This window comes from Leiobunum rupestre, chromosome 10 (assembly GCF_980474605.1).
Source record: "Leiobunum rupestre chromosome 10, qqLeiRupe1.1.hap1, whole genome shotgun sequence".
Lineage (NCBI taxonomy): Eukaryota > Metazoa > Arthropoda > Arachnida > Opiliones > Sclerosomatidae > Leiobunum > Leiobunum rupestre.
Genome location: NC_143393.1, coordinates 52,508,224 through 52,652,402, shown reverse-complemented (window position 1 = coordinate 52,652,402; position 144,179 = coordinate 52,508,224). Strand labels below are relative to the sequence as shown.

At 34.8% G+C, this 144,179-nt stretch overlaps 1 long non-coding RNA gene across 1 annotated transcript; it reads right to left on the bottom strand.

Annotated features, from left to right (window-relative positions):
• Positions 1-37,220: 37,220 nt before the first annotated feature.
• On the bottom strand, positions 37,221-116,641 carry LOC149926186 (uncharacterized). The gene is made up of 3 exons (XR_016477037.1): positions 116,612-116,641; positions 75,681-75,731; positions 37,221-37,289 (listed from the first exon to the last, which is right to left on the bottom strand). It is a non-coding gene; the product is annotated as an uncharacterized LOC149926186 (long non-coding RNA).
• Positions 116,642-144,179: the final 27,538 nt, after the last annotated feature.

Genomic DNA, 144,179 nt, shown 5'->3' with positions numbered 1-144,179 from the left:
TTATGTTTACTTATTTTAAAAACCTGTACTACTTGGGAATTCCTTCAAATATAATAAAAGCGAATAATAATATTAATTTAACTTATTCTAAAATCAAAAGATTCGATTAAAAAATGTGATTTCATCCTTTTGAGTATGAATGAAGTGAAGCCAATATTTTTTGGAATTGGGATTGCCCGTGGAGATATGAAACATTGTTTTCACTTATCTGGAAAACCTACAAACCTAGTTGATTGGCTAAATAAATGCAAGCCTTACTCATTTATTGTGATATTTCTTAGACAAACCATACAGTGAAGTAACAATATTTCACTCTTTTATATTTTGACTATATTGTTAAATATACGCTCTTCACTTACGTTAACGTAGATATGCCCAAAAACCTGCTTTATACCTGGTCGCTTAAAAAATTATCAATTTCAAATAATGTAGTTGAACTGGACATAACAAATTTGTATCTCTACTCTGCCAAATCTATAAGAACAAGCGTTGCCAACCGAACTATAAATATAGTACATTTAGATAATATTACCTTTCGATTTTATCCGTATTATAATTTCAATCGCGTACTATATAATACGATTTTTGCGATAATTTTACTTTAATTCCGATGTTTGTGCGATAATTTTACTTTAATTCCGATGTTTGTGCGATAATTTTACTTTAATTCCGATGTTTGTGCGATAATTTTACTTTAATTCCGATGTTTGTGCGATAATTTTACTTTAATTCCGATGTGTGTGCGATAATTTTACTTTAATTCCGATGTTTGTGCGATAATTTAAGAAATTTTAGAAAGAACCTCTCTGTTATATTACTCCTAGTAGGTTAAGAATGGACATATTTTAATCCTTGGAGTGTTTGGTTTGTACCATCTTAGACTCGGCAATACAGCCGACTAATCAAGCGTGTTGTTCGAACGCAATAGGCCGTAGAACTTGGAAGTGGGTGACACAATAAATATGTGAGTACGGCCAACTATCATCAAGTGCTACCATGACAAAGCGAGTAATCAAAGTTGGTCGTATTTTTTTACTATAATTTTCTAGACAATTCGATTATTTTTGGGAGTTGGCAACGCTGCTAAGGCCACGTTCGTGTAGAAGACAGTCCTTAATCGACGTTAACTTGTTGAGGTTAACGGTTATAGTTAATGGAGGGAGCTGTGGGCTCGCTGGGCATGAAGGGCTTGCATTGAAACCCGGCCACCTGAAGTAATGGCTTTAAAAAGTCGCTCGATGACTTAGGCCTAAGGTTGTGCCTTGGGTATTAGCTTAGCTGATTATTATTATTATTAGAAAATTTAAACTTTTCAGCATATTCGTCTTTATTTCCGCACTTTCCAACATCCATTCGTCCTTAGAGTAGAATGTGGGTCGAACAAAGAAGAACTTGGCATAGTTCTACAAGACGACGAATCTGGATTTCGAGGAATGGAGCCAGCGCTGTAAGTTCGATAATCGGAGCACGTCAGTGAGTGATGAGAATGCCTCCGATGTTGGTCAATGGAGAGAGGAGAAAAGCTAGACTGGACGAGAGTTTTAAGGCAGCGTGCTTCTTCTCGAGGGGGGAAGTGTCGCCCCCTGGTGGTCATCGTCTCGACGGAGTGACCCACTTCGGTAGCGGGGGAAAATTCACTTATTGATTAAGGATTTGCCAGGACAGAACGTGGTCAGCGGCTCAGGCGTGGATAACCGGCTTTGGGCCGAGCTGAGAAGACTCACCTTTTATCTTGCGGGGAATGTAGGACCCCCGTTTTTCTCTTACTTTCCAAGAAACCGAACCGGGTTTGAAATAACTTTGCTCTTAACTATCCACGTCATCGTTCAAGCCATTTGATCGACTTAGGACCAAAGGCTTAGGAATGTTCCTCTCAATACTTTACAGAGAAATCATCGATTTATTCTTTATAAATTCAAGATGTACAAGATGATTGGAGATTTGTTCAAATTTTAATTTAATGTTTAAAATATAGTTATTATATCGGGAGGATTGTTTATACTTAAATAACCGGGACATCTTGCTTAGTGTTCGGCAGTCGATTAAATTTATCCATGAATAAAATAAGGTCGGCGATATTTAAATAATATTTATTTAAATAACCAATAGTTGAATAAAAATTGTAAAATGTTTGAATAATCGAAACTGAATAAGCCTATTATTTAAATAAAACAAACAATTATTTAAATAAATACCACTTTTATTCAAATAAATGCTTGGTTGAGTAAAAAACATAATTAAATAAGTTAAAATGATATTCTTTTTACCAACGTTTTTTAAATAAATCGGAAAATTTGTGGATAATGAATAAACAATTCCGAACACTAATCTTGCTTAGGCTGAATTCGTGATTTTGGAACTAATATTCGACCAGATTTTGAGATTTTCAAGTAGAGTTCAAGATTTTAAAAATCATTTTTCTCTAGAGTGTACGGGATTTATACCAATTTCAGATTAACACCACCCTCTTAAGCATTGTAACCCGGCCATCTAAATTAATGGCATTAAATATCGCTGGCTGACTTGGGTTTAAGGTGGTGCTTTGGGTATTAGCCTAGCTGATTATAACTATTATTATTATTATCATTTTGTTTAATGAATAAATATTTGAGTAACATTTTCATATACTTTGAAAAAATTTAGGTTTTCTGTTTAGATAAAGAGTTTGCAATCCTTTTAGACTGACATCCATATCTAGAACTTCAAAAATAAAGCGGAGATTGTTTCACAGAACGTACATTTTAAGGGTGTTGTTGTAAGGAATTTTTCTAGGAAATAGTGCTAGAAATAACGTGATTATAATAGGCGAAACTATAAAGCAAATTTGGTCTTAGCCAACTTGTTAAATTGGGAAAACAAAATCACGTGACTTCCATATTACAGCCAACTTCGATTCGGTAACTCGTGCTCATAGTTGGCCGTGCGACGTTAAAGAAAAAAAATATTCCTTCCAAATACTGCAGACAGCTAATTAACTTCCACCTTTCTATTACAAGATCTTTTAAATAATAAAAATAATAATTAAATAGTTTATATGAATCTATCAAGATTTAAAGGGAATATAACCTCAAGACTTTTTTAAGGTTTTTTTATGTTAACAATTTGACGGGAAATCACTAACCAGTGCCAAAAATATCTGAAGCCATAGGAGGGAGCGGGAAATGAACCAAGTGTTGGTGTGCCACACCAAAAAACCCGAGGTTATATTCCCTTTAAAGCACCATTGGCAAAATAAAATGAATAATTGTTCGTATTTCTTACGATAGATGGCGCTTCACAAAGTCACGTGACTACCATATTTTCAGCCCCCCTAGGCTTTATAGTTTCGCCTATTGGCCACATACGCTATCACGAGGTACCCAGATTCTTAGTGACGTAGCCGAAGTTACGTACGAAACAAATTCGAAAACCAACGGCATACAAAAGATTTATTAATCTATTTTTAACGTGGAAAAAATCTAAACTCCATTTGGAAATCCTGCTTGTATAACTTTCTGAACCCGGATGTATGTAATAATATTTCAAACAGACACGATGTTTTTGGATACCGTAGGCAAATAAGCTTATCGGCAAAACGACCAAGAGCTGTTGGATTAGCTTTCGCTTCGATCGTCCAGGAAAGATAGATAAAACCCGAAATAAGTTACCAGACGAATATTCGCGGCGCCCGGGGCTTTTTTTGCAAAAACACGAGGCTTGCATAAAAACGCTATAAAGGACGTTGAATGAGTGATATTCAAGGCACTCTCTTGTCAGCGGCTAGATGATGAGGTAGGCTGTTTTGCCAAAGAAGACTCGCTTCCGGAATCCGTCCTTTTGCTATCCTCCTGTAGCGTGTCTTCCATATTATCTTTCAAAGCCAAAGAGTTAAACTCTAAGACGTATTACGCAACCACCGAGATGCCACGAGACGTGGACCGATAACACGAAAAGGGATTGACGCCTATAGTTCAATCAACACGGTAGAGGCCTAGCTACGTAATTTCAAAAGCCTTTTTCCTGTATTTGTCAACTTTTATTAAACCTCAAAATTAATTTATTTAAAAATAATTCTGGCATTGAAAGAATATATTTTTCCTGTATTTGTCAAACTTTCATTAAACCTCAAAATTGATTTATTTAAAAATAATTCTATCATTGAAAGAATATATTTTTCCTGTATTTGTAGAGCTTGCATTAAACCTCAACATTCTTTAGAATTAAAAATAATTCTGGCGTTGAAAGAATATTCGTTAAGTTCTGAAATGAATGTTGGATTATTGACAAGAGGAGCCTGGTTCGATCCCAGTTTGTGGCACTGGGTGAAAACAAGGAACTACTCCTTCCGCGTTGAGTTTGCAAGTTCTCTCCCCACTGGTTAAAAGGGATTTCCCCCAAGTTCTTCGGTTTCCTCTTTCCATAAACATTTGTAGAGGTTAACGGTAATAGTAAATGCATGGAGCTGTTTGCTCGCGTGGCGTGAAGGGCTTGCCACCACCCTCCTACGCATTGTAACCCGGCCACCTGTTTAAAGGCATTATAAGTCGCTCGATGACTTGGGCCTAGGCCCTAGGGTGGTGCCTTGGTTATTAGCCTAGCTGATTATTATTGTCTTATAGATTATTATTTGTATATTATTCTGATAATATTTCATATTTTTTCCGTTTCTCATAAATTTCAAAGCACGTAAATTTCCAGATTTTGTCCTTGAGCGGCTATGCATATTATATTTTGTTTTTAAAGTTATCGAGACGATTTTAAAAAGAGATTCCAAATTTCATGGAAATGGCTAGTAGGCCACACTTTGAAGCTCTCTGGCGCCCTTTTAACTCATCGTAGGACAATGGCGGGAAAACAGGCATACTTCTCAACTCACCCCGTACAACTCCCTACAAGTTTTGCATAACCTTTTGAAACCCCCTGTATATATATGTATATATATATACATATATATATATATATATAGGTTTTTGGCGATGGACTGCTTCTTGTCCCGTAGATAGAAGCGAGGATAAAACCAATAACTCAATATCCAGGCTCACAATGGACAATATTGGAAGTATGGTAGCCGCGTGAATAGCGCGAGGATGGCCGGGAGATGGCGATAGAGGAATATTCAATCGCTCGCAGCTTGCGCGCCATCTACGTTCGACTATTGAAGGCGGGAGGAACGTCTTCGAAAGCTTTCAATTGAAAGAGATTTCCGCGATGGGCCTTGGTCTTCCCCGGGTGGCTGAGGGAGGCTAAGAGGCGGGCTGAGAGGGTCGCGCCAGGAGACAATGCAAATCAATAGAATCGACGTATTGCACACGACAGCTTTAATTAAAGAAAGGGAAAAATGATGAATCTCCGCGAATTATATTTCATTCGATTCAGCCCAAATATCATCGCGTTGGGATGCGCTACTTATACAGGGTGTCTCCAATGTCATCGCTCAGGACTAGATATTTTTTCGCGTGGTATTTCTCTCAAAGGTTAAAACGACCAACAGTGTTCCGGGGTGGGAAATTCAGGTCTGGACAAAAGTGAATTTAGAAGCAAATTTGGCCAAAAGTGGCGAATAAATGTTTTTACCACATAAAATTATAAAATGATAATAAAAAGATTTGGGCTACTTAAGGCAAATATTTATGCATAGGAATGGTCGGGCTTTGAATTAAGTGGGGTGGCGGAGTGGTTAGCACTTACGCCTCGCGGCAATAGGAACCGGGTTCGATCCCAACTTGTGGCACTGTGTGAAAACCTGGAACAACTCCTTCCGTGTTGAGTTTGCAAGTTCTTTCCCCACTGTTTTAAGGGGTTTTCCCGCGAGCTCTTCGGTTTCCCCTTCCATGAAAACTTGTCTAGATTGTACTTATAGGAACCTTGGTCTAGATTAACTGTAATAGTGGGTGTAGGGAGCTGTTGGCTCGCGTGGCACGCAGGGCTTGCCACCACCATCCTACGCATTGTAACCCGGCCACTTGAATTAATGGCTTTAAAAGCGCTTGATGATTTAGGCATAAGGTGATGCCTTGGGTGATTAACCTTGCTGATTATTATTAAAATAGTCTGCTAATTGTTTTGGAATAAATAATTCTAACATTGTAAATTTAGTGCAAACTGAGACATTTTTACAATAAACGTATTAAAAATTTAATTTCAATTACTTTTTTAAGCTTTGAAATGCAATTTTTCTTTATTAGCCAATATTTTCCACTATTTTCCACCTAGTAGCAACAAACACAAGGAGAACGCAGCCAGCCTTTAAACACGCTAACGCATCGTTGTGTACAAATTTCATTGGACGAGCCATTACGCTGAACGTTTTACGGGCGGGGGAAGATAATTTCCGAATTTTCCCCTTTCGACGGCAGCAGGCGCTAAAGCGTCTAACCTATGAGAAATGTACACAAGAAAATCCACAACTTTTGACGGGTTGCGTTCTCCTTGTGTGGGCTGCGGTGTTTGTTGCTACTAGTTGCCACTGGCCTGGTCTTTTATCCAAGCGGTAACATGAGCCTATGGACGATGAAAAATGTAATTCTACCCTTTAAAAATATTAAGCTGTTAGTTTTTTTATAGTTTTTTTTAATTAGGCTTGGAGTGAGCTACCTGTAGGTAGGTTTTCCATATATATGTATAAAATGGCGCTGATAATATATTAATTCAGATTTTAAGATGCCTTAAATGCATTTAATAGTTATTATTAATTATTAAAAGTGAAAAATATATTTATTTCGAATAGATCCTTTTTATTTTAATTGTTTGATTTCATTGAATTTAATTAATGTTTACTTTTCAAACCAGTTCTTTAAATCAGTAAAGTAAACTTATACATAAATGATTCTTAATTAATTGCAACTACCACTTGTTAATTGGTTTGCTACGAATTGGCATTTTAGAATAAATAAACCTTACATATTAAATTTAATACCATTTTCATAAGTTAGATTTATTTTTGGCAATGATGTTTTAAACACTCTTTGGTAATCGAGAGGCATATAATTCTGTTAGAGGTTGTCCTAATAATCAAGTTTAAATTTTAATCACGATTTATTTATTTTTAATCTTTTAATAGCCAAAATTTCAGATTTAATTTGAAGGGAATATATCTGATCTTCGGTTAAAATGTCACTGAAAATTAGTATTTTATTGATCGAGTATTTAGGTGAAATCTAAGATTCGTTATTTTTTGTGTATCAGTTTTCTAATTATTTTCATTTCTTTTCTAATGTTTTTTAAATTTGTAAAATTTTAAAATTTATTTCCTATCTTAAAAAGTTCCGAAAATTTCTAAAATTTACCTTGATATTTTTACTGTAGCACTAACCAGCGGTTGGTAATTATGATTTATCGGCTAATGTTTTTAAATTTGTAAAATTTTAAAATTTATTTCCTATCTTAAAAAATTCCGAAAATTTCTAAAATTTACCTTGATATTTTTACTGTAGCACTAACCAGCGGTTGGTAATTATGATTTATCGGCCAATGTTTTTAAATTTGAAAAATTTTAATATTTAATAGAGCGTTCTATAAAATCGGTGTGGTGTGCTTTCCCCCTTTAAAGTTCGGAAGGGGTGAAGGTTTGGGCGGTTTTTCGTGTGAGAGAAAAATATTTATCCGGCAAACCCGTAAGAAATTGAGAGCAGACGATTTTTAGGAGTATCGTAGTTGCTAGCCTAAGCTTCACTAATTCCGCGCCATTTTTCTTATCTTAAATGATTTTTGTAATAAATGTATGATGACCAATAAGCAAAATAATAGTCCAAAATCCCCGGGTTTAAAAAGAAACTTAGATCATGAAAATATTCCCGACCCCAAACATACTTTAACACCTAGGGTCCCTCCTACAACTCTTAAAAGGTACGCCTCTAAAATATTCATATAAAGACAGGACATCAGCCGAATTATCTTAAACCAAATAATAACAAAAGGGTTAGTCCAGCTGAACTAGCTCTATAGTCTGTATGAAAAGTTTGGCCGGTTTTGGGCCGATTTTATAGAACGCTCTATTCCTAACTTGATAATTTACGAAAATTTATAAATTTGCCCTTAATAGTTTCTTGTTCCTTAAAGTTTCCGAGAAAAAGCCTTCGACCAATCATATGAGGACACCCTGTACAAGGAGCTTACAGGAGCTTATTTTAAAGCAAAAATTGGATTTCAATAGCGGCCCAATCTTTTCCTATTTTGGAGTTTTTTTGGAACGTTTCAGCCCTATCGCCGCGATTGATTAAAGTTTTTAATATTTGTCTTTTTTTGGCGATATAAATTTCGATTTGTTGATATTCATAAAGTCGCGATCGCATCTGTCTTAAACGCGTGCCAAATGACAGAAGCTGATCGTCGAAACGAAGCTACTACCTACTTCCGGTTTGATCCCAGTTTGTATTTATTTCAAGAGATAGAGCTCTAGACGTGCAAGCTACTCTTTAAACGGTCCTTGTAAAACGCAATAAAATTCGTGTTAGGCCTAACCGATAATGTTTTCGTCTTAGGCCTAAACACTAATATTTGCGTTATCTCCCCACTGGTTAAAGGGGTTTTCCCTCTAGTTTTTAGGTTTCCTCTTTCCATTCCTCTAACTTTGTGCCAATTTAAATATCTATTGACAGCTAGTCTCACCATTTAAGCAAGAGGAGCCGGGTTCGATTCCAGCTTGTGGCACTGGGTTAAAATAAGGAACTACTCCTTCCGCGTTGAGTTTGCAAGTTCTCTCTCCACCACTTACTATTTGTTCGACAAGTATTTTGAAAAAAGACCGAGATTTGATTTCTGAAAATTGGGACTTCATTTATTTCCAAGGATATTAAATTCAAATCGATGTATTCCGATATAGTAGTTACAAATTTCATAAGTAACATAATAACAATAATTATTTCAATTTGTAAAAATTATCACTGAACTTATTTTCAGAGCTATGGCGCCATCTAGCTTTTAAATTGTGCCATACTTAATTTCATTATGTTGTTTATGAAAATGGCGTTATTGAAAACGGACTTATGGTGACCTATTAGAAGTAGCTTAAAAATAGTGCCATACTTAATTTTATTAAGTTTCTTATGAAAATGGCGATATTGAAAATGGACTTTTGGTGACCTATAGCTTAAAAATTTGGCCATGCTTAATTTTATTATGTTACTTATGAAAATGGCGCTATTGAAAATGGACTTTTGGCTGGCTATTAGAAGTAGCTTAAAAATTGTGCCAGATCAAGTAAGCGAGCGGTTAAAGAAAGCATTAGGAAACATATCTCTATTGAAAGATCCAAAGTCGATTGGGGCGATGGCAACGGGACTAAATTTAATAGTCGACGTTCGCTGAAGAATCGCTGAATAAGACGGCGGCAGTCAATGGGACGTCGCTGAAGCGGCAGAAACTCCGCTTTGGCCAAAGTCCCCCGAGCGTATCTCTCCTTCTCTATCAGTCGATTCCCTCGTCGTATTTGGGTCACTTAATGACTGCTTTCACTGGCCGGCGCTTGACCAACGGCTGTCGCCCTCCGGCCAGTAATCATGACATACACAGTCTAATCGGCGGCGGGATACTAGTCCCTGCGAGCGCCCGATACACTGCCCCCCCGCTCCGTAATGTTGTTGATGATTTAGGTCTCCAAACACTCGGTAATTGGCCCCAGGGCGCCGCCCCCAGCCCCGTTCTAGGGACACTCGCTCTTTCGGTGCCGACTTCTTGTCGAAATGTTTCCTTACGAAGCCCGTATTATCGGATTAATAAGAACGATCAATGGGCGCTGGAGGACGCGGTTGGAAGGATGTTATTCTGATGGAATCACTGCGAAACTATTTTCATCTTAGAATACGAGTTAGGATTTAATGACAAAGAGACAATGTAAGTAATAATAATAATAATCAGCTAGGCTAATATCATAGAAGCCCATGAAAGATTAATTTGTCAAAAACATTTTCGGTAGCCATGGCAAATCGAATGGGTAGTGCAAAAATACGGAATATTTTCCGGAAAAAAAGCGTCGGTCATTTTCCGGAAAATTTTCCGATTTACAACTCTAGTTTTTTTAACTAACACAATAATTCGCATCTCGTTTTAATAGTCTTATAAACAAATTATCGTTAAAATTGCTAATAAAGCTTTTATTTCGAATTGACGAATTTTCAGTTGAAAGGTATTGTCCAAAATGTTGGGAACAGGTTTCAGAATAAATCGATTTTTTTCCTTTCTGTTATTCAATAGAAACGTATCTTTTAAAACTTGGACGGAAAAATAAAAGAAGTACTTAGAATAAAACATCCAAAACTTCTGGCGTAAAATGTTATTGTAGCAAGAAGAAACAAAAAAAAAACAAACATTCGTTATTTATTCCGTACTGTGAAAGTCGAAATACTAAAAGTTTTGATTCCGCAATGTCAGGCCAGTGCTGCGGGGGAAAAAGGGGGGACTAGGTTATTGAAAATTCGGCACCCCCTTCCTTTGTTGAATTATGGCTCTTCTTTTTGATACCCCGACAGAGATTCCGACTTTTGAGGCTTTCGGAAAACGCATAATCCATGCACGTGTAATACTTTACGAGTACAGGGTGTTTCCATGCCATTCCGTATTAGGTACTGTCGCTACAAGGAGTAGGAGGAACCAGCTTTTGACTTTGTAAAGTCGTGCGTTTCATCACTGAAGTAAAAAATATGATACTTCGTAAGGTTTACCCCATTTCGCCCAAAATAGTTCTCCCAATTCCAATTTCTCCCAATCCCATTTCTCCCAATCCCATTTCTCCCAATTCCCATTTCTCCCAATCCTATTTGTCCCAATCCCATTTGTCCCAAAATAGTTATCCCAAATCCCATTTGTCCCAAAATTACACTTGGTATAAACATGAATCTTAGTTTTATTTTAATATGCAAGTACATCAAATTTTGCCCATTTCATTTTACATCGAATCCCCATTTTATCGCTTCGAGGAATTCTTCTGGGGTTTTGGATCCTAACCTAATCTAACTAACCTAACCTAACCTAACCTAAGGCCAAGTCAATTCACATATTCACAAAACGGTAAACTTACTTTGTTTACCGATTCCAAATAATGATTGGGAGAAAGGGGAATCCATATTTTTGGGAATATTGATCGTTGGGAGAAATGGGAATCAATTTGTTTGGGAAACTTGATCGTTGGGAAAAATGGGAATACATATTTTTGGGTTAAATGAACTCCGGTTCGGAGAAATGGAATTGGGACCAATGGGACACCATGTTTTTGGGAGAACTAATAAATTTGGGAGAAGGTAAAATTGGGTTAAATGGGAACATACCCTTCGTAATGCTAGGTTTATCAACATCTGCTCTTTTAAGGAAATATATTTTTTATTTTTAAAACTCAAATGATTTTATGTTACTTAGGGAAAATATTCGTCATTTTTGGTGACATCAAATAATTATATCTGGAGAAACTAATTCTATAATAACATGTAGCCCCTAGAATTTTAAAAGGAGCCCTGGGGTTTAATTTAGTCCGATTTGAGAATCACTGGAATATAGAGCTTGGAATTGTACGCTGTATTTGGATTTGTTTTCAGATCGAATGGTCGAATATTTGACAATAGAATAAAACAATATTTAGTATTTTCAAACAGTGTCAAATAGTGGTTAATGTTGGTAACATTCACAACAAGGTTCAATTAACACATGAGTCATTATAAATGTAGAAAAGTATGAGAATACTGTTAAAAGTATGTGCTTGGATTCGACTGTCAATATAGTAATATATTTAAATGCTAAAATACAATTTTAAATTTACTTTAAAGTGACTAAACGTGTTTCAACTGATCAGTTTTAAAAAAATGTCGAATATTTATTGCAAAATAATTAATAAATTAAAGGTATTTATACCAGACAGAATTATAACATAAACAGACGAAGCCAGCCCCGGAAAACGTATAGGTAGAGCTTAATCTGTCAAATAGATGTATCTTTTAAAATAAAATTAATTAATTGATAGAAAAAATGTAACAAGATAAAACGTTTTGACACAGTCTTTAAAAACATTAATTGTGAGTAAAACAAATTTGAAATCGTAGACAGTAAGAAACAGTGTCGTTAGAGCTACATTTAAACTAGGTAGTTTCTAGTAAAAGAAAGTTTAAAACTCCAACTTGATCCAAATTCCCTGATAGAGCAATTTGATCCTCCCTGTATATAAATATATATATATATATATATATATATATATATATATATATATATATATATATAAACGCAGGCCTCCTGGTCCATCCGAATAGTATTCGGCTAAAAGCTTGTTGCATAAAAGGGTAAATGGGATAAATGGTCGCCGAAAATGCTTTCAAAGGAATTGAATGTTATATTTGCCAGAGCAACTGCAAGTTTCTGCTTCGCTTTTCAGAATGTGAAAGTTGGAAAAACAAATTTCGGCCGTTTACTAAAATTCGCTCACTATACGCCTTTTTAAAATTTATTTCGAGGAAGACGGCCCTACCACCTGGCGGGGCATTTCTCGTTAAAATTTGCTCAGCTCGCGAGCCGCTCGCGGTCACAATTTACTTCACTTTCTAGTGAGCGCTTCTAATCAGGAAACTACATTAAGGTCTTGAACATGATTTCAAGATTTGGCCTACTATTTAACTATTTATTTCGCATTTACGATTATTGTTCAACTGGATTTTGGTATTATTAAACTGATTTCGAGATTATTAAACTGATTTCGAGAGAATTAAACTGATTCTGTAATTATTTAACTAATTTCGGGATTATTTAACTGATTTCCAAATTATTAAACTGATTTACAAATTATTAAACTGATTTACAAATTATTAAACTGATTTACAAATTATTAAACTGATTTACAAATTATTAAACTGATTTACAAATTATTAAACTGATTTACAAATTATTAAACTGATTAATAAATTATTAAACTGATTTCGAGATTATTATACTGATTCTGTTATTATTAAATCTGGTTTCGATATTATTAAATCTGATTCATATATTTTTTTATCTGATTTCTATATTATTGAATCTGATTTATACATTTTTTATTCTGGTGTATATATTTTTAAATCTGATTTACATATTTTTAAATCTGATTTATATATTCTTAAATCTGATTTCGAGATTAATAAATGAGATATCGATGCTATTTAATCTATTTTCTATATTATTATTTTCAGTTTTCGGTGCTCTAACGAATGTTTCAGATCTCAGTTCAATATCGCTCATTCATAATCAGTCAGATCAGATCAAATGATATCAGATTACGATAATGGAAATTATTACTTTTTTCTGACACCTTATGAAAACTCACGTTACAACGATAAGCTCATATTCGTGTGGACTACAGATGCTCAATCACCAAGTGTTCTTTTGTGGGTTTCAATTTTCCATCACAGCACCCGTGAAATACTAAAAAGATATCTCTTCTGCTCATTCAAGCGCGGTGGCGGGGTGGATAGCACTCGCGCCTCGCGGAAAGTAGAGATGGGTTCGATCCCAGTTAGTGACACTGGGTGAGAACTCGGAACCAGTCCTTCCACAACAACATGCTGAGGAAGTCTATAGGGAGCTGTTGAATGGCGTGGCTTGAAGGACTCAAGCGACCACCCTCCTAAGCATTGTAACCTGTCCACCTGAATTAGTGGCTTTAAAAGTAGCTTGATGACATGGGTATTAGTTTAGCTGGTTATTATTATCATTATAATTAGCTTACCAAGTTCGTTCTCTCGCTCAAAACGCTGCAGCTCGCTTCAAAACGAGAGGAAAGCGCCCACCACCTGAAACCATTTCCCGGCCAGTTTCAAAGTGTGTACATCCCGAAAGAAGCTATATGGGATTCAAAGTCGAGCGACTCCTTGGGGCAATAAATGTTGGGACGAAGGGATACTTGGTTGATATTTGGATAAATAAATAAGGTTTAATGGCGTGTCGCCGCGGGCTCGACCTGGCCTACGTGATCTTTCGACACCGCCCACACCGCCCTTCTTTTCAAAAATACACCATTTACGTAAACTAAAATTTCGGCCACATCTGATTTATAGAGAATGATAACTTTATAAATTTCGCAGTAATACAAAACCAAGGGCTAAACGTGAAACCCATTGCTTTACAAACCAGTGGCGTCGCTAGGGTGTTTTAGGCGGCGCTTGAGCCACCTGTCAAATTTCTGAAGCGCCACCTAAACTTTCTGAGAAGAGCCACCTAAAATTCAAAATTTTTCCAATTCACTTGTCGAAAAGTTTCTTCGAACTTAAAAATGGGCATCAAAAATTTAATTTTTCATAGTCGGCCTCAATATTTCAACTTTAAAAACCTTTTTGGGAGCTCCCCCCCTCCCCCATATCACTCACTATAGGATGCCCCTGACCAGTGCTAATGGCTTAAGCGCCACCAGTTTTGAAATCCTGGTGACGCCACTGTTACAAACTACCAACCAATATTTAAATTTCTAGAGAAAACAGCGTTATAAACTTAAACTTCAGTCTTCCGATTTTATCCTGTAACCATGGTAACTTAGATTAATAATAATAATCCGCTAGGCTAATACACAAGGTACCACCTTAGGCCCAAGTAATCGAGCGGATTTTAATGCCTTTAAACCGGTGTTACAACGCGTAGGAGGGTGGTGACTAGCCCTTCATGCCACGCGAGCCAACAGCTCCCTACACTTACTATTACCGTGAACCTATACAAGTTTTTATGGGAAGGGGAAAACCCCTTTAACCAGTGGGGATAGAACTTGCAAAGTAAACGCAGAAAGAGTGGTTCCGAGTTTTCATCGAACCCAGCTCCTCTAGCTGCGAGGCGAAAGTGCTTAGCACTCCGCCACCCCACAATGTTTTTGGCTTCTTCCGCTGGATGGCTCTGCGGGTAGGGCCTTCGTATTGAAATAAAATGGCGCAGATTGTATAGCGTTTCAGAGTGACCCCGAAACTGATTTAACACATAACTATCACCATACCTCTTATGTAAACATCTTAATGAAGTCTTATTTATGTGTAATTATGTTTCATATGAATTTAATGATAAATGAGGAAGAACTAAAGAAAACATGCACTGTCAATCTCAATTTTTGGGGCTAAACGTAATACTTTGGTGACGTTCATGACTTACGTAACACGTTTAAAAAGTTTAAAACGGCGATTTTAACCTTTAAATTGTTAATCTCGAAAATCTTACAGTAATAAATTCAATGGCCATCTTTTCAACTTAAAATTTGAACAAATGTTCCACAAATATTTTAATATCAGAACTGAAATTTCGGAGTATTTTTAGAATTAATTAAACTACTTAATTTTATATGTAAAATAATAATTATTATGGTTGAAGCTGCTATTATGATAGGTGCTGAACGAAGTATTTCGCTTGGTTTTTCACGACATTAGCCTGATTTTTTAAAAAAGCCAACTACAAACGTTTCTCAAGTTGGTATTCGCTTGATAGACCCAATCGCTTTCATTTTTAAAAATTTGCAAAATCGCTATTAAAAATATTTGTTACGATTTGTTTCTGATAAGTTACAAAATTTCTGAATGGCTACCATATTTCGTTTACACGAAAGTCAACTGACGGGGGTTTCTTATAAATTTAAGATCATATTCATACTAAAACCAATCTCTAGTTTAGGGTTATTGAGAAGATTTGTAGTCAACAGCTCGTAGCACTCCATGTTAGACTGACAAAAAGTAATTACTAATGACATAAGTAACGTAATAACGTAAATATGGCACTTCAATTCAATAATTTATCATTATTTTGACCAGGTAAATGCAATTTTTTTACAGTTGAAAGCATCCCATAAGCCTTGACAACGTGACCAGATACTTCCAAAAAAACTTATATTTTCCCAATTTGTGTCTGTCTTTTTTTTTATAAATCTTTTAGTTTCAGCAAATGACCCCAGGTAGCGAACCCCGCTGTAGCGAATTTACGGTGAAATATTAATATTTAAATTTTAAGGACGTTTTGATAAGTAGGTTTAGAATGGCGCGGAATTTTGTTTTTATCAAAATTGGTTTTCGTTGGCGCAAAACTTGGAATTTAAATTTCTGAGCTTTTGCAATTGGGGGAATGCCATATTGAATTTTCATCTGGGAGAAAAAAGTTTCCGTTATCAGAAAAGGAAGAAATCGGGAACAGGTAAAGGCTCCCAAAGTCGCTGGTTGAACTCATATACAGGGTGTCTTTGAAATATATTTCAAATACTATCAGAAGTCTATGAAGGTAATCAATAATATTTTAGCTTTTCCCAGCTCGGAACATAAACGCTAAAAAGCAAGCCAGGAAACCCCTAACGGATTTTGTGTAAGTCACGAAAATTGACTCGCTTGAGTCATGGATAGTAGATTTTAGAGGATCGTTAAAAAGCCTGGTTTTTAGCCCCCGTAAACCAATCACACTAAGGGAGTCGGCCAAGGTTATTTTAAAAAAACAAGTACCGCTAAGAGTGGACGATACTGTTCGAAAAAAGAAAAAAGATAAACACGAAGTACATTTTTACGCCAAAAGGTATTTTTTCACGTTTTTATAGATTAAATATGATCTACTAAATATCAGTTGATAATTTTTATTGAAGTAAAAAACCAAAATTAAAAATTACTAAAATATAAAGCGCAAAAAATTACGTAACAATATCAACCGCGTTAGATTGCCATTTTGAAATTTTAAGAACACGTGGTACAAACGACCTTGCAAGACTCCCTCGGAGTCTCTCGAGCTGATTGATACGCGGGGATAAATAAAATGCACTGTGGAAGGGTATCGAAAACCTGTCCTTTTAATTTACTGTCCATGCTTGAGTTTACTTTCAGCTACAAAAATTTAAAAATGTAAAATAAAAAAATATAGTTGGATTATAGATCAATCTTAAAGATTAAGTTTCGCCAATTGGTTAAAAATAATTCCTTTGTTAAATTTTAGCTTAACAGTAACTGCAACAGATGGCACTTTGGACGTAACAATTTACAAGAATGTTTGATTATTAAATAAACCTTACCGGTATGATTCTAGGAGCAAAAATACCGCTAAGAGAAATAAAATTTTATAAAATTTTAATGCAAATTAAAGGACCACACCAGTGTTTGAAAAATATTGGTTTAAAAGTAGCTCCTCCTCTCCGTCCAATAATATACAGATATTTCATCATAAATTTTCAAAGCCTGTGTATCCCTTTGAAATTTTAAAACTTAATTTTTTACAATGTTTCGAATCAAATTCCCTGGTCGAGTGAACACCCTGTGTATCAGGGCCCTTATATCGGCGCGGCCCATAGGCAATTTCCTGACGTCCGCTGGTGATAGCTGGCGATGTACAGTAATAATTTATGTACCCTTATTCGTCCTCGTAAAAGCGACGCAGACCGACGAATAAGGTGAAATATTAAAGGCTTTTCCCGAGGCAATTTTAGTTCGGAATAAAAATATGCGCACTCGCTAGGCCTCGGCCGGACGCATTTACAATTCCGAATTTTAAAAGATATAGTCTTGAATTTTTATAGCAAGGGGTTTTTCTCTGTCGTCGTTTTCCGTCACCAGAGCGCGCTGCTGTAAACACGCTTTTCCTGAGAACGCGCCAATATTCGAAAGATGGTATTTCGAACGAATAGTTTCGCCTTGTAATCGAGGTGGCGGGCATTGTAGGTCACGAGTAGAATACGTCGAACTCAGAATTAAGCAATAATAATTCAGCTTTGCACCGTTTGAATATACGCGTGATCAGTACCTACGTATCGCTACGTTAATACTACACTTTGGGCTTTATCGTGGCGACATCTACCGGAGGCCTTTCAACCGTGACTAGAGAATTAGTAATTTATAAATTTCACATATAAGACAGGTAAGTAGTTAAATAGACCATGTCCATTGAATATACCGATAATAATAATTATCAGCTAGGCTGAAGTCACCGAGTGACTTTTAATGCCGTTAATTCGCTTTAGTCCCATTCGACCGAAATCCCATTCGACCGAAGGCGGTTTTTGAGGTGTCCCATTCGACCGAATTCCGCCGAAACGTGCGGTTTTTATGTGTCCCATTCGACCGAACGCTGCTATATAAATTGGCTTTTGCTATGTTTTCAATTTAGTTACTGAAGTCGTTTGCAATGGAGCGGATAGCTAATAAAGGAGGGTATTTATACATCAATAATAATTATTTATTCCGTCTTAATAAAAAGAAAGTAACTGAACCAAAACTGAAATAGTAAACTTAACCAACTCTAACCTAACCTAACTTAACCTAACCTAACCTAAACATGGATCTTCGATAGTACATACCTTATAAATAAAATACCAAATCACCCCGCCAATTGGGCTACATTTTAAAATTCTTTCGGTCGAATGGGATTCGGTCGAATGGGATTTCGGTCGAATGGGAATAAACGTTTAATTCAGCTGGCCGGTACTTCATATTGGGCTCTATGAATTATAAAATATTTGCAATTGACAAATACTTCTGTGACGTCATTGCAATTTTAAGAAAAATTCACGATATAATTTTAAAATCCACTGAAAATTGTGATTTTCTTCGTCAGGACAAGCTTTGTGATAGTGGGACATAAGACTAAGTAACAGACGACGTTATGACGCGGAGGAAGCAGGCCCGTCTTAAAACTTTTTTCGGGCCCTGGGCTAAATTATTTCTTAATACCTTTGCAACCCCAACGGTCAGCCTTTGTATGTCCGTTGTCTAAATTCAACTTTACAATAATCAAACCAAAACTTTTAATTTCAAAAGTATAAGATTTTTACTGACAGTGACTATTAAATGAGCATAAATAATATTTAACCAACTGAAACCTTATCCCTATAGTAGAAGCTGTATTGCTGGTTTTTCCGGGGCCCAAAACTGGCTGGGGGCCCTGGGCTGTAGCCCATTTAGCCCATGCCTTAAGACGGCCCTGAGAGGAAGTGACTCTTCGCGAGATAGTGGAGAGACATTTTCACACCCCTCACTTTGGGAGTCACACTATTTCTTTAAAAACTTCGAGAAATAAACCGGATCACAGTGAGCGTGGGATTTTAAAAAGGATTTAGGATTGGTAGGAATGATCCGCACCTCGATTCCAGTGACGCTACCCGTGGCAATAACCAATAAAAAGGTAGTTTATAGCCAACCTTTATTACCAACCCTTGGCTACCGGTATATTATAATAAGTAAGCCTGGTACACTGTCGCCACGCGAACGCAGCCGGACCCTGCGCATCGTGGGCCGTTATGGCGTTGTATAAATTTCTACATATATTTCTATAGTTGGGAATGACACCTTTGGGAGTCATCGCGCTCGGCGTCTGAGACCAGCCAGCTCCGCAGACTCAATAAATAAGTCAAGAAGGGCCGAACTCGAGCATTCCCTGCTCAACCCTGGTCGCCCTGCACTCTAGGCAAACCCGCGTAAAGCCGCGAGACGTATAACGTAATGCAGACTTTTAACACGGTCGTATTTTCCACGTAGAAGGGGAAAGCAACCGCTGGTGGTCATTTTCGCGAAAATCACGGCTCACCTCAACAGTAGCTCACGCTCACCTCAAATAATTGTCGTATTATTGGATTAACGATAGCTTATCTCTTCTCGCTCAGCTCAATTTACACCAAACTAGTACAAGAAGTACTACACGGGGTGGAAGAGCTTGTTGCCATCTGTCGGGGAATATTAGAATCGTGATTTGAAATGTTTTTTTCTTTATCCAATATTAAATAGCTTCTCGTTATTTTTAATTAAGCATTTAATAAGAGACGACTTTTGACCTCAAATATTCATAATAAGAGACGACTTTTGACCTCAAATATTCAAACTAAGTTCGGAATTTTGTCTTTACGTTGAGAAGTGAAGATGCTAGGCTAGCTAGCTAAGCTAATGCCCAATAAGTTACCTTAGGCCCAAGTCATCTAGCGACTTTTAATGCCTTTAATTCAGATGACAGGGTTACGATGCGTAGGAGGGTAGTGGCAAGCCCTTCGTGACACGCGAGCCAACAGCTCCCTACACTAACTATTACCTTTAACCTTAATAACTCACAGGGAGAGTACCCGAGGTGTTTATTGCCGATTGGTTCAAAGTCGGTCGTAATGTAGACCTATATGAGTTACGAAATTAACCAAAAGGAGACGTTGCACTACCCATTCGATTTGCCCTGGCAATTGAAAATGTTTTTGACCACTTAAAACAAATAAAAACTCCATTTAAAAAGGCTTGGGATTTTCTCGGTTTCACGAAATTTTTTAAAACATTTGAAAATCACGAAATGGGTAATTTGGACCACAATTAGGTAAATTTCATCAAGTTTGGGTAAATTGGAACATTTTTGGGTAAAATAAGGAAAAAATCTTATTTTTGTTTTAGGTTGCCATAGCAAATCGAATGGGTAGTGCAACGTCTCCTTTTGAGAAATTTCATATCTTATATAGGTCTACACAAGGAGAACGCAGCTAGCCTTTAAACACGCTATCGAAGGGTTGTGTACGAATTTCAAGGGACGAGCGTCACGAGCCTTTACGCTGAACGTTTTACGGGCGGGTGGGAAGACAATTTCCGAATTTTCCCCTTCCGATGGCAGCAGGCGCTAAAGCGTCTAGCCAATGAAAAACGTACGCAAGAAATTCCACGACTTTTGACGGGTTGCGTTATCCTTGTGTGGGGTGTTGTGTTTGTTGCTCCTAGGTGCCACAAACTGTGATTGAGCCCGGCTCTTCTTGCTGCGAGGCCAAAGTGCTAACCCACAAATATCTGGCAAAAATGTACATGTCCCCCTGTCTACGCCACAGCGAAATAGATGAGTGTGCCCACCAACGGAGTTTGAAACTGCCTCAACTTTCATAAAGAGGTACGTAGCGCTTCGGTTAACGTCGGGGCCTTCTCTTAAATGACAAAAGTCGAGGGAATAAAACTATAATCGCGAGGCCTGGCTTGAATGCAGCCACGGTACAGCCAACCTTCCGTGATTCAGTGAAAGAGTTCCCACCACAAACAGCAAGGCCAAATCCACCCGTAAAATAAAAGCGATGCGGGGAAGCTGCCAACAAAGGATACTTTTGAAACGGAAATTTAGCTTCGGAATAACTTCGTTACATATCAACACATTCGCTATTCTCTTCTGAAGGCAAAAACATAGAAACTCGAAAATTGACGTTTTTGACGAAGGCTATATTACTGTTTAGAGTTCGGGGAAAAGGATAAATTAACCGCTCAAATTTCAATTAATCATACAAATTTCGATTAACTATTTATTTATGGATAATATTCACGACTATTATACGATTTAACATGCACGAATAAGTTTTTATTCGGATAATTTTCGGATATGGATATAAAAGAAATGAACGGAATTACTAGTATAATTTTTTGAAATGTGGTTCAAATAGGGCTTCTAACGATGATCTGAATAAGGCAATCTGATTACTATTTATCATATAAGATATATCGCCGATAAAAAACCTGAATTCACTGGCTACCTGTTCCTTTTTTTATATGACCTGCGAAAATCTAGTTTTGTTATCTCGTTTCGGTAACCGACGAGGCCACAGATATAGAAAGCAGTTATTTTATCTGCTAAGCGCGTAGATATCTGTCTATATGATGTCTACTTTCCGACATCAAGTTGAATGTTTTTTATCCTTTTAAATTTTTGTATAGCAACAAAAAAAATGGCTTAGTTCCACGAAGTCAATATAAAGATATACTATAAAGGTATATCCGCCGTTATCGCGGGTTAAAGATACAATTTAAAAAACAGATCAATCCGTGAAAGTCATATAGGCTTGTCAGACAAGCGCAAAAGCGTATCCGCGTACTGCCGTTAGAGTAAAAAATCTGTTATCCGCTAAAGGTATCGGATTAAAAATAATCCAGTTCATCTGTGAAAGCATCAGACACCAGATCAGCGTTAGAAGCCCTAGGTTCAAATACGAAGGAATGAGTGAGCAAATAAGTAAAATAAAATTTTCTTATAGGTAGGTATGTAAAAGTTCGAAGCCAAGAATTTAAAATATTTATAATAATTATTAATTTTAAAGAGCCTTTAACCTACATGTTGAATATATTAAATACAAAATATTAGGTATTTATAAGATTTTCTATAGTAAAAATTAAAAGTATAAAATTTCATGATGATAATTATAAATTTAATTTAAAAAAGATTACACATTTAGTACTAACGTCTTTAAATTTACAGTATATTTACGTTCATCTTCCAGTAATAAGATTTTTTCGCTACAAATCTGAATGGTCCTATTTTTACAATAGTTAAAATTTTAAATTTTTGTTAAGAAATCCCAATAGGCCTTTCTATAAAGTAACGTTGGCCTTCTGGTTTTAATGTTGCTGCTGCGTCACGGGTGACGTATCGATGACGTTCCACTACATAAGAGTAAATTGGACGAGGCACCCGGTTTTTAGGCATAAATTGAACTGAACTTCTACGTGTTTCGTGACGAATGAGCTATATTAAAACAAGTTCAGCAAGCGTAGCTTATTTTATAGAAAAGCCTATTACCATAATTTTCTAAATAAAACATAATTTTTTCAATTTTTGGAAAAAAAGCTAAATTACTAAATTTAATTAATTTCTAAAAAAAAATACATTTCTAAAATTTCTCAATCATCCTATTTCCAATTACCTTATTTTCTCAAAACCCATAATCCAAATAACATTTTTTTGGCAAAAATAAAAGTTACAACATTTTCGCCCTGACGCGTATATGACGAGTTGGTCTCTTTCTTTGTAGTTTCGGCTCATCTTCCATTCTCGGGCTCTCCACGCCGCGGCGGCACACGAGCAGAAAAATCTCTTTGTTATCGAGTTTAGCGAACTTGTAGAGTGAGGGAAGGGACGTAATACCCCTTTGTCTTTGGCCATTCTGCCCCCCGCGGCGAGAAAAGCACCTACTTTTAATACTTTATTTACGTTCTTTCTTCCCGACAACTTCCTCCTCAACGCCTGCTCCCCCCCTCTCCCTATTTCTCGAGTTTAACTTGTAGGGAATGTTTTGGGTAGAAAGGACTCTGCGTGGGCATTTCACTAAATGCAAGGCTCACCTCAGATGTCGGTCACGCTCACTTCTAATCATTGTCTCTAGCGATAATGCTCTCTAGCCCTAGACGCACACCTAGTCTCGATCTTGGGCTCAACTTAAACGTTTTCCTTAAGCTCGGTCTCAAATTGAGCTCGGGCTCACCGAATGAGACCGACACCATTCTAGTCAATAGGCTCCACAAATATAGGATGGCAAGGCCCAAGTTACAGATCCAAATTTATTTTAATATTATCAATCTCGTTAGTGGTATAAAACGAAACTAAAAATTGCAGAAACCAACGAATAATCGAATTTTGTAGCAAATACCATAAAACATTTTTAGTACTTTGTGTTCTAAGTTTGGTGGAAATTATTCACACTTTGTGTTTTAATTTTGGTGTAAACTCTTAGCACTTGGTGTAGTTTTAGTAAGTGTATGGAGCTGTTGGCTTGTGTGGCATGAAGGGCTTGCCACCACCCTCCTACGCATTGTAACCCTGCCACCTGTTTAAGGCATTATAAATCACAAGATGACTTGGGTCTAAGGTGGTGCCTTGGGTATTAGACTAGCTGATTATAATTATTATACATCCTTCAATCCATATCTCACCCCAGTGTATAAATTATCAAACATAAAAGAAAACATTTTCTTTGGCATCTTGATCATTAACAGCTAAATGAAGAATTTTCTCTCAGAAAACGTACCGCTCATAACTCAATACCGCTCGGAAACGAGACGAGCGTGACCACTTCTGATCTCGTCGGCTCTTCCTCTTTACTTTGTTGTAAGGAAGCCGGAATAACGATTTATACGAGTTTCCGTTTGTATCTCCCTCTCGCGTATTTTAATTTAAATAATAACTTGACACGTGAAGAGCGGAATTGTACGGAATCTCGCGCTCACTTTCGTAGCGGTCTCGCTGTCTTCCTAAGCAAGATTTAGACCGAAAGAACTAATTAAACTTTTAGGAAACTTGGCGAACAAAAAGGAGAATCCGTATACAGCGGAATTATTAATTTATGGGCCTTCGCCAAGGGTCACAAAGTCCCTGGCTCGGTCTGACCCGCAAAGCCCTTTGATTTGAGAAATTATGTCATCTTTCTCACGGGAAACTTTGTTACGAGATTTTTGTTCGGGAGGACGTCAAGATGACTTTCTTAGATTCGCAGCGCGACTCCTAAATTGCACTTACAATCGCCTAGGAAATGTTTTAATTAATAAGCCTATCTCGAAGCTAGACGTGGTAGCCTTTGATCAACCCTTTGAAGTTTCTTGTTATAATTAAAATTAATGGCTCTCCTTACGTGGTCAATAGAGCTTCAAAGGGATCGACTTGCTTAACAGATTTTTTATGACGATTTTACTTATCATTTATTGAAATTAAAATCGTTATAGAAATATTTGCATATGGAAACTGGAGAAATTTTAAGGTAATATAAAATCATCCTTGAAACAGTGGCGTAAATAGCGCCCCCGAGATCTAGGGGGCCCCCAAACGTTTATGATTAAAATCGGTGGTATTTAAAAGGGCCTCGAGTCGTTTTTCGCAGGAGGGGGGGGGGGCGAGTTCCAAGTTACGCCACTGACTTGAAACCTTCGAAACAAAGGTCCTACGTGAACAATATATCACGCATAAAGTGTGTCACCGAATCACATTTTCGAGTTTCCATATTAACACTTTCGCCATATTGAAAGCTGTTAGACAGATTAAGCTACCCCTCGAAAACGTGTCAGAGAAACTTGTAGGCAATGATGCCAGATTGAGGGAAATTTCCCTCATCTAGGGAAATTTTAACACCTAAAAACGGTAACAAGGGAAATTCGATGGAAAAAAATAATTATATTCAAAGCTAACATAAAAAATAGCACACTTTCATTAAATTGATTTATTATGAAAGGGTAAATTTATATAATCATAAGTATTTTGTCAGATTCGCTTTAGCTGGCAACCCTGCAATTTTTTATGGCAATTTGGAAAGTCGTCTGCTGAATAACCACCCCAGTTCAATCTGTAACGAGCGGATAGTGACCCGACAAAGTCCTGAAGACGTCAATACTTTTTGGCTAACGTAAGACTGATGATGAAAAAGAAAAAAGTTGAAATGCAAAACAGTACTCACTTTTTAAAATGAAATAACGGTTTACAGACATGTAAACTAATGTTTGGTGCCTGACGGCGCCACGCACTCACTTCGTCAATCCTATATTAATCCGGCCCTCCAGCTCTTCAATTTCGGTTTCCAAAGATCCTATTTTGAACTTTAACTCAACAAAATCTGTCGGGTTGACGATACTTGATGCGTAAGGCTTTGTGCTGTCCTCTAGGTTTCGTTATAGATGGCCCATAGCTTTTTTTAGTACGGGGCTGGGGGTGCGAAGCGAGTGCGTGGCGCCAAAACTTAGTTTACATGTCTGTAAACCGTTATTTCATTTTAAAAAGTTAGTACTGTTTTCCATTTCAACCTTTTTCTTTTTCGTCATCAGTCCTACGTTATCCAAAAAGTATTGTTGTCTTTCAGGACCTTGTCGGGTTGCTATCCGCCCTTAATCTGTATACTGGTAAAATTGTTCCTAGTTTTTATTCCATGCGAGATGAAAATAAAATAATTAATTTCTTCAGGACATTTTTTATTTATTCTCTACAATTTACACTCCTACGAGTTCCCCCCGAGATGCACGTTCCTAGGAATTAGGGTGTCATAATAATCATGATTGAATGATAATCAAAATTAAATCACGATTTAATCAACGCAACTTCTACTGTTTCCCAAATCTCTTCATCATCGCTTAGTTCCTGCACTTTAGGCTTAGGCGACTGTTTTGTCTTTCCCATTTCCATTTCTCGAGTTATTTCGGAGGTGATTTTACCGAGGATTTGACAACCCTTTCCTATTATTTCCGAATCGAACCGTTCGGAATATGATAAATACTCGAGCGGTATAAATATAACAAGAGACAGACTAAGAATCCGCACGATAACTCCGGATGTAGAAAAGTAAAACTAAGACTTAAGACCTTTTCACACGAGCCAACTTTTCCAATCAAAATGCTGCGTCAGCAAAAATGGATCAGTGATCCATTTAATTTAGTGGATCAACTCATCGAACTTTTATTCACACGAACCAACTAGTTGACTTAACTCAAGTTTACTCATCTAGTTGGCTCGTGTGAAAATTAATGGCCTTAAGTCAGATAGTTCTGACGGATAAATAGCTGTTTTGATTTATATTTGGTAAACCAGGGTATACGAAGAAACCATAAGTGGCTGGACAGTACTGCACCAACTTAAAAAATCCCATAGGACTATATTCCAGTCTTTCTACTTCGTTGTCGTGTATCCTGCTTTTTCAAAAAAAAATCAAATAAATCATCTTTTGAAATAGTTTTCAGGGTTGGACATAAGGCACTAGTCACGGCATTTGACTACTAAAATTAATCGAAATCTGGGGCTCCCTAGACAATTTGACTAGTGAAAGATTTACCTAAATATTCATAAATAAATAATAATAAATTGATCATTCTGCAATCCCATTTTAATTAAAAAAATTACATCATGTAACTCAAGTGTTAATTCTGACGGGTAAAGCAAAATGTTGGCTGTCCTAATTGCTTTTATAACCCCAGATTTACCCCCACTAGTCAGTGACTGCTGTCAGCTGAATTAAATTAAGATAGGAGGTTCAATAGTCAGGCTGACTACTAAAAAAAAATATCCTTGTGTCCCACCCTGGTGGTTTTCTCGTGTGAACTACTTTGGAAGAAACAAGCAACGAAATCGTTTTTATAGCTAGTTTTAAACGCAGTATTAAATCGATTTACTCGATAGTGTGACCGTGGCTTTTCACCGCCGGACGGACAGCAGATGCGCCTACTATATCTGCGAAACAAATTTAAGATAATAAAAGGGAATAATGCAATTTAAGAGGGAAAACGGATTTTCGCGGGGGAAATGAGGGAAAAGTGTTCTTTGCACGGGAAAAAAAGGGATTTTTTTAGCTTTTCTGATAAAATTGCCTATTCTAGTCTACTCTAAATGTATATTTAGTCCATGGATATGTTATGAGTCACAGGTGTAAAAAATATTTTCAAATATCCACTTGCGACTTTTGAGGATATATTTTTGTAAAATTATTCAAATGTAATTTTGTAAAAAATAAAACCTTATATTTGGAATTATTTTCACAAATAAACTGAATATTTATATAAATTAGTACTAAAAGCTCCAAAATATAGCGAGGGATAAAAATGGGAATTATCAATCCAAAAATGGGATAAAAGGGATTTTTCGTTAAATGAAATTATCGCCAGGGGGGAATTTTAGAAATCAAATGTGGAAGCCCTGCTGCTAGGATAAATTACTAAAGACAAAAGCGACATACGGGACACGGTGAGGGGAAATCAAATTTATTCATTTAAGAAATCTTAGAAATTTATGTATTTCATATAAATATAATATTTTTTTTTAATTATTTAAACTACAGTATTACGATTTAATCATTCTAATTTTGATTTAATCATATCAATCACGGTTTAATCATTTTTATCACGATTTAATCGTTTTAATCATGATTTTATCATTTTAATCGTGATTTTATCATTTTAATCATAATTAATAATTTTAATCATGATTTAATCATTTTAATCATGATTTAATCATTTTAATCATGATTTAATCTATTTAATCTGGATTTAATCTATTTAATCTGGATTTAATATATTTAATATAGATTTAATCTATTTCATCTGGATTTAATCTATTTCATCTGGATTTAATCTATTTCATCTGGATTTAATCTATTTAATCTGGAGTTAATCTATTTAATATGGATTTAATCTCTTTAATCATTTTAATCGTGATTTAATATAGTTAATCATTTTAGTCATAATTCAATCATTTCAATCATGATTTAATCATTTTAATCATTTTAATCATGGACTAATCCGATTTACTCTTTTGAGAGTGTCCTAATAATCATGATTGTGACCTGCCCCTCGGTTTCCCCGACAATTTGCCTGGCCATTAACTTGAGGAAGCGCTACGTTCTGTGGCCCTTCAAAACGACTTGTGGGCCCCCAAGTAAATCAAAACGTAACCAGTGATGGATCCAAAAAAAAACCAAAGAGACCCGGTAAAGTATCGCCATCTATCGAAGCCGCAGAGCGAAATATTTTCATTCTTATCACCGATAAGAAGCTACGGCGATAAACATAATATAGGTGTTTCACTTTCATATTTTAAATTAACTTGCTTTAATCAAAACGATATGTATGAAAATTCACGATTAAATATTTAACGCTAAGCCTCGGGCATAAGACGGTTAAATTCGAGAGACTAGCGGCTGCCCCAACGCAAATATACGGCAGTTATTTAGCGACCGTTCGTAAGCTTTGGAAATCTCAACCTATCGGATATAATACACTCTAGTTGTACCAGCTACCGAAAGTAACATCTATCGTACCTTCCAGGTAGTACACTAGAGGCGCTACTTGCTTTAATTGCGGGTTTGCTCAGTAATTTTTTAAAAGATCGTATCGATAAATATCAAGCATTAGTTCTATTGAGCGACACACGATGGCGCTACGAGCGGGAGACTTATCACCCTGCTACGTCTACATCTAACGCGAGTTAAAGATAATACGTATTTCGATGCCATGTATAAGAGGGAATAGGTTTCGAAGCAATCCTATCTTCTCAATGGTAGATCTTTCAGTAGTCAAACCTTCGAAGTGAGTGAAGAGACATTTCGTAGCCAGGGGCAGACGACAAAGACCTCACTTTATTACACCGCATAGTTTTGTCCCAAACTCTCCGGGTATATAGCTCTGTCCCTTTCTATATCTTTCTCAAGTCCTGGGCAATTTCACCTAATGTAAGCTCACTTCACGTCAGACTCAGTTGAAATGGAGAACCCAACACTGTCTCGCTAAACCACTGACATTCTACTACACGTACTTATAATACTACAATGGGTAGCGTGGTCTTTATATACTCGATATCTTTGACCACTGACATTCTACTACACGTATTTATAATACTACAATGGGTAGCGTGGTCTTTATATACTCGATATCTTTCTCAAGTGCTGGGCTATTTCACCTAATGTAAGCTTACCCCAAAATCGGCTTAGACTCAGTTGAAATGGAGAACCCAACACTGTCTCGCTAAACCACTGACATTCTACTACACGTATTTATAATACTACAATGGGTATCCGTGGTATTTATATACTCGATATCTTTCTCAAGTGTTGGGCAATTTCACCTAATGTAAGCTCACCTCACAATCGGCTCACACTCAGTTGAATTGTAGATCCCGACACTGTCTCGCTAAACCACTGTCATTCTTCTACACGTATTTATAATACTACAATGGGTAGTGGTGTCCTTATATACTCGATATCTTTCTCAAGTGCTGGGCAATTTCACCTAATGTAAGCTCACCTCACAATCGGCTCAGACTCAATTGAAGGGAGATCACAACACTGTCTCGCTAAACCACTGACATTCTTCTACACGTATTTATAATACTACAATGGGTAGCGTGGTCTTTATATACTCGATATCTTTCTCAAGTGCTGGGCAATTTCAACTAATGTAAGCTCACCTCACAATCGGCTCAGACTCAATTGAAGGGAGATCACAACACTGTCTCGCTAAACCACTGACATTCTTCTACACGTATTTATAATACTACAATGGGTAGCGTGGTCTTTATATACTCGATATCTTTCTCAAGTGCTGGGCAATTTCACCTAATGTAAGCTCACCTCACAATCGGCTCAGACTCAATTGAAGGGAGATCACAACACTGTCTCGCTAAACCACCTTCATTCTTCTACGTGTATTTATAAGTCTACAAGGAGAGAAAGAGAGAGAGAGGGGGGTGGTACAGTGGGTAGAGGGGGAAATAGCGTGGGAGAACGCGAGAGCGAGTTCCTTAGAAATTCGAGACGCAAAAAAGGAAGAAAATTCCTCAGTGGAATCCGCGAGTTCCAATTTATTCCATCGAAAGTTATTAATATTCGTATGTACACCGGTGGTAGCTGGCATTCATTCCAGCGGGGGGAGTGGGCGGGGGGAGATTCTAGGAATGCTAATGCAGCCCGACGCGACGCCCAACGGAAAAGAGTCTTTTCATTTACATATTCCTCCAGTGCCTGAAAACAAAACGAAGGTGTATAATTAACGGTAACCATGACGACCGAGCCTGAACGGAAAAGCGACGGAAGGAAGTATAATAATGAATAAAAAATATATAAGAGCTAATTTGCGCCAAACGAGGGTTGCGTTATCGAGTTGAAGCTTGGTTATTTTTACCAGTTCACGATACAGGGTTTAAAATGTGAAATATTTAGCAGAATTCCCATTTGGATAACGGGAATTACCTGTGCAGTAACAAGGCTCCCTGCCCCCGAAGATCAGTTTAAGCAAGTTATTTTCAAAATTGGTTTGAACGTTAATTGGGAAAAATTGGTCATTTTCGGCAGAGACGTAGCGAGGGGGGGGGGGGGCAGGGGGACATAGGCCCCGGGCGCCGATGGCTAGGGGCGCCAAAGTATTACATGTAAAATGGATTTGTTGAATTATATATTAATCTCATTTTTCTTGAAACTTGAAAAGTACACTTTTTTTTAATAAAACAAAATAATGTGTTTTCCAGAGGCACCGTGGGGGAGGGGAGGGGGGCAATATGGGTGTTTTATCCCGGGTGCCAAATATTCCGCTACGCCCCTGATTTTCGGCTGCTATGAGCAAGACAAAAACTAATTGAAAACCCATTGTTGAGTCTTAACTAACTTACAGCTAGGAGAAACCAACACAGCACCCCACACAAGGAGAGCGCAACCCGTCAAAAGTCGTGCATCTTCTAGGGTACATTATTCATTGGTTAGACGCTTTAGAGCCTGCTGCCGTCGAAAGGGGAAAATTCGGAAATTGTCTTCCCCCCGCCCGTAATACGTTCAGCGTAAAGGTTCGTCCAATGAAATTAGAACACAACCCTTCGTTAGCGTGTTTAAAGGCTAGCTGCGTTCTCCTTGTGTTTGTTGCTCCTAACTTACAGTATCCTGAAACTGTAATTATTTTACAAAATTGTATAAAAATCAACTTAAATTTTTGTCATTCCATAATTCCCCTAGTGGTAGCCCCACTGGTGGGGTACTCTACTTTTTATGTCACCCTAGAGCCCAAAAAATTACTTACGGACCCCCATTTACTACGGTCAAAAACTACTAACTGAACTCCATTTTTAATTGTATTTTTTTGTCATGTCCTGTATGAAAAGAAATGCAGTATCCTGTACAAGAGCGGGAATGAAAAGAGTCGTTTTCCGCCGAGGTAGATTCGAAATAACGTTATTCCCAACGGAGCCTCCACGAGTGTTACGCGAAAAGGGAAGCCGAACCGAAGGAGATAGAAACAAAGCCCGAAAGGAAGTTATGAATAATTTATCAGGACACAAATGTAACTTTTGTTATTATATTTATACATAGTCCATGCATATATTATTAAAGATATTCTAATAATATTAGCAAAAGCGTATAATATCTGAATCATCTACTTGCAATAATTATTATTTATTTTATTAACATTCATAATAATAATAATAATAATAATAATAAATAGCTTTATTAGGATATCCAACTCAGTTTTTTAACTGCTTTCCAGTTGGGTCCACATGAACAACAATACATTTAAAAATATATACAGAGATAATTTTAAATAAACAAGAACAAAAAATAATTAAACTATTGGAGTGTCGTGGAGTAAATTTAGTATAGAAGTACGAAACTGATTGAAAGTAGCATCATTCCACAGTTTAATACCGCGGCATCGCACACTAGAATTTCGAAGCGTAGGGGCCATGAGAGGAACTTGGTAGCCATATTTGGAGACTTTTGTATTGTATTGATGACGGTTAGATATTGGTTGAAAATGGTCACGAAGATATTCAGGAACTAGATTATTTTGTATTTTAAACATAAGTAGATACTCTTGTTTGAGGGTTAGCCAGTTAACTGAATGACGAGCCGCCGTGGCAGAGGAGCGTCTTGATAAACCCAGGATAGTTTTAGCCGCACGGTTTTGTAACACTTGAAGGCGATTTACATTAGCGGCAGAGGCTGAATGATATAGTATATCGCCGTAGTCAAATAAAGGCTTGACCATCGTTTTAAAAATCAAGTTCAAAAGGGGTACATCCAAGAAGGGCTTCAAGGAACGAATGCACCATAGCCTCCGACTAACTTTGGTTGAAAGATAATCCACATGATTAGACCATGAAAGACCCTCATCCAATTGAATGTAACCAGTCTCGAAACCTCTCGCGAAAAACGTCACGTTTAATTTTTAAGGAGACTTGACTCGTCATTGGTAGCTTTTATGTACTTCTGTTATTAAACAGTGTGATTTTGCGCAGATTGCAATGCTTTTAAAATTTAAGCGATTAAAAGTTTTTAAGGATAAAATTATTCATTCGCCAAGAGAGTTGGCTAATGTAGATAACTTTCAGTTGAAACTAATTAAATTTTTAGGAAATAGATATTTACACAACTGTAACAATTAACGTGTTAGTTTTATCGATTCTTTAGGATAGTTTGGCCGATTCAAACCATCAGATGGCGGTTTTATAAAGGGAATAGTACACTACGCTGAATTCTAGTAATTTGTAATAACACTTTTTAAATGATAGAAATTAGAAGCCAAAACGGGCATAAATCAAAAACTCTTTAAGTCGATACAATACTCTAACTTTCCTGTTTAACTTTTGCCCGCGGATTTCAAAATAATGACGACATATGAGAGCCAGATAATTCTTAAACCCTTAAAATTAATTAATTCGAGTATCCAATAACATTTTTCGTTCCCAATTAAAATTAAACTAAATTAGTTTTGTTTTCTTAAGAAATGTCTTCTATAAATACATTTATGGCATAATTATAATCAACAACGGATCGTAGCAACTGAGAACAATACATATATTGTAAATTAATACATTTTAGAATATTAATAACAAATTTTAGTATCTTAATAACAAATTTTAGTATCTTAATAACAAATTTTAGTATTATAATAAAAAAATTAGTATCTTAATAACAAATTTTAGTATCTTAATAACAAATTTTAGTATCTTAATAACAAATTTTAGTATCTGAATAATAAATATTCGTTATGTAATTCAATTACTTTTTAATATAAATCATTATATTTAACCTACGATTACTAATAATAACTATTTATTTTAAACTTTTTAAATATTAAAACATAAATGAATACACGTATTTAATATTATCAATTTTAAAAACATTGGAAGTTGCATTTCGGTCAACAGAGGGAGCCACGAAATGTTTAGTAGGTGGGCCCTAACAATTTAAGTAGTACATCCCGTCACCACATCCCAATGCTACATTTGTATTCTGGTTATAATATATTTGTTTGTTATTATTTCTGTAACTGTTAAATTTCTTCTCACAACTTTAAGATCCCTCGAGTATTGCTTTGATGAGAAAGAAAAGATGCCGTTAGCGAGGGGACCAATTTGCGAGTTCTTGGTTTTTAACTCGAGGAGCCCATCTTGGAACGCCACCAGAAACAAGAGTACCAAAAATGAAAAAGGTTTAATTGCGAAAGCCTTCTCGGAATTTCTTCTTAACGAGCTGCCTGGAAACCCTTTAAATTCTCATTTCCTTTCGAACATTTCGCTATACTCAGTTCCAACCTTAGATTGGAGAAAAATTCTAAGAGATAAATCGCTTTTAAATAACACGCAGTTGACTTTATTACCAGCAGGTACAGTGATAAAAAGACACTTCTTTTCGACCAGGGATGTCCCTTGGGCAGCACACTCCTAATTATTTTGAGGGCATGGCAAATTGAGGTCCAGTTGGAAAAAATATTTTTTGACGACATTTGATTAGTTGCTATTTTTTAAGACCAGTTTGAAACAGACTTGAAAAGATTTGCATAAATTTATAAATATATTGTGCCAAATATTACTTAAATTTCAAATATATATAAGAGTCACCAACTACTGGGACATTTGAAATCACAGCAAACGAAATTATATTTTGCTACTTTGTTTTGGGTAAGAAATAACCCAAGTATGGTTGGAATGGTAAATCTCAAAATAACCCAATTGCATACGGTAAAACATACTAACGAAAAATGGCCATAATAACCAAAATTGGGTCAATATGGGTCAAAATTTGTTTTGCCAAAATGTTTTAACCCAACCTTTTTTAGAGTGATATATCGGGAGCCGTTCCACTACCCTCCTACGCATTGTAACCTGGTCCCGGCGACCGAAATTAAAAGGCCTTAAAAGTCGCTAGTTGATTTGTGCTTAAAGTGATAACTTGGGTATTAGCCTCGCTGATTATTAATATTATAGCAGTAATAAATAGTAAGGTTTCAAAGTTCACGCGTCAGTGACGTTACGGAATAGCTTAATTTCATTGGTTGAAATTCAAATAGTTAGATATCACAATCAAAGTGCACATCCAAACATACATTGTACATAAATACCCGACAAAAGTTATATTTTGGTTCCCCCAAAATGTGAACAAACATCTGCTGTGCACACTATTTAATTCACTGCAAAATTAGTTGATGAAATTTAGTGATCAAACTAATAGTTCTTTTTATAAATTCAGCTACGCTTGCCCAACTTAATTGATTTTATGAGAATAGTTTTGACAAGCGCACGTGAAAATACGAGGTTTCTAAATAAATACTTCCGGAAATCTAGAAATACAGGAGAAATATTAGAAATTGAGAGAAATCAAAAGAAATATTAGAAATCTCGAGAAATAAACAGAAATATTTTCGATATTTCTGGAAATCGGGAAATCCAAAGAAATATTGGAAATCTCGAGAAATCGAAAGTAATAATGGAAATCTAGAGAAATATTTGGAAATATTTTTGATATTTCTGGAAATCTGGAAATATTTGGAAATATTTAAGAAAAATCGGAAATATTTAAAAAATAACGGAAATATTTAAGAAAAATCGGAAATATTTAAGAAATAACGGAAATATTTAAGAAAAATCGGAAATATTTAAGAAAAATCGGAAATATTTAAGAGATATCCGAAATATTTAAGAAAAATCGGAAATATTTAAGAAATAACGGAAATATTTAAGAAAAATCGGAAATATTTAAGAAAATATCGGAAATATTTAAGAAAAATCGGAAAAATTTAAGAAATATCGGAAATATTTGGAAATCAGAAATCTGGTGAATACCCTCGAAAACACCTATTGACCAATTTGCCTATCTGAACGCCCCTTAAAATTCTGCCTAAGATAAAAGATCAGAGTGTAGATTCAATCTTTCATTATTTTGTTTGTACCACACGATTCGCATTTACAATGAAGTTCTTTTTTGAAATCACCCCACTTGGCCGTCTAGACAACGAGCCGAAAAAGGAAATAAATACGTCTGTATTTCTGCATTTCAGATCGCTGCCCTTTTTAAAGCAGATACGCCAAAAGCAGAGCAAAGGGATGTCAAGACGTCATTTTTTAAGTCCCCCTCAATCGCTTTGACGTCTTCGGTTATTTTTTTTAAAGGGGGAGGAACCAACCAATGAAAAATCGAAGAAATGAAAAGGGCCAAATGAAGACGAAAATGGAATTTAAAATTCGAATTTCAAATAACAACCCGGTTCTTCCGACCCCATTCTTAAAATAAAACGGAGCTGTCCAAGTTTCTCATTCTACCAATCGCCATTTGAATTCGGGATTACCATCCTCAAGGTCAACATCGTTCTAACTATTGTAGTTATTTTTTAGTCCACATTTTAGTATATTATCAATATGATATAAATTTTGAAGGCTACAATGGTAATTATCATTTGCTGAAATAAAATAATTATGGAAAATATTCGGAGTTATCTTGGAAAGATCTACTGAACTTTGTCTAAACTCTCTTTAATTAAGGCATTACAAATTAAAAATTTAAGGTATTAAATTTAAGAACCACTGATATAAAAACGTATGACAAGATATTAAATTTAAGTTTTTATTAATTTAAGTAATTGATTAATTTGTAAAACAGGGGTGTCGTAATGTTATCTGGAAAGCTTTTAAATCTTATAAGAAAATATAACCAAAATTCTGATGTCGACCTTCAATTCAAAATTGAAACCTTGAAAATGGAAAAAATCTAACGACTGCAATTTACCATAGAATCGAAACTATTGCGACTAATGTAGCACTGCAACTACAGAAAATAAACCAAACATTAACTTAAGTACGATGAACAACAGATACTTTGATAAATAAAAAATCAATATTGGAGTAATTTAGGACCAAAAACTACAAATATATATAATAATTATTGTAGATAATTTGTCATCACCAATACATAACAAATTATTAGACAGAAACACAAATTAAGAAATTACCACAGGTTCCGTTAAACGATATAAATCAAATACATAACAAAACATTTAGATTTATTTTACTATGATTAATAACAAATATATAACCAATTATTTAGGTTTCATTTACCCTAATAAATAATGAATATAAACCCAATATTTGGGTTTATTTTCCATGATAAATAATCAATATAAACCCAATATTTAGGTTTCATTTACCACGATAAATAACCAATATATAACAAAATTTTTAGGTTTCATTTACCACGATAAATAACCAATATATAACAAAATATTGAGGTTTCATTTACCACGATAAATAACCAATATATAACAAAATATCGAGGTTTCATTTACCACGATAAATAACCAATATATAACAAAATATTTAGGTTTCATTTACCGCGATAAATAACCAATATATAACAAAATATTTAGGTTTCATTTACCACGATAAATAACCAATATATAACAAAATATTTAGGTTTCATTTACCGCGATAAATAACCAATATATAACAAAATATTTAGGTTTCATTTACCACGATAAATAACCAATATATAACAAAATATTTAGGTTTCATTTACCACGATAAATAACCAATATATTACAAAATATTTAGGTTTCATTTACCACGATAAATAACCAATATATACCAAAATATTGAGGTTTCATTTACCATAATAAATAACCAATATATAACAAAATATTGAGGTTTCATTTACCATGATTAATAACCAATATATAACAAAATATTGAGGTTTCATTTACCACGATAAATAACCAATGTATAACAAAATATTGAGGTTTCATTTACCCTGATAAATAACCAATATATAACACTGCGGATAACCTACTTACACAAAAGAAAAAAACTTTGAATAACTTACCCCCGCTTCTGGGAAGTTCACAATGCTTTGCAGAGATTCTCAAGGCCACCTTAATACATTATTTCATCTGAAAAAAGAATAATTATTATTCACTCTGTCATTTAGCACATTTGTCCATCGATTTTAAAAAAGGTTGGTAATACGTATTTCAAATAATTTTGGTGCAATTGAGAAGATTGTAAAATGAACACATTTATATGTTTCGATTGAACATGTTGTAGTTATTTATATGTATTAAATTATATTTATAAATTTTTGGTTGAATTATTAGGAAGAACGAAATTATTTCTTTGATTCTGATGAGATGATCCAAGGTCCTCAGAGGACGCCAGCGGTTGTTCGTCAAAATCAGAGATGGGCACTTTTGTTTAAGAACCGCTCAGCCCCGAAATTTTTGTTCCTTTCTTTTCGCTCTATTTTGAGCCCCGAAATTTTTGTTCCTCTCTTTTCGCTCTTTTTTGATCACCGAAATTTTTGTTCCTCTCTTTTCGCTCTATTTTGAGCCCCGAAATTTTTGTTCCTCTCTTTTCGCTCTTTTTTGATCACCGAAATTTTTGTTCCTCTCTTTTCGCTCTTTTTTGATCACCGAAATTTTTGTTCCTCTCTTTTCGCTCTTTTTTGATCACCGAAATTTTTGTTCCTCTCTTTTCGCTCTTTTTTGATCACCGAAATTTTTGTTCCTCTCTTTTCGCTCTTTTTTGATCACCGAAATTTTTGTTCCTCTCTTTTCGCTCTATTTTGAGCCCCGAAATTTTTGTTCCTCTCTTTTCGCTCTTTTTTGATCACCGAAATTTTTGTTCCTCTCTTTTCGCTCTATTTTGAGCCCCGAAATTTTTGTTCCTCTCTTTTCGCTCTTTTTTGATCACCGAAATTTTTGTTCCTCTCTTTTCGCTCTTTTTTGATCACCGAAATTTTTGTTCCTCTCTTTTCGCTCTTTTTTGATCACCGAAATTTTTGTTCCTCTCTTTTCGCTCTATTTTGAGCCCCGAAATTTTTGTTCCTCTCTTTTCGCTCTTTTTTGATCACCGAAATTTTTGTTCCTCTCTTTTCGCTCTTTTTTGATCACCGAAATTTTTGTTCCTCTCTTTTCGCTCTTTTTTGATCACCGAAATTTTTGTTCCTTTCTTTTCGCTCTATTTTGAGCCCCGAAATTTTTGTTCCTCTCTTTTCGCTCTTTTTTGATCACCGAAATTTTTGTTCCTCTCTTTTCGCTCTTTTTTGATCACCGAAATTTTTGTTACTCTCTTTTCGCTCTTTTTTGATCACCGAAATTTTTGTTCCTTTCTTTTCGCTCTATTTTGAGCCCCGAAATTTTTGTTCCTCTCTTTTCGCTCTTTTTTGATCACCGAAATTTTTGTTCCTCTCTTTTCGCTCTTTTTTGATCACCGAAATTTTTGTTCCTCTCTTTTCGCTCTTTTTTGATCACCGAAATTTTTGTTCATCTCTTTTCGCTCTATTTTGAGCACCTAAATTTTTCTTCCTCTCTAATCGCTGTATTTTGAGCCCCGAAATTCTTGTTCCTCACTAATCGCTCTATTAATAATCAGCTAGGCTAATACCCAAGGCACCACCTTAGGCCTAAGTCATCATGCGACTTTTGAAGCCTTAATTCAGGTGGCCGGGCTATAATGCGTAGGAGGGTGGTGGCAAGCCCTGCATGCCACGAGATCGAGCCAACAGCTCCCTACACTAACTATTACAGTTAACCTAAGCAAGTTTTTATGGAAGGGGAAACCGAAGAACTCCGGGGTAAACCCCTTAAACCAGTGGGGAGAGAACTTGCAAACTCAACGCAGAAGGAGTTGTTCCGAGTTTTCACCCAGTGCCACAAGCTGGGATCGAACCCGGCTCCTCTTGCTGCGAGGCGAAAGTGCTAACTACTCCGCCACCCCACCGTGAGCCCCGGAATTCTTGTTCCTCTTTAATCGCTCTATTATGAGCCCCGGTCTTTTTCTTCCTCTCTAATCGCTCTATTTTGAGCCCCGAAATTTTTGTTCCTCTCTTTTCGCTCTATTTTGAGCCCCGAAAATTTCGTTCCTCTCTTTTGGCTCTATTTTGAGCAAATAAATTTGTGTTCCTCTCTTTTCACTCTCTTTTTGAGCATTGAAATTTTCAGTAGTCTCTTTTCACTCTTTTTTAAAGCGCCGAAATTTTAACTCGTCTCTTTTTATCTCTCTTCTCCTTTAAAAAGATATTTAATTGCTCAATTTCGTAAAGCGGACTCCGTTTAAAGCACTTCCAGTTAAATATTTGCTGTGGACCTACGCCTCTCTCTCTCTCTCTCTCTCTCTCTCTCTCTCTCTCTCTCTCTCTCTCTCTCTCTCTCTCTCTCTCTCTCTCTCTCTCTCTCTCTCTCTCTCTCTCTCTCTCTCTCTCTCTCTCTCTCTCTCTCTCTCTCTCTCTCTCTCTCTCTCTCTCTCTCTCTCTCTCTCTCTCTCTCTCTCTCTCTCTCTCTCTCTCTCTCTCTCTCTCTCTCTCTCTCTCTCTCTCTCTCTCTCTCTCTCTCTCTCTCTCTCTCTCTCTCTCTCTCTCTCTCTCTCTCTCTCTCTCTCTCTCTCTCTCTCTCTCTCTCTCTCTCTCTCTCTCTCTCTCTCTCTCTCTCTCTCTCTCTCTCTCTCTCTCTCTCTCTCTCTCTCTCTCTCTCTCTCTCTCTCTCTCTCTCTCTCTCTCTCTCTCTCTCTCTCTCTCTCTCTCTCTCTCTCTCTCTCTCTCTCTCTCTCTCTCTCTCTCTCTCTCTCTCTCTCTCTCTCTCTCTCTCTCTCTCTCTCTCTCTCTCTCTCTCTCTCTCTCTCTCTCTCTCTCTCTCTCTCTCTCTCTCTCTCTCTCTCTCTCTCTCTCTCTCTCTCTCTCTCTCTCTCTCTCTCTCTCTCTCTCTCTCTCTCTCTCTCTCTCTCTCTCTCTCTCTCTCTCTCTCTCTCTCTCTCTCTCTCTCTCTCTCTCTCTCTCTCTCTCTCTCTCTCTCTCTCTCTCTCTCTCTCTCTGCAAAATGTTTGTACAAATGCACTCTGTTTACTTTTTATCAGTCGCATACATTTAAAATTAATTTATTGATTAATGACTAAAAAATTATTATTAATATTAATTAGTAATTATTAATAATTACGTAGAGATTTCAAAAACATCCTCGCAGCCAACTTGGGAAATAGAGCAGTGTTTGTCTGCTTCTACGTAAGTGAATAGTATCGCCATCTATGATTACTTGGGAGTAAATAGCAGACAAACTTTCACTGCGATGATGGCACTAGAGTAAAATCATTTTGAAAAAGCATTTTGAAAATGTTTTTCCACATATCAAACGCACAAAATGCAAAATTGTTTCCTAAACCCTCAAAATGCAAAATTTAAAATGCAAAATACTTTTTCTAAATCAAAATGGGATTTCGCATTTTACATTTTCAAAATGCATTTTGATCAACCCTGAAAATCATATTTCATATTTTGTCCTTTAAAAGAAAAACGGTACAAATTATTATTCCGCTGTAGAGCAACTTAAGCTGTTGACGCGTATTAATAACAAATTTTCTAGAGTGAGAAATTAACATAAATATACAGTCCTCGCGGTTGAATTATCCCTCACGAAATATTTTATTCATAAAAGAGGGAATTACACAATGAAAAATATTAAAAAATAAATAATATGAAACCAAGAATGATTATTCTGGCCAAAAAAGGGTAAAAATGTTTACGAGACATACGGCAAAGAACTGGGACGCATTCTCCGGGCCAAAAATACACGCCACGCGTCTGTGCATTTTTACTGGAAAATAAACAACGCGAGGGAGGGAAGGCTGACGTATATAAAAGTAGGAAAATAATTCTTGGATTTGGTTTGGCTCGAGGCCTTTTCCCGCTTTTTTCACCCCTTCGCGAGTTCCCCTTCACCCATACAGAACGCGGCGAAAACCACCCTTCTTATCCGGCATTTCCTTTAGTCGGGCCTCATCTCCTTCCTTTTTTTGCTTTAGTACTATCCACCCGGGACCTTATCTAACTTTACCGCCGTTGCTGTACCCGCTGCATCCCGTTTGCTTCTCCAAGTCGATCTTAAAGGGGAATAATGCATGAGCAAACCGGTGGAAAGGAAGGCCGTGTTGGTCGCGAATGACGCCGGAACGCCGTGGAAAGAAAAAGATAGCGTGAAACGAAAAGATGAAGCTAAGGAAGAATTTTGAATACTATATATGGCACGGATAGGGCTATAGAGTTTATAACCTAAAATAGACCAACTTGATAACACAGTTTCGTCGCTATTAACATTTTCCATTGCCTGAGCAGGGACTAGTTGCAAGTTTTTTGGTATTTTTTTGCCATTGGAAATTGCAGTTTCCGCTAGATTAACCCACTGTAAAGCACCGAAATTAATCTTTAGGTGGTGAAATTGGTATAACCAGGAAACAATACGTATGCACAATAGGTTCGAGAAACCGTTTCCACAAAAACCAATAGAAGTCTTTCACTCGGAAAATATAAAAGTTACCACACTGAATATCTTGGAGAATTGTCATATTCTTCCATAAATAGTTCTTTTTATAAAGGAACGTGACCTTCTGGCTGAAATGTTGCTTTTACGTCACAGTGTCTTACTTTTACAAGTCTACGAGCGCGCGCTACAGTCGCCAGGGGAATATAACTTTTTCTAGCACACGTGCAAATAGCTCGCGCGAAAAATATACTAATAAAGCTGGGCCTTGTGACGGAAGAGCAACATTTTAACAAGTTGAGCAAAAATAGACGTTTAATTCCACGTAAAATCATGTATTTAGATGGTTGACAAAGAGCTACAGGGGTAAGAAAACTTCACGAGCGTAATCTCCTTTGCAAACCAAACCCGTTTCTTTAAGAATCATCAGGGCCACCAGGGTCTTTGTTACACGTTCCAAGTGCATACATATATAATTTATGACCTACAATGTAAAGGTGAAAACGGTGAAAATAAATTCGTAAAATATTAGGTAAAATTCTTAAATTCAACTTTAATTAAAGTAGAAGGAAGTAAATACGGGGTTAAATCTAACTTTTAAATGAGTAAGTACAACCGTTTTCCCAAAAAATTAAAGATCAAACGACCGATACAAGATGGTGTTATACAATTGGAATAAAATGAGGTCAAGCGTGATTAGCTAAAACGGGGGGCTAGGAGTCTCCCCGGTGGAGGCTATTTTACGATTTATTTTTAAATAAATTACATCTTCAGCAAATCTACGTTACTTCATTTTCCGTTGAAAATATATATAAATTCATCTGTAGTACTGTCTAGTAAATAAGCCCATCTTTATCAGTTCTACATTACTTCATTTTCCGTTGTTGCAATTACTAAAGAATTCTCATTTATTTTCATGCCAGTGGGCATTGAAGATTCGTAAAATCTCGGTAAAGCTAAATACTTACCTGGTATAATACAATAGAATAAAAAGAAACGCTTTGTAAACGCTAACGGGTTATTACGGCGGCTATCAGCTTCGAACGGCGTCAGGTGGAGTAGAGGGTAAAACAGAAGAACTGCAACGAGAGATCATCCCGCTGCACTCGTGATTTATCCTCTAAGAAGGATAGACTGTACTAGGAGGGAACTCTTCCCTTTTTTTCTGAGCCATTCTTTTTCTCGAGTGGAGTAAGTAGTAGCGTGGGCCGTGTTGCGTTACGGCGAATGTTTATCAGACAGTAAAGCCCCAACATTGATAAGAATTTGCGGGAAGAAAAACGCGGCTCTCGTATTAACTAAGCGATCTACTAGAAGGAATAAAAAATTGCCTCGGTTCTCTCAAAGGGAGAAAAACGGACCCGAGACCTCTAACTCCGAAAATAAAACAAGATGCTTATTTACAGCTCACGGTTATTTCACACTGATTTGATTGAGATGAATGCAAACAATTTTCTTTGTAGAATTATGTCTTTAAAAATATGGTAGCTTGAAATTACCATAATTTTGCAATGAGATTTTGTTGAAGAAAAAGAGCAATGAAGATTTTTTTATCAACGAAATATTATCTTTCCGTTATCTCCTTTAGAGATAAGATTTCGATCGTATATAAAACCGCCGGTCGTTTTACTAAGGTGTGTCATATAGCTCCTGCAGTAATGTCGCTACAGTACTAATCTAGTAATATTCGTTAATAGTATATAATTTGTAAATATTCTTTTAATGCCATCATTAATTAATCACTAGTTAGTTATTTAAAACGTCGTTCAGTTTGTTCACTCCTAAACCCTCAAGCAGCTATGCCCTGCGTGCACGTTGTAAACTTCAACAGATTTGTTGCCAAATTTTAAATTGTAAATGAATGTGTCATAAATTTTTGTAGTTTCTAAATGTGAAATCCTAATATTAACAATGGGATTTTGAAATAAATATGCATCTCAATTTTTACCAAAACCGGATTTATATTTTTCACCCAGGTAGAGAAAAATCACATAAAATTGTAAGCTGACTGTTTTCCCTTAAAATCTACAGTTTACCTGGAACAATTAAAAATAAAAATAAAATGATATAAAATATTTTTTCTTATAAAATATTGAAATTTATTTCATTAAGGGAACTGGTCGTAAATTTATCTGTTTTTTTACTATTATCATATCAAGAAGTTTTAATAATTTCAAAAATTATTCAATAATTTCAAAAAATATTCAATAATTTCAAAAAATATTCAATAATTTCAAAAAATATTCAATAATTTCCAAAAATATTCAATAATTTCTAAAATTATTCAATAATTTCCAAAAATATTCAATAATTTCAAAAATTATTCAATAATTTCAAAAATTATTCAATAATTTCAATAATTATTCAATAATTTCAAAAATTATTCAATAATTTCAAACATTATTCGATAATTTCAATTATTATTCAATAATTTCCACCATTATTCAATAATTTCAACCATTATTCAATAATTTCCACCATTATTCAATAATTTCAACCATTATTCAATAATTTCCACCATTATTCAATAATTTCCTACATTATTCAATATTTTCCACCATTTTTCAATAATTTCAACAATTATTCAATAATTTCAACAATTATTCAATAATTTCAACAATTATTCAATAATTTCAACAATTATTCAATAATTTCAACAATTATTCAATAATTTCAACAATTATTCAATAATTTCAACAATTATTCAATAATTTCAACAATTATTCTATAATTTCAACCATTATAACATAACGTCAACCATTACTTAATAATGTCAATCATTATCCAATAATGTCAGCCATTATACAATAATGTCAACCATTATTCAATAATTTCAACCAATACTCAATAATTTCAACTATTCAATAACTAAAACAACTATTCAATAATTTCAATAACTTTTCAGTAATTTAAATCACTATTCAATAATTTCATTAATTTTTCAGTAATTTAAATCACTTTTCAATAATTTCATTAATTTTTCAGTAATTTAAATCACTATTCAATAATTTAATTAATTTTTCAGTAATTTAAATCACTATTCAATAATTTCAATCATTTTTCAGTAATTTAAATCACTATTCAATAATTTCAATAATTTTTCAGTAATTTAAATTACTTTTCAATAATTTCATTAATTTTTCAGTAATTTAAATCACTATTCAATAATTTCATTAATTTTTCAGTAATTTAAATCACTATTCAATAATTTCATTAATTTTTCAGTAATTTAAATCACTTTTCAATAATTTCATTAATTTTTCAGTAATTTAAATCACTATTCAATAATTTCATTAATTTTTCAGTAATTTAAATCACTATTCAATAATTTCATTAATTTTTCAGTAATTTAAATCACTATTCAATAATTTCATTAATTTTTCAGTAATTTAAATCACTATTCAATAATTTCCAAAATTATTCAATAATTTCAAAAATATTCAATTATTTTCAAAAATATTCAATAATTTCCAAAAATATTCAATAATTTCCAAAAATTATTCAATAATTTCAAAAGTTATTCAATAATTTTCAAAAATATTCAATAATTTTCAAAAATATTCAATAATTTCCAAAATTATTCAATAATTTCAAAACTTATTCAATAATTTCAAAAATTATTCAATAATTTCAAATATTATTCAATAATTTCAAAAAATATACAATAATTTCAAAAAATATACAATAATTTCCAAAAATATTCATAATTTCCAAAAATATTCAATAATTTCCAAAAATATTCAATAATTTCCAAAAATATTCAATAATTTCCAAAAATATTCAATAATTTCCAAAAAAATTTCAATAATTTTAAAAATTATTCAATAATTTCAACCATTATTCAATAATTTCAACCATTATTCAAAAAATTTCAACCATTATTCAATAATTTCAACCATTATTCAAAAAATTTCAACCATTATTCAATAATTTCAACAATTATTCTATAATTTCAACCATTATAACATAACGTCAACCATTACTTAATAATTTCAATCAATATCCAATAATTTCAATTAGTAACTAACAGTTTAATCGCGATTTAATCGATTTAATCATTATTAATGAATATTTTCTAAGCTAGTAATTTGGGGCGAGGGGTAAGACACTTATGATTTTTGGGTACACTGGGAGTTCGAACTCTGCAAAGTTCACGGGAGTTCTCGAGAGTTCTTGAGAGTTCGTGAGAGTTCCCTAGAGTTCAGGGGAGTTCATAAGAGTTCCAATAGCAAATGTACACCTGAGTTCTTGAGTGTCTTACCCCTCGATTTGGGGCCCTCTTAGCATTTTTACTACCAGTTGACGAAATTCTAAAGAGAGTTTAAAATAAATTAATACAATTCTACAACCATTCGTTACAACGACAAAAACGAAAGCGTGAATTGACGAGATTCGGCGTCGCAATATTGACGGTACTGAACTAAATCGAAGAGACGGCGAGAGTTGGGATCCTTGGCGGGTTCGCGGAAGAAGGACTGTTCTAGGACGGGCTCCCTCGGAAGAAGGAACACGCCTGGCTATTGTTGGGCAGTTTTGAAAGGCGTTTTAGCGAGCTTTGGCGGATTTAGGGGCGACTGATCGACACCGAGCGGGAAAAGGGAACATCTCTCTCGCTCATTTATCCGCGCTAACAGACTTTCTACCGCGCCTGTGTGCAGCCACTTACATCAAACCAGCCACGTTGAGGACCTATACGCCACCTTGAAAGAACTATACGTTCAAAAGTAGAAAATGAGAAGCCAGATGGGCAGCCTGGCTCTTTTCTGAGCCGCGCACGAACGAATACCGCTAGGGCTCGCCGTTCGGATAAGACATTTTACGCTCATTTCTTTTATATCCGTATCCGAAAAATATCCCAATAAAACTTATTTATTGCATATTAAATCGTATAATAGTCGTAAATAATATACATAAATAATTAGTTAATCGAATTTTATAGGTTTTCATTCCATGATTATAAAAAGAATTTGAAGACGTTGTTATATTTACACATTTATAAAAACTTTTATTTAAAAGCGGAGGCCTAAAAAGTTGATCCTATATCAATTATTCCATGATTAGTCTAATATTGTTTGCAAATTTAAATAAAGCGGCATTTTCGCCTCATTTTTTCGAATCTAAAGGTAAAACTAAATCTCTAGACTAGCTTTAAACTGATTAACAATGTTACACTATTAATGTTTTGTAGTATGTTTACTGTTATTAGACATTTTATATCGATAAAAAACTAAAAAAAATTAAAACCCTTGAAAAGTAATTTATGTTTTAATTTTTTATTTTTCCAATTTGTGGAAAATTTCCTGGAAATTTTCCGCATTTTATATTTCCGGAAAATAAACAACACTAGAATTTTATATGATTAATTGAAATTTATCCGTTTCCCCGAGCTCTAAATACCACCGGCGAGTACGAAGATCAGACAAAAATAATCACAAAATTGAGACAGATTTCGTGCGTTTTTAAATCCTTAACAGATTTTGAAAATACTAGACTGATTAATGGCTTTAAAAGTCGCTCGATGACTTGGGTCTAAGGACTGGTGGTTATTATCTTATTTTGTTAATTGTATTAGTAGCTATACAATATATCTACACTTGGTTTCGTTGATTTCTGACAACGGTCTTGCGAAGTACAAAGATTTTCTAATGTTAATTTTAGGTATTTCAATAACATTTGTACACCAGTACTCATCGATATTATTTGTATTTAATAATTTAAAATTTTCTTTGATCTGCTGTGGTTGTTTTTATGTGAATTTCAGTCATCATCGTATAGTGACTACACTCTTGTGTAAGAGTTCTACACTGGGTGGTTTTGAGAATTTAAAAAAACGATTCTAAGCAAAACCTCGGCACATCATTCTTAGTTAGTTCTACAAAATTACATTTACAATAAGAATATAATATTTTTTTACCGTTTTTCTGTACCCAGCAAATAATTTTAATGACAATAAAGCACCATTAAAGGGGAAAGGTCAAGCTTTAACCAGCTAGATAGCCCTATAGCCCGTTAAAAACTAAAATTTATGGCGAAAACCGCATAAAAAAATATTGAGTGGTTAATTTTTAATAAAATAATGAAATTTCGCGAAATTGAAAAGCGCGCGTCCGCTGCGACACCTGGTGAGAAGTCGGTGAGACAGAGAAAGAACATAAAAGTGCGCGCTGCTGAAGACGCGAAAAATTTGTTATACGAGACCTAAGCCTAAATTGCGCGATTTTAAAAGTAAGGATAGTTCGCAAATCGCTCACTAAGGTGCTGCTGGCGCTGGCGAAGCACCTTACGATGGCCAAATACTTGGCGTTATTTTGCATTTCAACTTTTTAGGCCAAAAACTATTTTTTCAAGACAAAAATAATGTACGTGTAAGTATATTGAACGTCTTCTTGATCTTTTGATGTGCAAATAAGGCGATATTTTGAAAAGCTTGGCCGTTCCACTTTTTTTATACTTCTATAGAACCATTTCGAACGAAAACATGAACATCTGATTGTTTCCAAAATTAGTAAGTTGTTGATCTCGTTGGAGGGTCAATAGAGTTATGTTAAATTGAAAGTGAGTGTGCACTTCCTTAGGTAATTTGGTATAAAATTTATTGGCGACCACCATACGTAATTTAAGAAAATCACTAAAAATCTTCGAAGAATTGTGAAATAAAGTGCAAAGCATATAATATTTTTTGAAAACCTATGAACGTTTACGATCGATAATTATTCAGGTTATATCTTAAGGAAATATTTAGAATGATTCCTAAGGCTATTATCAGTTTATTCCTTAAGGCAATATTTAGCATGATTCTTAAGGCTATTAACAGTTTATTCCTTAAGGCAATATTTAGCATGATTCCTAAGGCTATATTCAAGTTATTCCTTAAGGCAATATTAAGCATGATTCCTAAGGCTATTTTCAGGTTATTCCTTAAGGCAATATTTAGCATGATTCCTAAGGCTATTTTCAGGTTATTCCTTAAGGCAATATTTAGCATGATTCCTAAGGCTATTACCAGTTTATTCCTTAAGGCAATATTTAGCATGATTCTTAAGGCTATATTCAAGTTATTCCTTAAGGCAATATTTAGCATGATTCTTAAGGCTATTAACAGTTTATTTCTTATGACTTTATTCAGCATGTTTCCCTAGAATTCATTCCTAATTTCTTAAGGCTATATTTATCATGATTTCTAAGGCTGTATTCAAGTTATTCCTGAAGGCTAGATTAAGCATGGTTCCTAAGGCTATATTCAAGTTGTGCCTTATGGCAATATTTAGCATGGTTCCTAAGGCTATATTCAGATTTTTTCTTAACGCGATATTTAGCATAATTTCTAACAATAAATTCAGCATATTTCTTAAAGCTTTATTTAGCATGGTTCCTAAGGCTATATTCAGATTTTTCTTAAGGCAATATTTAGCATAATTTCTAACAATAAATTCAGCATATTTCTTAAAGGTTTTTTTAGCATGGTTCCTAAGGCTATATTCAGATTTTTTCTTAAGGCAATATTTAGCATAATTTCTAACAATAAATTCAGCATATTTCTTAAGGCAATATTTAGTATGATTCCTAAGGACATATTCCGCCTATTTTAAAGGTATATTAACCATGTTTCCTAAGGCTATATCGAGCCTATATTTCAAAATTTCCATCATCTAAGCAGACGATTTCAATGTTAAAACGTGAAAAGCGGTGTTATGTTAACTGAGAAGACTAACTTAGCACGAGCCACCTTTGAGGTGAGTGTGGAACTTGTAAAAATGCCCAATAGTGCTCAACTTCGTGAGATGGTGGCTGGACGACAGGAGGCAGGATGAGTTTGAAGAAAAAATCCACTCGGTTTCCTCTGGAAGTGTTAAGCAACGCTACTTTCTAAACCGAAGGAGTTGAGAAATTCCCTCGAGAATTGCTTCTTACGTCCGACGCTGTTTCGAAACTCTAACCTCATACGTTACCCACAGCTTTAAAAAACCCGCGGGTTTCAAGACTTGGAGTTGCCACGATTGGTGATTGCAACAGCCGCTAGCTTAATATAAAGGCTTTGATGTCCCGCGTGAGAGTGAGATTAAACCCTGCCAAGTAACTTGTAGATTAAGAGTGTAGTTGAATCTTATGACGTAACTTTGAAACCTAAATTGTTTATTTTTTGGTTAAAGTTTACTTCTGCATAAAATCCAGTGACTTCGATACTATCTTCAATTCGATACGCAAAAAAATTAATTTCTGCTGAGATTTCTTAGTTTTTTAATTAACCTACGACTTCATTAACTTTAATAAGTGGAATCAATTTAAGAATAATTTGCTTGCGTTTGCGTGAGACCCGCGAGGAGAGAAAATAAAAATAGCGTGAAAAGGAGATACACAATTATAATAATACTAAAACGCTAGGTAAATATTCCATTCATTACCCTAGGCCTTAGTCATCGGGCGACTTTTATTCATTTATTCAGGTGGCCGTGTTACGATGCATAGGAGGGTGGTGGAAAGCTTAAAACTCAATGTGTTAAAAAATTTCACAAAACAAAGAATTTTCATCAAATTAGAACAGAAGTGTGAATAATTTCCACCAAGCTTACAACAGAAGTGTGCATAATTTCCACCAAGCTTAGAACACAAAATGTAAACAATTTCCACCAAGCTCAAAACACAAAATGTGATCAATTTCCGCCAAGTTAAGAACACAAAGTGTGAACAATTGCTACCAAGCTTAGAACAGAAGTGTGAATAATTTCCACCAAGCTTACAACAGAAGTGTGAATAATTTCCACCAAGTTCAAAACACAAAATGTGAACCATTTCCACCAAGCTCAAAACAAAAAAATTGTTAACAATTTACGCCAAGCTCAAAACAAAAAAAATTGTTAATAATTTCCGCCAAGCTCAAAACAAAAAATGTTAACAATTTCCGCCAAGCTAAGATCACAAACTATGAACCATTTCCACCAAGCTAAGAACACAATATGTTAAAAACTTCCACCAAACTTAGAACCGAAAGTGTGAACAATTTCCACCAAACTTAGAACCGAAAGTGTGAACAATTTCCACCAAGCTTAGAACAGAACTTAGAACCATTTCCACCAAGCTTACAACAGAAGTGTGAAAAATTTCCATGAAGATTAGAACACGAAGTGTGAACAATTTACAGCAACCCTAGAACACAAAATGTGCACAATTTCCACCAAGCTAAGAACACAAAATATGAACCACTTCCACCAATCTAAGAACACAAAATGTGAAAAACTTCCACCAAACTTAGAACCGAAAGTGTGAACAATTTCCACGAAGCTAAGAACACGAAGTTTGAACAATTGCCACCAAGCTTAGAACAGAAGTGTGAACAATTTCCATCAAGCTTAGAACTTAAAGTACTAAGAAAATCCACAAAATATAGAACATAAAGTATGTACTAAGAATTTCCACAACTTTAAGATAGAACGTAAAGTACTAAGAATTTCCACAAAATATGGAACACAAAATGTCAACAATTTCCACGAAACTTTGCACATCAAGCGCGAATAATTTCCACCAAACCATTTAATGCTCGTTTGTTACATATTTAGTGATGAAAATATCACACGTATTTCGACCAAACCTACGCCAGTAATGTCAGCAAGATTAAGGGGAAAACTTATTTTCGAGCTTTCGGGTGAAAGGCTAAATGTTTTATGGTTCGGATTTAGCCTCTCTTTGATATGTGCCATCGGAGGCGTGACGGCATGACGGCATGAATGGAACTAGTAAGCGTGATCGGTGAAGGTAGTACTGCCGAATGTGGAAGTATCTGAAAGAAAGTAGCAAAAACAAATTCCGCCGCAGAAATAGATTTGATTGAGAGTCACTGCGCGAGAGGAAGTAAGGCAGGAAACCCCGACCCCGTTCGATCACATCAGAATTTACGAAAAATACACCCTTTATAAAATGGTGGATCACATTTGGTTCCAAAACAATTTCCAAAATTAGTCAAATCCCAATCAAAATGTGCTATACAGGGTGTCCACTAAAATATGGACCAGGGTAAATATTTCCAAAACAGTGTTAGGTACGAATTTGAAATTTTCAGGTCGCATAGAGTGTGTAGGGGGAAACCTACTTTGAAAATTTGCATGGTTCAAGGTCATCCAAAAACTATCTCGAGAACCGTTAGCGTTAGAAAGTTGGTTGCCCGTCACGTTTTATGCCTACATAGCGTAAACATGATAGCATTCAACCAATAGTAAGTCGAAAAAAAATTACCAAAATCACAAAGGTCGTAAACGGGAAAATTGCGAGACAGCGCTAATAACTCAAGGTCATACAATTTTCCGAGTATTAAAATCTCTTACCATGATGCGATTGTCCAGCAAATTTCGATAATTTAGCACGACTTGTTTTGGAGTTATTAGCGCTGTCTTGAAATTTTCTCTTTTACCACCTTTGTGATTTTGGTAAATTTTTCTCGACTTACTAATGGTCGAATCCGATCATGTTCACGCTATGTAGGTATAACACGTGACGGGGACCTAAAAATTTCAAATTCGTACCTAAAACAGTTTTGGAGATATTCGCTCTGGTCCATATTTTAGTGGACACCCTGTGTAGAGTCCAATAACAACGTACGAAATTTAGTTTTTTCCGATTTTAATTGTATTCATTTAGATCCAAATTTGGACATTGGATCATGCCAGTTTCGTAAGGAATTCTATTATTGGCTTGTAAGTTTTACAAAAACGAATTGTCTTGTAAGGTTTGCAAAGAACGCATTCAGGGTAAGGATTCAAGTTGAATATTACCAATTAAAATTAATAAAATCAGAGCTCATAAGTGTTTTTTGTGCACAATTAAACTCAAGTTATGTGAAATATGTGGTATTTTATTATAAATAATAATCAACTAGGGTATGAACCATGTAGATACATTTTATTAAAATAATGATTAATTTTTGCTTAGCAGTTTTAATAATATTAATAATCAGTTAAACTAATACCTAAGGTACCACCCTAAGCCCAAATAATCTAGCTACTTGTATTGCCTTATTTCAGGTGGCAGGATTAAACTTCGATGGAGTAAACAAATAGCAAACACACCAACCCCACATTAAAAGATAATTATTTGTACCCCGGACGTACACATGGCAACCCCGACATTTAAGAACGAACATTGTTTTACAACTCCCAAGTTTGCCATTCCAAAAGAAATTAAGTATATTACTTTTTTGCAAACTATCCCCGTAATGTTACAAAATAAAACAATAGGAAAAGTTCTATGAAAGTAGGCTGTTTGTTATACGGAGGTTTTATTTTGCGGGGTTTAGTTTGACATTAATAAAACGGGAAACGTTATTTCTTTTATTTTTACGTTTTCGGAGTTAGCGGAAAACTTTGGTCAAAGCAACAGCCACTCTGGGGTAATCAAATTAAAATATAATCCGATATATGTTTTAAAAACAGCCAAACATCTCTCAGGGGAGAACAATTTTATTCTTAAAGGGGAGATATATAAAAATTTACAGCGGCCAGATAAGAAATACCAAACGTTTTTCGAAATTTCATTATAGAAAAGCGAACACAGAAACTTTCTACTGTTATATCATTTAAGAAAAAATTATTGTGGACTCCATTTGTCTACAAGCTATGAAATGACGAGTCCTTTTGTTAGCTTCTTACGTAATGAAAAAATCTTTGGATTTGTAACGAAAACTTGTTGTGGGATTTGAACCTGTTTTTGCCGTTTGGTTATCATAATATTTTCGAATTTCCAAACACCAAAATTAATTCTCTAATTTCCAATCACTAACATTAATTAACTAATTTCAAACACCATAATTAATTATCTAATTTCAAAACACCAAAATTAATTATCTAATTTCCAAACACCAAAATTAATCATTTAATTTCCAAACACCATAATTAATTATCTTATTTCAAAACACCAAAATTAATTATCTAATTTCCAAACACCAAGTTATTGGTATAATTTCCAAACACGAAAACTAATTGTTTAATTTCCAAACACCAAAATGAATGGTTTAATTTCCAAACACTAAAATTAATTATCAAATCTCCAAACACCATAATTAGTTGTTTAATTTCCAAACACCAGACTAATTCCAAACATCAAAACTAATTATCTAATTTCCAAACATCAAAACTAATTATCTAATTTCCAAACATCAAAACTAATTATCTAATTTCCAAACATCAAAACTAATTATCTAATTTCCAAACATCAAAACTAATTAACTAATTTCCAAACATCAAAACTAATTATCTAATTTCCAAACATCAAAACTAATTATCTAATTTCCAAACATCAAAACTAATCATCTAATTTCCAAACAACAAAACTAATTATCTAATTTCCAAACATTAAAGCTAATCATCTAATTTCCAAACATCAAAACTAATCATCTAATTCCCAAACATCAAAACTAATTATCTAATTTCCAAACATCAAAACTAATCATCTAATTTCCAAACATCAAAACTAATCATCTAATTTCCAAACATCAAAACTAATCATCTAATTTCCAAACATCAAAACTAATTATCTAATTTCCAAAGATCAAAACAAATTATCAAATTTCCAAACACAAAAACTAACTATCTAATTTCCAAACATCAAAACTAATTATCTAATTTCCAAAGATCAAAACAAATTATCAAATTTCCAAACACAAAAACTAACTATCTAATTTCCAAACACCAAAATTAATTGTCTAATTTCCAAACACTAAAATTAATTGTCTAATTTCCAAACGACAAGAAATTTGGTACTTCGAAATTGTATTTTTTGTCAATTAAAGTCTCTTTATACAGCAGGAATCCATACCTCTACTTGGAATGCTTATCCTGCCGTATCGCGTATGGTATGATCACTCTGACGCCTTTGGCCCCGACTACGAGATAAATAAATCCCCTCTGCGCACGCTCCCCTCTCAAGTTGTTGTTTGTTAAGTTAACATAGTGACATCAAGAAAACCGTCAGCCATATCGAGACGAAAATCTGTAGCTATAAGCATTCCTAGTAGAGCTACGGATTCCTGTTTACAGTTATAGTTCTTGATTTTGTAAGAAATAAAAATATTTTCCACGAACTAGCAACGAATGATTTGATACATTCCTCTAATTATATTGATATAAAACTATTTATATTTCGTTTCGTAAGTAGAATTAAGTTTCATACAAAGTTGTAGTAGCGAAGCTATTTAAATAGGATACGCACAAACGGGGATTGATTGAAGTCGGAGCGAGATGAAGGTTCTATTTGCACCCTTTTGATATTCGAGAAATCGCGGACTACTTTTAAGGCTCCCCAAATAGATATCCAATCTTGTTTTCAAAAATCATGGACGGATTTTCGAAGAATCTTTTTCTTATAAGTCCAAAAAAAGGAAATTTATCTTACATCTTTGAACGAAACCAGAAAAGAAATTCGTAGTTCCGCCTCTACTTTTTCTGATCAAGACCAAAACGAGATTTTTGCAGAGCTATACGTTGAATTCTTTCACTCACTATTATTATTGACGTACACTTAAAGGGGAACGGTCAAGCTTTAACCAGTTAGATAGCCCTATAGCCCATAAAACTAAAATTTATGGCGAAAACCGCATCAAAGAATATTGAGTAGTTAATTTTTAATACAATAAAGACCTTTCGGGATATCTAAAAGCACGCGTCCGCCGCGACACCTGGTGATAAGTGGGTGAGACAGAAAAACAACGTAAAAGCGCGCGCTGCTGAAGACGCAAAAAAAATATGTTTTGCACGCGCGGCGCGTTCCAGTTATAAGAGACCTTGTAACGCTCATTTTTAAAAGTGTTATTTAAAGATTAGTGTTATTTAAAACTTATTGCATTTAAAATATTTCCTATTTAGATTAGTGTTATTTAAAACTTATGACATTTAGTTTTTAAGTCCCTTTTATATTTTTCAATTTCTTACGGGTGTCCAAGTCGTAAAAGGGTATCATTAGTATTTTTCTTGTAAAATGTATTATTGTTGTCCGTGTAAAATATCGTATCCTCTCTACATGTGGCTCTCCCCTAACCAGCGTTCGGTGCTGGGAAAGCGCGCACATCTTGACTCATCCATTGTGCGCTATAACCGCTCTCTCTCTCTCTCTCTCTATTGTTGAATACTCGGCGTCGTATCGTAAATGACTTACAGATGCGCGCTCTCTATTGTACGGCGTTCGGGCATCTATAGTAAACTATTGAAAGAAGTGTTACTTCAAACGGCCACCTTTAAAAATAAAAACTACAACCACGTGTACCCTTTCCGAAAGCCACGTGGCGACATGTGGTACCGTCGTGTGACCTTCTTCCTGGGAAAGACACCAGATGATTTCATCTTTCTACTTTTATACACGAACCTTCTACAGCCAATAATCTTCAAGCCAAGCCGCCTACTCCAAGCTACCCTTAACCTTTTAACCTCTCCAATAAGATGCCACCAAATGTCAGTTTCCGTAATTAAACCACGCCTACTGAAACGGTGCTGAACAAAACCAAGGAGTTAGAGAGATTTTATGTCAGACAGAGAGATGGAGTGAGTCCTCAGAGGCCTGAGTAAGTCCTCAGGGTCCTGAGTGACGGAAGAGCCGGAGATCGGACAGAGCCCGAGACCGGACAGAGCCAGAGAGCGGACAGAGCCAGAGAGCGGACAGAGCCAGAGAGCGGACAGAGCCAGAATTCGGATCGAGCCAGAGTTCGGATCGAGCCAGAGAGTGGGCCGAGTTAAAGAGCGGACAGAGCCAAAGGGTTAAGGAGACCCAAACGAGCGACGTTGAACGGCACCAGACCGTTTCATCAATCGGTGAGCGAAAGCCACAGGCTTCAAACTATTGTTATAAAGAGAGAGAGCCCGCGTATCCCCCCCCCCCCGCGTATTTCGTGTTTTTGCATGCTTATTGTTATTATTATTAAGTGTTTAAGTATTTTATTGTTATTGGTATTGTTATTATTATTTTGGTTTATAATATATAAAACCGTTTGGACACCCGTACTCTCGTTATATATTTACCTATATCATACCCCTAGACATTCTTGAACCCGGTTACTTAACGTTAAGGTTATTTTTCACGAGATTCCTTCTACTTTGCTAACGCTAGGGAAACCAATAGACACGTTTATTCGTCATCTAGAAATTAGCGTTGCAACCTAAGCCTAAATTGCGCGATTTTAAAAGTTAGGATAGTTCGCAAATCGCTCATACGGGGTTAGGGGCGCTGGCGGCAGCCCCTAAGATGGCGGCGAAAATTCAAACCCAAACACCTGGCGTTATTTTTCGTTTCAACTTTTTGGGCCAAAAGCTATTTTTTCAAGACAAAAAGGTACGTGTTAGTGATACGGAAATAAGGCCATATTTGGAAAAGCTTGGCCGTTCCCCTTAAAATAATTTTAATCCCAGAAAGAGTTTAGCGTTTTAAAGAATTCATAATAAATGTAGGAAATTAAAATGAAAGTTAACATTTATTAAGTTGATAAATATTTTGCGAGTGTTTATTTATAATTTAAGTCTAGAATACAATTTTCAATTAGTAAGTTAATTATTTCAATTAAAGCTTTCTTTAATCAAGACATTTTAACGCGCTCAATTCTGCATCATACAGAGATTATTTCTTTAAAAGTCGCTTGATGACTTAGGCCTAAGGTGGTGCCTTGGGTATTAGCCTAGCTGATTATTATTAATATTATTATTAATAGGGAAATTAATTCACATAGAACTGGATCGACCTTGAGACCTTTGGATTACCGTTGCAGTTCAACCTCCATTGGACTACAGAGGCCACCAGTACAATAATTGAAGGTTTAGATCAGGTTGGTTTCAGAAATTCAGATAAGTCGATCGAATTGTTTAAACCAAAAAAATGTCTTGACTAATAAATTAAAAGTTGTAGGGTTACTTTGACTCAAGAACTTATTGAACGAAAAGTGCCACAGCATAAGTTTCAAATTATTTTACTTTATGATAAAATTACAACCACAAATAGTCCACTGTCAGACGACAGTTAAAACTCAATAATTAAATAGCTATACAATAAACCAGTGTACACGAAGAAGACAAAATAATTGGATGATACTACAACAAAAGTAAAAAGTCATATGTTCGTTAATCCTGATTGATCAAAAATACAAAACAGTTCATCCTAACTAATAATAGTTCTTTTCTAAGGCTCGTGTTATCTTACTCAGTGGCGCATTATCCATAAGGCTGATAAAGCTTTTGTATAGACTACCATGACACTGTTCTTAATAGCTAGTTTTATATCCAGTATGGAACCGATTTAAGCTAGGGTTACGCTAGAGCTTAAAACCCAGTTCAGGTCGGTTTGAATGCCAGTTTTGACCGCCGACGATAATTCTTGGTTCACACGTGCGAAATCGCTTCACCCCGGTTTGCTTATAGCCAAGGCTTAACGTAATTTTAAATTATGACCAGGATTTGGAAAATACTAAAATGTATCCCAAAAAAATTAGTTAATTATGTTTACTATACACACAGTAATATTATTCGACATTATTTTTGAATTTTATTCCCGTTGTTTTTGCAAATACGAGCAATTTGACTTCCCCGCCTTGTCGTTTTGAAAGCGATTCTAAGCGATCCGACTTGGACGAGTTGCTTCCCGAACCAAGCGATTTCTCACGCTGGTTTTGAAAACTAGGTATCTAAAACCATTGTCCCCTGGATTAGAGAAGGCCTAGAAATGGGCTGGTGTTGAATTTTTGAAATTGGCAAAATCAATTTTAGTTTTATGTCTCTGTTGGCCGAAAGATGGCCCTAGATCTTTCCATTTTGACGTCATCAAGTCAGGCTGACAGCGAAAGATATTTAAAATTCCCGCCTTGATCGTCTCGATATAAAGGTTGGAAATCGCGCCATCTACTGACGAGGAGTGTACCCGAGGTGTAAATCACCGATTTTGATGAAACTCGGGGGGTATGTAGACCTTGCTGTAACATGAATTTTTACCAAGGGAAAAGTTACGCTGGGCTTCCGTTTTGCTATGGCAACCGAAAATGTTTTTGACAACTTAAAATGAAAAATCTACATTTAAAAAAGCATGGGATTTTCTCGGTTTTACAGGGGGGTGGGTACCTTGTGGAAATTTTTGAAAACCCAAAATTAAAATTAAAATTAAAATTTCAACTAAAATGCTAAATTTTAACAATTTTAGGTGAAATCCATCAAGTAGCCCCCCTGTGAAACCGAGAAAATCCCATGCTTTTTTAAATGTAGATTTTTTCCTTTTATGTTGTCAAAAACGTTTTCGGTTGCCACAGCAAAACGGAAGCCCAGCGTAACTTTTCCCTTGGGGAAAATTCATGTTGCCCCAAGGTCTACATACCCCCCGAGTTTCATCAAAATCGGTGATTTACACCTCGGGTACACTCCTCGTGAGTGTTTCGCGAGCGAGTAAAAAATGTTTGCCGCCCCCTAGAAAAACGATTTCTAGGCCTTCTCTTAATCCAGGGGGCAATGCTAAAACGAAGTGATTTTAGGGGTAAGTGTGAACCTGGTTTTAGTGTGGTCATGGTTTAAGTGACGTAAGATGGTCTACATTTTTGGTCCGGTGTATCTTGTTTTGTTTTTACTGTTATTTCTTTGACGTCCTCCGATATTTTTTCCCCTCCGCGCCACGAGAGGGCGCCCTTGGATGCTCTCTGAATAAAGGCGACGTTGGATCGTACGAGACGAGACAAATTCAAGTCGACTACGCTAGGCGGCGTGTTCGTGACTGGGATCCCTTATTACTACGCGCTTCTACTCGACGTGTACATCCTCGGAGAGTGGAAATCATACTCGCGAGGTCTTTGAGCCCTTACAAAGCGCCGGGCTTACAGCCAAGGGTTGTTTTTCTCTTATTAAAGGGACAATACGTTTCCTTTTCCAGGAAAGGAATGCAGGGTGTAGTCACTCGCTCGATCAAAGCGTTTTTCTCAATACAATAAAGCTATTAAGCCGAATAGATCGATGCAATTTTTATGGTGGACGTGAAGAGACGCGTTTGGATTTGGATACACAGCCACGGAATGATACTACACTTTGATCTTAGCCAAACGATGAAAACTTTAATACCTATTCAACTATTGCAAAAAATTCTATCTTTTAGAAGAACTAAAGCGTTATATTAGATATCTTGTGTGGGCCAACTCTCACTTTTACTGACAAAAATTTTATGCCTTAGCAGAACAAATTTTTAAAGCGTTCAGCCTAAATTTCTAGATTCTTAGCAGACGACAGATTATAGAGCATCGAGAGCATTTACCAATCTCAGACTACGCATATTAAACGGGATTATCAGACCACGTATAACCCAAGGAGACTCAGACCATTTATATACAACGAGACTCTCAGACCAAAGGGGTTTTCGGGTCAAATAAATCCAACGAGACTCTCAGACCAAATATAACCATAAATATTTTTTAAACTACTTATATTCAATGAGAATTTCAGATCAAATATAACCCTAATAGTTTTCAGACTACTTATATCCAACGAGACTTTCAGAACAAAAAACACCATAGGAGTTTTCAGGCCACATATATCCAACGAGACTCTCAGACCAAATATAATCATAGGGGTTTTCAGGTGAATTATGCCCAATGGGATTCTCAGACCAAATATAGCCATAGGGGATTTCAGACCAATTAGATCCAACGGGATTCTCAAACCAAATATAGCAATAGGGGATTTCAAACCAATTAGATCTAACGGTACTCTCAGACCAAATATAGCCATAGGGGTTTTCAGACCAATTAGATCCAACGGGACTCTCAGAGCAAATATAGCCATAGGGGATTTCAGACCAATTAGATCCAACGGGTCTCTCAAACCAAATATAACCAAAGGGGTTTTCAGACCAATTATATCCAACGCGACTCGTAATGTTACCATACGCTGACATAGAGAGATTCTTCTCGTTGGAACACGGGATATTTTTGTAAAAATCGACTGATATGCCATCTATGGTTTTTGAGGGTGCTTCGTAATTTATTATTTAGTTAGAATATTAAATATTCTGCGAGTTATTATGAAAGGTTCTTATTAAATTAATATTAAGTTTAAATACATATTTTACAAATAATTGTCAATAATTATATTTGAAAGTAACTCGAATAGTTTACACAAGAATGTATTTATTTATACTCAGGGAGAATGAATATGTCGAGATTATTTTTAGCGTTTCTCCAATTCAACCCGTTGGGGCCCCCGGTATGCTCCTCCGCTTTAATAAAATCAAATAATACCGCAATCTCATTGGTTCTTAAAAATTACGTTTTTCGACGCGATAAACGCTACTGCGCGGACGCAAAAAATAAGACCGCCGCCTCCCCCCCCCCCCCTTAGCGTGACGGGGTTAGGGGCTCAACGTGTCCGTCGATAGTCTCGACATATTCATTCTCCCTGAGTATAAATAAATACATTCTTGGTTTACATTAACGATCAAATGATGTCACTATCAAAATTTATCGGCTATCTTGTTGACTACCAATTAACTTCGTAGTGCCTTCTTTAAATAATTATAATAATTATAATAATTATAATAATAATAATATTTCAAAATTACCCCGTCAGTGACGTTACGGAATAACTTAAGTTCATTGGTGGAATTTCAAATACATTGTTCAAAAAGCGGTAAATTACCCGAATAAAATGGCGTGTAGTTCACACTGCTTAATTAACTGCCAATTAGTTTGAAAGCCACTTAAATTTCCCTTACAATTTTGGATTACCACTAAAATACTGGTGGGGTGGCGGAGTGGTTATCGCTTTCTCCTCGCAGCAAGAGGAGCCGGGTTCGATCCCCACTTGTAACACTTGGTGAAATCTCGGAATCACTCCTTCCGAGTAGTGTTTGTAAGTTATCTCCCCACTGGTTAAATGGGTTTTCCGTTAAGTTCTTCGGTTTCCCCTTCCATAAATACTTGTCGAGGTTAACGTTAATAGTTAGTGTAGGGAGCTGTTAGCTCGCGTGGCACGAAGGGCTTGCCACCACCCTCCTACGCATTGTAACCCGGACACCTGTTTAAGGCATTATAAATCGCTAGATGACTTGGGTACTAGCCTAGCTGATTATTATTATTATTAAATACACCACTTGAGCAAGTGCAGTGACTAACACGCAATCTAACAGAAAAGATAAATGCTTAGTATCTGCTTTTGTAAAACCGTCGTAGAGGGCGCCACAATAAATACAGAAGTGGCACATTTCAAGTTTGGGAGCAGAATGAAACACCCTGTATAAAAGAGGGGAGGAAGGGGGGCGAAGAAATTGCTTCAAAACAATGTCGAAACCAAAAGCAAAGGGAGTTGGCAATTTAAATTCGATTACAGAGGGTCGCGAGACGCGCACCTGCCAGGTCCCGAAGTAATATTGGGCGCAAAAAAAGAATCAAACAATATCGCCGCTAGGTGACGACACCTGCATCGCATCTATGCGGGGGCGGCGCGGGGGCTGAAAATGCGAATGAGAAAAAGTAAGTCTCTGATCCCGAGAGAGGGAATCAAAGCACGTGAGAGGGGAAAGAGGAGAAAGCAGTGCAGACCTTAGAACGGAAACTTGAGAAGGCTTCGATAGCGTTGCCAAATTAACTTGACCTGAAGCGCCACGAGAGATACGCTAAGCCTCAATATTCATATACAGAGAAATTCAGTTTTACCAGACAACGAAACTATTGAGTAGGTTTAATGGAAAGAAGGTAATGAAACTTTGAATCGAATATTTTTTCAGTTTGTTCATAAAACCTAAATTTTATGGAAAATTAATCAAAATCCATTTTTTTTTAAATATTACTAAAGTTTTGGGGAAGTAGTCAAATATTTCAAGTCATGTTAAAGTTTAATTTGTGTAATTAAAACATTCATTTTTCTTTCGTAAAATTTGCGTAATTAAAACATTCATTTAGCTTACCAAAAAGTGTGTAGTTATAGCATTACTTTTGCTTAACTAAAATTTATGTAATTAGATAATTAATATTGACTCTCTAGAATTAGTGTAATTCAAGCATTACTTTTGCTTAACTAAAATTTATGTAATTAGAGAATTACTATTGACTCTCTAGAATTAGTGTAATTCAAGCATTACTTTGGCTAAACTAAAATTTGTGTAATTCAAGCATTACTTTTGCTTAACTAAAATTTGTGTAATTCAAGCATTACTTTTGCTTAACTAAAATTTGTGTAATTCAAGCATTACTTTTGCTTAACTAAAATTTGTGTAATTCAAGCATTACTTTTGCTTAACTAAAATTTGTGTAATTCAAGCATAAATTTTTAAGTAACATTTGTGTAGTTAAATAATTACTTTTATTTCTATAAAATTAGTGTTATTAAAGCATAACTTTTAACCAAAACTTTCTGTAATTAAAGCATTGCTTTTGCTTAGCTAAAATTTGTGTACTTAAAGCATTCATTTTCTTACCTAAAATGTGTCTAATTATAGCATTACTTTTGCTGAACTAAAATTTGTGTTAATAAAGTATTACCTTTGACTTTCTAATTTTTTTAAAAATAAAGCATTTATTTTGCTTACCTAAGATTTATTTAATTAAAGCATTAATTTTGCTTTCCTTAAATTTGTGTAATTAAAGAACAACTTTTTGTAAAATTTTTAAATTAAAATCTTACAGATGTTAGGAAGTTACACCCTGTACATGTACATTAAATATTTTTCGTTAATTTGAAAGGTTAAGTTATTCAAGTAGAATAATGATGTTGGTAATGCTACGAGTGTTAGCATACACTTGACAAGCCAATATTAATATCTCGGAAGAGTTCGTTTTAATATAATTTTTTGCAATCAAAAAGCTTTTAGTTAGATTGGAATGGAAGCTATTTTATACAATGCAAATAGCATTGGCAAAATCCGTTATTTGCGTGCTACATTATGTATATCGTTCCTAAACAGATTCGTTTTGAAGACCGAATCGGCAAACAACATGTTCTGTAGCCAAGATTTGTATCTGATCCCTTGTCGACGGCGCCACGGGAGTTTGCTCAAGTAGGAAATTGCTGACAATGTAAAGTGTAACCATCGTAAAATATCCAATCTTTATGAAAGTAATGAAACTGTAGATTCCATATTGGTAAATACATCTATGCCAGTTGAAATATCGATAAATATAGCTACATGTATGTCGGTTAATATGTCGATAAATATATCTGTCGGTTAAAATGTTGATAAATATATCTATCGGTTTAAAGATCGGAAAATTAATCATTGGTTTAAATGTATATGTGGGTTTTAACATCGGAAAAATAATCATTGGTTTAAATATATATGTGGGTTTAAACATCGGAAATTTAATCATTAGTTTAAATATATATGTGGGTTTAAACATCAGAAATTTAATCATTAGTTTAAACATATGTGTGGGTTTAAATATCGATTAATATAGCTATGTCGGTTAAAATGATGATTAATATATCTCGGTTTGAATATCGATAAATACGTGGTATCGTTATGAGTTTAAATATCGATAAATATGTAATATTGGTATGGTTTTAAATATCGATAAATATGTAATATCGGTATGGGTTTAAATATCGATAAATACGTGATATCAGTAGGGGGTTAAAATTTCGATCACTACGTGATATTGGTATGGGTTTAAATATAGATTACTACGTGATATCGGGATGGGTTTAAAACTGTTGCATTCTAATATTATAACCTATAGTTTAAATTAACACCATTAATGTAAAATAAAGGTGTTGATTTACACCATTTTTAGACTTAAAATCTGAGCATCAGTGTGTTGTAAAACCATCATTGCCAAATTGGGAAGTAAAAATACTCGAAGAACCCGATCAAAATTGGTGTAAAGTAACACCATTCTGCCTCAAAAGGGTTTTCGTCAATCATTCCACTAATATCGGATTTCATAATGAAGGATATACAGTATACTGTATCTGTACGGTAGAAGACTTAAAGCAATTCAATTTCAATCAGAATACCACTCTTATAAAGTAGAGTGTGAACCAAGATATTTCTTAAATATTTCTGATATATCTTAAATATTTCCGATATTTCTTAAATATTTTCTATATTTCTTAAACATTTTCCGATTCTAGATTTCTAATATTGCTAATGTATTTCTAGATTTATAATATTTCTAATGTATTTCTAAATTTCCAATATTTATAATGTATTTCTAGATTTCTAATATTTCTAATGTATTTCTAGATTTCTAGATTTCTAATATTTCTAATGTATTTCTAGATTTTTAATATTTCTTATGTATTTCTAGATTTCTAATATTTCTTTTGTATTTCTAGATTTCTAATATTATAATGTTTTTTTTTGAGATTTCTAATATTATAATGTTTTTTTGAGATTTCTAATATTATAATGTTTTTTTAGATTTCTAATATTCTTAATGTATTTCTAGATTTTTAATATTTCTAATGTGTTTCTAGATTTTTAATATTTCTAATGTGTTTCTAGATTTTTAATATTTCTAATGTTTTTCTAGGTTTCTAATATTTCTAGTTAATGCATTTCTAGATTTCTAATATTTCTAGTTAATGCATTTCTAGATTTCTAATATTTCTAGTTAATGCATATTTCTAGTTAATGCATTTCTAGATTTCTAATATTTCTAGTTAATGCATTTCTAGATTTCTAATATTTCTAGTTAATGCATTTCTAGATTTATAATATTTCTAGTTAATGCATTTCTAGATTTCTAATATTTCTAGTTAATGCATTTCTAGATTTCTAATATTTCTAGTTAATGCATTTCTAGATTTCTAATATTTCTAGTTAATGCATTTCTAGATTTCTAATATTTCTAGTTAATGCATGTTTCTAGTTAATGCATTTCTAGATTTCTAATATTTCTAGTTAATGCATTTCTAGATTTCTAATATTTCTAGTTAATGCATTTCTAGATTTCTAATATTTCTAGTTAATGCATTTCTAGATTTCTAATATTTCTAGTTAATGCATTTCTAGATTTCTAATATTTCTAGTTATTGCATTTCTAGATTTCTAATATTTCTAGTTAATGCATTTCTAGATTTCTAATATTTCTAGTTAATGCATTTCTAGATTTCTAATATTTCTAGTTAATGCATTTCTAGATTTCTAATATTTCTAGTTAATGCATTTCTAGATTTCTAATATTTCTAGTTAATGCATTTCTAGATTTCTAATATTTCTAGTTAATGCATTTCTAGATTTCTAATATTTCTAGTTAATGCATTTCTAGATTTCTAATATTTCTAGTTAATGTATTTCTAGATTTCCAGAAATAACGAAACTATTTCTGTTTATTTATCTAGATTTCCAATATTTCTTTGAATTTCTCGAGATTTCTAAAATTCTTTTGGATTTCTCGAGATTTCTAAAATTCTTTTGGATTTCTCGAGATTTCAAATATTGTTTTGGATTTCTCGAGATTTATAATATTCTTTTGGTTTTCTATAGATTTCTAATATTCTTTTGGATTTCTCGATATTTCTAATATTCTTTTGGATTTCTCTAGATTTCTAATATTATTTTGTATTTCTCTAGATTTCTAATATTATTTTGGATTTCTCTAGATTTCTAATTTTCTTTTGGATTTCTCTGGATTTCCAAAAATTTCTCCTGTATTTCTTGATTTCCAGAAATTTTGAAAATATTTATAATATTTCTCCTGTATTTCGAGATTTCCAGAATTTTTTTTCATCGTAGGTAAATGGGAAAAAACTGGCATACTTCTCAACTCACCCCTACAACTCCTTAAAATGTTTGCACATTTTTTTGAAACTTTCTGCATAGATGTTGTTGTTTAAGAACCTTTTCCAACACTTAAGACCTAACAAATTCAAGTTCGGTGTAAAATAACATACTTTTTACAGTAAAATTCAGTGGAAAGCGGTGTACATGTTGTGTATACACTAATTATACACCTTTCAAACTCTTAGAGTAAAGTCATCCTCTAGAAGGGGCACCTTAACCTGTTTAATGTTTACTCATCTGTGGTGGCCCGTAACTACTTTAGTAAGGTCGTCACAGGTCACCTGAGAATATCATCCAAAACATATTTTGAAAAATCAGAGGGAACTAGCGAGGGAACTTCGATCGTAAGACATAATATTATATACTGGTAATAGAGATAGAAAGTACTAGGGGCATTGTCGTGGTAGAATCGTGGGGTTCGCGATGCGAAGACGTACATCAAATGCAATAAGAGAGATTTGGATTAGGTTACTTCCACGCACTTGTGGTACGTATACCTGATTGTATTTCGCGTTGTAGGTGAATTGGTCGTCGGCGACATGGAGCGCGAACAACGTACCGTCCAAGCGTGAAACTCCGCCGTGTCCTAGGGCAAAGCGAATCTACGCTCGCCAGATATTTGTGGAAAGAATGAAACTCGAGCACGCGTCTGAAATAGAGCTTTAGAACTCTTTCCCCCAAAAATGGCCAGAAGCGAATTTCTATCGAGCGGCCAAAAATCGAAATACGCGAAAATTTTACGAACTACGCTGTCAGTCACCGCGAAATTTGTTACCGAAGCCCCTCGGGGTAACGTTTCTTCCATGAAAGATCACCTTTTCCCACATATAACCCCCTCGCCCTTACAAAATGCGATATCACGGATTGGTCATGCCCCAAAATGATGAACGAAGGTTTTTTTTATGATTCCGATTTTGATACTTTAGTCATTTAAGTCAATAATGAACATTTTAACTCAGACACTGCTGAAGATGGAGCCACGCGACACTAGGAGGGTTCTAATTAATCACGCGCAATCGAGCGTGCGCCGCGCGCCGCTTTTAAATAGAAGGTACACTGTACGATCAAAAAGTGGAAAATGTGTTTTTTGTATGATAATTAGTAAATTAGTAACACGTACCTAATCCACTTATATCTAAATGAACTTCTAACGGTGGGGTGGCGGAGTAGTTAGCGCTTTCACCTCGTAGCAAGAGGAGCTGGGTTCAATCCCAACATGTGGCACTGGGTGAAAACTCGGTTCTACTCCTTCCGCCTTGAGTTTGCAAGTTCACTCCCCGCTGGTTAGAGGGATTTTCCAACGAGTTCTTCGGTTTCCCCTTCCCATAAAAACTTGTCGAGGCTAACGGTAATAGTTAATGTAGGGAGCTGTTGGCTCGCGTGGCATGAAGGGCTTGCCACCACCCTCCTACGCGTTGTAACCCGGCCACCTGTTTAAAGGCATTATAAGTCACTAGATGACTTGGGCCTAGGCCCTAGGTTGGTGCCTTGGGTATTAGCCTAGCTGATTATTAATCTTATAATATGCCGCCTTAACGAAATTATCCAGTTAGAAACTCGAACAGTTTTTAAGAAGTATAGTGATGATTATGACATCTGTTGTCGATTTCTATAAACTTTAAAGGTGCTTCGTTATTTAGAACTTAGTTAAAATATTTAATATTTTTCGGATTATTATGATTAACAGCTTAAAAGATTCTTATTAAATTAGTATTATAGTTAAATACTTAATATTAAACAAAGTATTGCTAATAATTATACTTAAATTGCACCTTAATTGCTTACATTAACGGACAAATGAGGGCGCCACCAAATTTTATCCGTTGCCGGGAGATAGCGTTAGTAAAACATAAATTGATATAGCTTTCTTTGCTGTGTTTGTTTTGGTACAAATTCTGTAACATACCTTTTGAAAAAAACGTGTTTTTTTACATGAACGAAAAAAAATTAAGGGAAAAAATTCATATCGTTTTCCATTGAGCCGCTGCAAGCGCTCTCAGATCGCTTCAGGGAAAACTGTACTCCCATGATAGAAAAATAGCCTCTACTAGACGTATTCGGGTCTTCCAATGCCCGTGCTGCTCCCTCGCGGATTGATTCGAGTGGCATTTTTGTTAGACTGTCCAAGCTTTGTAAAAATTCCTATTTCATTCTGAGCTATAGCCAAGATGTCACAGTCAAATCTGAGTACTATCAAAATGTAGTATTTGTAATTTGTCGTTTAGATAGGATCAAAATGTAGTATATTTAATTGGTCATTTAACTAAGATCAAAATGTAGTATATTTAATTGGTCGTTTAGCTAAGATCAAAATGTAGTATATTTAATTTGTCGTTTAGCTAGGATCAAAATGTAGTATATTTAATTGGTCGTTTAACTAAGATCAAAATGTAGTATATTTAATTGGTCGTTTAACTAAGATCAAAATGTAGTATATTTAATTTGTCGTTTAGCTAGGATCAAAATGTAGTATATTTAATTGGTCGTTTAACTAAGATCAAAATGTAGTATATTTAATTGGTCGTTTAGCTAGGATCAAAATGTAGTATATTTAATTGGTCGTTTAACTAAGATCAAAATGTAGTATATTTAATTGGTCGTTTAACTAAGATCAAAATGTAGTATATTTAATTTGTCGTTTAGCTAGGATCAAAATGTAGTATATTTTATTGGTCGTTTAACCAAGATCAAAATGTAGTATATTTAATTGGTCGTTTAACTAAGATCAAAATGTAGTATATTTAATTGGTCGTTTAACTAAGATCAAAATGTAGTATATTTAATTTGTCGTTTAGCTAGGATCAAAATGTAGTATATTTAATTGGTCGTTTAACTAAGATCAAAATGTAGTATATTTAATTGGTCGTTTAACTAAGATCAAAATGTTGTATATTTAATTGGTCGTTTAACTAAGATCAAAATGTTGTATATTTAATTGGTCGTTTAACTAAGATCAAAATGTAGTATATTTAATTGGTCGTTTAACTAAGATCAAAATGTAGTATATTTAATTGGTCGTTTAACTAAGATCAAAATGTTGTATATTTAATTGGTCGTTTAACTAAGATCAAAATGTAGTATATTTAATTGGTCGTTTAACTAAGATCAAAATGTAGTATATTTAATTGGTCGTTTAACTAAGATCAAAATGTAGTATATTTAATTGGTCGTTTAACTAAGATCAAAATGTAGTATATTTAATTGGTCGTTTAACTAAGATCAAAATGTTGTATATTTAATTGGTCGTTTAACTAAGATCAAAATGTATTATCTATTATTTGTCGTTTAACTAAGATCAAAATGTAGTATCTGTAATTTGACCTTTAGCTAAGAACAAAGTGTACTCTCTGTTATTGGTCGTTTAGTTATGATCAAAATGTAGTTTCTGTAATTTGACCTTTAGCTATGATCAAAGTGTAGTATCTGTAATTTGACGTATAGCTATGATCAAAGTGTAGTATCATTAATTTGTCGTTTAGCTAAGATCAAAATGTAGTATTTTTAACATGTGGTTTGGTTAAGATCAAAGTGTAGTATCTGTAATTTGTTGTTCAGCTAAGATCAAAATGTAGTAACTGTAATTGGTCGTTAAGCTAAGACAAGAGTGAAGTATCTGTTATTTGTCATTTAGCTAAGATCGAAGTGAAGTATCTTTCTATATCAGCTGTTAAACATCCACCCATTAAAATTTAATCGATCTCTAAGCTACATACGGGATCGGCCCGACTAAATCGTATTTTTAATATTAGACATTGAAAAGTGGAAATGAATCGCCGGAAGATGGCGTAGTAAAAGGTAGGAGGGAGGAGGTTGGAGGGAGAGTGGTCCGCGCTCACGTTCCGCGCGTCTGCCCATCTGCCACCGCAACGATATTGGTCGACATGTATTCCGGCTTGTTTCACTCTGTCCCTTCACAACCATTCTACGAATATTTCAAAAGGAAGGGAAGGAATTATATCGGGAAACACGCACGTACACGCGCGATTGCCGCGCGCGCTTCTCCGATAGGGGTCACGTCGAGTCGTAAATACGTCACCGTAGGCTACGATGCCTCTTCGTATACCGCGGGAAAAAAACGACGGGCTAAATTCGAATATATAAAACGAACGCCAGAGCAAATTGGATGGTGTAACCATTCGAAAGAGCTAGACGCTGCTACCCACACACACACACACACATATATATATATATATATATATATATATATATATATATGTGTGTGTGGGAGAGAGAGAGTATATGCCTACGTATAAAGGGGGAAAGGAATTCTCACATTTTACGACCCCCCTCTTTCGGTAGAGGGATTGCATTATGGGTTGCCTTGGCTGGGCATTTTCACTCAGCTCATACGAGGCTCGAATTATGGCGAGTAGCGCTCAGATTCTTACGCTCAGATTTTTAAGAAAAGCTGGAGGATTGAAGAATGATTAGCAGAAATGAGTTTAGTTTTTTTAAAACCGCATTACACTCTGGTACTCACAAAAAAAATCTAATTTTCTACCTTAATGTGGTTTAGGGAGTTGTAATAGTTTAGAAATTGTAGTGGTGTAGTTTCATGACCGGAATTATCACAGTACATGTTTTAAACTTGAAAATCTTAACCTAATTTATTAATTTATTTATCGTTTTTTACTTAAAAAATGTTTTAAATAATGATCAGCTAAGCTAATACCCAAGGAACCACCTTAGGCTTAAGTCAACTAGTGACTTGTGAAGTTAATTACCTGGTGAAATGGCGTTGGTGGGTGGTATAACCAATATTTTGAAAGCTTTATTCCAAAATCCTTCATATTTCTAAGGCTTACGTTTCACTGGTAGAGTGATAAAACTAATCTAATTCAGTAAAAATTGTAGAAATAAACGAATAATCAAAAATTTATTAGCACCTTTATGTTTGCAAGTTTTTGGAAGTTATGGTAAAACCGTGGATTTTCTTGAGATTAAAAGGTTTTAATCTCAATAAATTCCTTTGAGAATACTTCTGTAGGTTCAAAACGGGTATTTTGACCACACTGAGTCAAATAAAACACGCTCATCTACAGTTTAATTTTTGGAACACCGCTCTGAGAGCGCATGTCTGAACTCATTTCGTCAGAGAGTTTAATTTTCACTCTCAAATTTAATTGACATTTAATTGAAATAATCTACCCTAAAATATGTACAGCTCATTTTGACCACGAAATTTCCATGCAGCTCGAAAATGAGTAGAAGGCGGGCAGCTTTGATGGGGTCGGCGAGGAAGAATCAAGTTTGCCGCGTTGCCCATGCAAGAGAAAGAAAAAAAGAATTGCATTTTTTCCGTGTGTCATCTCTAGCCCTTGGCTAAGAGAGTGCCACCCCACGCCAAGCAATGTCAATACTGCCCCCCATACGACCCCTTCGCCCTTACCAACGCCCTTAGCTATTCGTAACATTCTATATTAAAAGGAGGGGGGGGGGAATCGAGTCCTCGTCCTGGTTTTTATTTACAATTTGTAGGGCTCGCGACGAGGCTGTTGGGAATGTTGGAACCTTATTTAAGTTTTAGTTCCTTCCGTTTTATATGTACAGGGTGTTGCGCTTTGCTTTTAAAACATTCGTATTCCACAGACACGTGCCCATGTACAAGGTGTTTGCATTAAAAAGTTATCAGTATGAAAAATTTGTTAAATTACCATATTCCAAAAAAATATAAAGTTATCAGAGCGGACAATTATTTGTATTTTTGTCAGACTCGAAAATAATTTGTTATTTTGGCAGGCTAAAAAATTATCTGTAGGTTTAGTAGATTTTAAAATAATTTTAAATTTTACTAGACTCAAAAATGATCTGTAGATTTATCAGATTTGAAAATAATTTTTAATTTTACCAGACTCAAAAATTATCTGTAGATTTATCAGATTTGAAAACAATTTTTAATATTCACAGACACAAAAATGATTTGCAGATTTATCAGATTTGAAAATATTTTTTTATTTTAGCAGACCCAAAAATGATCTGTAGATTTAACAGACTTAAAAATTATTTTAAATTTTCGCAGACTCAAAAATTATCGGTAGATTTAGTAGATTTTAAAATAATTTTTAATTTTACTAGACTAAAAATTGATCCGTATATTTATCTGACTGGAAAATAATTGTAATTTTACCAGATTTTTTAAATAGAGCTAATACCCAAGGCACCACCATCGACCACATAAGCAATGTTGCTTGTACGTGATCAAGTGATGAATAATCAAGAATATTAGCCAGTTTTATTTTGATCGATAATTAACCTCTCTGATTCATTTGGCACGCGTAGCCTCGTTCCCTTCGAAGAAGCAATATGGTACACATAAATCATCTTCATTTTAAAGGGGAATTGTCACCAAAACCAAAATTTACGGGTTTTTTTTACAGAATGATAGAAAATATATTAATGATTATGTCCCTGAAATTTTATAGTTATTTTAAAAGTATTTAAAAAGTTACGCTACTTTTTCACCTACATCAAACGGCTTCAAAAATTTCAGAAATCGCGGTTGAACCTACGTGCAGCGCCAAAAGAGTGAAGCGGCAAAATTTGAGAAAGGGGCGGCGTGTAAGGCATTTAAAAAACACGATAACCTACAATCTACGAATATAACTTGGTTAAAAAGCCAAGGAGAATGTCGTAGCAGAGGACAGTTCCGACTGAAAAACGATAAAACCGGGGTAAATAATATTTCGTCCATGAGATGGCGCTGCAGGTAGGTTCAACCAAGCGGTTTGAGATTCTCGAGTCAAGGGGGATTAAACACGAAATCTGGTTGCTAATAATAAATCAAATACTGGAAATATTAACATGAAATTTTTGTATAACCATTTTCGGACGTCCTCTATCCATTTAAATGGTTTTAAACCAATTTTAGGGTGGTGACCACTCCCCTTTAAGAACAGCATCAATTCAAGAGCAGTTTTCTTTAAGAACAGCACCCTTGAAGCGCAGTTCCGTTAAAGGGCAGCACCCTCGAAGGGAAGTCCTAATTATTATCACCTAAGCGTGATATATTGAACATTTTTACTTATTGACCTTGGGGTTTTTAACGTTACATTTATTGGCTTCCTATTGGTCAATTCACATTGGTATTAAGTCATTTAGACCCAAATCTGACGGTCCACATTGTTCTAATTGGAACCAATTCTTTAAATTCAACGTTTCAACTTTCACGGGATAAAGTTTGAATGACCTTGAAGACATATTTCAAGGTCATTAAGTTTTATCTCAGAAAATGACCCCCTGCTCCAGCTATGTGATCTGACAATATTAATTTCCCAGCAAAAATACTTCGAATTATTAGCAGTAGATTTTCAATTATTAGCTGTAGATCTTGAATTATTAGCAGTAGATTTGAAATTATTAGCAGTAGATTTTGAATTATTAGCTGTAGATCTTGAATTATTAGCAAGAGATTTTGAATTATTAGCAGTAGATCTTGAATTATTAGCAGCAGATTTGGAATTATTAGCAGTAGATTTGGAATTATTAGCAGTAGATTTTAAATTATTAGCAGTAGATTTTAAATTATTAGCAGTAGATTTTAAATTATTAGCAGTAGATTTAGAATTATTAGCATTGGAGCATATTTTAGTAGACACCCTGTATAGTATAGGCAGAGTAATATGCATTCGTGGTTTGTTAAAAAATTCCCCGAAGTACCACTAGACACATCTTTCGTAAGATATATTTTATACGCTTCTGATACCATTTGGCTAAAGGCTGCTGATTGGCGGATACTAAAGTCGGTTAAATAAATTGTCCGGGCCGTCAAATTGGGTTTGGCTATACGTGTACGAATATCAATTCGCGCAATTAGTTGATAGGCATTGCCACTTTTGTCCGAGAACGGCGTAGTCGAACGGGTGTCCGAAGGTGCTATGACTGATAGCCATTATTTTCTGCTCCTTTTGTTCGTTCCTATTCTTCGCACGCGCGCTCGCGTGAAGCCAGGCGGCCTTCGCCCGCTCAATACCCAACCAGCGCAGTCCGTTTTCCAAATGAATAATATCCATTTACACAAATTAAAACTCGCCTTCTTCCCTACATATATATACCAAGGTATAATTGATCGACGGTCATGGTCTCTCGCGCTCCCATTTCTCCATTTTTTATGGCGCCCCCTGCTGGATGTTACGGGAATTAAATAAAGGGTCACCAGCGAGAGGGTGTATTGAGCCGTGCTCTCTGGGTTTTTTTTAAGCTGACGAAACGAGGAGGCACTGATGTCGGAACGGAATGGAGAATATTCGACGCCATCTGTCGACAGATGTTTGATCCGATATATCGCGAACGCTATTTCGTTACTCTTACAACGCCATCTATTGTTGCTATTCGCAAATAAGGTTTAAAAGCGTAGAGAAAAGATAGGCTTAGCTTGGTTAATATACCCGTGGTTACATAGAGTAGTAGAAAATGTAACACTTGTACCATATCGCGGTAAACATTTCCCCTTTCCGTTTTACATAAATGGAATTGCTTGTTTTCGACGTCTGCTACAATTTATGATACTTCTTATACATAATTGGCCGAAATCGTTTTCGAGTGTTATGCCTTAACACCAGAAGTTCGAAATTTTGCCATATTTATATATATATTAATTATTATACCATTCTTTGTTGGGTAGTTTTTGGTGTAAATCGGTAAAAAAATACTTAAAGCTCGACGTGAAGTAGCTCTTTTATCAACAGATGTCGCTAGCATCGAAATCAAAACAAGATGCTTACGCTGCAGTTTGACCCAAAATGCCGACACTTAAAAGTACCCCTCGCGTTGATTGGCTAGTTTGTAAATTTGCCAATAACTTAAATTAAAGTAATTTTAACAACATATTTGATATGGGATATATAATTAAGGTTAAAAACAACTAACAATTGTAAGTAAAGTATGAGTTGTCTAACTTTAATACTAATTAAAACTATGGTTCTCTGACGACGTTGTGCCATTAACAGATGGCACCACGATCTCCAGTATAGTCGTTTTTTCAAAAAATCGTATAGATTCATTGCCATCTCTCATAACAATGGCCTTATCATAATACAGATGGCAATGATAGAGCCGACTGTTGCTTTAAATAAAACCTAAATTAGGTTTTGTACAAAATAGATGACTCTTTTGAAATTTCAGCACTTGAATTTTTGTTTTTAATTTTATTCATATAGGATAATTTTTTGTTGCGACTCTTTCTTTAATGTTAGCTTAAAATTGTGAAGTCCGAAACGGGAAGATATTTATGTGCTATGTAAGCGTTAAAAATGTGTTGTTTGTAATGAAAATTTATATTAATTGCAAACATCAATGTATGTGTAACACTACAAAAATACGAAAATATTGATTTACCTTTTTGCTGGAGAAATGACCGTTGCAGTGTCATCCAAAAATCTGTGACATCTGAAAAAACGAATGTTTTTATTAAAATGGGATACATACTTTAATGAACAACATAATGGCTTTTTAGAAATATTAAACCTGAAAAGTTAAATGTGTTGACAGATAAGCTCGCACAGATTAACTCACATTGCAGTTTTCAAAATCTATTTAAATTTTGAAAATATATAATATCATTTGAATTATCTCCGATAGAGTTATGTATTCATTGTTTTATTTAAAAAAACTTTTCCTTAAAGGGAAAATGAACTAAATTAAAATAATATCTGCTAACCCGTGCTAAGGCTAATTTTTAACGTAACTATAACGCCAATCATCCCAAGCGTCTGTTAAACCTGGTGGAAGAAATGTGGAATTAGTTGATCCATCTTAAATATGGAAGTTCATACACTCTTTACGAGTATTTTTTTAAAATTGATATTTCAAAGATGAATTTAATTTTTATAATAAGTAAAATTTCCACGTCATGTCTTAGAACTCATGAAATATCCATAAATTACCTAGAGACATAACATAGAAATATTTTTAAATAAATGACTTTAACTAAAGCATTCACCAGTGTTTCGTTATTATGCTCAGCATCAACAATGGGTATTTTTTATTTTAAATTCTTAAAATGAAGTATATTATATTACATAATTTGTTTTTAGTATTTTGCATTTTATTTTAAATGATAATTTCCTTAGCGTGTTTAGTATTTTATTTTAAATGATAATTTCCTTAGAGTATTTAGTATTTTATTTTAAATGATAATTTCCATAGAGTATTTAGTATTTTATTTTAAATGATAATTTCCTTAGATTATTTAGGTCTTAATTTTAACTGATAATTTCCTTAGAGTATTTAGTATTTTATTTTAAAAGATAATTTCCTTAGCGTATTTAGTATTTTATTTTAAATGATAATTTCCTTAGATTATTTAGTATTTTATTTTAAATGATAATTTCTTTAGAGAATTTAGTATATTATTTTAAATGATAATTTCCTTAGAGTATTTAGTATTTTATTTTAAATGATAATTTCCTTAGAGTATTTAGTATTTTATTTTAAACGATAATTTCCTCTGAGTATTTAGTATTTTATTTTAAATGATAAATTCCTTAGAATATTTAGTATTTTATTTTAAATGATAATTTCTTTAGAGTATGTAGTATTTTATTTTAAATGATAATTTCCTTAGAGTATTTAGTACTTTATTTTAAATGATAACTTCTTTCGAGTATTTAGTATTTTATTTTAAATGATAATTTCTTTAGAGTATTTAGTATTTTATTTTAAATGATAATTTCCTTATAGTATTTAGTATTTTATTTTAAATGATAATTTCCTTAGAGTATTTAGTATTTTATTTTAAATGATAATTTCCTTAGGGTATTTAGTATTGAAGGATTTTTCGAAACATATTTCCATTTAAATTTATTTTCTCAGGCATTTTGCGTGCTTTCATTAATATCTTCGTACGATATTATTTTTTATTAAAATTTCCTTATATTTTATAAATCCAAAATCATCTCGAAATGGAGACTTGGTAACATTTTTTACAAGACGTGTTAATTTTTCATCATTCGAAATTTCATTTTGCCAAATATTTCATCAGATAATCTTACGGAAATAAGAGAGCGTTGAATTATATTAATGAAGAAAAGATGTCCTTTGAAATGACGCCGCGTCTGATTCTCTAGAGATTCTAAGAAACTAACTCCTGCGCTAAGAAATGGATACCAGGGCGGCGAAATTGCTTTATCCATCGCAATCGGCAGCCTACAAAAGGTATCAAAGGTATCGCGGAATTGCGCATTATTGGTGCAGCGTCGTGGAAAGATCAAAGGAGGACCAAGATCAGAGGGAAACCGAGATCAGACACTGAATATTTCTCCTCGTCTCTTCACAGGCAAAGTATTATAAACGACAAACACGAAAATTTCCAGACCTGATAACTCCGTTTTTTAAAAATAATTATTAGGCCTAAGGCTAGGCGCCCACTGGCTCTCCGTTTCGTATCCGTCCTGCCTTCCACAAGGCATTGTCTCCGTTACGAAGCAAAGGCTTGTGAAAGGTAGGACGGAGACGTTACGAAGAGCAGTGAGCGCTTGGCCTAGGTCACCAAGCGACTTTAAACACTCGCACTTAAATGTATCCGCATAAATGTTAAAAATTTTAAAATAGAAATATGAAAAATACTTCGAAATCAAATGTATGAAACTATAAATGTTAATTTTTAAACTGTATAACTTTAAACTGTATAGTTTTTATGAATGTTCTGAGAGAGAGAGAGGTAGAGATGATAAACTATTTTTTATTGAAAAATAGAACATGGGTTGCGTTCGCACAGTGTACCATTTAGTTATCAAATAACATTTTAAAATTTAGCTTAGATATTTGTATACTTTAAGAAACTTACCAAATAAAAAAAACTAAAAATTCAGTAGATTAATAGAGTCACGCAAGACTGATGCCGTGACGTCATCTATTAGAGAGAGAGAGAGAGAGAGAGAGAGAGAGATATATATATATATATATATATATATATATTCTCTTTTTAACTTTATAATTGTTTTCTTTTGATATTTATCAACAGCAAGAAAAAGGGCTTAAAAGTCACTAGATGACTTAGCCCAACGATTTGGTAGCATTTGTCCGAATCGAGGCGCATTTGTCCGAATACTCATTTGTCCGAACTGTAAAAATATGGCTCAAATGGCCGATTTACGGTTTCGTTTGTCCGAATATTATTTTGTATGATTTGTGGGCAATTTAACCGTTCTATCCGTTTGTCTAATATCCGAAATGTCATTTGTCCCAACGTTATACATTGGCTTTAGTCAAATTCAAAGAATCACATTTAATCGAATCCGTAAAAAATAAAGTCCCAAACGTGCGGTTTGTTTATCTTAACATGAATAATTGTGGAACTTCAATCTAACCTAAATTCCAATGAAAAAAGACACCTAACCTAACCTAACGGAATCAAAGCCAACTCTGAATTAACACCAAACCCAGCCAAACATCTACCAGCAAGTTTATTATTAGACACCATAAGATTCCATACGGAAATTAGGAAAATTAAATTTTGGTTCACTATATATAGCGCCATAAAAAATATTTAACGAAAAGCATTCCATTTTTAAAACCAATTAATCTAATTATTATTCAACATTATTAAAATTCAATCTATAATTATTATAAAACGAAAAATTCGGACATAATTATATACGAAACACTATTTTTGCGATGGAAATAAACGAAACACTATTTTTGCGATGGAAATTCGAACAAATGCTACTACTCGTTCAGACAAATGACACTCAAGGTCATTTAATTCGTACAAACGGAACAATTTCGGTTTTCGAGTTCGGACAAATGAGTATTCGGACAAATGCTACTACTCGTTCAGACAAATGACACTCAAGGTTATTTAATTCGTACAAACGGAACAATTTCGGTTTTCGAGTTCGGACAAATGAGTATTCGGACAAATGCTACTACTCGTTCAGACAAATGACACTCAAGGTTATTTAATTCGTACAAACGGAACAATTTCGGTTTTCGAGTTCGGACAAATGAGTATTCGGACAAATGCTACTACTCGTTCAGACAAATGACACTCAAGGTCATTTAATTCGTACAAACGGAACAATTTCGGTTTTCGAGTTCGGACAAATGAGTATTCGGACAAATGCTACTACTCGTTCAGACAAATGACACTCAAGGTCATTATATTCGAACAAATGGAACAATTTCGGTTTAGAGTTCGGACAAATGAGTATTCGGACAAACGCGACATTATTCGGACGAATGAAATTCGGACAAATGCTACTATAGTGAGTTGCAGGCTAAGAAAGACAAAATATATAGTACAATCGGCGCAAGGATGCCTCAGATTGTTTCCGGTCATTCCACCACGCGAAATTTCAATTTGGCCATTTTACGGTCAAATTCAAATTTTGCTCTTTTTGTCGTCTTTTAGCGCCATCTAGAGACCGAAATTGGAATCTTTATTTTTAATTTCGTAATTGTGGTGGCGAGCAAATTTATTCCTATCATACTTAAATTTAAAATAGAATGTACACTTATTTAATTTTGAAAATTTATTTCTACCAGTTAAATCTGCAGTTTCTTTTAAAATAGTTACCACGCTTTCTTGGGGGTAACGTTGTCTTAATGAGCTATAGACGTTTAAAATTATATTTTTCTCTTTACTTGTTAACAATAAACCATTATCATGCTTTTTATAGTAACCTCTTGGGCTATTTAAAATATTTGGAGCTTCAATTATCGAACCTTCTTTAGCTGCATTCAGTAATTAAACTCATGACAACATGAATTTAAAAAATAGATTCCAATTTCGGTTCCTAGATGGCGCGAAAAAACGATGAAACTCACGAAATTTGAAATTTACCGTAAAGTGGTCAAATTTAAATTACGCGCGGTCGACTGGCCGGAAATGGTCTGAGGTATCCTTGCGCCGACTGTACTATATATTTTGTCTTTCTTAGCCTGCAACTGACTATACCCCAGCCCAACATCTATGGAATGTGAAATTGTCTTGATTTGATTTTATAATTCAGCTGGCCGGGTTTGGTTTTTATTTCGGTTAATTGCTTATTTTATTTCCAGTTGCACATAATCTGTTATAAGATAAAACAGTAATGGTCAAATGGTCAATATTGTCCTTCAAAATGGAAATCTCGACCTTCAGAATGTTTCTTCGATAATGAACAACTTATTATAAACTAGCGCGATTTCAACCTTCAAAACTGTGATCCATAAAATTGTAAACTTAGTAGGGTAAATTGAAAAAATATAACCCTGTAAGAGGTTTTACATCACCGTGCTATAATACCAAAAGTCTATAATTATGCACCATACGTGTGTCATTTAAAAACACCTGTAGCTCCCAGCACGCGTTCATTATGACGTATTAGGTCGGAAGTAAACGCAGAAACCAGTTATTCTTTATTTGAAGAATAGTTTTTTGGGGTGGATATGTTTATACGACATGACTATATTTAGTACTAAATATAGAATTACCTAACTTTAAATGTAATTATTCTGAAATTTTATTGTCATTCCTTAAATTTGATGCTGTCGCTAAAATTTAGAGTTGTAAGTCTGAATATTTCCGCTCAGAAAAATTTCCGGAAATTTTTTCATATTTTTCCGAAAATAAGAAAAAATAAAGGTTTTTAATTCATGATTAGCCTAATATTGTTCGCATATTTAAATTTCGTGGTATTTTCGCCTCATTTTGTCGAATCCAAAAGTAAAACTAAACCTTTGGACTAGTCTAGAGTAAAAACCCTTTAAAAGTAATTCAAGTTTAATTGTTATTATTTTCTGAACATTTTCTGCATTTCATTTTTCGGGAAAATTAACCACTCTAAAATTTAAATGCTGTGTTTTCAAATTTGATTGTTTTCAATATAATCTTATTATTGCACAAAACATAAGGTACAATAAACTCTATTATAATTACTATTATTATCAACTAAAGATTTCCAAAAATGGCGTTTACTATGTTTTTGCCTTTGGACAGTCACACTCTGTTGCTCCTCAGAGAACTCGTAGCCAAGTTTCGTGTTTGCGATTGAAGCGGGTTCCGGCTAAGAGTTTCGACGTTGCTGTGTTAAATATACATGAGATTGCAATCCTTGCAATAAGAGTCCAAGTATTATACAATTACCAAATAGAGTACAAATTCGAGATACGGACATAGTTTTAATGTAAGGGTCTAAATGCCTAAAAGTAGCTCCTATAAAAGGCCTTTTTCAGACTTGTAGCCGTTCCCAATTACCCAACTGTTCTTCGAACAAGATACCTCAAATTTATGAAATATTCAAATTGTACGACATTGAACCGTTATTCAAGAAACCATGTTTTAAAATTCTGATTTCTTTGGTTCGCAATTTCTCGGTAGATCGATCTAGTTACACTCAAATCTGATGTTGACTTAACATAAAAACTTGTTGGGGTAATAGTGAGTGTAGGGAGCTGTTGTCTCGCGTGCAATGAAGGGCTTGCTACCACCCTCCTACGCATTGTAACCCGGCCACCTGAAATTATGGCTTTAAAAGTCGCTTGATGACTTGGGTCTAAGGTGGTGTCTTGGGCACTAGCCTAGCTGATTATTAAACGTTGCACAATTTGAGTCAAAATTTGTTTAGATTAGAGTGTTAATTAATTAATTGTTTCCCAATTTCTAGGTTTTTGACTAAACGTACTGGTTCCAATGAGCAATATCACTATTTAAATTTCAATAAAATAAACTGATTTCATCGGCTTCGACTAGTAGAACGATCTGAATTACCAGGCTTTACCAGTAACCTTTCAAACTTGTCTGAACCAAAATTACACACCTTTTCATTTCACCAAAAACCCGAACACTGGAAAAAAGTATTAAAAAAAACAATCAAATAGCTGATTGAAATCAAAGATTTAATCAAGTGAATTAGAAGCCCAAATTCTGCAGCGAATATTTTACATTTGGAAAGGAAATAATTATACTGCGACCTTCATTCGATAAATTTTCGAAAACGACCCTTTGAAATTCGAATACTCTTTTGGGGTTCGGTGGTAAAGGCGTTAAAATTTTAATTAAGACCGATAATGTTTGAATGTCTGCGACGAAACCTTGCCAAACTTTTCGGGGCAAAGGCGTTCGAATACCCCATCTAAGACGCGGCAGCCTGCCTGTACAGGGTGTTTACTCTTTTCTGGATCAGGACAATCGCTTAAAGAACTATAAACACTCGAGTTTTTATGTTTTAGGCCCCGAATTTAATATGCAATTTTGACCAATTAAAAAACCGTCGGTAATTTAAAAAAAAATTATGTAATATAAAAAAGTGTTAGACTAAATTTGAGAATTCAAAATTGGTAGAGTGTAATCGATTTCTTCATATTTCGCGACTAGGAAAAATATTCTTCTTAAGTGAAATTTTCTGGCTGTATTAATAATAAGTCAAGATCCGATAATCTTTAAAGCTAGGAGCAACAAACACAGCACCCCACACAAGGAGAACGCAAACCGTCAAAAACAATAGCGAATTATTCGTGAAAGCCTAAATTCTGTCCGTTTCGGCTGAGGGGAATTGAATCAGATCTTTTATTTAAAATCAACGCGTTATTAATTAGCATGAAACGGCAACGAACGAATATTTAGCTCTAGCTAGTAGCAAAAAACACAGCACCCCACACAAGGAGAACGCAACCCGTCAAAAGTTGTGCATTTTCTTGTGTACAATATTGTTAACCTTTAGCGACTGCTGCCGTCGGAAGTGGAAATTGTCTTCCCCCTTTCCGTAAAACGTGCAGCTTAAAGGCGAGTCCAATGAAATTTGTACACAATACTGCGTTAGCGTGTTTAAAGGCTAGCTGTGTTCTCCTAGTGTGAGGTGCTTAGTTTTTTTGTTCAAAGGAATTATAACTTAGTTACATTCACTTGAAAGTATAATCTCAAGATCACCTCATGACAATATTAAACCAGAATTGACGCATTTTTGGAGGAAATGTTTTTAGGGCATTTTTATATCTTTTAATAGTAATTTCTAGAGAATAATTTAATATTTTCTGTGAAATTGAACAACAACATTGACAAGATCAGAGTGTAGAAGGTACAAATAACCAGGCCCCTTCTATCGAGTTTACTCCGAAACCATATAGGTAATAACGACTCGAACGAGGCCCGGTATTATTATTTAACGGGCCCCGGGCCCACTTACTTCGGCCCTGACTGCCTATTTTCTGAGTAACACTTACCCGCCGACATCCCTAGCTTGAAAAAAATCGGGGGTTAAGTAGACCTTAATGTACCTTGAAAGTTCCTAAAGAGAAAAGTTTCAAAGGTGATTCGTTTTACCATGGCAACCAAAAATGTTTTTCCCAACTCAAGTTTAAACTTTCTCTACGTAAATAACATGGGGAAATCACGGATTGTAAGGGTCCCCCCTTGGCCCAAATCTATAAAATGGGATAAAATCGATAAAAATGGGCATAAACAATTATCCAATTAATAGACCGATAAAAATATTATCATACGAGGAGATTCCCATCAGTACTTCCCCCGCTTAAACCTGCGAAAAAGAGGATTTCTCTGATTGGTCGGAATTTACGGCCAACTTCGACGATTTTTTTTTGCAGTCTAACGAATTCGCAATTCGCGAATCGGCAAGTTTGAAGCGATGGATTCTCCAAAGAAAAGGTTTGTTAATGTTTTTGATAAATGTAAATTAAATAGCATTTAAATAAAACAGCAAATAGATCCTCCAATTCCAATTAGACGATTCATTTTATATTTTTAACTTATAATTTACGTGTTAATCATCAGAAACGTTGCTAAGGCTTCCCACAAAAATACTGCAGCGGACGAAATTTGTTTTTAACGTTTTTTTTATAGTTTTGATATCTGTACATAGATGGCGCTGCTGTTGAACATACATCATAGACTTACTTCCCTTTCCTAGCCCCTTTCCGAAATCCTCTAGTAGTGAGGGAAAGAGAACAACTTAGGCGAAATATTTTTATCGGCCTATCGTTTTGCCCAAATTTTAATTTTTTGAAAATTACAATCCGTGATTTTCCCCGGTATGTATCAATTAACGTTACGTGGGTATATAAATTAATAGTTCTTGTTAGTATTCCGACTATACCCTACAATTTACACAATAATAATAATAATAATAATAAAAATAATAATAATAATCAGCTAGACTAATATCCAAGGCACCACCCTAGGCAGTAAGTACTTCAAAACCATCTCAGATAACCGTTCTGTTTTATGCACTGACAATGTGAGAAGTTAACTACGTTAGATCCAACACCATATTGTCCGTACATTATCAGATCAGTTTATATAGGCCAAAATGCAAACAAGATAGTTGTGTGGTAATACTTATGATAAGGAATCAGATACAATTAGATATCACTATGTATGGTGGCGGAGTGGTTAGCACTTTCACCTCACAGCAAGAGGAGTCGGGTTCGATCCCCGCTTGGGGTGCTGGGTGAAAACTCGGAACAGCTCCTTCCGCGTTGAGTTTACAAGTTCTCTGCCCACTGGTTTAGTGAGCATTCCCCGAACTCTTCGGCTCCCCTTCCAAATAAACTTGTTGAAGTAAACTTTAATAGTTAGTGTAGGGAGCTGTTGACTGGCGTGGCTTGAAGGGCTTGCCACCACGCTCATACGCATCGTAACCCGGTCACCTGAATTAATGGCTTTGAAAGTCGCTTGATGACTTAGGCCTAAGGTGGTGCCTTGGGTATTAGCCAATTGTAAGCGTAGCTTTTTTCTAGGAACCTTGGGTATTAGCCAATTGTAAGCGTAGCTTTTTTCTAGGAACCTTGGGTATTAGCCAATTGTAAGCGTAGCTTTTTTCTAGGAACCTTGGGTATTAGCCAATTGTAAGCGTAGCTTTTTTCTAGGAACCTTGGGTATTCGCCAATTGTAAGCGTAGCTTTTTTCTAGGAACCTTGGGTATTAGCCAATTGTAAGCGTAGCTTTTTTCTAGGAACCTTGGGTATTAGCCAATTGTAAGCGTAGCTTTTTTCTAGGAACCTTGGGTATTCGCCAATTGTAAGCGTAGCTTTTTTCTAGGAACCTTGGGTATTAGCCAATTGTAAGCGTAGCTTTTTTCTAGGAACCTTGGGTATTCGCCAATTGTAAGCGTAGCTTTTTTCTAGGAACCTTGGGTATTAGCCAATTGTAAGCGTAGCTTTTTTCTAGGAACCTTGGGTATTAGCCAATTGTAAGCGTAGCTTTTTTCTAGGAACCTTGGGTATTCGCCAATTGTAAGCGTAGCTTTTTTCTAGGAACCTTGGGTATTAGCCAATTGTAAGCGTAGCTTTTTTCTAGGAACCTTGGGTATTAGCCAATTGTAAGCGTAGCTTTTTTCTAGGAACCTTGGGTATTAGCCAATTGTAAGCGTAGCTTTTTTCTAGGAACCTTGGGTATTAGCCAATTGTAAGCGTAGCTTTTTTCTAGGAACCTTGGGTATTCGCCAATTGTAAGCGTAGCTTTTTTCTAGGAACCTTGGGTATTAGCCAATTGTAAGCGTAGCTTTTTTCTAGGAACCTTGGGTATTAGCCAATTGTAAGCGTAGCTTTTTTCTAGGAACCTTGGGTATTAGCCAATTGTAAGCGTAGCTTTTTTCTAGAAACCTTGGGTATTAGCCAATTGTAAGCGTAGCTTTTTTCTAGGAACCTTGGGTATTAGCCAATTGTAAGCGTAGCTTTTTTCTAGGAACCTTGGGTATTAGCCAATTGTAAGCGTAGCTTTTTTCTAGGAACCTTGGGTATTAGCCAATTGTAAGCGTAGCTTTTTTCTAGGAACCTTGGGTATTAGCCAATTGTAAGCGTAGCTTTTTTCTAGGAACCTTGGGTATTCGCCAATTGTAAGCGTAGCTTTTTTCTAGGAACCTTGGGTATTAGCCAATTGTAAGCGTAGCTTTTTTCTAGGAACCTTGGGTATTAGCCAATTGTAAGCGTAGCTTTTTTCTAGGAACCTTGGGTATTAGAAAATTGTAAGCGTAGCTTTTTTCTAGAAACCTTGGGTATTAGCCAATTGTAAGCGTAGCTTTTTTCTAGGAACCTTGGGTATTAGCCAATTGTAAGCGTAGCTTTTTTCTAGGAACCTTGGGTATTAGCCAATTGTAAGCGTAGCTTTTTTCTAGGAACCTTGGGTATTAGCCAATTGTAAGCGTAGCTTTTTTCTAGGAACCTTGGGTATTAGCCAATTGTAAGCGTAGCTTTTTTCTAGGAACCTTGGGTATTAGCCAATTGTAAGCGTAGCTTTTTTCTAGAAACCTTGGGTATTAGCCAATTGTAAGCGTAGCTTTTTTCTAGGAACCTTGGGTATTAGCCAATTGTAAGCGTAGCTTTTTTCTAGGAACCTTGGGTATTAGCCAATTGTAAGCGTAGCTTTTTTCTAGGAACCTTGGGTATTAGCCAATTGTAAGCGTAGCTTTTTTCTAGGAACCTTGGGTATTAGCCAATTGTAAGCGTAGCTTTTTTCTAGGAACCTTGGGTATTCGCCAATTGTAAGCGTAGCTTTTTTCTAGGAACCTTGGGTATTAGCCAATTGTAAGCGTAGCTTTTTTCTAGGAACCTTGGGTATTAGCCAATTGTAAGCGTAGCTTTTTTCTAGGAACCTTGGGTATTAGAAAATTGTAAGCGTAGCTTTTTTCTAGAAACCTTGGGTATTAGCCAATTGTAAGCGTAGCTTTTTTCTAGGAACCTTGGGTATTAGCCAATTGTAAGCGTAGCTTTTTTCTAGGAACCTTGGGTATTAGCCAATTGTAAGCGTAGCTTTTTTCTAGGAACCTTGGGTATTAGCCAATTGTAAGCGTAGCTTTTTTCTAGGAACCTTGGGTATTAGCCAATTGTAAGCGTAGCTTTTTTCTAGGAACCTTAGGTATTAGCCAATTGTAAGCGTAGCTTTTTTCTAGGAACCTTAGGTATTAGCCAATTGTAAGCGTAGCTTTTTTCTAGGAACCTTAGGTATTAGCCAATTGTAAGCGTAGCTTTTTTCTAGGAACCTTGGGTATTAGCCTAGTTGATTATGAAAATCAGGGCCTGATCAGTTGGCCATTGGAAGCGTTAAAGTTTAGTCTATAACACCTATCAGCGATATAAAATTTGTCTCGTTCAGATTTGTGATAATAAATTTCCCATTCCAGTTTTAATTTCCTATAAAAATTAATCAATTAAATTTTTTTTTATCGTTTCCCGATAAATATTCCATCGACTAATAAAATGAAGACACCCTGTACTTTGAAGACCGAGCCGTCTAGACTTGGGCTTTCGAGAGTTGGGTACACACTTTCGGGCGCGTGGTCCCCCCCGTGCCCAAAACCCTCTTAACGCGAAGGGGTGGGGGTGGAGGGGAGTGAGGTGGTCCAGGTTTACGAGAAGAGGCGACGCGTGCGGACCAATAATGTTTAATTCATTAAAGAGAGCAGCCTATATTCGAGCGGGTCCCCCTTTTATATTACATTTTTCCGTCGCCTGTTGTGCGTTCCCCTTTCATATCGTGGCTCCGCGAAGTTCCCGCTATTTCGTTTTAAATTAATTTAATCTGAATATTTGGAAACGCGGAGATAGCACGGTATAGGTCCTCCTCGGTTGGATTTCTGAGTATGTTTTCCCGCGGCGCATCTGGAGAGGAACACAAATCCGTTCAAATCAGTCTCCGACTGTTAAAGAGACCAGAGCGCGCGCCGACAGCTGCTGCTGTATTTGATCAAGCCACCACCCTCGAAAGAAGGTGACATTTTTGATCACTCAATTCAATTTGAAGCGCGGCAAACAGAAAAATTATCTTGAGTAAACTTAGTACGCGGTTTTGTTCTTTTACGGGATTAAATTTTAAAATTTGAATTAATTAGGGAATTTATAAAGTAACGAATATTTGAATAAAGGGAATTATAACGATTTTCATGATTTTGCCGTTTGGAGCGCTGTCCATTTACGTCTGCAAAATTATTATTATTATTATATTTGGCCGATGAAAATTCGACTTTGATCAAAATTACAATCCAAAATGTGCTAAATTTGATCGAATTTAAATTTTATACCGATTTGATTAAAAGCATTTGTTCGAAACAGAAGATATTTTAATCTGAATGTGGATCAAAAATTGGGGATACCAAAATGACAGTTTGGTTACGTATCAAATGAGTATTTCGAATGAAGTAGTTTGGTAAAATAGTTATCCTTATTGGTAGGACCAAAATATTTTAATTAATTTAATTTAATTAATTTAATTATAATTAAATTAATTGATAAATTAGACTATCGGCTCTCCTTATCATCCGGAAAAATTAGAAAAATTCTTGTTTCAATTATTAAACTACTAGAGTGGTATATATATATTATGCCTATGTGTATGAGATTTAGGCCCAGGGTAGTAGTAAAACTTAACAAAGGTCGAGTGTACAAGTTTTGGATTGTCTAGCGACAAACTGTTTTTAAAATTTTCACTTCCATCCTCCTGATTACAGCGATTTAGCAGTTAGAAAAAAAACAAGTGTTTTCAAAATATCATACTTTTATTTCTGACTCTGTTATTTCTTTCAATGCATGATTTTAATTTGTATTAATTAAAGTACAATAATTGGTTACTTGACATTCTTAAATAGGCCTGATATACAATTAACCAAGAGGCCTCTAGAAGAGCACAGTTTATTAAAGAATAGTTTGTTCATTTAAAGCAAGTGTCGGCTCTAGGTGAAGTAACTCTTTTTTCAACAGATGTCGCTAGCGTCGAAATCAAAACAAAATGCTGAAGCTACATTTTGACCCAAAAGGCGGGACATAAAAGTATGCTTCGTTTTGATTGGCTCGATTGTAAATTTGTCAATAACTTCAATTATAGTAATTGTTTACAATATATTTAATATGGGATATATAATTTAGGTTAAAGTTCGCTAAGTAGAGTAAAAGTGGTCTAAATATAACATTTCTATAATGGCTCTCTGACGACGTTATTGTTTCGCTATTTTGAATTGAGCTTCCTTGGCCATTAATAGATGGTTCCACGCTATCCACGAAAGTCGCTTTTATTCAAATATTCGGATAGATTCATGGCCATCTCTAATAACAGCGGCCTTTTCATAATACAGGTGGCAATGATAGAGCCGACTGTTGCTTTAAAGCTAAAATATTAGTCCCTCTATATACATTTGGCCACACTAAATAATTGCAGCTTTTAGCGAAGACCCAAAAAGCACCTGTCTTTGTAACCACAATCCAAGATACACCTTGTAAATATATTTTAATTTTCAGTTCCGAATCTTAACTATTACCATAACAGAACAGCGTGAAAACATAATTCGTTAATCAGTAGTTATTCTTAGCCAGTAACAAATTACATTGCTGACCTTATTTTCCACTTGTGCGCGTAATAATGTATATTTCCCCGACGACCACCAAGATTCTATTACGAAGATAATTGTCGTGGTGAATATTTCCATAATCGATCGACCAATTATTTCCGAGTCCCATAATTGTGAAAAATGTTTACGAGTCTGATGAATCTACGGATTATTTTGGAGTATGATAGAATTACTGATTATTCCCAAATCTGAAAAAACTACAGATATTTTGAAATCTGATGAAATAAAAAATTATTTCCTAATCTGATAAATTTCTAGATAATTTTTGAAGGCTGATGAAATAAAGAATTATTTCCAAATCTGATAAATCTCCGGATCATTTTTGAGGTTGATAAAATTACTAATTATTTCCAAATCAGATAAAACTCCCAACCATTTTGGAGTCTGATAAAATTACTAATTATTTCCAAATCTGATAAATCTCCGGATCATTTTGGAGTCAAATTAAATTACCAATTATTTCCAAATCTGATAAATCTATGGATCATTTTGTAGTCTGATAAAATTACTTATTATTCCCAAACTTGAAAAATCTACACATCTTTTAAATCGAATGAAATTACAAATTATTCCCTAATCTGATAAATCTCCAGATTATTTTGGAGGCTGATGAAATAATGAATTATTTCCTAATATGATAAATCTCCGGATTATTTTGGAGGTTAACGAAATAATGAATTATTTCCTAATCTGATAAATCTCCAGATTATTTTGGAGGCTGATGAAATAAAAAATTATTTCCTAATCTGATAAATCTCCGGATTATTTTGGAGGCTGATGAAATAATGAATTATTCCCTAATCTGATAAATCTCCAGATTATTTTGGAGGCTGATGAAATAATGAATTATTTCCTAATATGATAAATCTCCGGATTATTTTGGAGGTTAACGAAATAATGAATTATTTCCTAATCTGATAAATCTCCAGATTATTTTGGAGGCTGATGAAATAAAAAATTATTTCCTAATCTGATAAATCTCCGGATTATTTTGGAGGCTGATGAAATAATGAATTATTTCCTAATCTGATAAATCTCCGGATTATTTTGGAGGCTAACGAAATAATGAATTATTTCCTAATCTGATAAATCTCCGGATTATTTTGGAGGCTAACGAAATAATGAATTATTTCCAAATCTGATAAATCTATGGATCATTTTGTAGTCTGATAAAATTACTTATTATTCCCAAACTTGAAAAATCTACACATCTTTTAAATCGAATGAAATTACAAATTATTCCCTAATCTGATAAATCTCCAGATTATTTTGGAGGCTGATGAAATAATGAATTATTTCCTAATATGATAAATCTCCGGATTATTTTGGAGGTTAACGAAATAATGAATTATTTCCTAATCTGATAAATCTCCAGATTATTTTGGAGGCTGATGAAATAAAAAATTATTTCCTAATCTGATAAATCTCCGGATTATTTTGGAGGCTGATGAAATAATGAATTATTTCCTAATCTGATAAATCTCCAGATTATTTTGGAGGCTGATGAAATAATGAATTATTTTCTAATCTGATAAATCTCCGGATTATTTTGGAGGCTAACGAAATAATGAATTATTTCCTAATCTGATAAATCTACAGATTATTTTGGAGGCTGATGAAATAAAAAATTATTTCCTAATCTGATAAATCTCCGGATTATTTTGGAGGCTGATGAAATAATGAATTATTTCCTAATCTGATACATCTCCGGATTATTTTGGAGGCTAACGAAATAATGGATTATTTCCTAATCTGATAAATCTCCGGATTAATTGGAGGCTAACGAAATAATGGATTATTTCCTATTCTGATAAATCTCCAGATCATTTTGGAGGCTGATAAAATTACTAATTATTTCCAAATCTGAAAAATATCTTGGTCATTTTGGAGGCTGATAAAATTACTAATTATTTCCAAATCTGATAAATCTCTTGATCATTTTGGAGGCTGATAAAATTACTAATTATTTCCAAATCTGAAAAATATCTTGGTCATTTTGGAGGCTGATAAAATTACTAATTATTTCCAAATCTGATAAATCTCTTGATCATTTTGGAGGCTGATAAAATTACTAATTATTTCCAAATCTGATAAATCTCTTGATCATTTTGGAGGCTGATAAAATTACTAATTATTTCCAAATCTGATAAATCTCTTGATCATTTTGGAGGCTGATAAAATTACAAATACATTTTTGACCTAAAGTAGAAACTTCAAAATTTACTCCAACTATTGTAAAAAGGGTTCCATGGTATTAGAACTGGCGGGCATGGCAGGTTTGTTTCGTCAAAACTTTATACAATAATAATAATAATAACAATAGAACAAAAGTGGTCGAGTTCCTTTTCAATAGACTTCGTTGGAGGCTAGCTGGAAGAGGGATTTCTAGGAATTGATAAATGACTTAATGGCACGAAATTGAAAACAATAAATCTAAGCGGAAACGAGAGACAATGGCCCGAAAGTCGAATAAAATATAAAGGTTCATCCGTTTCAGTCTCCGAGGCTGCCTTTCAACGGAAGAAAAATCCTCTGGTAATATTTTTGCTAAACGGCACTTGGTAAATTAAATTTAATCATTTTGAACGAAATTCATTGTGGCTCCGCGAAGCCGCGGTTTGTGAAGGATGACAATAATCTATTTCGCGACAAGCATTTGTCTCCCACGTTGCTATTATTTTATAGAATTGGCAGGTTGACAATTCAATAGTGATTGAAAGAAATCTTGAACCAATAATTTGTAAGGCGTATTTATCAGCCTCGATTAAAATTAAAGGGTTTATTAGGTGTTTTCAAAGAAATCTTGAACCAATAATTTGTAAGGCGTATTTATCAGCCTCGATTAAATAACAGAGTTTATTAGGTGTTTTCAAAGAAATCTTGAACCAATAATTTGTAAGGCGTATTTATCAGCCTCGATTAAATAACAGAGTTTATTAGGTGTTTTCAAAGAAATCTTGAACCAATAATTTGTAAGGCGTATTTATCAGCCTCGATTAAAATTAAAGGGTTTATTAGGTGTTTTCAAAGAAATCTTGAACCAATAATTTGTAAGGCGTATTTATCAGCCTCGATTAAATAACAGAGTTTATTAGGTGTTTTCAAAGAAATCTTGAACCAGTAATTTGTAAGGTGTATTTATAAGCCTCGATTAAAATTAAAGAGTTTATTTGGTGTTTTCAAAATTGGGGATAGTAACTTTTAGAGGGCAGTGATTTAATTTCAAATCTCCATTTCATTCCTTTCATTATGAAAGATGATCAACAAATCATTAATTGTTGATAATCTCGTTAACATTGTGTACGCTTTGTTCATTTATTATGTTAATTTTAAATTTTAGTTTATTCATCACTAATAGAGATGTAAATTAATGCCCTAAGATTAAACGCTTAGGGTTGGCAAATTTCAATCTCGAAAATGTAGAATAATACAACCCACGTAGTTGATTTAGCTGGCCTGTTCTAATGCAAGGACGATTTTATTTATTGTTTTTACACACAATCCTAAGGATTTGTGCGTATTAGTTTCACGTACAGTGTAGCCGATGCCGATGGCGCCGTGTCGCGCATACCTCTTCAACGGTTAGGGCTAGAAGAGTAAATGATATCTCGTTCGAGTGTACATGCATCGCCATTGATAGCCTTTCATAAATTTTTGAAATCAAAGCCCAAGAAGTTGGGCATTTGCCCAATTTACCGTTTTCGGTAGTTTGGCTTTGTGTGGTAGATATTTTGTTAAAATTAAGTCCGGTAACGTTAAAAAAAAATATTATTGGATAGGTTAGGACTCAGTGGAACTACAACTTCGGTTATCAGTAAATATTAATGTTAAGTATAGTTTTCGGGGTAATTTAAGGGACCCCAATGTTCGTGGTTTTATATGTCCGCCTGAAAATCGACATAACGTTCCTTAATTTAGGTCCGATTTTCATGAAAGTTATATTTTTGAATGGCTGTGGTTTCCATATAACCTAGAAATTCAATTACGTTGCTGAATTTTAATTCTAAGTAAGGTTTTTGAACAGCGTATACGTACCCCCCTGAATTCCCAACATTGGAAATTCGCGTGGTTATGGAGACTATACGCGAATTTCTCTCTGGCAATTTCCAAAGCCGTTCTAATATGACCCAAAGTAACAAATAAGTGTGACACTTATCGGAGTAATACGCGATGCTTACAACGTATGACCTGAAGTAACAAATAAGTGTGACACTTATTGGAGGCCGTTCTAATATGACCAAAAGTAACAAATAAGTGGGACACTTATCGGAGCTGTACGTGATGCTTGCAACGTGTGACCAGAAGTAACCAATAAGAGGGACACTGAACGTGTGACTATAAGTAACTAATAAATGTGCTACTCAACGTCTGACCAGAATTAACAAATAAGTGTGACCACAGAAGTAACAAATAAGTATAAGTGCAAATAAGTATGGCCGTGGATATACAGGGTGTTAACGAAGAGCTACGAAGTTGGTTCCAATTAGAAAGGTGTTCCCCGTCACATTTTATGGCTAACTAGGTTTGCCTCGATCTGATTTGCGAAATAGGAAGTTGAGCAATGTTATGCCAAAATCAAGAAGGTCGTTAAGTTGATAACGTGTGGAAGACGCGTTTTGGGAGCTGAAATTTTCAAACTAAAGACCCTCAACCACGATGAGGTTGTCTAACAAATTTCAGTACTCTAAGAAGAGTACTTTTAAAGGTATCAGTTGAACATCGTCTTTAACACGTTATCAACTTAACGACCTTCTTGATTTTGGCCTAACATTGCTCAACTTCCTATTTCGCAAATCAGATCGAGTCAAACCTAGTTAGCCATAAAATGTGACGGGGAACACCTTTCTAATTGGAACCAACTTCGTAGCTCTTACGGTTCTCAAGTTAATTTTCGAACGACCTTGAAGACATGGTTCAAGGTCATTGACATTTTCATAGTTGGTTGACCCCCTGAGCGCTCTATAACATCCTAAAATTTCAAAATCGTAGCTAAAACACATTGTGAGATATTTGCCCTGGTCCATTTTTCAGTTAACACCCTGTATATTTGTTATGTCAGCGGCGTTGCAGGTTGCTGTAAATAGCTCAAACCAACTTAACACATCAGGGGGATTGTGTGGATTCCGACCGTCGTACGTCTTGTTGTATATTTAGCATAAACTTAATAAATTAAGTTATCTAATACCTTATTCCTTATTCACAGTAGTTAATGTCTCTTATAAGATTTTATAATATTTTCGAGCCAAAGATTTTGAATTTTCATGTTGATATCGCCCAATTTGCCATAGTCAATTTTTATTTTAAGATTTTAGTACTAAAATATAATAAAAAAATAAACAAAAAAGCTATTTCATAACCTCCATTCAACAGCGGTACAACGGAATTTAAACGGCGTGGGATGCATGGTATGACAGATATTATAGAGGCTTAAGCCCGCTCTAGAAAATCCTTTCTAGATAATTCATTTAAGATACATCGTTTTAAATTTCATAGTAAAATATGCAAGGAGTTCCCTACGTCAACTAAATGGTTCGCACTTGACGGAAAATATGACGGATTCGCACCTGACGGAAAATATGACGGATTCACACCTGACGGAAAATATGACGGATTCGCACTTGACAGAAAATATGACGGATTCGCACTTGACGGAAATTATGACGGATTCGCACTTGAAGGAAAATATGACGGATTCGCACTTGACGGAAATTATGATGGATTCGCACTTGAAGGAAAATATGACGGATTCGCACTTGACGGAAAATATGACGGATTCGCACTTGACGGAAAATATGACGGATTCGCACTTGACGGAAAATATGACGGATTCGCACTTGAAGGAAAATATTACGGATTCGCACTTGAAGGAAAATATTACGGATTCGCACTTGACGGAAAATATGACGGATTCGCACTTGAAGGAAAATATTACGGATTCGCACTTGAAGGAAAATATTATGGATTCGCACTTGAAGGAAAATATGATGGATTCGCACTTGACGGAAAATATGACGGATTCGCACTTGACGGAGAATATGACGGATTCGCACTTGACGGAAAATATGACGGATTCGCACTTGAAGGAAAATATTACGGATTCGCACTTGAAGGAAAATATTATGGATTCGCACTTGAAGGAAAATATGATGGATTCGCACTTGACGGAAAATATGACGGATTCGCACTTGAAGGAAAATATGACGGATTCGCACTTGACGGAAAATATGACGGATTCGCACTTGACGGAAAATATGACGGATTCGCACTTGACGGAAAATATGACGGATTCGCACTTGACGGAAAATATGACGGATTCGCACTTGACGGAAAATATGACGGATTCGCACTTGACGGAAAATATGACGGATTCGCACTTGACGGAAAATATGACGGATTCGCACTTGACGGAAAATATGACGGATTCGCACTTGACGGAAAATATTATGGATTCGCACTTGAAGGAAAATATGACGGATTCGCACTTGACGGAAAATATGACGGATTCGCACTTGACGGAAAATATGACGGATTCGCACTTGACGGAAAATATGACGGATTCGCACTTGAAGGAAAATATGACGGATTCGCACTTGAAGGAAAATATGACGGATTCGCACTTGACGGAAAATATGACGGATTCGCACTTGAAGGAAAATATTACGGATTCGCACTTGAAGGAAAATATTATGGATTCGCACTTGAAGGAAAATATGATGGATTCGCACTTGACGGAAAATATGACGGATTCGCACTTGAAGGAAAATATGACGGATTCGCACTTGACGGAAAATATGACGGATTCGCACTTGACGGAAAATATGACGGATTCGCACTTGACGGAAAAAATGACGGATTCGCATGGCGGAATTTCACGAAGGATAAAGTCGCGTTCAAATTTTAATTTCAATATAATATCCGCATTAATAAACTGTTATAATATAATAATAATAATGCTATTCTAGTAAGTATTTTGAAATTAAATGTTTGACATTTAAACCACTTCATTGGGACATTTGGGACATTTTAAATTCGGATTTTTGTTACCAAATCGGTTTTTACAAGGGTCAAAACGCCCCTGCGACTAGCGTTGAAGCAAAAAATATATAATATTTATAATAATATGCTAATACCCAAGACACCACCTTGTGCCCAAATTATCTAGCGACTTTTAATGCTATTAAATCCGGTGCCATTCTACAATGCGTAGGAGGCTGGTGGCAAGCCCTACATGCCACGAGAGACAACTCGCTTTTACCGTTAACCTCAGCAATTTTTCATTGAAAAAGTAAATCGAAGAACTCAACTGAAAACACCTTCAACCAGAGAAAGAGCTAGCAAAGTCAGAGTTTTTCTCCAATGCCACAATCTCGGATCGAGCCCGGTTCCTCTTGCTACGACGTGAAACTGCTGACCACTTCGACACCCCACCTTACAGCTGACTATTCGCCATCTAAGCGTGAATGCAGCCTAAGCCGCGTTATCCCAGTTGTTTGTCAAAGATTTAAGGAGATTAAATACGAGCAAATTTATAACTGTCCCATTAATATGGCACTCAAAACCTCCTAACGGTCAGCGTTAGTGTCGGGGATTAAGTATAGCATTTGGCTATTAAAGTAAGAGTGACGAGAAATTTGGCTATTACACCACGGCAGTTTAACTCAATCGCTTGTAGATCTACACCATTTCGGGGTAGTAGTAAACTTCTTCGTCAAACTACAAGGCAACCAAAGGCGGAAGGTGAAACGAAAGCGAGCCTGCGATCTCTTACACCACGCCATTGGCTTTACTAGTTCTGATATCGGAAATAGAGTTTAACCGCGTCATTCCAAGAATTCGTAATTAACATATTCCGAATAATTGCTGATGAATGAAGGATCAACGAACACGATCTTGTAGACGGAAATTAAGACGACATACTAGAGAGGTTAAGCGGCCACCGTTACGAACGGGAACGGCTAGCTTTCCACCGTAGACGTCTTGTCAAACTAACTTGGCGCTTTTGCGGAACGTGGCTTTGACTAATCTCTCTAATCTCTCAAGCTGGACTCGTAATGAGGGAACAGTCCAACAGTGAGGAAGCGACAAAGGCCTAAGCCCTCCGCCCAAAACCGAAATTTAAGGGAGCCCACGTGGTGTCATATAAGGGCCAACCGACGTCTGAATTCGCGAGCCAATCGATCAAATGATAAGCTACGGCCACCTCGCGATTCAAATGCCCAACTGAGCTTTATGGATTTAAAGGTGTGCGAATTTCGGAAGGTGTAAATACGCTCGTATTTGCGTTATGTTGTTAAACCCATTTAATTCAAACTTTTCGCTGTAATTAGGGTTGTTAATTTTCCGGAAAAATAAAATGCGGAAAAATTTCCAGAAAATTTTCCGCAAATCGGAAAAATAAAAAATTTAAACATAAATTACTTTTCCAGGGTTTTTAATTTTTGAAACTTTTTATCGATTTAAAATGACTAATATCAGTAAACATACTACAAAACATTAACAGTGTTACATTTCAACCAGTTTAAACTAATCTATAGGTTTAGTTTTACCTAGCTGTAATTATCATGTTCACTTGAAGATTAGTTTAGAATTTTTCGTGTTACGACTGATCTTCAATATTTCACTTAAAGTGGAATAGTTGATTTTATAAAATGTATTTAAGCTTGCCCAGCTTGTTGAAATGTTGCCCTGGAATAGCCAAGGTTATTTTATAAAAAGAACTATAGTCACCACCCTAAAATTGGTTAAAAACCATTTAAATGGATAGAGGACGTCCGAAAATGGTTATCAAAACATTTCATGTTAATATTTCCAGTATTTGATTTATTATAAGCAACCAAATTTCGTGTTTTATCCCCCCGACTCGAGAATCTCCGAAGCGCTTGGCTGAACCTACTTGCAGCGCCATCTCGTGAACGAAATATTATTTTCCCTGGTTTTATCGTTTTTCGGTTGGAACTGTCGTCTACTACGACATTCTCCTTGGCTTTTTAACCGAGTTATATTCGTAGATTGTAGTTTTATCGTGTTTTTAAAATGCCTTACACGCCCCCCTTTCTCAAATTTTGCCGCTTCATTCTTTTAGCGCTGCACGTAGGTTCAACCGTTATTTCAGAAATTTTTGGAGCCGTTTGATGTAGGTTTCGGAAAAAGTCGCGTAACTTTTTAAATACTTTTCCAATAACTATAAAATTTCAGGGACCTAATCATTAATATATTTTCTATCATTCTGTAAAAAACCTCGTAAATTTTGGTTTTGGTGACAATTTCCCTTTAAGTCATGTAGGTTACCTTAGACTTATACTAGAGATTAACTTGATTGCTCCACAAAAGAAAATTCTAAATGAATCTAGGATGGCAATAGGATTGTGTAGGATTATGTAGGATTGCCAATCCAATGCGAAACAAAGTCTATATGCCTAACCTCTTTCGTCCCAAGTTAGAAGCGTTTGAAATGGGGGTAACCTTTCAATCTGTAGAAATTTACAATTTAAAATTAGTGACGTGAGTTACTCAAAAATGTGACAGGTAAATATAAATTTAAGCCTACTGACCGCGAGACTAATGGTCCTTATTCTTGTTGACCGGGATTTTTCAGATAAATTATTCTTAGTAGAATATATTTTGTCCCACGAATAAGCCGTTGTCTTATTGTTAATTATAAAAGTGATAAAATAGGATAATAAGTAAAAAAGTCCATAATGAGAAAGAATAAAAAAGCTAAACTATAAACAAATTTTGAGAAATCTAAACACTTACAAATAACTCGTACCATAAGTGTATAATATTGTTACATAAGTGTGACATTTCATATTCTTCATATGCAAAAGTTTTACTGGGAGCTATTCACAAGACAGACTGCATTACGGGCTTCCTTGGCGTTTTGCGTCCGCTTGCTAACGCGTCACACGTAGCCTTTGGAAGCGCCTCGCTAGGGGGAGATTTAGTTCTTGTGGTGACGTCACTCCGTTACTAGCTCTCAGTAAAATATTCCCCAAATGACTAACTTATGGAACATTATTATAGACTGATGCTCGTACCAATAGGTCTTCGAGCAAACATAAATTTTAAATAATAATAATAAAAATAAAAATAATCAGCTAGGCTAATACCCAAGGCACCACCTTAGGCCTAAGTCATCAAGCGACTTTTAAAGCCATTAATTCAGGTGGCCGGGTTACAATGCGTAGGAGGGTGGTGGCAAGCCCTTCACGCCACGCGAGCCAACAGCTGCAATAACTATAAATGTTTTAGGCTTAGTTTATCTTTTCGGTGTTATAATCGCGAGCCAGATTTCCCGCACGGTACCGATGAGTCCCAAATAGGACGAAACCGGACTAGCTTTAGAATTTAATTTAATTTAATTTAGTTTTTCACTCCGATATTCGCGTCTTTATGTTTGCTCGAAGACCTATTGGTACGAGTTATTTGTAAGTTTTTAAATTTCTTCAAAATTGTTTAAGGTTTAGCTTTTTATCCCTTTTCATTATGGACTATTCTCCTTATTCGCGTTTTTATCACTTATTGTTAAGTATGATACAATAGAATTGTGGCCTTTATTTACCAAGTAAAAACATTATTAACAAATACGGTTAAAAGCATTATTATCGTACCTGAATTTAAAATCCATAAGTTAGAAAGCTTTAATTTGATTCAGGGCACCAAATAAGCTGTATAATGATTGGTCGGATCAGCTATATGACGAGGCATTTAAGGGTACACTCTTAAAAAAAGGGTGTTTTAATGGTATATTAAGGGTGGAATATCTGTAAAAAAACAGTCTTTAATGTTAATTTAAACGCCCTAAAGGGATTTTTATTGTCCCAAATTAAAAACCTGAAAAGGTGTATAAAGGGTGTTATATTACCCGTAAATTGAGTGATTTAACACCTGATAAGGGTGTAGCTCCCTTAAGGCAGTAGTTTAGTACCCTAAAAGGAGTATTTTAACACTTTAAAGGGAGTATTGTAGCACCCTTAAGGCAGTAGTTTAGACCCTTAAAGGGAGTAGTGATAACACTTTTAAGGGAGTATTATAGAACCCTTAAGGGAGTATTCTAGAACCCTGAAGGGGGTAGTATAACACCCTGAAGGGGGTAGTCTAACACCCTGAAGGGAGTCGTTTGGTACCCTAAAAGGAGTAGTGTTGTACCCTAGAGGGAGTAGATAATAACCCTGAAGGGAATAGTTTTATACCACAAACTGTTAACAAAGGAACCAAAACGGAGGACATAAGCACCCCAAACAGTGTAAATAAACACCCTAGCAGGAAAACTGCTTTTTAAGGTGTAGAATAACATCCTTTATAAACCTGTTAAGGTGTTAAATATGGGACAAGAAAACACCCTTAATGGTTTGAAAAGAAACCCTTTTTTTAAGAGTGTAGGATCTATCTGAACTTGGGGTACGTTCAGAAACGCAAATCTGGGAAAATCGGTTGTTTAATTGATGTTTGCTTGATGAGGGCTTGTCGTCATAGTGACGTAGGAAGGTACTGAACGGTGTTATTTCTAGTCAGCGCTGTTTTTAAAGATAGCGGCTTTAAATATGACCTGACCCGAAAATCAGAGGAAGCGAAAAATATTATTTTCAATAATTAATGAGTTGGTAAATGACGAAATTGTGGACGACAATATTCTTTATTTTTGCAACGATCAGTCTTTTATTGTAGTAGCGGAGGCATTCCAATTAAATGATAGGCCTTTGACGAAACCAGTAGAATTGTTGATTAAGACTACAGTTGAATAATTTTAACTCCTCCGCCAGCTAAACTGTAAACACCGACGCGTTTGACGTCAAGACATTTTGATGAGCATCGGATGCCCATCGTGACGTCAAATCGGAAAATCGTACAGTAACAAAATGTGGGCATCGATTACTCATCGATGTTTTGATGAACGTTATACAACTCTCTTTATGATTCGTAAGGAGCCAAAATATATGAAAATTAATAAACTGAACAGTTGTTCGTTCTTTAGTGACTTTAGTAAGTTACCCACTTAGTAAGTTACCCACTTAGTAAGTTACCCACTTAGTAAGTTACCCACTTAGTAAGTTACCCACTTAGTAAGTTACCCACTTAGTAAGTTACCCACTTAGTAAGTTACCCACTTAGTAAGTTACCCACTTAGTAAGTTACCCACTTAGTAAGTTACCCACTTAGTAAGTTACCCACTTAGTAAGTTACCCACTTAGTAAGTTACCCACTTAGTAAGTTACCCACTTAGTAAGTTACCCACTTAGTAAGTTACCCACTTAGTAAGTTACCCACTTAGTAAGTTACCCACTTAGTAGGGTATATCCACAAGCCCCTCTCAATTTGGTTCAAATTTTCCATAAAATGTTTATCGTTCAATTGGACTTTGGCTAAGATTATTGGATCTTTTACCAAAGGCTTACTTAAAGGGAATATAACCTGCAAAGCAATCTTTATGGTAGACCGCTCCAATTTTTCAAATTTCCCTGTACAGTGGCGCCAAACCTTTTTTAAAGCCAAAGGCAAGAGCTGCAAACGTTGGTGTTCCACACCAATTACCTGAGGTTATATTCCCTTTAAGGGGGAAGAATACAGTAAAAGCCTCTTTTTCGTTCAAGCTGAACGTTTCTGTTTTAACAATTACAAAATTTAATTATATTTTTCTTACTAGTCTAAACCTCCATCTAGTGCTTAAAATAATTTTGATAATTCTAATATTAATAGTTAACGAGATTATGAGGTCCTAACTTAAGGGTAGTTTGGGCGCTTGCCCAACTTGTTTAGCTCCGGGGGTCCGAATTTAAACGTAATAACTTAATTACTTTTAAATTTAAAATTGTCAAAATTATTTTAGTCACTAAACAAGAGGCTGTTCGACACTTAAATATTAATTTTATATCTTAAAATACAAAAATAAAAGAGTTCAGCTTGAAATAGCGCGAAATTAGACAATGGCCACAGTAGTCTTCCTTCTTAATTAGTAATTTCGCCAATGGTTAAGAAAGTAAACCCCGTTTTTCCAATGCTTATGTGGCAACGCATCCCGCAGGTTTTCTTAGTCTGCCAATGAGGATGCTAACTAACAAAATGAAGGCCTAACGATATTTCGATCTACGTTCAACATCAAGCTTCATTTTGTTCTAAAAGCGACGCGAATAACTCGATGTGAGGCGGAGGTAAGACAGCTTTGGATCAGATAACGATATAGAGCCCGGAATTAAAGCCCCGCAACAATGAAGTAACGAACACCTCATCTCTCTAATATTTAAACTAATACTGTATTCCGTTTGTGTAATAATTTCGGAGATAAAGCAGGCCGCTATGAGGCCTGGGGGCGGGGCTGAAGGTCTTAAACCCATTTTTACACTCCCCGCCAATAGGCAAGCCCAGTCTTACCCCTTTAATAATGTTCTCCATCAGTTTAATCCGTTGTCGCTCCTCGTGTTCGCAGTAAGCCGCTTTACATATGCTATATATATATTACGGAAAATCCTTCGAGGAAACCCCGAACGCTGCTGGGCATTCGCACTCGAGTTCAAGCTCAACTCGTAAAAAGCTCGTGCTCACTTGAAGAAGGTTTAAATAAAATAAAATTAGAAATAATCAGCTAGGCTAATACTCAAGGCACCACCTTAGTCCCAAGTAAGACGTTCGAAATTAATGGTTCTTTTTGCCGCTAGGATCGCTGTTGACCCCACACAAGGAGAACGCAACCCGTCAAAAGTTGTGCATTTTCTTGTATACATTTATCATTGGTTAGACGCTTTAGCGCCTGCTGCCGTCGGAAGGGGAAATTTAGGAAATTTTCGCCCATTTCCGTAAAATGTGCAGCTTAAAGGCTAGACCAATGAAATTGAACACAACACTTCGTTAGCGTGTTTAAAGGCTAGCTACGTTCTCCTTGTGTTTGTTGCTCGTAGGTTTTATTAAGGTAAAATGTCCGTCGGAGCCATTTTGGCCAACTTCGCCAAAATTCGCTCGTTTTCCACGTTTCATTGCAGCTTAGAAGATTATGATCACAGAGCAGATTTTAATAATAATAATAACAATCAGATAAGCTAAGCTAAGTGTGAAGTGGGGGGGATTATAATTTAAATTACTGCTAAGCCAACTAATTCTCAAAACAATTTACCATAACGTTTATCGCTGTATAATCAACTATAACATAATCACTCATAAGTAAGTATAAGGATATCCAGAGTTCCTACACAATACTGATGAGCCCCAAAGTTTGACTTTTGGAGCGTAAAACATGTCTGTTCTCTAGCGACCGCCATAAATTGCAATGGACTGCTCATATATAGGGTTGTACATTACGTTCATGAGTAATTATGTTATATATGATGGAACATTTACTATTCTAAATTTAATTCGGTCATTATAAGTAACAAAAATGTTTTGCTCCTATACACAGCTCACACTTGTCCGCTCATTTCGACTGCGAACGCTCCAGCCCGGCTCGGAAATGAGCAGAGTCCGCCCAGCGCCGCAACCAGGATGTTGGAATTAGAAACTTTCGAGGAGAACGGTTTAGCATATAGCCCCTAAACTTCGCATACATGAATAGCATACGCATATCTTCAATGATAAAATTGTAAATTGCATTTTGCTCTCGGGTTTCGCCGTGCCAATATGCCGGGACTTCAATCGCGACTCGCCAGCCTTACCTGCGGGGAACACCGGGAATAATTCTCGGAAAATTGGCCCTTCCAGATTGCCTTCGCCATTTCGCCGACTTCTCGAAACGCTGCCGCCATCTATCGATGACGTTTAGAAGTAAAGACGAAAACAACGATTTTAAATAATTTTTTGGTAATTTGTAACATCATTAACAAATTTATTAAATGGGCGATTTAAAGATAATTTTGTTCTGGCACTTGACTAAGAAGTGTAAGTATGGTTTACGTTAAAAAATATTTTTAAGATTAATAATAATATAAATCTTATTTATAGTTAGAGATTTTTCATAAAAATTAACCAATAGTAATTAAAATAATATAAATTATTTAATCAATCAACATTAATATGGATAACTAATCAGGATTAAATAATAATATACAATATTTTGTATTTTTTGTTAAAAATTGATTATGATTATATAGTTAAAGATTTGTAATAAAAGTTAATCAACAGTAATAATAAAAAGATGAATTATTCAATCAAGATTAATTAAAAATAACTATTAAGAAAAAAAATTGTTTGTAAGATTGTAAGATATCCTGTTTGCGCCACTTCATCAAAATAACGGAGTTTATTTATATTTAAAGCAATTGTGTCGGCTCTAGGTGAAGTAGCTCTTTTTTCAATAGATGTCACTAGCGTCGAAATCAAAACAAGATGCTGAAGCTACATTTTGACCCAAAAGGCGGGACATAAAAGTATGCTTCGTTTTGATTGGCTCGTTTGTACATTTGTCAATAACTTCAATTATAGTAATTGTTTACAATATATTTTATATGGGATATATAATTTAGGTTAAAGTTCACTAACGTTGTAAGTAGAGTAAAAGTGGTCTAAATATAACACTCTATAATGGCTCTCTGACGACGTTATTGTTTCGCTATTTTGAATTTTTAATTATAATCTGCAGGGCATCATGGAGTTTTCCAGGCACCAAGCGGGGGGGGGGGGGAGAAGTAAGGGTGATTGGTAGCAAAGTGGGTGACCATAGGAAACCCTTCAATTTTCTATAGGAAAAATAGGAAATATTAAGTTATTTTTAGGAAATTATAGGATTAATATTAAGTTATTTTTTAGGAAATTATAGGATTAATATTAAGTTATTTTTTAGGAAATTATAGGAGTAATTTTTATGTAAATACAGCAAACTATTGGAGTAATTTTTATGTAAATATAGGAAATTATAGGAGTAATATTTATGTAAAAATAGGAAATTATAGGAGTAATATTTATGTAAATATTGGAAATTATAGGAGTAATTTTTATGTAAAAATAGGAAATTATGGGATTAATACTTATGTAAATATAGGAAATTATAGGAGTAATTTTTATGTAAATATAGGAAATTATAGGAGTAATATTTATGTAAAAATAGGAAATTATAGGAGTAATATTTATGTAAATATTGGAAATTATAGGAGTAATTTTTATGTAAAAATAGGAAATTATGGGATTAATACTTATGTAAATATAGGAAATTATAGGAGTAATTTTTATGTAAATATAGGAAATTATAGGAGTAATATTTATGTAAAAATAGGAAATTATAGGAGTACTATTTATGTAAATATTGGAAATTATAGGAGTAATTTTTATGTAAAAATAGGAAATTATGGGATTAATATTTATGTAAATATAGGAAATTATGGGAGTAATTTTTATGTAAATATAGGAAATTATGGGAGTAATTTTTATGTAGATATAAGAAATTATAAGAGTAATTTTTATGTAAAAATAGGAAATTATAGGAATGCTCAGGTTAATTTATAGAAATGTATATGAATAATTTTAATAAATTAAAACAAATGCATTAATAGGAACTTTGTTTGAATATAAATATTACATATTTAAAATACTGTTTAAGTTTACTTTTTTACGCTGGGTACCTCGATTTGTTTACAAAGTACTTTTTTACCTATCACACGAACCCAAACCTTAATGTTCGCGTTTCCCGGCTGCTTGGTTTTGCGCTGGCTGCAGCCTACTTTCAGGGGCTAGTAGGCCACACTTTGAAGCTCTCTGGCGCTCTTTAAACTCATCGTAGGAAAATGGGGACCAAACAGGCAAACTTCTCAACTCACCCCCTACAACTCCTTAAAATATTTGCAAAACCTTTATCCTTACGTAGAAATTAATACATTATTTATAAGAAAAACGATACAGTAAAAATATGCGCAGACAAAGATGTAGTTACGAAACTTTGTTCGTCTCAAAAATATTTAGTCGCTTCTTTTTGGAAACCAAGATATGTTCCAAAAGGTCTATCAAAAATGAGCCCATCTAATGGGCAAAAAATATTCCCGAATATGGGGCATGAAACCAGCTGCCAGTGGTCCTCCCCAACAGCTGACATGTTTTTTTCGGCGCGTTCCATGTTTGGGATGTTCGAATGGCTACCCCGTCTCCCAACACCAGGGGTTGCCATGGAGACGAACAGTCCGATATGACCATCCCCAAAATAAAAACATGGTCGGCCAGCAACATAAATATCATTGAGGGGAGCGCAAGATGCTTGGTTAACCGCTTTCTTAGAGAAATCCCATATTTTATCCGCGATGTTCATCGTTCTCTCGCAGACACTCTTTTTGAATTCCAGGTTTTTTTTCACAGCGCAAAAAAGGACGAAAAATCTCCGTTTCCTGGCGGATTACATTGGAGATTTTGTCAGCTTTGTAAGCATAAAACATCGCAATTTTAAAATGGAGAATATTCAAAGGTATTTTCTTAAATTAAGTTCAATTTATATATTATAACAAATATTGAAATTAAGTTCAATTTATATATTATAACAAAATTTGAAATTAAGTTAAATTAATATATTATAACAAAATTGGAAATTAAGTTCAATTAATATATTATAACAAAATTTTAAATTGAGTTCAATTTATTAATACATAATTTGAAATTGAATTCAATTTATTAATACATAATTTGAAATTAAATTCAATATATTAATATGTAATTTTAAATTAAGATCAATATATTAATACACAATCTGAAATTAAGTTCAATATATAATACGTAATTTTAAAGGGAATATAACCTGCAAAGCAATCTTTATGGAAGACCCCTACAATTTTTCAAATTGCCCTGTACAGTGGCGCCAAACATTTCTAAAACCAAAGGCAAGAGCGGCCAGAGCTGCAAACGTTGGTGTTCCACACCAAATACCTGAGGTTATATTCCCTTTAAATGAAGCTCAATTTATTAATACGTAATTTTAAATTAAGTTCAATATATTAATACATAATTTTAAATTTAGTTCAATATATTAATACATAATTTTAAATTAGGTTCAATTAATATATTAATAAATAATTTTAAATTAAGTTCAATTAATAAATTAATACATAATTTTAAATTAAGTTCAATTAATATATTAATACATAATTTTAAATTAGTTCAACTAATATATTAGTACAAAATTTTTAAATAAGATCCAACTAATAAATTCATATTTCATGATATATTAAATATATAAATATAAATTACAATGAATTTATATTTAGCTGCTCCATTTTCAATAAATTTATAAAATAACAAAATAATATCAATTAATATATTTCACTGAAATTTCATTTTGAATATACCCCGTTTAAACCAGGTTTAACAAGCCTCGTCTGAATAGGATATAAAGTGTTAAAACTATTTATACATTTATTTAGTTCAAGCCTTAAAATAAAAACTAAAAATATCGAAATGGAAAAATATTTCAACTCGAACTCAAGTTCAACTTAACTTTTTCAGCGCAAGGGATTTTCACGCTTTCCTTAAAAATCGATGTTCAACACGATTCCAGTGACCCATTTTGGTTTTATCATAATTTAACGGTAATAGTGAGTGTAGGGAGCAGTTGGGTCGTGTGGCATGAAGGGCTTTCCACCACCCTCCTACGCATTGTAACCCGGCCACCCGTTTAAAGGCTTTATAAGTCGCTAGTTGACTTGGGCCTAAGGTGGTGCCTTGGGTATTAGCCTAACTGATTATTATTATTTGTATTTAAATTAACGCCAAAATTGGCGGTTTTTCTACAGAAGCATCTTTTTCGGGTTGAGTAGGCTTAATTTAGAAGTCCATAGAAATTAATTATCAGAAAATACGATGTGAAATTACGGTTGAAGTGAGTAGATTTGGTCTGGGTGGTCTACATTTACGGTGAGCTTGTACGAGCAGAGGTGGTTTCTGATTAAGCGTTTCTTCCGTTAAGTAGTTTCTCTCTCTCTCTCTCTCTCTCTCAGTTAATCGGCAGTGTCACGCAACCAGCTCCACTCGGTTGCGGAAATCGAACGAAATTAATATTTCCTCGCGTTTCTGAACGTCTGTTATTTTCCGGTGGCGGCTATGGCTTTTGCACGGAACCCTCTCAACCCAGATCCGTACCTCCAGTCGCTTCTAGCTCGTTTACTCGCTGATCACTGGTCTTTAGAGCGTATATTACTGTCGAGCAGATACTCTAATGATCAGAAGCCTCGTTTAACTTCGAACGATTAATATGGAAGGGACTTTACCGCCGTTGTCTTGGCGTCAAAATACCGTAAATCGAAAAGACAACGTTCTAGAGAAAATTTCACTTTCTTGTTGGCCAAAAAATAATAAAGCAAGTACTAAATAATAAGCTAGGCACCAACTTAGGCCCCAGTCATCTAGGGTAGTGCCAAGACCTACAATAACTATTTTCGTTAACGATATTATATATATATATATATATATATATATATATATATATATATATATTTATATTTATATTTATATATATATAAAATTATTTTTATCGATCCTTTACCTATTTTCTGGGTCGTCACTTTCAAAATTATATTTACACACATTGCATAGTGCGTTGCAATGTGTGTAAATAGAATTTTGAACATGAAGACCCAGAAAATAGGTAAAAGATCTATTTTTTTTTTAAATTCTTCTTCGATTGCTGTTGGGTTCAAACTTCATCGTCACTGGTAGCAAGTGGCACACGTAACTCATTTTCCATAAGGTCAGCCTACTTCCAGCCAGCCTTTAAAGCAAGGGTCGGCTCGACGTGAAGTAATTTTTTTTCAATAGATGTCACTAGCGTCAATATAAAAAAGGCGGTACTATTACCCCTCGCGTTGATTGGATCGTTTGTAAATTGGTCAATAACATAAATTACAGCAATTATAAACTAAAACATGGGATATATAATTTAGGTTCAAGTCTACTAAATAGAGTATACGTTGTCTAATTATAATGCTCTACAATGACTCTCTGACGACGATATCATTTGGCTATTTTAAAATTTAACTTCATTTGTCATTAATAGATGACAAATAAAGTTTTTCGAAGAATCAGAGATAATTTGGGAGGGGCAAGTGGGGGTTGAATTGTCGCTCTTCAAACCATGTGATCGAAATAACAGGCCAGGTCGGTTTCCGGTATGAAAAGAAAAGCAACCAATAAGAATCTTGGAGAAAACGGAGTTGACACGTGACAGGAAGTTAACCTGGCCAGATAATCTCGACGCGACCGTGTGTTTGGGCGACATGCCTTTTTGTACTATTAAAGGTAGGAGCTACCTCTCCCTATATAAATTATCTCTGGAAGAATCGGAGCGATTCATGGCCATCTCTATAACAGGGGCCTTTTCATAATAGAGGTGGCAATGATAGAGCCGACAGTTACTTTAAGCAAATAGGTTTATTAAGGATAAAATTTCTCGAAATTCGATTTCAACATATTCTGAGAGTTTAAAATTTCGTTTAAGCAAAACGTGAGATTAAGTATAGCCGTTTATAAAGCGATAACACCCGTACATTATTCCGTGAGGGATAATTCGTAAGACTGGCTGGAATATTTCGCTATGACCTTTTCCAAGTTTTAGACGCGGGAACCTAGCTTCAATACTGAGAAAGTGGAAGCGAAGATTTAATTAAGAAAGAGGTAATATCAAGTTGCCGTGTTTACCAGACCCGTTTAATATTTTCTCCTCGTCGAGGGAACTGAGGGATTAGACTCGTTAAAACCGTAGCCTCGAAACGCCTAAGAATGTAGAGGTACCTTAATTAGGCGTAGACTGTTCACCCTACAAGTTCCCACCACGCGTTTCTTCGACCGGGCCTAATCTGTCTAACACGATTGATAATTTCTAAACATTTTGTTATTTTGTGATACCAAATTCTATTTTTTAAGAAGGCGAGAACCAATCAACGTTGCTTGTTGATTCCGCTGACAACTGGTTGCAGAATGTTAGATTTTGACAAAGCAAATCTTGATGCTTACGGTTTAGGAGGTTGCAAGACGACACTATGCTAGGAATAGAAACGCTTGTCACAAAAAGGTTGACGTTTACCTCACCTGGGTTAAGGACGGGGATTATATGTTGATTTGTCCACGGTGACATCTATTGCAGATAAATAGAAGCTCGTGAAAAATGTAAAACAATAGAGTGGTGGATTTATTTTAAAAATAATGTAATCAAATTAATTTATTTTAAGAACTGAAAATGTATAGTTAATATTTATTTCAAATTATGGAATGTAATTGACAAATAATTACAATACGTAGATGGCGCTACAGTGCAATGATATTTGTGGGGAAATTTTGGGAACACAAGCCGGACTTGTGGGGTCCATTTCAAAGCATCAGTATTCCAACCTCCTTAAAGTCGAATGTAATCGATGATTGTAAAACTAAATATTTTATAGTTAATCTAAACTAAAAATTAAAACACAGTCAGTAAATAATCATAGGTCAACGCTATTTGCTGGACTCGAGCTCACCTCACTGAATTCATATATGAGCTTACGGTTGGTTCCGGGCTCACCTTGGTCTCACCAATTATTGGCCAGGCATCGGGCTCGAGCTCGCAATCTAAATTTCCCCGCCGATGTGAGGTCTCGAGCTCAGTAGATTTAAAACCTACAAACCGTCTCGGGCTCGAACTCACTGTAGTTATAAATATACGGGCAGTCACGGGCTCACGCTCACTATATTTACAAATCGATGGGTGGTCTCTGGCTCGGGCTCGGGCTCACAACAATTACAATTCGACATGTGATCTCGGGTTCTGGCTCACTGTAGTTACTTACAAATAAAATAGTGACCTCGAGCTTAAGGCTTAAGCTCGAGCTCGATGTTTCATCGCGCAATTTATTTATCAAATAGCCCAATTAGTGTTTTCGAGCTCCATTCCAGCATCACTGGCCCACCTGGACCCGGGAATCCAGACGGCGCTAGGTTCTAACGTTTTTTTTGCCAAAATAAATTTCGAACGTGGGCTTAGGGCTAAGCAATATCGCGAATTGGAAGGAGATCGAGCTCATCCTCAGATACGAAAACAGTATTGAAATCGTTCTCGGGCCCGGGCCAGCCTCAGATATGAAAACTACCAAAATCAGTCTCGAGCTCGGGCTCAAGTATTATGTCGAGCTCTTAGTACGTTAATTTTTAATACGGGCCCGGTATCAAGTAATGTGAATCATGAAATGGGTTCAAGGTCGAGCTCGAAGTAATTTGTATTTTAACAGGGGCTCAAGCTCGGGCTCACTAGTGACAATATGGGATCCACAATACCTCAACTCCGGCTCGGCTTTAACGTGAAAACGTATCGTGCTCGTCTCAGCCCGTTGACCTATGCACATAATAGTATTAATAGTATTATTTACACGTTATTTCATTTAATAGAATATTGCTTCTAACGGTCTCGCGAAGAATGGAATAAAATGTTAGACTAAGCTAAAACTAAAAATACAGATTACACATAATAGTATTATTTACACGTTATTTTTTGGAATATTTATCTGCAACCACATCGCGGAAACCCTGCATTTCGAGGTATATTGTTTGGGAACTGCATATACATCCGTTATTAATTGAACTATATTCGTAGAAGGCGTCATTCATAGTGTATTTATTTAGTAAAATATTCCCACTATGGACTCGAGAAGAAGGGAATTAGATGTTAGACTAATCTAAAAATAAAAATACAGTTTGCACATAATAGTATTAATAGTATTATTAACACGTTATTGTTTGGAATATTTCCCTGCAATCACATTGCGGAAACCCTGCATTTCGAGGTACATCGTATTTTAACTACATATACATCCATTATTCATTGAACTAGATTCATACAATGCCGTTATTCATAAATTATTTGTCCAGTTAAATATTTCTACTAACGGACTCGCGAAGAATGGAATTACATATTAGACTAAACTAAATACAAAAAGACAGATAACACATAATAGTATTATTTCCAGCTTAGATTTTTCGAATATTTCCCAGAAACCACAACGCGGAAACCCTGCATTTCGAGGTACATTGTTTTTGAAATACATATACATCCTTTATTCATTGAACTAGAGACGTACAAAGGCGGCATTCATAATTTATTTGTTTGTAAAATATTCCTACTAACGGACTCGCGAAGAACGGAATTAAATGTTAGACTAAACTAAAAGTAAAAATACAGAACACACAACGTTTTATTTTATTTGAATATTTCCATTGGTTTCGAAATAAGGTACGATTTTCGCGTTATCCACACACGATTTATCATACGAACTTAATCTCTCTAATAACAAATAAAAGAAAAACACATCCAAGAAAAACTCGAAGATAAAAAAGGGACAAGTCTGTCCCCAAAGAAACGAGATTAGTCAACGCGTTCCCGGTTTACATGACAAATTCATTAAGCTCCTTTTCAGGGAAAATAATTAGGAGACAAAGTCTTGTCCATGGCGCCGAATGCCACCAGGGAACCAGGGTCTTTCCGCCGGCGTCCTAAGTTTTGTGGGCAGAAAGATATCGGAGAAAAAAACGGAGCCGAACTGACGGAGCGTTAGACAAGACAATAGTGATAAAGGAATCCGATTAGAAGCAAGACGAGCAGGGGGATGACAGAAAAAGGGGGCGGGAGGCTCGTCATCTCAGAATCAAAACATCGTAAGGAAATTAAGTCATAATAGAGTAAGATCATGGTACTGTATTTCTCGGGGAATTCATTATCTCTTAAAATGATATCATTTCTAAATTAATTATTCTTTCGAGTTTTATTACATCTTAAATTATCGTGATTTTTAGCTTATTTACATCTAAAAGTATCTAAATTAACAGCTTATTTAACTTGCAAAATATCATTATTTCAAGTTTAATTACATCTGAAAAGTATCGTAATTTCAATTTTAATTACATCTGAAGAGTATCGTAATTTCAATTTTAATTACATCTGATAAATATCTAAATTTCAAGCCTATTAAAATTTAAAAGTATCTTAATTTCAAGCTTATTTACCTCTAAAAATATTACAATTTCAAGATTAATCCATCTGAAAGTATCGTAATTTCAACTTTAATTACATCCGAAAAATATCGTAATTTCAACTTTAATTACATCCGAAAAATATCGTAATTTCCAACTTAATTTCTTCGAAAAATATTGTGACTTTATGTTACTAAAGTCATGCTTATACATTTTTATAATAAATAATAGAGTAACTTCAGGTTATTATAAACTAAACGTATTATCTTTCCAAGAAATAATATCGTAACTTTCAGATAATTGTTCATTTATTTAAGTGACAAAATGTTTTACCAAAAAAATCCTATTAAAAATTGGCAAAATGTCTTGTTGTTTAGTTTATCTTGGAACACGTTAAAAAATTACAACCGTTTAATAAGTGATAATGGATAATAGAAACTTTCACAGGAATTCATTATGAAACATGTTGAAATCGTTCATAACCGAGTATATTATGGAACACTTTAAAAACGTTCATAGTAAACTCTATAACGGAAGACGTTCAAAACGTTCATAAACGAGTTTATTATGGAACACTTTAAAAACGTTCATAAACGAGTTTATTGTGGAACACTTTAAAAACAATCATAAACGAGTTTATCATGGAACACTTTAAATACGTTCATAAACGAGTTTATTATGGAACATTTAAAAACAATCATAAACGAGTTTATCATGGAACACTTTAAAAACAATCATAAACGAGTTTATTATGGAACACTTTAAATACGTTCATAAACGAGTTTATTATGGAACACTTTAAAAACGTTCATAAACGAGTTTATTGTGGAACACCTTAAAAACGTTCATAAACGAGTTTATTATGGAACACTTTAAAAACGTTCATAAACGAGTTTATTATGGAACACTTTACAAACGTTCAAAACCGAATCTATTATGAAGCACTTTAAAAACATGCATAACCAACTCAATTATGAAAGACGTTGAAAACCTGTATAACCCAATCTATTGTAGAACACGTTGAAAACGTTCCCAACAGTGACAAAGTTAGAGTTACGACGTTTTCATTCTAAGCCAACGGGCTGTTCTTTTAAACCGTAAGGGGGGAGAAGGGGCTTCCTCATAGAAGAGCCCCTAGTGACTAGTCATCGCTAATCACTAAAGACAGTTTAACAAAAAAAAGGGCAAGGAAGATATGCCCCCCCCCCCTTCCAGCGACCTTTGCGTCTCATCCTATAAGATGACGCTTAAGGAAGGCAGCCCAGTTTCCGATTGGCAGTTGATTGGATTAAGCTTGTCCGGTCTAGCTTAAATAACACAAGTGTCTCCGCCTACCGTTTACCTTATGAATAAGCGATATACATATTGGAGATTAAGCCCGTACAATAAATCGCGTAAGTAGAAACGTCTACTCACTTTAGATTGTGCATAAATAATCGATGTCTACACATTCTCCCTACACGTTTATGGATCGAGCCTAATCTTTCTAATAAGCCCGTATAGTAAAACACGTAGGGAGAAACGTCTACTAAATTTAGACTGTGCACAAAAAGTCGATGTCAACACATTCTCCCTACACGTTTTTTGACCGAGAATAATCTCTCTATTAAGCCCGTATAGTAAAACACGTAGGGAGAAACGTCTACTAAATTTAGACTGTGCACAAAAAGTCGATATCTACACATTCTCCCTACACGTTTTTTGACCGAGACTAAACTCTCTATTAAGCCCGATAAATACAAATTGTAAGGAGATCGCCTACTCACTGTAGACTGTGCACAAAAAGTCGATGTCTACACATTCTCCCTACACGTTTTTTGACCGAGACTAAACTCTTAGTTAAGCCCGATAAATACAAATTGTAAGGAGATCGCCTACTCACTGTAGACTGTGCACAAAAAGTCGATGTCTACACATTCTCCCTACACGTTTTTTGACCGAGACTAAACTCTCTATTAAGCCCGATAAATACAAATTGTAAGGAGATCGCCTACTCACTGTAGACTGTTCACAAAAAGTCGATGTCTACACATTCTCCCTACACGTTTTTTGACCGAGACTAAACTCTCTATTAAGCCCGATAAATACAAATTGTAAGGAGATCGCCTACTCACTGTAGACTGTGCACAAAAAGGCGATGTCTACACATTCTCCCTACACGTTTTTTGACCGAGACTAAACTCTTTATTAAGCCCGATAAATACAAATTGTAAGGAGATCGCCTACTCACTGTAGACTGTGCACAAAAAGGCGATGTCTACACATTCTCCCTACACGTTTTTTGACCGAGACTAAACTCTTTATTAAGCCCGATAAATACAAATTGTAAGGAGATCGCCTACTCACTGTAGACTGTGCACAAAAAGTCGATGTCTACACATTCTTCCTACACGTTTTTTGACCGAGACTAATCTCTCTATTAATCCCGTAAAATACAAATTGTAGGGAGATCATCTACTCACTGTAGACTGTACACAAAAACTAATGTATACACATTATCCCTACACGTTTTTTGGCCAAGTCTAATCTATCTATTAAGCCCGTACAGTACAGCTTGTAGGGACGTCTACAGTATTAGACATTCTACCAACACTTTTTTAAATCTTTCTATGAAGCCCGTACAATAATAACGTAGGGAAAAAGTGTGGATGGGATAAATTCTTCTACACAATTTCACTATAAAATCTTTTTCTTTAACACTAATTACAACATCACTTCCGGTTTAAGTGGAAGTGAGTGCGTGTGTAAATTGCCCCCGGACCATTCCTTCCCTAACACTAGCTCTGTTGGCTAACAGGAAATTACGTCAAGAATGTCCTATCCTTCGCCACAAGGGTGGCGTAAATTCGACAATAAGTCTGGCAACAACTTTATTTTAAATGCATAATCAAAAGCTATTAGTTTCATACTAGCTTGGCAAGAGCAACCATGAATTCTTACCAAATGGACCCGTATAAATGATTATAAATCGCGATAAACTTTACATTAATAATAATAATTTTATCTCGGGAATAATTGTGACAGAACGAATTTCAAGAAATAAATTAAAACTTTTTGGGTAAATTTGAGAATGACGTAAGCCAAATATAACCATAGAGTAATAATACTCACATCTTAAGACGACACCGTACAATCCTCCGATACTTAAATGTTTAATTACGGCGATTGTCTTTTGACATACTTCGACTTACGTAAATATCGCAATTTTTTTAACGGTTAAATCTGAACCCTATTGACACGGGATTAATTCAATTGGGGTTGAATGGTTTTATGTAGTCAGTGGATTTAATTGTCAAAGCCGTGAACATGGACTAATGAACGTAACTCGTACTGCGTGTCCGCAACCAGCGGCTAGTGGCGGATAGCTTCACCGCTTGACACCGACTGTTTGGGGGCTCGTAGTCCGCCTGTCTCTCAGTCGTGACTGAAGCCGCCTCGCGACGAGTCACGAATAAAAAGGGGGCTTCCAGCCCCGCGCCCCCCGCGCCGCCCAATATCGTTCTCTGGCCCTCAGGCAGACAGCAGCTCCCCGCGCCGGCGAATTGCGGAGTTATCCCTTCGAACGCTGAATCTCTTTTAAAAGCGAACATTTATTACGGCAACGGCCGCGTCGAAATGTATATGTATAAATGTATCGAGACCTCGACGCCTGGCGCCCTCCAGGGGCGAACGTCGGAAGCGTTTCAAACTGAAAAGGATGCGCTCTCCGGCTCCATCGCCTCAGAGGGGCTCTGGCCACCTTGGACCAATGTCGCTCCGAATTTCCTTATCGTTCGAAACCCCCGCGCGCCGTCTTTGCCCCAATACGTATCGACGGAGCTCAATTCCGTAAAATTTAAGGTACGTTCACTCAAATTTTGAAACCCAATTCGTCGTATTAAAGTATCCTGCTGTGGTAATAAAAATAATTAAAATATAATTTCCTACGCCCCCAATTTCCCGAATTTGACTACGACAAGTAGAATCTGTTAATAAAAGAGTGTTGATGGAAAATTAAACCAAGGAAATCCGTTTTATTTGGTTTTTTACAAGATATCTCTTGTGTCTCGTTTGATGGTTGGAAGTTTACAATTATTCCTTCGATCGATTGCGAAATTTAAAGACAAGAGTTTACCGACAAGTTGCGAATTCATTACTGAGTTGAATTTATGTTTCTTACCTAATTTGGCCATTTTATATATAATGCTTCCTTTTAGTTTTGTTTATTTTTGAATTTTTATAATTTTTGGATCGCATATATAGTGCTGTCGTCTGAAACCCTGCGACGTCACCATTGTAATTTGCCTATTGATAAAAAACGGTAACTGTCATGGCGGCCACTATTAACACTACAGCTGTGAAGTTACAAGTTTTCAAAATCGCATCAGACGACAACACTTTATAAGCCTCCTGGGGCTTCGTGGTCTTGTTTATTAAATAAATAAATAAACATTATCTAAAATATTTTGTAATGAATCGCTTAATCCAGTTTTTGATAAATGGTCTAAATTGGCGCCATCTAGTTTAAATAAAATAATTAAAATTGAACCTATAATGGCATCACTTTAGACGTTATTTTCGTTGTAAGCAAATTGTGAATCCGCTAAGCATAGTGTTCGAACCCAAATTCTGTAAAAATAAAATAGTGAATTTATACAAATATTTTGGGCTATCGGATGCCTAATGAAACCAAGAATTTATTAAATTATAATTAGTGATAATAGGTGATTCTGAAATATAATATTGACAAATTAACGGTAATAGTTGTTGTAGGGCGCTGTTGGCTCGCGTGGTATGCAGGGCTTGCCACCACCCTCCTACGCATTGTAACCGATTGTAACCCGGTCACCTGAATTGAGGGCTTTAAAAGTCGCTTGATGACTTAGGCCTAAGGTGGTGCCTAGCTGATTATTATAAGGAGAGTACCCGAGGTGTGTATTGCCGATTATGTTCAAAGTCGATGTAGACCTATATTTCCCAAAATTAGACGTTGCACTACCCATTCAATTTGTAATGACAACCGCGAATGTTTTTGACCAATTAAAACAAAAATAAGATTTTTTCCTTATTTTACCCAAAAATTGTTACAATTTTACCCCAAACTTGATGAAATTTACCTAAATGTGATCCAAATTAGCCATTTTGTTATTTTAATTTTTTTTTTAAATTTTCGTGAATCCGAGAAAATCCCATGCTTTTTTAAATGGAGATTTTTTTGTTTTAAGTGATCAAAAACATTTTCCGTTGCCATGGCAAATCGAATGGGTAGAGCAACGTCTCCTTTCGGGAAATTTCATATCTCATGTAGGTCTACATTACGCCCGGCTTTGAACAAAATCGGCCATCAACACGTTAGTGAAACTTAGCGGGAAAATAGGTTCAGTCAATAAAACTTGCCTAGTGCGAACGTGTCCTGTAAATCAGCTGATCGAGTCATCTTACTGCGTAGGAGGAGAACGACAATAAGGAGGGGGGGGGGGGGTAAGGATGGGGGGTATTCGTTAACGAGTCCCAGGGCGACGTTCGATCGGTTTCTCGATTATTACTGGCAGGATTTAATCAGCGACGATAATTTTTGCTTAATTTCCAATCCCAATTTTTAACGTACGCCTAATTAACAATGAACACGAAATGAAAAGTCCATTAGTAATTCTGTTGTTTTTATTTTTGGGCGGACGTTCAATTGGTTAAATGCATTCTAAAATGATGACGAGCTAAAATACAGAATCCGAAGGACGAAGAAATATTAAAAACCCATCTAGTTCATTATACCGAATAATGCTTTTGATTGGAAGTTCATTAATATCTAATGAAAAATGCGGGTGTTTTTTCGTTTGAAAATAAGGGCTTATCGTAAAACAATATGAATATCAAATGACGTTCTGCCAAAACCAATGACATATACTTACAGAAATTCTATAGAACTCTATTTAGAATCAATATAGAGAAATGTCAATTTTATAACAGAATTTATAAAAAAATTTATGATTTTGTAAAACTCAAACATTTTGAAGAATTGATCGATAAATATAATTTCCAGTGCAACTCCGAGAGCGTTCCTTTGAATTAAATTTCTCACAGTTGAATGCTTTGAATGAAATATCTAAGAAATGCTTCTTTGGAATGGATACCCCAGAGGCAATTCTTTTCGATTGAATATCTCAGAAACACTTCTTTGAAATTTATTCCTCAGCGATATTCATTTGGATAGACTAGATTGAATTGAATGCTCAGCGACACTTCCTTTGAATTGAATGCTCAGAGACACTACTTTTGAATTGAATGCTCAAAGACACTTCTTTTGAATTGAATGTTCAAAGACACTTCTTTTGAATTGAATGTTCAACGACACATCTTTTGAATTGAATGCTCAGAGAGTCATTCTTTTATTTGAATAGCTCAAAAACATTTCATTTGAATTTAATACTGCCGAAACTTTCCTTTCAATTAATAACATTAGAGGCATTTCCTTTGAATTGAATGCTTAGAGAGTAATTATTTTAATTGAATACCTCAAAAACATTTCCTTTGAATTTAATACTGCCGAAACATTCCTTTCAATTAAATACTTTAGAGATATTTCCTTTGAATTAAATACTTTAGAGACCTCTCCTTTGAATTAAATATTTCAGACTCTTATTTTGAATTGAATGTATTAGAGAGTCTTTCTTTGAGTTGAATATTTCCAAGACTCTTCCTTTGAGTTGAATATTTCCAAGACTCTTCCTTTGAAATTAATATATCAAATACAATCCTCTGAATTAACTACAGCAGATACTCTTCTTTAAATTGAATTAAGACACTCCATTTGAATTGAATTGAGACACTTCTTTTAAATTGAATTGAGACACTTCTTTTAAATTAAATTGAGACACTCCATTTGAATTGAATACCGCTGAGACACTCCATTTGAATTGAATACCGCTGAGACTCTTCCTTGCAATTGAATACCTCAGAGAGTCATTCTTTGAAAGTAATACAGATAAATTGCTTTGAATTGAATACTTCGGAGAGTCATTGTTTGAAAGAAATACAGATACATTCCTTTGAATTAAAGAGTTCAGAGACTCATCTCTTATATTTAATAGCTTAGGGACACTCCCTTTGAATACCTTGGAGTCGCTGCCTTTGAATTGAATACCTCAGAGGCTCTTCTTTGAAATTGATTTGTGTGGCTCAGAATATTCCTTTGAATTGTATAAAGCTTTCCTTCAACAAAAACTAACGATTGAAGACGCGAATAATTAATAAACCCGACAAAAGGTTCAGAAAACCACGCTTAAATTAATTCGTGAAACAATCGCTTCAAGTCGAGAAAATTGAAAACTTATATAAAATAAGCTTTAAACTTAAAATTTTATTTGACAATATTCGGCAAGTCTATATGATTTGGAAATAAAAGGATGAGCGTTGTTTAATATTCAAATATCGGCGGAGTTCTTAAAATTTCCATTTTGGAAGTTGCGGCTTCTTTTCCATTAATGCGGAACGAGGCCTTTCATCATCCGAGAGTTTTAGCTGCGGGCTGAAAAACCAAGATGATGAATTTTAAATTGCAATTTTCCCCCTACGCGCCCTTAATCCTTAATGAACTTATTAAGTTCCACGGAGTGCCCGAGTTCGGCCGCAAGAGCTGGGCACTCTCCCCCCATTTTGGAGCGCACAGGGGCCGTTCGGGGCTCAACCGAAAATTAACTAAAATTTGCGTTTTAATTTGACGAGGGAGTATTCGATGGGTTATTTCACCAGTAAAAAGGTTCAAATATATTTTGATGAATTCCAATTACACGTGGTTCAGTAATTTCATATTATCTGTTCACGATATGATTGAAAAAAATTAAAACCATAGGACACCCGTGGAACGAAACCATAGGGGCACGGGAAAGTAACCACATTAGCTCATAGAAAGAAACCATAGAGATCCGTGGAACGAAACCACATAAACTCATAGATCGAAACGATAGGGACCCGGGGAATAAAACCACATAGGCTCATAGAACGAAACCATCGGGACCTAGGGGACGAAACCACATGGGCTCATAGAACGAGATCATAGTGCTCCGTGGAATGAAACCATAGGGACCTGGGAAACGAAAACACATAGGCTCATAGAACGCAGCCAAAGGGACTCGGGAAACGAAACTCCAAAGGCTCATAGAAAGAAATTATCGTCGGCCGTGGAACGAAAATATAAGGACCCCGATAATTAAATTATAGGTCCTCAGGGAGCGAAACAATAGGGGCCCGGGGAACGAAATTATAGTTTATCAGGGAGTGAAACCATAGGGGCCCGGGGAACGAAGTTATAGTTTATCAGGGAGTGAAACCATAGGGGCCCGGGAAACGAAATTGTAGTTTCTTAGGGAGTGAAACCATAGGGGCCCGGGGAACGAAATAATAGTTTCTCAGGGAGCAAAACCATTGGGGCCCGGGGAACGAAATTATGGGTCCTCAGGGAGCGAAACCATAGGGGCCCGGGAAACGAAATTATAGTTTCTCAGGGAGTGAAACCATAGGGGCCCGGGTAACGAAATTATGGGTCCTCAGGGAGCGAAACCATAGGGGCCCGGGGAACGAAATTATGGGTCCTCAGGGAGCGAAACCATAGGGGCCCGGGGAGCGAAATTCTAGAAGGTCGGGGAAACAAAATCATAGTGGTCCGTGGAACAAAATCAAAGGCGCTCATTTCAAGCATGATAGGAATATGAAAATTTCAGTGTTAATGCAGTCGCCATCTGTGGGGGCAAAATACAATTCTATATGTATGTACAAACAGTCATATTTTATTATAATTTTAAGAAAACCGAGTCTATAGTATAAAAGATTTATAAAACGATATCAAAAGGTTTAGAAAAAAACACCAAAAAGAAGCAAAAGTTGAACTTAGCTGATCCCAAGAGTCTGTGAGTATTTATTTTTATTTTGAAGTCTTTGCCAAATTTCATATTTTATTATAACTATCCTTGCAGATATTCACCTTGAAATCTACGTACGTTTCTTAAATAAATGATTATTTTCGTGGTTATACTTTAAAACATTAAACCAGAATTTTTAAATTACGTTTAATAAATTTAACTTTATCTTTAAATTTAACTGATAATTTAATTATCATTAATTTTAAACCAAAATTTAACACGTCAAAATGTTATTTATTCTTCGAGTTGCAAATGACTATTGAAATTTAAAATTTAATACGTTAATAATATTTCTGGACAGGGTGATTTCTAAAATCGAGGTAATTTAACTGTAACACTACGGTATCTTGATTTCAGCTATACTGTATAATCCAATTTGTGTATACACAGAAATTGTCCTTACACCAAAATGTGCGTACAACGAATTGTCCGTGTATTGAGATGTTTGTGCACCAACTTGTTGGTGCAAAGAAATGTGTGTATATCGTTTTTTCCGTGCATTGAGATGTCTGTACACCGAATTGTCCGTGCATTGAGATGTCTGTACACCGAATTGTCCGTGCATTGAGATGTCTGTACACCGAATTGTCCGTGCATTGAGATGTCTGTACACCGAATTGTCCGTGCATTTAGATATATGTACAGCCAACTACGTAGCTTGTAACTATTAGACACGTGTATTTCCAATGACATTTAAATATCCTACTGCCACACAGGAGTACAAAGTGCAACAACAAACGCCTGGAATGCACCGATATCTACATCATTTGGCATTGTAGTGAATATAGTGTAAATTTTAAAAACGAATGATTTCCAGAAATTACAAAAGGCTAGAGTGTTCTCACCGGAGTTTAAAAAAACTTTCCCAAGTGATGAGCCATATGTGAGCTGAACTCGAATTTCATAAAAATGCCCAGCCCTGAAGGAATTTTATTTTTAATTTAAAACTCCCGCTGAAGCACTACTACTTTTTATCGAAACTCTTTCGTTTACTCGTCGCAAAGCGTATTTCCGAAGTAACACGTTGCCATCCACTTTCTCCGAGCTGTCTTTTGTTTGTTAGCTTTTGGGCAAAACAGGCGCCCGGGGCCAGAACACGAATTAGTGGAACAAAATTCGCCAGAGAGGACGACCAGCCAGCGAATTATCGAAGAGCAAATTGCCGTGATACAATGTAGATGGCGCTTTACGCCTCGATTCAAAAATATGGAGAGGAAAGGATATATGTGGCTGGGACTAGACATCCTCTCTTCCTACTCGGGAACATTCGAAACGACGCTGCTGGGCATTTTCACTAACTGCAAAGTTCAGCTCGGAAGCTTCTCGTGATAGCTTTTGAGTTATGGTTTCTCACGCTCGTCTCCTAAAAAGGTTCGGATTCAACCAAAACGGTGTTGAATCTCCTCACGCTGAGTATATATTTTTTTGATATTGAATAGAGCAGACTTCTCTCTAGTGCCTTAAGTAGTGTTTACAATTTGTAAACCAATGCTAAATCAGTAATGTTAGTTATCCAGAGAACCCCCCCCCCATCAAAAAGTAACATTAAGTTATGTACTTTATATCAAACTATTCCTACAAAAATTAGTAAATTGTGTGATCTATAAGTGGAAATATAATTTTTGGATACACATACTAAACCTCGCCGCAAGAGGAGCCGGGTTCGATCCCAGCTTGTGGCACTGGGTGAACACTCGGAACAACTCCTTCCGCGTTGAGTTTGCAAGTTCTCTCCCCCCTCATTTAAAGAGTTTTCCCTCGAGCTCTTCGGTTTCCCCTTCCATAAAAACTTGTAGAGATTAACGGTAATAGTTAGTGTAGGGAGCTGTTGGCTCGCGTGGCGTGAAGGGCTTTCCACCACCCTCCTACGCATTGTAACCCGGCCACCTGAATTAATGGCTTTAAAAGTCGCTTGATGACTTAGGCCTAAGGTGGGTATTAGCCTAGCTGATTATTATTATTATAGGGCCTTAAGTAGTGCACTGAGAGAAAAAACCCTAGTTTTAACAGGATAATTTTACATGAACCGTCTGTATATCACTTGCACAGAATAATCCTGTGATAATTACTGTTATCCTTTAATTTAACAGAAGATATTTACATGAGACGTGTGTGTATAACTAGTACAGAATAATCCTGTACAAATTACACGTATCCTTTATTTTATACAGGAACATAAGTACATAAATGGCATGTATTCTATAAAAATGGGTTGGTCTTGTAAAATGTACAGAAGGTCATTGTAAAAATGTTCAGGAATATTAGCAGCTGTATTTATTACACACATCGAGTGTGTAAAATTAACAGTTCATTATGTAAAATTTACTCGAATAACAGATATGTACTTAAACGGCTAGCTTCAACGGCAAGCTTCAGTAAGATTATCATTGAAGTTCTTTAAAAATATTTAGCATATCTAACACTGTAGATATACTGGAATCCATTAATTTCAATTTATAAACGTATAATTCATCGGAGAGGCAGTATTTTGGAAAAACTGGTTATTTCAGCACACAAATGATTTAAACAGTTTTATTTATTGTTTCATTGCTGGGGGGGGGGGGCACGCCCCGTACGACCAACCTTCATCTACTTGCGTCGTTAGTTAATAGCATCTGAACCCCGTAAATTTAATTATGCATAATGCATGGTAATTTCTTTGACAATCCTTCACCCAGTAGACCAATAGCTCTATTTTGAAATCTATTAATGATAGAGTCATGATATGTTTTGTGGTTATAGCCATCCATTATCGGCCTCAAATGGTTTTAATTAAATTTTAATTAAAACGTCATACAAATTGTAAGAAATAAATAAGAAAAATGAATAAATATAAAACCGTGAGATGTTTTTTACAACCTAAGCGAGTGTTTCATTCGGAAAAGAGCGAGCGTTTTAATATTTAGCCGTTTGTCGAATCGATTAACAGCAATAAACAATTCGGTAAAGTACTACTTACGTGATTATTTACTTTGGTTTATAGAGAGGTAAAACGCTTGGCCGTTTTCTCTTGAACCAGAGAGGCTCACAATTAGATTAGTAACTATCTGGCAAAACTGAAAACCCAATTGCCTCGTAAAACATGCACATTTTTGTTCAAATGTCTTCTAATTTTATTGTTATTTTTTAAACAAAATCATTTTTACTAGTGAAATAGCTGTGTATCAGTAATTACGTAAGCATGTAAATTATAATCATGCTATATTTTGAAATATAGTCTCTTTACGTAGGCTACCTTAGCTATATACTAGAAATCAACCTGAAACTTTAAAAAAATACTAACCACAAAGGACTGAACAAAACCCTTATTTTTAAAAACCCAAGAACAAGTTGTTCATTATTGGGTCTCGCTGATGGATTTGACCCGTTTAGCCCCGGATTTTATCGAATTGTCTATTCGGATAACCTTTTAATTAGATTATATTGAAAAATGTGAGATCGGCCCTGCATATTAGCTGTGTTTTTCCTAGCTACCATGACAAAAATTCAGTTTCATATTCGTAAATTTGACCAAACGTGTTAGTGTATTTTCTACAATAATGTTTGTTGAATTTATTATTTGCTACTTATCGAATTTACTGAGATGTAAAAAGTATTTTCTACCGACGGATGTGTAAAACCAACTTTAATATGCCAATAAAATTACGTATGAGGTTCACGTACTCTAGACTGTTATTCATGTTGATTTGACAGACTTTATTACTGCGTTATTTACAGCTATTTCATCATGTTAAATTAACATAAAATTACTTTTATTATTATAATACGGAATAAGCTGTTATATTTACAGAAACGTCTTGGCATCCCCTGCTTCCAACACTTTAATGTAATTTGAACAGGGCTTATTTATCTCAGTGTGGTAACCAATGGTAAATTAGTTAAGTTAGTTATAACGTCAACGAGAACCCCCCCCCCCATCAAAAGGTATAGCATTAAGTTATGTACTTTATATCTAACTATCCTACATAAGTTACTAAATTGTGTGATTTATAAATGGAAGTATAAATTTTGGATACACATACTAAATAAATTTCACATAGAAAGTTGTTTTTTTGAGTACTCAAAGATAGGTAAATGATCGAGCGGTTATACCACAGAATAAAACGCTTAGAGATAATGCTTAGACGTTGGAAAATTTTAACAATGCGAAATTGCTTTAAAAAAATCACCTTCATTCCTGTAGTCAAATGTAGCTGCTTTACTAGAACTCTTTACAATAGACGGTTCACTGTAGATCATAATTAATTAACTTGTAAAAATCCACAATTTCCGTTTCACTTTTAACCTATTAATTTTATTTCACTGAAGTTTTTAGTATTATTTAATACCGAGTGATTATTAAAAGTCGAAGATATCAACGTTTTGGCGAAAGTTTTATATCCGACTAAAGCGTACAAATTTTAAATTTAATACAAATTACTACAAACTACTATAACATCAAATATTCCATATTTGGAAGTTCTTGAGTGGAAAGTGTTTGGAAATCTGCATTTTAATAATATAATAATCAGCTACGCTAATACCCAATGCACCACCTTAGGCCTAAGTCATCAAGCGACTTTTGAAGCATTTAATTCAGGTGTCCGGGTTACAATGCGTAGGAGGGTGGTGGCAAGCCCTGCATGCCACGCGATCGAGCCAACAGCTCCCTACACTAACTATTACCGTTAACCTCAACAAGTTTTTATGGAAGGGGAAACCGAGGAGCTCGAGGGAAAAACCCCTTAAACCAGTGGGGAGTGAACTTGCAAACTCAACGCGGAAGAAGTTGTTCCGAGTGTTCACCCAGTGCCACAAGCTGGGATCGAACCCGGCTCCTCTTGCGGCGAGGTTTAGTATGTGTATCCAAAAATTATATTTCCACTTATAGATCACACAATTTACTAATTTTTGTAGGAATAGTTTGATATAAAGTACATAACCACCTTTTGCTACAGTGCAACAAGATTTTTCCACAGTTTACGAAATAAGATGTTTAGTCGAATCACAGACCACCTACCCCAAGAGGGACATGCATCGATGGAAATAATATTCATTTTAATGCCTCGAATGTTATGCGACTTTCTTAAGAGTGCGTCATATCACGGCAAGTAGAGGCAGTTTTAAAGGCGCAAAGACGAGCACGCGTGAAATTAAAAAAATGTATTGGAGCAACCACCTCACGCATATTTAATTTTTATTTCGTAAAAAAATTTACGTGCTATTTTCTGTTTGTTGTAAGAACACGGCATCACTCATGAGACAACTTTTTTCGACGTTGATGCAAGTCCTTCTTGGAGTAGGTGGTCTGTGGTCGCGATAGGCGAACTTGTTCAAATTCAATATTACGCGGTAGAACGAATCAACAGCGCTCCTAGCGGCAAAAACAGGAACATTGTTTATATTATACCCTCTTATTAAATGGGAATGCGATGAAATAGTAAAATCGTCGAAATTATAGTAATTGATAGTGCTCAACTTCGAGTACTCACGAGCGCTCGAAAAGTGGATGATGGTGCCCACCGCGACGAAGCGACGCGCACCGAGTTTATCCAAAAAGAGAATGTTTCCACGCGTGTTAATGGAATTTCGCTGTCGTCATCAAAATTGCGGAAAAGATGCTTTCGCGGATTTGCCTTTAACAGTTTGCTGGTCGCCGGTGCACGCGCTGCTGAGTCGCCCCTCTCACCAAATTCGCCTGAACGCGCCCACGACGCGGGTTTTTTGAATCGGAAAACCTAATTTCTCAACTTCGCAATTAAGCCTGGCTGCGACGATGGGGGAGTTCGTAAACATTAGCGTCGGCGGCGCCCGCGGACAATTTGTACAGTCCGTATGGACGGATAGCCGCTCTCTTTCCCGGAAGGACTACTAGGGAGGACAATTACCGTTACCATATTAATTATTCGAGACTGGTTCAACGCGGAATTTTGCCCACGTTGGAACCTTTTGTTTAAAGAGGCTAAGCGTTAGAGTGACTTAAATGGATATTTTTACTTTTTTCCCACTGAGCTCGTATAAACGCGCTTGGTCCAGTTGATGGAAGAACCATGTTTGGACAGACCTAGAAGTTTTAGTGTCAGTTGAACCAACTCGATCAACAAAACGACATTTGCGATAATACCAGAATTTTGGCGAATGGGATATTCGGATTAAGTTTGCCAAAGAAAATAGAGCCTTATAACTATTAAGGTAAACTTATTTCCGGTATTGGTATTCACAAGTGGAGTTAAACCAAACAAATAATATCTAACTAAATTTTTACTTTTAGGAAAAACTAAAAACCAAACATGCGCTTAAATATGCTTATTAATTAAATTAAAAATCACGAAAACGGACTCACAATTCTAAAAATGTTGATTTATCGGTAGAATAGAGACTTAAATGAAATATCGGTAAACTAGAGATTTAAATGAAATATCGGTAAAATAGAGATTTAAAAGAAATGTCGGTAAAATAGAGATTTAAAAGAAATGTCGGTAAAATAGAGATTTAAATGAAATATCGGTAAACTAGAGATTTAAATGAAATATCGGTAAAATAGAGATTTAAAAGAAATGTCGGTAAAATAGAGATTTAAAAGAAATGTCGGTAAAATAGAGATTTAAATGAAATATCGGTAAACTAGAGATTTAAATGAAATATCGGTAAAATAGAGATTTAAAAGAAATGTCGGTAAAATAGAGATTTAAATGAAATATCGGTAAAATTGAGATTTAAATGAAATGTCGGTAAAATAGAGATTTAAAAGAAATGTCGGTAAATAGAGATTTAAAAGAAATGTCGGTAAAATAGAGATTTAAATGAAATATCGGTAAACTAGAGATTTAAATGAAATATCGGTAAAATAGAGGTATTAATGAAATATCCCTAAAAAGAGATAAATGAAATATCGGAAAATAGAGATATAAATGAAATATCGGTTTAATAGACATATTAAAGAAATGTCGGTTTAATAGACATATTAAAGAAATATCGGTTTAATCGACATATTAAAGAAATATCGGTTTAATAGACATATTAAAGAAATATCGGTTTAATAGACATATTAAAGAAATATCGGTTTAATAGACATATTAAATAGAGATATAAATTTAATATCGGAAAGTTGATCTAATAGTAAAATAGAGATTTAAAAGAAATATCGGTAAAATAGAGATATAAGTGAAAAATCAGTAACCTAGATTGGAATAACAATAATCTAGATATAATTGAAATATCGGTTAAATACATATGAATTAAATATTAGTAAATTAGAGATAAAATGTAATGTCGATAATATGAGATGCAATTGAAATATTGTTAAGTCGAGAAATAAATGAAATATATGAAAATCGAGATCCAGTCGAAATAGGAGATAATGTTTCTATGATGTTATTTTTAATAATGACTGAAAATCGTTATTCTTCAGAAATATCGGAAAAATAGCATTTCTTTAAAAGCATCAGAAAAATTGCTAATATTTTGAAACATCGGAAAAATTGCTAATATTTTGAAACATCCGAAAAATTGCTAATATTTTGAAACATCGGAAAAATTGCTAATATTTTGAAACATCGGAAAAATTGCTAATATTTTGAAACATCGGAAAAATTGCTAATATTTTGAAACATCGGAAAAATTGCTAATATTTTGAAACATCGGAAAAATTGCTAATATTTTGAAACATCGGAAAAATTGCTAATATTTTGAAACATCGGAAAAATTGCTAATATTTTGAAACATCGGAAAAATTGCTAATATTTTGAAACATCGGAAAAATTGCTAATATTTTGAAACATCGGAAAAATTGCTAATATTTTGAAACATCGGAAAAATTGCTAATATTTTGAAACATCGGAAAAATTGCTAATATTTTGAAACATCGGAAAAATTGCTAATATTTTGAAACATCGGAAAAATCGTGATATCTCTTTCTGATTTCGAGATATCGGTATTTCGGTTCAAATAGCATCACAGCCCATCTTTAGTTATTTTACACATTCATCAATGAAACGTTTCTTGTTTTGATTTCTTTAAAATAATGAAAATAATTTATATAAGTTTAATTAGTTTAAATTGATCGCTTGGGACTTTTTAAATTTTTAAATAATTAGGGCCTCTTTTATCCTGTCTGTGATTTGTTTCGATAACGTAAACTTCAGTTTAAATTATTTTAATTAAATTGAATTACAACTTTTAATTTATTTTGCATTGAACTAATATTGTTATAGACATTTTAATTTAAATGATTTAGAGTAAGCATTCAAATACTCTAGTAATTTAAATCTATGATTTTTTCAAAATATCAAGTGATTTCGAACAAATTTTTTTTTGAAATCTGAAATCCATTAATTTAATAAGTTTAAAAGGCCAATAATATATTATTCAATGTGTCATTCCATCCAATTATTTAAGAAAATCAAACTTTTTGAATCAAATAATGCCAAACAATATCAAATTTGCATATATCCCGCAAATAATACTTGATTTTCGATTCCCCAAGAATATTGGAATGATACTTTTGGCGTTTCCAAAAGGTACCACCTATTTGTCGAGCCAAACCCTCCAAGACGAACGCAATCTGCATATTATTTCCAAATCACGCGTGCCATTGGCGCGCTTAACGAAGAACGATTATAATATTATTATTTTTATTAATTAAGAGGCGAACGAAGACTTATAAAACCAAGCCGCCCTAAAAGAGGTGTACCCCCTCTGCCCAAGACGAGTAGCAGATTTACGGTGACGGCTCTACAAGACCGCGTGTTTTGGCATGGTCCCCCCGCACCCCGAGGCGACGCCAAGTACTTGGATAATGGTTTTTAAGTCGTGCGGCAATTTACTCCTGATCTACGATAATGATCTTCCACTTTTTGTAAGTTCCCGTCCGTAGAGCAGCAGCCAGAATGCCAGTAGTGTAATTACCGCGTTCAATTTTTAATGGTCCGAGAAAAGTTTTTTAATGATTATTTCCCTCGCCTATAATCACTTCGACAGTTGACAAATTCTTAATTTTTTTAAAAAATTCGCCTTTTTTATGCGCCAGGCGTAGGTTTTAAGTAATAAAATATACCGTCGAAAATTATTGTTTCAGGTCGGTAAAATCGTGAATTTGATGTAATATTTGTAAATTCGGCGAATCGGTCTAATTGAAGTTGAGCTCCGTCACTAGCCCGACCAATTAAAACTAACTAACAGAACTAATATTGTAAGTAGGCTTCACATCCTAACGCAGGGGGTTTTAACCTGTGTACCGCTAATGGCTCCAGGGGCGCCGAGGAAAAATTTAAATAAAATTTAAAAACTCAAAAACAAATTTCTAATCTATAGTCTATTCTACTTCATATTTCTGATGTTTTTATTTATAAATTAATAATTCTGCAGCTTTAATTATCAATAATTATAAATATTATTATTATAAAAAATAGTTTATTTCTTTATAATTTAAAAAATCATGTTTTTGAAATCTGGGGCTTTTTGGTTTTCAAAAATTTGTTTTCCAAACGCTGAGAGCTTAACATTTAATTCCTAAAATTTCAGATAGCGAAAGCTTGAAAACCACTTTCCTAACGAATGCCAAATTGTGAACTCCGAATTTTTGGTTTAATTGAAAGACACTGTTGACCAGCTGAAGACGAAAATATAGAGCATAACAAAAATATATTTTTGCCGTATTTATACAGTTGCTACAACAATTGAAGTTAAACTCATGCCATCAAATATGTTAAAGGGGAATTGTCACCACCCTAAAATTGGCTTAAGTCCATTTAAATGGATAGAAGACGTCCGAAAATGGTTATACAAAAAATGTCATGTTAATATTTCCAGAATTTGATTTGTTATTAGCAAACAAATTTCCTGTTTTATCCCCCCCCCGACTCGAGAATCTGAAATCGCTTGTTTGAACCTACTTGCAGCGCCATCTCGTGAACGAAACATTATTTTATTATTATTATTTTATATTTTATCGTTTTTCGGTCTGCTACGACATTATCCTTGGATTTTTAACCGAGTTATATTCGTAGAGTGTAGTTTATCGTGTTTTTAAAATGCCTTACACGCCGCCCTTTCCCAAATTTTGCCGCTTCATTCTTTTGGCGCTGCACGTAGGTTCAACCGCGATTTCTGAAATTTTTGGAGCCGTTTGATGTAGGTGAAAAAGTAGCGTAACTTTTAAAATACTTTCCCAATAACTATAAAGTTTCAGACACATAATCATTAATATATTTTCTATCATTCTGTAAAAAAACCTCGTAAAGTTTGGTTTTGGTGACAATTCCCCTTTAAAAAAAAATAACCCTGATGAGGCAATTAAAGTGAGCAGAATGAAAATATATTTTTAAAGCTACTCATAGATTTTTTTATCCATTACTTTTATGGACCCAATTATATTAAAATATTTAACCATAAGTTTTAGCATAAATGTCCTACGAAGTGATTTCTCTTTTCATATCCCTATTAAATGTATTGCCCATATTAAAGGATAAAAATTATTACACTTTTGAGTCAGGTAGGTCAAGTTAGGTCACCATATTTTCACTTTTTAGGGTCTTCTTAAGAATATTTTATAATCATTTTTCTTTTCCTAAAGCTAGCAAAAATGGTGTTCCTTCTTAAAAATTTAAATTTCAATGCTCCCTTTAATTCTTTGCATTATATTGTTAAGAAAAATTTAAGACATTTTAATTTTTAATTTTTAATTTCGGGGCCTGCCACCGAGCAACAACACTTCAAACCTAAGCGATTGAACTATCTTTTGAGATATACATCTCGGTCACAAAGTTTTCCCATGCACTTCAATACAAAACTTTAAATTATATTTATAAATTTACAAAACACAAAATGTATTATTAAAAAACGTCGCTAACAAATTAGCTACTGTATGGTTTTTAAAATATCACAATTTCTAAATTTTGTATGAAAATGCTGAAAATCTGTGGGTAATTGTAATGAAATTCCAAAATTAAACGATTTCACATGGATAGAACACTCAACGAAATTTTAGGTTTTAGTTACCAATATTAAATTAACTGATAATTTAAATTATCTCATTGTTTCCATTTTGTAAAGTGAAAACAAGGTTTTAATTCCCATAAATTTGAATTTAGTGACATCGAAGTTATATTGGTAAAATCGTTATATAGATTGGTTATGAGTAATTTGCATACCTGTTAATTATCGGGGCATTTGCGATATTGATTAAATATAGCCCAAATCGTTAATTCGAGTATTATCGTAAATATGTTAATTGAATATAGTTAAATTCATGTTATAGGTGTATTACCGTTTGGTCGTGTTATCGGTGTATTAACGGTATATCGTGTTATCCGAGTATTAACAGTAAATTCATGTTATAGGTGTATTACCGTTTGGTCTTGTTATCGGTTTATTAACAGTAAATTCGTGTTATTGGTTTATTAACAGTAAATTCGTGTTATCGGTGTAGTAACATTAAATTCGTATTATCGGTGTAGTAATATTAAATTCGTATTATCGGTGTAGTAAGATTGAATTCGTATTATCGGTGTAGTAACATTGAATTCGTATTATCGGTGTAGTAACATTGAATTCGTATTATCGGTGTAGTAACATTGAATTCGTATTATCGGTGTAGTAACATTGAATTAGTATTATCGGTGTAGTAACATTGAATTCGTATTATCGGTGTAGTAACATTGAATTCGTATTATCGGTGTAGTAACATTGAATTCGTATTATCGGTGTAGTAACATTGAATTCGTATTATCGGTGTAGTAACATTGAATTCGTATTATCGGTGTAGTAACATTGAATTCGTATTATCGGTGTAGTAACATTGAATTTCATTATTACAGTATATTATCAGTAAATTCGTTATATCAGTATATTATCAGTAATTTCGTTATATCAGTATATTATCAGGAAATTCTTTATATCAGTATATTATCAGTAAATTAGTTATATCAGTAATTTAGTTTTATCAGTAAATTAGATATATCAGTAATTTAGTTTTATCAGTAAATTAGATATATCAGTAATTTCGTTGTATCAGTATATTATCAGTAAATTAGTTATATCAGTATATTATCAGTAAATTAGTTTTATCAGTAATTTCGTTATATCAGTAATTTCGTTATATCAGTAATTTCATTATATCAGTAATTTCGTTATATCAGTAATTTCGTTATATCAGTAATTTAGTTATATCAGTAATTTCGTTATATCAGTAATTTCGTTATATCAGTATATTATCAATTATTCGTTATATCAGTTTATAATCGGTAAATGCGTTATATCAGTATATTATCAGTAAATTAGTTATATCAGTAAATTAGTTATATCAGTAATTTCGTTATATCAGTATATTATGAGATTATTCGTTATATCAGTTTATTATCGGTAAATTCGTTATATCAGTATATTATCAGTAAATTAGCTGAAGATTAAAAGTAATAAAAATAATTATCATTGGTATACAGAACAGCATGAACAAGAGCAATTAATATAGTATTCTGCTGGCCTAACTAAAAAATATTAAAAAAACGTACTAAAATAGCGTACAATAAAGTTATTGTTATCATTTAAACTGATTGACTTCGGTTTAAGCTTAGCTGATTATTATATTTTAAAAAGTAAGTAATAGCTAGCGTTCACCCTTCTGAAAAAAATTGTTTATCTTAGTGTTTATTTGTGACGAAATACTGAGACATTTGTCAGTTGAAAAATTTAATAACTCTTTACAGGCAAAACCAAGTAACTCAAATAACACGATTTTCGATTTCAGGCAACGAAATGGTTAATTTTCTATGTAAATTAACAATTTATTTTGATTAGATTAATTAAGTGAATAGTACGTAAACTCTGATGTTCTTCGTAAAATATTTTATAATTTTTGCTAAAACAAATACACACTTTATTGAATAAAACTAATTATTTACTTTTCAAAATTTTATTAAAAAAAATCGCTTTGAGGTTCATCAAAATTTTAAGAAATTGAGCATACCATTGAAATTATCGAAACGATTTTAACATAAACCCTTTATATAAATGTTTTTATATATCTATAGATATTTATTTAAAATAGTTTTATGCAACTACAATGTATAACACGACATTTTAGGTCATTTAAAATAGAAGCGTTGGTCAGTATATCTAATTAAAATATTACAATGAAAATTGTAATAATTTACTACTCATCGAAAGAATGAATGAACCAAACTAATAATGATAATTTAAAAAAGTGGTTTAAATTTGAATTATATAATCATTTTGAAATTCAACGTGTCGAAGGAACTGTTGGAATTCTAAATAAATATTGGCAATTTCAAACCTTTCTTAACGTCTCAAAGTTTAGAATTCACGCGCTGACCAAAAAAAAATGAATTTTTATAAATATCGAAGAAACACTGGCGTCGAATGTTATCACTTAATACATCCAGCCAGCTTCGGTGGCTTTAATGTTGTCATAAAGAAAATCTTGTAAAACGTACATTCTCCGTATGCGCTTGACGTCATCGACGGTACTGAGGAAAGCTACCGTGTTCCTCGTTTTCCGTCCCCTCCGCTAACGGAGATCGAAGCCGGAGCCGCCATATTGCTAAAGTGGTCGTGCATGTAAACGACCGGAGCCTCGAACGAGATGCGTCGAAGAAGCGACTCCTGGCGACATTCAGTCTTTCAATTTTTGATTTAATGGATAAATAATTATACATTTCGCCCCAGACGTCTCTACCGACAAAGCTATTTCGGATCCCCCCCTTTCTTACTCCCCCCCCCGCTCTCTTTTTCCTTTATATACATAAGCTATAAAATTAAAGGTTACTTTCTACTTTACACAAAAGTAATACTTCTCTATTTTTCTACGTGAATTCTGTTTTATAGTCGTAAGGAAGACTCCAAAATGCCAATTAAATTCGTGCCCGGGTATCAGTGATGGGCATTTTCCGATCATTTTCGAGCGCTTATGAGAATTCCCAATTGAGCGCTATATTTTGAGACCGTGAGAAGGATCAGTCATCATTTACTTATTTTTAGAAGCTGGTCGAATAAACGAAATTAAACTGTACAGGTTTTTCAAATTGCTCTTATCATAAAATAATGAAAATATTTTGAAAAATCAGATGGAAATTACAGTTCTAGCTTTACCATCAAAAATATTTATTTCTAATATATTCGTAAAACTTGTTTATTTAATTAAGTAGTATGATATTATATTTCAAACGTAATATTTTCTTACAAATCATCAAACTACACTTTATAAACATTTAAATTATTATCTGGATCCATGGGAAATTCAATAAATAAGTTTCAAAACCTTTTTTATACCTTTATAGTTTATTATATATTATATTATTAAAAAAATATTTAAAAATTTTATATTTTTTTAAGTTTTCAAAAAATTTACTTTTTTCAAGATTTTAAAAATTATGTGCGTAAACAGAAATAAATTTTAAGAAAACTTTCAAAGATATACTAAAATATTAACCACAAAAATGAAAATGTTGACTGCCAAAACCGAGAAAAATTCGAACACCAGGTGGCGTAGATATAATTTCCTTTGTATGTGCAGAAGGGGTCCTAATATTTACATGGTGCTTTTTAAGTAATTGTAATTAAGGGTGAAAATATTAATAATTTTCATTTAAAAACAGTGTGGTTAAATTAATTATAAGCAGTTAGGATAATTCCCATCATAAGCGATTTCTAAATCCATTATTCATGTGGCCGGGTTACAATGCGTAGGAGGGGGTCCCTACACTAACTATGGCTTTAAAACCTCTGCAAGTTTTTATCTTATGAAAAGGGGAAACTAAAGAACTCTTTAATCGGTGAGGATAGAACTTTTCAATTCAACGCTGAAGAATTTGTTCACCAAGTGGCACAAGCTGGGATGGAACCCGGCACCATTTCCCGCGATGCGAAAGTATAACAAGCAGATTATAGAAATGATATTATCCGATCCGATATGTGAGTATATCGTGAGAAACAATAATTTGAGTTGAGCCAAATTTTGATGAAAATGCCCATCACTTTCGGGTGTTGTGAAAAAAGAAGGATGAAATGTTGGACGATTTTCGCTGGGGAAAGTGAGCCGCGGGGAGGGAATAATTGAAGCAGTTTGACTTTTTCTCTTCTTCTTGCTGTCGAAATTACTTTCGAGAAGTCGCTGGATTTCATTTATTATCCGTAGAGTTGGAAGCGACAAAAAAAGGGAGCGAAATCAAAGGACCGCGTAGAGCCACGCTAATACGAATTGTCGCGCCAGTGGCTCCACCTATCAAGGAAATTAATCACTGCAACTTCTAGGTTGACCGTGTAATTACGTCAGATCCTATTACGTCAAAAGATAAGCGCGAAAAAAAGAATATCATAATGATATAAAAAGAAATTTACATTAGTCTCGCTACCGGAATTGCCATTTAGTTCAGTTCAATTCTGTTTCATTCATGCTTTAAGGTACCCGATAGAGAACGAGGCGCCATCTGTCGGGAGAATTTACAACTACACGGTTTTAAATGTAAATGTATAATAAAAATAACGTAAATCGAAAAATTAATTTTCGAGAAATCTCCACTTTGGTTTTGAAGTTTTAGGATGTTAAAAATAATCTGTTAATATGATCTGATAATAATTGGAAAACTTGAAGCTTGTGCCAGTAACTGATTTATTAAAATTATAATAATAATAATAACCGGGAATCACCGCTCTATCCCTAGATGTATATCTTGGCGTACGCGTGAACTTTGAGCCCGCCTATTTCGAAAATAAAACGATAAAATATATCTTAAAGGCTTTTTTTTGGGTTACTTTTAAATTCATTTATATAGAAAAATGTTAATCAAATTTTTTTTCTAAAAACGATTTCTTAATTTAATTATAAAATAATAGTAATAATAATCAGCTAGGCTTAATACCCAAGGCACCACCTTAGGCCCAAGTCATCTAGCGACTTTTAAGGCCATTAATTCAGGTGGTCGGGTTACAATGCGTAGGAGGGTGGTGGCAAACCCTTCATGCCACGCGAGCCAACAGCTCCCTACACTAACTATAAACGTTAACCTCTACAAGTTTTTATGGAAAGGGGAAGCCGAAGAACTCGGGGGAAAACCCCTTAAACCAGTGATGATTATTATAATTACATGTTTTAATATTAATCTGGATCTAAATGTAATTATAAGTCGTTCTAGTTGAATTAGAAAACCATTTTACAGATCTGTATTGGGTGACGTAGAATGGATGTCGTACCAAACACGAAGACGACAAGGCTAAAAGCACACACTAGGCCTAATGGCTTCTGAAGTCCGTAAAAAATGTATGGTCATTCAAGAAATTACTCTCAGTGAAAAATTCAATAAACGTAAGTTAGATAACTGAAACACTAATGTCAAAATGTTTGTAGGAAACCCCGAAAAAAAATGTATTATTTGCAAGAAATTTAAAATTAGTAACATCGAAGTTTGCGATATCGATTAAATATAGCCCAAATCGTTAATTCGTGTATTTAGGGTAAATTCATGTTATAGGTGTATTTACGGTAAATTCATGTTATAGGTGTATTAACGGTAAATTCATGTTATAGGTGTATTTATGGTAAATTCATGTTATAGGTGTATTAACGGTAAATTCAGGTTATAGGTGTATTTACGGTAAATTCTTGTTATAGGTGTATTAACGGTAAATTCATGTTATAGGTGTATTTACGGTAAATTCTTGTTATAGGTGTATTAACGGTAAATTCATGTTATAGGTGTATTAACGGTAAATTCATGTTATAGGTGTATTTACGGTAAATTCTTGTTATAGGTGTATTAATGGTAAATTCATGTTATAGGTGTATTAACGGTAAATCATGTTATAGGTGTATTAACAGTAAATTCATGTTATAGGTGTATTAACGGTAAATTCATGTTATAGGTGTATTAACGGTAAATTCATGTTATAGGTGTATTTACGGTAAATTCTTGTTATAGGTGTATTAACTTTAAAATCATGTTATAGGTGTATTAACGGTAAATTCATGTTATAGGTGTATTTACGGTAAATTCTTGTTATAGGTGTATTAACGGTAAATTCATGTTATAGGTGTATTAACGGTAAATTCATGTTATAGGTGTATTTACGGTAAATTCTTGTTATAGGTGTATTAACTTTAAAATCATGTTATAGGTGTATTAACGGTAAATTCATGTTATAGGTGTATTTACGGTAAATTCTTGTTATAGGTGTATTAACGGTAAATTCATGTTATAGGTGTATTAACGGTAAATTCAGGTTATAGGTGTATTTACGGTAAATTCTTGTTATAGGTGTATTAACTTTAAATTCATGTTATAGGTGTATTAACGGTAAATTCATGTTATAGGTGTATTTACGGTAAATTCTTGTTATAGGTGTATTAACGGTAAATTCATGTTATAGGTGTATTAACGGTAAATTCATGTTATAGGTGTATTTACGGTAAATTCTTGTTATAGGTGTATTAACTTTAAATTCATGTTATAGGTGTATTAACGGTAAATTCATGTTATAGGTGTATTTACGGTAAATTCTTGTTATAGGTGTATTAACGGTAAATTCATGTTATAGGTGTATTAACGGTAAATTCATGTTATAGGTGTATTTACGGTAAATTCTTGTTATAGGTGTATTAACGGTAAATTCATGTTATAGGTGTATTTACGGTAAATTCTTGTTATAGGTGTATTAACTTTAAATTCATGTTATAGGTGTATTAACGGTAAATTCATGTTATAGGTGTATTTACGGTAAATTCTTGTTATAGGTGTATTAACTTTAAAATCATGTTATAGGTGTATTAACGGTAAATTCATGTTATAGGTGTATTTACGGTAAATTCTTGTTATAGGTGTATTAACGGTAAATTCATGTTATAGGTGTATTAACGGTAAATTCATGTTATAGGTGTATTTACGGTAAATTCTTGTTATAGGTGTATTAACGGTAAATTCATGTTATAGGTGTATTAACGGTAAATTCATGTTATAGGTGTATTAACGGTAAATTCATGTTATAGGTGTATTTACGGTAAATTCATGTTATTTGTGTATTAACGGTAAATTCATGTTATAGGTGTATTTAAGGTAAATTAATGTTATCGGTGTATTTACGGTAAATTCATGTTATCGGTGTATTATCAGTATATCGTGTTTTCGGTGTATTAAGGGTAAATTAATTATTATAGAGGCCGCGAAATTCCTTCAATTAATTTCTAGCATTTTAGTTCGTCAATTCTGGCCACTAGGCTCTCTCGTACCTTATTAAAAATAGCAAGGTTTCAACTTTCAACAAAAAATCATGATTATTTGATGCATCGTGTTAAAAAGTACGAACTGTTGCAATGTAGCAAATTTATAATTGAATTTACTTTTTTGCTTCTTTAAAAAAGTTTGGTAATAAGGTGAGGTGACGGAGTGGTTAGCACTTTCGCCTCGCTGGGTGAAAACTTGGAACAACTTCCGTGTAGAGTTTGAAAGTTCTCTTCCCACTGGTTAAAGGAGTTTTTGCCCGAGTTCATTGGTTTCCCCTTTTTACAAAAACTTATAGAGGTTCACAGTAAAAGTGAGTGTAGGGAGCTGTTGGCTCGCGTGGCACGATGGGCTTGCTATCACCTTCCTACGCATTGTATCCCGACCACCTATTATGACTTGGGCCTAAGGTGTTGCCTTATGTGTTAGTTTAGCTAATTATTATTATTATTATTACTTTAATTTAAATAGTTTTAATAAAATTTGTTAACGTACACTCAGAGACCAGGGTTAAGGCGGTTAATATTTAACCAAGCTGACTAACATGTAGGGTGCCGCCAAAACACCCCCATCTTTTATGTCCAATTGTTCCTTCAACCGGTGATAATTCTGATTCTTCGTTCAATAGAATTTTAAATTTTCAGTTGTTCAGATTTCTATCTAAAGCAATTTCAATTTTTTCCAAAATTTATCTCATATCTATAATATATACAGAACCAAATCGAACTTTAGAAAGGACGGACTAATTTTGTGTCTGGTAAATTAATCGGTAGGTTATATGAAATTTGAAGTAAGACCGTACCAACGACGACACTAAACTATAAGTGAATGGTAGCATAGTCTAGACTAAAATCACGTTACTTAATAAAAGAAATACAAAGCTATTTTCAATTTTTTGGTATATAGGGGCGCCATATACCCTCGGTACACTTGGCCAAAATGCGGTATTTAGTCGAAACAGTTTATATTTTTGTTCCTCTTGAATACTTTAGTAAACGTTTTTACAACGAAACTATCTAATTAATGTGACGCGAAAGAGAGGTCCAATTAAAAGCAAAAGGTCGCGAAACGTACCACGTCTGGCTCGGCGCTTATCTCTACATGTTTTAGTGTTTATTCTCGCTAATTGGAATGGCGGAATTAATGTTTGGGATAGATAGCATCATTCTTTGTTGTCTGGGACTTTGTAGGTCGGACTACTTAGGCCTAAAAAGATTCGGGATTAATGGAGTTAGAGGGAGGCCAAGAACAAAACTTTATTTCTAGAAAACTTTTAAGTGCTTGCCAGCGTTGGAATATGAATCCATTCGCTTTGACGTGGTTAAAACGTCCTCGAATTTCCAAGTTCGCCATCTGACAGAAAACTGCTAGCTCGGACCAGTTTGTTTCTGCGTAAAACATATTTTTGCCTCAGTATATACAGTACCGTCGCTTAAGAAAAGGGGTTGGTCTCGCAGTTATCTAGAGATCTTCGAAGCGCGCTGCCTAATGGGCCGAAAATGTCCGCGGCTCCATTAAGAAGCTCCCAGAATATACGCTCCCTGGCCACCCCTTCCTTCATCAGAGTGCTGCCAGACAGAACGGGAGGATCGCTTCGTGGTCGGCGGACAATAAAAGTAGTCCGCAAGACGACGCCCATCTATAGACTCTAAGCTTGATGACCGAATAGTCTCTGCAGTAGGTAGTATTTGGCTGCGATGCCATGGGCATTTTTACCAAATACAAGCTCAACTCACGAGCCGCTCGTGTCTCTTTTCAAAGATCGACTCAAAAAATATCGCGATTTGACATGTCCAAGAGCGATTAATAATAATAATCAGCTGGGCTAATACCCAAGGCACCACCTTAGGCCCAAGTCATCTAGCGACTTACATTGCCTTTAAACAGATGGCCGGGTTACTATGCGTAGGAGGGTGGTGGCAAGCCCTTCATGCCACGTGAGCCGACAGCTCTTTTCACCGTTAACCTCTACAAGTTTATATGCAAGGGGAAATCCCACTTAGCCTGTAGGGAGAGAACTTGCAAACTCAACGAACAAGGAGTAGTTCCAAGTTTTCACACAGTGCCATAAGCTGGGATCAAACCCGGCTCTTCTTGCTGCGAGGCGAAAGCGCTAACAATTCCGCCACCCCACTTTTAGTTTACTGTTTTCTTTAAAATACAGTTATGATTTCCGCTTTACTCAAAGCCCGTATACCAAAAATTCGCAATTCATTGAGCTCATCAAATTCTATCGCAATTTTTATAAATCTTAAATTATACTAATCTATGACTTAAATAAAGTTAAATCTCAGATTATGAAGTACAACTTTATTTAAATAATAATTTAAATGAAGTTCATTTGTTAAATCCGTACACAGTACCTTAGTGGAACCCGAAGACTGTATATATCAAAAAGGTGTGGTTAGCACCTTCACCCCGCAGCAAGTGGAACCAGGTTCGATCACAGCTTGTATAGCACTGGGAAAAAATCTAAGCTACTCCTCCGTCATTGAGTTAGCAAGTTCTCTTACCACTGGCACTAAGTTGGCGTCTTGCTGATTATTAATATTATTATTTTTAATCATTGCCAAGAAAATCCTCGTCTCATTTCAACTCGGATCCAGCTCCAAAAAGAGGCGAATGTGCCCAATAGTAAGACGAAGGACTGATTCGTGCATTAAGGAAGTTTGGGGCCAAACTCTCTTTTCTCTGGCTCTCTGTGCCTGGACCCGGGGGTTTCGGTCAATGGGGAATTGGGGAGTCCTCTCTGAAGGGAAAAGGGATGGGTTATAGGGTTGGCGAGGGTGGGCGAAGGGGTCTCGGTAACGATCTAGAGAGGAAAAAGAAGGATGTCAGAAACTGAATTTAGGACGAAAAGGATTAATAAGAAGCCATGACGAATACTGCTTGGGGTTGAGGGGAGAAAACAGCTCACTCCGCAAATAGAGCGAGCAAGGAATACTGCTCTCATATAGAGACTGTCTAGGTAGGTTTTTATTTCAGTCTTCGAATTAAAGATAAAAATAACTCTAGCTCTTCTTGAAACTGATAACAGTTTCAGCAGGAATCTATGTATGCACATACTGCGAAATGGTTGAGGCTTAAACAACGTCAAATGCAAGACGTTCAAAATCATTTACTGCTCGCCATTCTGGACGTTGCGCGTATTTTCAAAATCATTTACTGTTCGCAGGAATCCATACCTCTACTTGGAATGCTTATCCTGCCGTATCGCGTATGGTAAGATCACTCTGACGGCTTTGGCCCCGCCTACGAGAGATAAAATTCCCCTCTGCGCGCGCTCCCCTCTCACGTTGTTGTTTGTCAAAAAAAAACCGTCAGCCACATCGAGACGAAAATCTGTAGCGATAAGCATTCCAAGTAGAGGCATGGATTCCTGTTACAGGTCATTTGAAATCTCAAAGGAGATGAAATGAAATCATTCGCTTCGTTTTTGTGGAGAGTACATGTAATTTGAGATAATGAGTTAAATCTTTAATGTTGGAGTTACAAATAGTTTTTATAAATAAAAATTCTAACTATCGATTCCAAGCATAAGTGATCGAGTAGATTGTCGTGGTCCTAGGGCAGGTTTTT